The sequence below is a fragment of the Sarcophilus harrisii genome, chromosome 4, assembly GCF_902635505.1.
Source record: "Sarcophilus harrisii chromosome 4, mSarHar1.11, whole genome shotgun sequence".
NCBI classification, from domain to species: Eukaryota; Metazoa; Chordata; class Mammalia; order Dasyuromorphia; family Dasyuridae; genus Sarcophilus; species Sarcophilus harrisii.
In genome coordinates this window covers 71218320-71362498 of record NC_045429.1, presented here as the reverse complement: position 1 = coordinate 71362498, position 144179 = coordinate 71218320, and the positions used below count along the sequence as shown (strand labels likewise).

General features: G+C 36.2%; 2 protein-coding genes across 6 annotated transcripts in view; one reads left to right on the top strand and one right to left on the bottom strand.

Annotated features, from left to right (window-relative positions):
- RNASEL (ribonuclease L) overlaps window positions 1-16612 on the top strand; it is a 17383-nt gene extending 771 nt beyond the window's left edge. Inside the window, exons 2-7 of the mRNA XM_031937001.1 lie at window positions 3247-4842; window positions 7070-7155; window positions 10962-11167; window positions 11292-11409; window positions 13771-13907; window positions 16224-16612. Coding sequence (XP_031792861.1) covers window positions 3411-4842; window positions 7070-7155; window positions 10962-11167; window positions 11292-11409; window positions 13771-13907; window positions 16224-16353 — 2109 coding nt within the window. The 5' untranslated portion in view covers window positions 3247-3410 and the 3' untranslated portion in view covers window positions 16354-16612. The remainder of the gene's footprint in view (window positions 1-3246; window positions 4843-7069; window positions 7156-10961; window positions 11168-11291; window positions 11410-13770; window positions 13908-16223) is intronic.
- A 20594-nt stretch (window positions 16613-37206) lies between these two features.
- Window positions 37207-141135, bottom strand: RGSL1 (regulator of G protein signaling like 1). 5 transcript variants are annotated; one of them, XM_031936996.1, is made up of 26 exons: window positions 139281-141135; window positions 130038-130155; window positions 129556-129739; window positions 127738-127907; window positions 114609-114691; window positions 95920-95994; window positions 94923-95052; window positions 93588-93692; window positions 92255-92416; window positions 90153-91267; window positions 88625-88687; window positions 87946-88180; window positions 87436-87546; window positions 86732-86840; window positions 75549-75745; window positions 67228-67345; window positions 64171-64288; window positions 63193-63322; window positions 59883-60063; window positions 58048-58186; window positions 57579-57703; window positions 53193-53302; window positions 51985-52077; window positions 48133-48190; window positions 47585-47669; window positions 37207-37405 (listed from the first exon to the last, which is right to left on the bottom strand). In XM_031936996.1, the coding sequence occupies exons 4-26, from the start codon at window positions 127772-127774 to the stop codon at window positions 37403-37405; spliced, it is 3582 nt and encodes a 1193-aa protein (XP_031792856.1). In that variant the 5' UTR covers window positions 127775-127907; window positions 129556-129739; window positions 130038-130155; window positions 139281-141135; the 3' UTR covers window positions 37207-37402. The 5 variants fall into 5 exon arrangements, with proteins under 5 accessions (XP_031792856.1, XP_031792855.1, XP_031792857.1 ...); XM_031936995.1 differs by having other exon boundaries at window positions 130052-130155; XM_031936997.1 differs by lacking the exon at window positions 129556-129739.
- Window positions 141136-144179: the final 3044 nt, after the last annotated feature.

Here is a 144179-nt window from a genome sequence, read left to right as displayed (position 1 = left end):
CCCTCAATCCTCTTTTCTTCCCTCTTGCTTCATTCAGTTTAGAGCCCTTTCCACTCCCAGCTCTAGAATGAGGAGTCTAGAAGCAGTTAGTTCAGTGAGTTGAATTATGAAAGAGAGCCAGGGCAAGATTGAGGATGTGTTTATGTGACACAGGTTCTCACAGCAAGCAATTGTAAATCACTTGTTATATGGGCCAGGTAGTACTATACTAGGTTCCGGGGGTGCAAACATAATATGGAACTATCTCTACTTCCAAGGAGTTTATTCCAATGGGGAGACAATCAAAACATAGAGGCTCATGTCTATAGACAGAATAAATATAAAGAGAATCAATACAAATAAATACAGAATAGTTAAATTCAAGGTAGTGGCAGTTGAAGGGATTAACAAAGCTTTTTGATAAGGTTTTATGAGAAGCTTTTTCTTAAAGGAATTGAAGGAGTCTGCGAAGTGAAATTAAGGAGAGATACCATTCTAGAAATGGCATCCATTGCAAAGACACAGTGATGGGAGATGGGGGTCTTGTGTGAGGAACAGAGAGAGAGGGCCTGTTTGGTTAGATTGCAGAATGTGGGAAGGATTGGAATGGGTTTGGAAAGATAAATTGGAGCAATGTTGTGAATGGTTTTAAAAAGATAAACTTAATTTATTTTTGATTCTAGAGGTAAGAGAAAGACATTGGAGGTGAGTGAGTATGAGGGAATCAGGGAATAAGCATTTATATAGTACCCACTATATTCCAGGCACTGTGATAAATACTTCACAAATACTGTCTCATCTGAATGTGGATTGCAACATAGTATTTTTAGCTTTGTTGTTGTTTGTTTGCTTTTTTTTCTTTCTCTTTCCTCCCTTTTGATTTGATTTTTCTTGAACAGCTTGATATATGTGGAAATATGTTTAGAAGAATTGAACATATGTAAATTATATTGGATTACTTACTGTCTAGGGGAGGGGGAGGGAAGGGAGAGAGGAGAAAATTTTAAAACAAGTTTTGCTTTTGCATGTATTTTAGAAAAATAAAAAGCTATTATTATTTAAAAAAAAACCCAATACTGTCATTTGATCCTCACAACAATGCTGGGAGGCAGGTGCTATTATAATTCCTAGTTTGCAGTTGAAGTAATTATAAAATGTTATCCACTTTCAACTGGCTTCTTACTGTAGCAACAAATAATACTTGTATTCTCCCCCAACTGATTCTCTCTTTCTTCTCAGATGCTTTTCCAAACCATTTTTTCCTTTTCTCCTATAGCTCCCCCCATTTTCACCTGAGGATCCCACCTCCTACTTTACTGAGAAAATTGAGGCATGAAGTCTTTTTTATCTAAAACCCTTTGATATCATTTCTTCTTTCCTCCTTTACCCCAGTCTTTGACAATGAGATGCCCATACTTAGTAAGACTTAACTTACTTTATTAGATCCCTCAAATTATCACTTTATGTCAGTTTTTTTTCCTCATCTAAACTTCTGGCCTATTTTACTGCCTCTACTTCCACTTCTTTCACTCACTACTATTACTCATTTGAAACTGCTCTCTCCAGAGTTATGTGATAATTATCTTTGACATTTATAATTATAACTAGCATTTATACTATGCTTTAGGTTTTTAAACTTAATTTTTATCTAGTCTTAAACCTAATTTAAACCTGAAAAATTTAAAACCTTAAAAAATCTGTAAACTATTCTGTGCTTTCCTTATTTTTTTATGGTATCATCCTTTATGTTTAAACCATGTATCTATTTTGACTTTATCTTGGCATATGGTATAAAATATTGGTTCTTACCTAATTTTTACCATATTGTTTTCCTGGTTGGTTTTTTAATAGACAGGAAGTTTGGCTGAGAAAAAGAGTACTGATAAAGGTTTATATGGTAGAATCTTGTGAAGTTAGTTAAGTCTAATTAAGTACAGTCACCTCTTCCTCATAGTCTGGGAGAAATGAGGAAAGAAGAGATGATGTGAAAAGATTTAAACATGAAGAGAAGAGGAGAAGAAGGAATTAATGCTAAATGGCTTCAATTTTTGTAGTAAAGTAGGAAGTGGGATCCTCAGTTGTAAAAGGAGGTGAGTGTAGGAAGAGAGAAGACAAATTTTGAAAGAAAAGTTAAGGAAAGACACAAGTATTATGTTGCTGTACTAAGAACCCAGTTGAAAATGGATAACACTTTACAGTTTCTTCGACTATAAATGGGAATAATAATAGCACCAACTATTGTTGTTTTAAACAGGGTTGTTTTAAAGATCAGATGAGAAAATTGCATAGGGTCTGGCACATAGTAGCTGTTACATAAATGTCATGATTATTAACTTATAATGTACAGTTGTTTGATTTTTCTCTACCTCTGATTAGTAGCACTTGAGTAGGAGCAGAAAAGTAGGATGATGGTTATAATCCTGGGCTGTGGTCTGGCAAGGGATGAACCACAGCAGAATGGATGTGGGAGGATGGTAAGCAGAAGACAGTGTACAGTGGAACTGATTAAGTCCAGGGTAAAGATTAGAGTAGGAAGAAAGTGAAATTGGATCAGGAGCAATAACTTGACAAAGTCCTGGGTGGTAGAGGTATTAGAGACCTTAACAAGATGAAAGATAAGTTTGGAGGTGAGATGTAAAGATAAGACATTGAGGTAAACTAGAAGAATATCAGAGTTTTAAAATAGGAAAGCGGGACATTTCTTATTAATGGTAAGATTCAGTGTATCACCATCTTTAGGTGTGTTGGAAGTATCAGGAAGGAGTAGGTCATGACATTTAAGGACATAGAGGAATTGCTAGGTTATCAATAATTGACTATGGATCCTTTGTATATGTGAAGGTATTCTATAAATAAAGCTAAGCATCTCACTTTAAAAAATCCTCTAAACCTCATTGGCAGGAGTGGGGACTTGCCTATCAAAACATTTCCTAGGTGAAAATTAGGGAGTCCAAGATAATCCCAACAGAGTGGCTTGAGTCCTCTAGTATAAAGGCAGCTAAGTGCAGGACTTCTTGAGGAAGATTGGGGAAATGGGGGATGCTTATGTAGACTGGGCAGAAACATTTTTTTTTTTATTATAGCTTTTTATTTACAAGATATATGCATGGGTAATTTTTCAGCATTGACAATTGCAAAACCTTTTGTTCCAATTTTTCTCCTCCTTCTCCCCCACCCTCTCCCCCAGATGACAGGTAGACCAATACATGGAAACATTTGTTTTTAATGTAGCTTTTCAGGTTAACTAACAAAATTATTCTTTATTAGGTGGAGAAATAAAAGACCCAGAGAACATTGTTCATTGGCAAGACAATCCTCACCTTCTCTGACTGAAGACTGAAACTTTCACCTCCCAATCTGGTCCAAAGGAGATTTTTCTCTAAGGCCAAGAGCATCACATAACATAGCATTATCATATAACACTGACATTCATGGAAGCCAATAACAGTAACTCCCAGCAGAGCTCCACATTTTCCTCTTCTCCCGAGATATGTCCTCCTTTGATTCAAGCTGTTAAGGAAAATGACTTTGAGTTGGTCAAACAACTGCTGGAAGAAGGAGCTGATGTCAGCATCAAGACGGAAGGTGGCTGGACTCCACTGCATAATGCTGTGAAAGAAAGTAACAAGGACATTGTCGAGCTTTTACTAGAAAAAGGTGCTGATCCTCATATCAGGAAGGAGAATGGCGCCACTCCCTTCATTGTAGCTGCCATTGTGGGAAATGTGGAGCTCCTGGAACTTTTTCTTTCTAAGGGAGCAAACATCAATGAATATGATAACCATGGCTTCACAGCATTCATGGAAGCTGCCTGTTATGGTCAGCAGAGTGCTTTAGAATTTCTTTATGAAAAGGGAGCAGAAGTGAATTTGGGAAGACAAACTAGTGAGGAACAAAAGAAACTGCGCAAAGGGGGGTGCACAGCCCTCATGGATGCAGCCAGGAAAGGCCATATCGATGTAGTGAAAATCCTTCTTGAAAAGATGGGGGCAGATGTGAATGCCCGTGACAATATGGGCAGAAATGCTTTAATTCATACTTTTCGGGACCCTAAGAACAAGAATGTGAGGGAGATCGTGCGCTTTCTGCTAAAATCTGGAATTGATGTCAATGTGAAGGGAGAAAAGGGGAAAACACCTTTAATTTTGGCAGTAGAGAAGGAGGATGTTGAATTGGTACAGATGATACTGGAAAAGTCTGGAACAAATATTAATGATATGGACAGTGATGAAAACACAGCTCTTCTGATTGCTGTCAAGAATGATCAATTTGACATTGTCCAATTGCTGTGTCAAAAAGGAGCAGACCTAAATTGTGGAGAGCTCATTATGGCAGCTCAGAGGAACCACAACCAGAAAATGGTCAAGTTTCTTCGAGAAAAGGGGGCCAGTGAGAATGTCTGTCCCTCTCTTAAGTCCTATGAGCCAAACAGTCAACGATGGCGGGAATCCCTGATGCTCCTCCATAGGAGAAACCGTCCCATGATTGGTAAACTCAAGATTTTAGTTCAAGAAGAGTTCAAGATTGCAGAAACTTCTGAAGGTGGTGTATACTTGGGGTTCTATGATGGGAAAGAGGTAGCCGTGAAGAGATTCCAAGAAGGCAGTAGACAAGCTCAGCAAGAACTTAACTGCATCCAACATTGCAAGAATAGCAACTTGGTGTCCTTGTATGGGAGAGAAAATCAAAACAATTGTATGTATTTGTGTTTTGCTCTTTGTGAGAGGACTCTGGAGGAACATCTGACTGTTCAAAGAGAAATGGACTTCCAGACCATTCTCAAATCCTTATTTAAGGCAGTTCAAGAACTTCACAGAAACAACTATGCCCACCAGGACCTGCACCCAAGAAATATCTTGATAGGTGAGTCCCCAACCTGCCATTTTTTATACTGTCTCTATTTCTAGGCATGGGAATCTCTCGCTCTCTCTTTTTTTTAATGGCATAGACTCCTTTGGTAGTCTGATGAAGACAATGAGCTCCATCTCAGAATCATAGTTTTTGTTTGTTTTTTTAACTGAAGAAAATGGTAAATTTTATTTAGTTACGCTTCCCCCTGCATGCACCCTGTTCTAGTACCTAGCACAATGTTTTGCATTAATAAATGACTTTTGGATTGGATTGGTTATATACCCATGGACAGGTCACATACTATTTCTTAGTCTTACTTTACAAAATGGAGAAAATGTCCACACTCACCAACTTACTCTAGAAACCTTAAAGTCCTAGATATATAATATGAATAATGATGCTGTTTTTGCTGATATCTCTACAGGAAGAGCACAAGATGGGAAAAGGATCTCATCACAGAGAGGACATCTTAGCATACCCTACAAATACTATATGTCCAGCCATTCCCCATTTTGGTCGACATCCCTCCTCTCTTCAATTTCCAAAGCATGAACTTTAGTCCCATGCACTTGGGAGATCATTCCTAAGTAAATGAATATTGGACTAGGTTGAATTTACCCAAATTCTAAAGTACCTGTTTTAGTTTAATATTTTTTGGCATTTTAAAAACTTTTTCAAAGTCTTAAAATATATTCTCTAACATAATGTTTTCACATAATTATGTTGCCTCTTACTGATCACTGCTTCCTCTTCTAAGAAATGCTTGCAAAGTTTCCTAGACATTTTACAGGAATAGAAAGTAAGCTCCCCAGCCTATATTTTGCATTAGTTTTGTTTGTGCAAAAACTTTTCAGTTTGGTATAATCGAAATTTTCTATTTTGTGATCAGTAATGATCTCTAGTTCTGCTTTGGTCATAAAGACCTTCCCCTTCCACAGGTCTGAGAGGTAAACTATCCTATGTTCCTCTAATTTATTAATAATTTCATTCTTTATGCCTAGGTCATGAATCCATTTTGACCTTATCTTGGTGTACTGCGTTAAGTATGGATCAATGCCTAGTTTCTGCCATATTAGTTTCCAATTTTCCAGCAATTTTATCAAACAGTAAGTTCTTATCCCAAAAGCTGGATCTTTGGGTTTGTCAAAGACTAGGTTGCTATATTTGTTGACTGTTTTATCCCTTGAACCTAATCTATTCCACTGATCAACTAATCTATTCCTTAGCCAATACCAAATAGTTTTGGTAACTGCTCTATAATATAATTTTAGATCTGGTACAGCTAAGCCACCATCATTTGATTTTTTTTTTCATTAATTCCCTTGAAATTCTTGACCTTTGTTTTTCCATATGAACTTTGTTGTTATTTTTCTAGGTCATTAAAATAGTTTTTGGGAGTCTGATTGGTATAGCGTTAAATAAATAGATTAGTTTAGGTAATATTGTCATCTTTATTATATTTGCTCTGCCCTATCCAAGAGCATTTAATATTTTCCAATTGGTTAGATCAGACTTAATTTGTGTGAAAAGTGGTCTGTAATTTTGCTCATAAAGTTTCTGATTTTCCCTTGGCAGATAGATTCCTAAATATTTTATATTATCAGTAGTTACTTTAAATGGAATTTCTCTTTGTAACTCTGACTGTTGGATTTTGTTAGTGATATATAAGAATGCTGATGACTTGTGTGGGTTTATTTTATAACCAGCAACTTTGCTAAAGTTGTGGATTATTTCTAATAACTTTTTAGCAGAATCTCTGGGGTCCCAGCCTATATTTTGAAGACTCTTTATTCTTTCTTGCTTTGAAACTAGGGACATGATTTGCCCTTTTCCTGTCTTGCAGAACTTCTCCCTTTCTATGAGATATTTCAATGATCATTGACAGTGGACTCAGCAATTTTGTTTGCTATTTCTTTCTAAATCCTGTAATGTGATTGATTTGAGCCAAATGAATTTAGCTTTTCAGGGGCACCTGCTATTTTTCAATGTGTGTTACTGTCATATAGGGAAGTGTGTGGGACGCCTTACTGCAAATCCCTGAGCCCTACTAGAAGATAAGTACTTGTCCTATTATATTTGGGCTAGATAGTTATATATGTGAAGGCACTTTGAAAAGGATGAAACAGTGTCTTCTTCAGAAAAGAAAGAAAGATGGAATTTTAGGATGCATACTCACCTGAGTTTAAGTTAAACCACGGGAGATGAGAAGTTAATAATTTCTTTCCGCTTTCTTTGCCAGATTATAAAGGTGAAGTTTATTTGGCAGATTTTGATAAGAGTGAAAAGGTGGATGAAGATCAGCAAAAAATTAAGGATGATATGAAGGTATATTCTCTTTATGCTGAATCAAATTTGCTTTTCTTCTGTAATCTAAATTCTTTCCCTCTCTCCACTTCTGCCCCAACTCCACCTTGGCCCTCACACTAGCTCCTGTCTCATAGTTTCCTATCAAGTGATAGAGAATTGTCTCATTTAAATAATGTTAGAAAGGATATTGATAAACTGGAAAACATATAGAACAGGGCAACCGCAATGGTAAAAAACCTTAAAGTCACTCCAGCTTATGTGTTTGGCACTGTGCTAAATGCTGGAATATAAAAAAGGCAAAAAAAAAATCACTATGCTTAAGAAATTTATATTTTATTAGAGGAGACAGCATGCAAACAAATATATACAAAGCAAGATATATACAGATTAAACAGGAAATAATTAACGGAAGGAAGGCACTAGAATTAAGAGGGGTTGAGGTAGAAAGGAGATTTTAGTTGGGACTTAAAGGAAGTCATAATATATTGATTGAAGTTCCTAAATACCTACAAAAGAAGGTTTTGATATTATGATCCTTGGTATTTTCAAAAGGTTCTACTTTTGAAAATGGTAATTTATTAATGGAAATTATATTAAATGAAATAATATTAAAGAAAAAGGTATAATTACCTATTTTTTCTGCCCTGCCCTAAGAAAGTGCTTAATATGCTTTTTTATTAATCCCTTTGTCCATCTATCCATCTCTCCACCTAGTCATTCACTCATTCATTCAGTTGTAGTTTCTATGAATTCAGTTTTGATCAGATAACAACCCTAGCATATCTCATTTCAATTTTAGGTGCCATGGACCACTTCTCTGATATATTGCAATAGAAATTCCTTTCATGGATGGGTTGGATCAGAAGGCCACTGATTCTTTTCTAATTCTAAAATTCTATGATTCTGATTTTATATTTCTCTCTCCTTTGCCCCCATCTAAATACATAGAAGGGAATATAAATGAGGCTACATTCTTTTACATTAATTGTTGTTGAGTCATTTTAGTCATTTCTACTCTTCATGACCCAATTTGAGATTTTCTTGGCAAAGATACTGGAGTGGTCCACCATTTTCTTCTTCAGCTTAATTTACAGATGAGTAAACTGAGGCAAACAGGTTATGTGGCTTGTCCAGGGTTACATATCTAATTAAGTATCTGAAGGAAGATTTGAACTCATGAAGATGAACCTTCCTGACTTCAGACCAGTGGTAACCACTGTGACACTAACTGCCCCATATTTACTAAAATGAAAAAAAAAATTGTAAAGAAGCAGGCAATTTGATGGTGTTTTTGTATTTGTTTGTTGTGAATTAAGAAAATGAGTTTTGTCTTCAATACTGTTGACTTGAACTTCAGTTGATGTTTCTTGGGAGCATCTGTTGCCTATGATTATCAATACAGTGAAAACTAATGTATTGTGAAACAGTCTGTTGATTTGATGTGATTCACATTAGTATTTTTCTTCATAAAAGGACCACTTTAAGGGCAACTAGGTGGTGCAGTGGGTAGTGCATTAGCCCTGAAATCAGGAGGACCTGAGTTCAAATGTGACCTCAGACATTTAACACTTCCTAACTGTGTGACCTTGGGCAAGTCATTTAACCTTAATTGCTTCAGTCAAAAAAAAAGGGACCACTTTAAATAGTGGAGCAGTTTTCCTGATTTTCATGTTGTTATTTGTCCTTTTTTTCAAGGAAGACCATTGTGTGGTGATATCTTCATTCATTCATGAATTGGATTTAAGTGAGGGAGAGTTGCAATCCAAAAAAGCTGTAAAGAAAAGAAAAAGTGTAAAGAACAAAAATAACTAGGCTTTTTTTTTCCACGGGGGCAAAAAGCTAATTATACAGTTGTGTCCCTGATAGCATAGAATTTGGAATTATAAGACCTTCCTTCCTCTGATATTTAATACTTATATGACTTTGGTGAAAATCAAATATTTGCAAAGTGCTTAGCATAGTACCTGTGCTACATGTTTAATAAATGCATATTCCTTTCCCTCTTCCTTCTCCTCTAGAGAAGTCACTATCATACCTGGGTCTCAGGTTCCTCATCTGTAAGAAGATGAGATTGAACTGATCACAGTTAACACTAAAACTGAGGTTATCTTATCCAATCTCTTAGTGTAGGAAGCTGTAGCTATTAGGAAGTATGACACAGACATGGCTAGAAAGACTTCCAATGAAAGGAAATAGAGTTCCAAGACAGTCTATTCTATTTGTTTTTTTTTTTTTTTTTTTTTTTTCTGAGGCAATTGGGATTAAGTGACTTGCCCAGGGTCACACAGCTAGGAAGTATTAAGTGTCTGAAGCTTGATTTGAACTTAGGTTCTCCTTGACTTTAGGGCTGGTGCACTATCTACTATACCACCTAGCTGCTCCTCTATTCTACTTTTGTTTAGCTCTAAGTGTTATAGAATTTTTCCTTCTATCAATCAATCAATCAACAAGCATTTATTAAAGTGTTCCTTATGTACAAGATATAGTACTAGGTGTTGCAGATAAAAAGACAAAATTAAATGGTCCCTGCCCTCAAAGAGTTTATATAATATAGGGAGAGACATGTACAAATACAAATATATGATATATAAATATAGCAAATATATGGTGATTTTGATAATCTATGGAAGATGAAGTGCAAAGGGGAGAGACAAATGGCAGGTAGACCAATCATGAGTCTATTGTAACAATCCAGGCAAAAAGTCTCAATGGCCTGAATATCAAACCAACAATCTGCCCTTCTCCCTTCCTGGGCCAGATAGAGCCATTCCAGTCCCTCCTCCAGCCTCTCAGTATTTGAAGACAGCTCCTTTGACTCTGATAGTCCGTCTATCTGTGAAGCTCAAAATTCTTTCAGTGCAGTTCCCATCACACTGGGACAGTTCTGATAAAGTTAAAGTTCTCTCTCATCCACTAGGACAATACCCTTTTATTTCTTCCTCTGATATACTGTACTTCTCTAGGACTAGGATTAGGATCCTAAAATGTGCCTCAGGTCTAGATCTTGACAGAACCTTGCTCTCAGATATTTGATTCCACTTGAAATCAGCTACCTCCCCTAATCCATGGCTAACCAGACTTTGATTAATTTAGTTATAAGCCTTCATTAGTACCCAAATTTCTTTTGGCAAAGCCTGTTCAATGCCAACTGCCTATATTCCAATAACCATCTTCAAGTCAAGAAGCATTTATTAAGTATTAATGATGTCAATCAGTGTAATGAATGATGGGAATACAAATATAAGCATCCCTGCCTTCAAGGAGTTTACTTCTAATGTGGAAGAGAACATAGTGAATTTTTTTCTTTTTCTTTTGCAATCCCTTATTGTGAAATTTGGGTTAAGTCTTAACCCAAATATGAAATATTAACCCAAGTATTATTAAGTATATTGTCATCTGCTGGCCATTGAGTATCATCTGTGGCTTCCACAAAAATACCCCAAATTCCCATTTTGTTTTTTATGCCAATCTGCAATATGTCAAAGCTGCAATGGGGAAAGTTATGATGTGGAAGAGGGATAGCTATAATTCCTTCTCATCCTTCAAGACCCAACTTAAGTTCCATCCTATCCAATAAGCCTTTTCTAGTCACCCTGGCCCATGATGATCTATTTTTGAACCCCTACACTACTTATTTGTCTAAGTGGTCAGTTCATTGCCTTTTCTTGTATAAATCCCTGCTTTATTTCTCCAACTAAATTATGTATACCAGGAAGGCAGGCGCTTTAAAGGTCTTACTCATCTTTGCATTTCTTATGTTTATTAGAGTATCTTGCAGAGAGTAGGTCTAGCTCAATAAATATAAATTTATTGATTCTTTCAAGGCTCTCGGAAGGCTGGTTCTGTATATGGAACATAGGGGGGAAAAACCCTTTTCAGAAATTCAAACCCAAAATGACACCGAGGTCATAGAGGCTTGTATAAATGAGGAAATTAAAGATATTGTGCAAAACCTGCTTAACCCTGGAGAAGAATTTCAAAACCAGCTAAGTGAGATGCTCCATCATCCTTTCTTCTGGAACAGCAAAACGTAAGTGAAAGCCCAGATCACAAATGAATGAATGAACTGAACTGAATGAATGAATTACTAACATTATACCTTGATGAGAAAGAATGAAGGGACGGGGAACTATTGTAATTCTGTCATCTTTCAGTCGTTACAAGTTCCTTCAAGATGTGGGGAATGAATCTGACATTAAAATAAGAGACAAAAACAGTGACATGCTCAAGAAACTCAACCAAACCAAGATTTCTGAAGATTGGAGAGAAAAGGTAAGATCAGTGTGGTTCAATAGACTTTATTGGTAATGAGATTCTGCCAAAGAGAGTTGTTACTTGCTCTTGACAAGAAGCTACTAAGTTTTTACATGCTTGTTTTATATATCAGTTTCTGCAATAAGTAATCCAACCGATCTGCCAAGATTTGAAGGACTAGAATGTAGAAGGATGAGACTGTAGAGAAAATTGGGAAGTGAGCCATCAATCAATTGATCAGCAAACATTTATGTGACAGGCATTGTGCTAGGTTCTGGGATCATAAGGACTAAAGTTAAAACAGTCTTTTCCCTCAATTAATTTACATTCTGCTAGGGTAGACCTATGGAGAACAAATATACGCATAAGTAAAAATGAAACACAAAGTAGATACAATTTGTAAAGTAGATACACAAAGGCAGTTTGGGTGGGAGAGATACTTGGAATTGGGAGGGACCCGGAAAGGTCCTGGCCTTGAAGAGAGCTAGAGGCAATTGGAAGCCACTGAGTATTTTTTTTTTTTTTTGTTGTTGTTTTGCTTTTGAGTAAGGAAATAAAGTGTTTAGATCTGAGTTTGAGTATTTATAAATGTTGAATTTATGGAAAGGATGAATTGGAAAAGGTAGAGCTCTGAGGATAGGAAACCAATTAGAAGGCTATGGAATGGTTCAGATGAGAGCTGATGAGAAATTAAACTAGAGTGGTGAATACAGAGAATGGGGCAACATAAGAAATACCATGAAGACAGGATTCTGAAGAAGAGAGAAGGGTCCAGGAGGACCCTCAGATCGTGAAGCTGGGTGAGTAGAAAGATTGTGAGAGCCATTAAAGGAATAGGAAAGCTAGGCAGGAGTTTGGGAAGGACAACTAGTTGTAAATATCTACTGGGCAGTTAGTGATGTGGTACTGGAATATAGGAGAGGAACAAGGGTTGTCTACATAGCTTTAGGAATTATCTGAATAATTGAACAAATGGGAGGCGATAAGAAAATCTATAGAGAGGAGTCCCAGAACAGAGCTTTGGGGAACAACCACAGTTAGGGATGCGACCTGCACAATGATTAAGTAGAGGAGATTCAGAAGGAATAGTCAAATAGGAAGGAGAACCTAGAGAAAAGTGTCAAAAAAAAAAGGGAGAGAGTATCCAAAAGGAGAGAATGTTTAATACAGAGATGTCAAGAAGAATGAGAATTGAGAAAAGGTCATTAAATTTAAAGATTAAGGATCATTGGTAACTTTGTAAAAAACAGTTTCAGTTAAGTGATGAAGTTAAAAGTCAGTTTGCAAGTGAGGAAAAGTAGAGATGAATACAATAGTTTAATTGAAAGGGAATTAACAAATAGAAAGTTAAGCTTGAGGAATGATAGGCTTAGCTCAGAGTTAGGAAAGAATGGAGAACATTTAGCATGCTTTTAAACCCATAGGGAAGAAGATAGGAAAAGAATGAATATGAGAAAGGAAGAGAGACAGAGACACTGAGAGACAGAGAGATGGATGGTCTTGAGGACAGTTTATGGGAGAAGGGCATTCTTTTCTACCAAATTTGGAGGAATAAAGGTGACCTCAGCAAGTCAGTCAGCCAGTAAACATTTATTAAGCACTTATTTTACTATGATTGATGAGAGCTCACTTCATCTAGCTGACTTTGTTTACTTGTTCATGCCTTGGGTTAGAGTTGGAAGAAATCATCTAGTCCAATTGTATTGGTTAAGAAAATGAGAACTCAGAAAGGAGTTTGTTGACTCCACAAATTTGGAAATACATATATAATATAATCAAATATATATTGAAAGGCTCAGTTTGCCTTACTACTTTTCTTTTGGGATATAGTTTTTGTAAGAATCATTGTTTCTAGTACCAAGAGATTAGGGGAGTATGGGAGAGGGTGAAAATTAAAATAATAATAATTGTAATAACTAACTTTTCTAGTGTCTTTATTTGTTGTTTTTAGTTAGTTTCCAAAGCACTTTTACTATATGTAGAAAATTTCTTTCATCTATACAAGAATCTAGTATCTCGGGGAGTATAAGCATTACTTACTGTCCTAATTTTTACAGATGAGGGATCCACATATCATAAAGTTTAAGTGACTCTTTTTTATTTTGCCTAAGCAACTGGGGTTAAATGACTTGTCCAGTCACATAGCTTGGAAGTATTAAGTACTTGAGGCTAGGCTTGAATTCAGGTCCCCCTGACTCCAGAGCTGGTGCTCTATTCCTGCGCCATCTAGCTGGCCCCTTAAGTGACTTTCTGAAGGAGAACTGGTTTAGAATTTGAATCCAGGTGTTCTCACCCAAAATCCAGGGTACTGTCCATGGCTGCTTGTGTTGAAGATGAGTAGATTTCACTTCACAATGATTTGTGGTGTTTTTTTTCCAGATCGATGAGGATGTCTTCCGCAAAATGAATGAATTTTATAAAAAAAAACCTCGCTTACGCTATAGAAACACTGTTGGAGACTTGCTGAAATTCATCCGGAATCTAGGTGCACATTTTGAAGAGGAAACAAATGCAGAGTGAGTGTTCTTTTAAAAAACTGAATCCTTTGGTGAAACAAAATGTTTCATCAAATTATACATTAATTTCCAGTCCACTGACTGAAGTGGTGGTTGAGAAACAGATGGTAAGGAAAGCTCTTTCAGAGAAGAGATTATTCTTTTCTGATCATCCTGAACGACTTTTTAATGTACACTTGGCAGGTTGCAATATCTTTTCTAGTTTTTGCTAATATTAGTGTGGCAGTAGTCTTTAAAATAATATATGTAGAGAAAAAAACAGTTTAATGAGTCTCTTTACATTAAAAAAATTCTCAGCTTTTTATGTTGTTGGGGCAGCTCTGTAAAGCTAGGGTGGTCTTTTGTATGTTCTTTGCTTTGGGTAGAACATTGTGACATCTAGTTAAAATTTGAGATGGTTTTAGATGAGTCTATCCTGCTTCCTATAGTGATGGAATAAATGCAGAATAATAGTTTGATCATTGGAAGCATGGCTTAGTGGAAAGAGTCCAAATTGTGAGATGGAAGACTTGAGTTCTATTTTCTCAACTATTACTATTTCAAATCCACAAAACTAGTATTGAAGAATTAGATTCTCAGAAGTCATCTTGCCCAATCTATGTCTCTATAAGAATCTTACCTGCATCATCTCTGTCAAATCTCTGTCATGCAGCTGCTACTTAAAGAATGAAGGAGATCCATTTCCATGTAGGCCAGTCTATTTTCCTTTTGAATAGCTTTTGTTATTAAGAAGACTTTTTTTACACACTGAGTCAATTGTGCCTCTTTATAGTCTTCATCCTTTGCCTCTAGCTCTACTTTCTGGGATCAGGAACAATTTGTCTAATCTCACAATTCTCCAAAGAGCTATCATATCTCTACTCAGACTTCTCATTCCTACTTCCTTTAATGAATCCTCTTGTAGCATGATCTCAAGACCTTTCTCTAGCCTTGTTGCCCTACTCTAGACACAGTCCAATTTATCAGTGTCCTTCCTAAAATATAGTGCCCAGAACTGAACGTGATATGGTCTGGACTGGGCAGAATAAAATGACTTATCACATCCTTAATCATGGTATATATGAAGGACTGGAGAATAGAAAATCTGGAGTCAAGGAAGCTTTTATAATACTCCAGGCAAGAGTTGGTGAGGTTCTGAATTATGTAGATGATCATATGAGTAGAGAAAGGAGAGAAAGGGGTGGATATGAGAGATGATGTGGTGGCAATACTGACAAAATATGGGAAAATAGAATATGAAGGAAAAGTGAAAATGAAGAGTTGGGAATCATTCCAAGGTGGTGATTGTATTGTCAGGAGGACAGTGGTATTCTTGCCAGAACAGAAAAATTGGGAAGAGGAGTGGGTTTGTGGGTAGGGGGAAATGATGACTTAGATTTTAGATATACTGGATTTGGGGCTAGAGGAAAATGATGAGTTCCTACTGTATTTGAATGATCATAGACATTCATTTGGAAAGGTCTAATGGGCAGTTGGTAATGTGGAGCTGGGTTTTGAGAGAGAGAGAGAGACTTATGCATATTTGTGTGTATGAGTATGTAGGTATGCCTCCAAAGTCTTACTGTAGTTTTAAGCATTAAGACATTCATATGTTTATTTATTACATATACATCTGTATGTGTATGTGTATATATGTGTATATAATTATACATATTATATATATGAATATATACACAAACACATATTTGTATGTATATGTATTAAAGTTTAAAACTACACTAAGTCTTTGAGGTTGAGAGGTTAAGTGACTTGTGTGGGGTCATGAAGCTAAGATTTGAACTCAAGAACACTATAGTCCCATTTAGTTGTCTTAAAGAGGGCTTAGAAAAGTCTCTTTATCTTGCTAGAACTCAGTTTCTTCCTTCATAAAATCAGATGGTGGGTTGATTTAATCTCAGAATTCCTTCTAGCTCTAAATTTGTTATCCTCTAAGTCTGATCCTCACTTCTGGCTGTCTGAATAAGAAAGCCTGAATGAGTGTCCCTCCAAAGAGGTGAACATGGTGCAGTGGAATTAGGCCTTGCAATTAGGAGAGATCTGAATTTGAATCCCACCTCCAATACTTGCTAAGTATATGACCTTCTGCAGGTTACTTTAACTTGTCTGAAAAACTACTTTCCTACCTATAAAGTAAGGGAAGTCCTAACTGAAGTCCTGCTTTTCTGAGAGGATCAGAGAGGTGAGAGACAACCTAGAAAGTTTCAATGTCATACAAGTTAAAGGAGATTTTATTTCTAAAGAATGAGTGAGTTTTCAGATTTATAAATGTCAAAATAGAGGAATAAATTCCCTAAAACATATTATTTTTCATTTCAGTATAAAGATAAAAGTTGGGGAACCTTCTGAGTATTTTAAGGAGAGGTTTCCTGATCTGGTGATTTATGTTTACAAGATACTAAGGAACATGAACCACAGGAAGCATTTCCCCAGTGCTGACAGTCTTTAACCTGGTTTGCTGACATCATACCAACATGATTCAAGGCTTGAGATTGTTTTAAGTCATTTCATTCAATTCATTGGATAAATCCCACTCAATTCAACAAATGATTATTGAAGATCTACTATTTATGAAGAATTCTGTTAGGTACTTTGAAGACTATAAAAAAGCAGAAGACTGGATCCCTGCTGTTAAGGAGTTGATATTTTAGGACGGAGGATAAAGCATGTAGATACATGAACATTGAATAAAATCACATGTGAAAATATTTGTTGTTGTTGTTGTCGTCCTTCACTTTCAAAGGGGACCAAAATGACATTACTATATTACAGTCGAGTTATAGTGTGTCCAACTGTGGCTGATCAGATCAGTAAGAGCTTGGAATGTTCTGCCACAAGTCAGACACAAAGAGTCTATGTGAATATTTGAGGTAGCTTCTCTAATTTTGCATATTTCACATTTCTTTTGGGCTAATTCAATTCTGCTTTGCTCATAGAATACAGCATCTTCTCTGATGAGGGCACACCATGATGGATGGTCCTGTGCCAGTGTCTCCTATGTCACACAATTGATTCTAAAGTTCTTGAGAGACCTTGACATTGTTCTTGTATCACTCTTTCTGACCACCTTGTGAGAGCTTATCTGTTTGAGTTCTCCATATATAGTTCAAGTCCATAGTATAGTTCAAGAAAGGATCTCAGTGTCTGATATCTTATTCTGTCAGGTGATCTTCAGACTCTTCCTAAGACAATTCAAATGGAAGCGATTCATATTTTAGTATGGTGTTGATATACTGTTCAGGTATCACAGGCACACAACAATGAGGTCAGCCCAACAGACCTTTAGTTTCGTAGTCGGTCTAATACCTTTCCTCTCCCACATTTTCCTTTGGAGCCTCCCAAACATTGAATTAGCTTTGATAATGTGTGTGTCAATCTCATTATCCATGTGGACATCCCTGGAAAGTATACTGCCAACATAAACGAACTTATCTACATATTCAAAACTTCACCATTCACTATTAATATATAAAAGTGATGAATCACTAAGATAAAGAAAATTTTGATATGAAATAGAATTATGAGAAGGAGATAGAACTATGTTCCCCATTTTACAAATAACGAAATAGGTTTAAAAATTTTAAATTACTTAACCAGGGTTATATAACTATCAAATGTGAGAGCTATGAATTGAAAGAATCCAGGTCTTATCTAATTTCAAATCCTTTGGATTTGGAGACTTCAAGTCCTTTCTTTTGTACCATATTTGTCAAAAGTTGGAAAGAGTATTCTGGCCCAGCAAGGCCCAAATTCATATCTCTGGGTAGTCATGGAGACATTTAGAATAGCCTTAGGGTTTCAGAAAGCAGACTGTTTATAGTTACTGAGAGGGGGTTTTTCCAACTGAATGTTGCCTCTTAAACAGGCTTACTTTATTCAGTTTCTGGTGAAAGCTTACATCTCTGGGGAAAAGGAGTGATAGAAAGGGAGGTCAGAGAATCCAGCTCTTATGACCCCTTCCTCACCCTCTGGGTTATTTCCCCAAGTTGTACTTATGCTCCTAGCCTAGATACCCCAAAAGGCAACTATTATTTCAGGTTCTAGGGTGCTTAGTGATTGGTGACCCCTAGTACTGTAGATCAGGAATTCCCTGGACCCCCATCAATGTTTTTCCTTTAGCCATCATCAGTAGACATAAGTAACTTTTAGCAAAGGCGATTATTAATATGGAAAAGTAAAAACACTAGCTATGAAACATTTTCTTCATAAACCTGGGGCATATTCTTGCACAAATGAACAAAATATTTGTAACATGAATGAGCTCAAACTGTGGCATGTGTGTTGGCTAAATATATGGCAAATGCAATTCACAACTCCTGGACAGGCCTGGAAGTCTGTCCTTTCTCTTTTTGTGAAAATCTCTTACTTGTCTCTGGGTGCATCATTTCTCAGGGTCTGCTCTTCTTCACAGTCTAGCTCTCTTCTCTGCTGCCAGGGGTTACAGTCCTTAAAGCTGTTGTCTCCCTTGGGCATCTGTCTAGAATACAGGTCTTTTCTCTCTTCATTATGGCTTGAATTTTATAGAATTACTGAATTCTGCATGGGAGTGTCTCCTTTTGAGCAAGTACTGCTAAGATGCCATAACTGATGGGGAGATGAGAGAGAAATGCATTGTCCCTATTCCTTGCAGTGTTTTCCTGTACAATCAGATAATGGATTATAATTACTTTCCCCTCACCAGGGATGCTTTAGTATTTGAAGTCCCCCTACTTCCTACCAGGGTTATGAGTAATGAACTTACTCTCTTAAATTCCATCAGAGAAAGGTGTTTATACCCTATCCTAGACCAGTTGATCTCAGATGATCTGAAATCACACATACTTTGATCTTCAAGGGATCAGGGATCAAAGTATCTTTATATTTAGCTTAACAGCTAATTAACACTTTATGATTAATCCCTTGCCCGTATCAGCTGAGTGGGGAGAGAGGCAAGGAGCATAACAAATAATCCTGTGGTCAAAAAGGATGCACCAAATTAATAGAAATCACATTTGAAATTGATACTGAGGTTGCCCAAACCTGTGGACCTAAAATGCCAGATTATTATGAGATTCTGGACCTCATCACAAATATTTCTCAGGGAAGATCAGAACTCCAGAGCTGGCTAAGTGACCTGCTCTATCTCCTCTTCTGAAATGATAAAATGTAAGTTGATTAACAACAGTAATTATTTCCATGCCTCTAAGGATGCACGAAGTAAGTACTATTATAAATACTTATTACTTTCCCTTTCCCCTCTTTTTGCTAGGTTTGAAGGATTTTAATTCAGGTCTTCCTTGAATTCAAGGTCAGAGCTAATCTTGCATTAGGAAGCATGTCATGTAATAGAAAGTCCATCAGACAACCAACACGATGACCTGGATTTACTACTCTGTGACTTTGGCTAGCTGAAACCTTTCATTTTCGTTTTTTCATCTGCATATGGGGGATAATGAATGGTTCCCCTACCCCCATCCTACAACAGATGAGTAATGTCAATGCTGCTTTGATAAATGTCATAGACAAGTTGGAGCTGAGCCTGGAACTGCTGCTCTATCTATCCCTTCTGTTTATCTTCTCCTTACTGGACTAGCCAGTTGCTGTTGTATCACCTGAATAAATTGACCATCAAACTGCAGTCCTCTGTGAGGAAGACAAAGCAAAAAATTTGGCTTTTATGAGAAATAGAGAAAACAGTGAAGAGCCAAAGTTGGAAGTCTTTATAGAAAATTATTCTGACCTAAGAGAATCTATTTGAGATTTATGAGTATCCAGACCAGATGGATTGGAATCCATCTACAATTAAGATGTTTATTACAGGTGAATTTTACTTAGCAAGCCTTACCTCATATATACAATGCTATAATGAGTAAGAACTACTCTATCATCAAAGACCAAAATTTCAAATAAATTTATAGTAAGGAGATGGATAACAACAACTGGAGATATTGTAGTGTCAGCAGCTATATCATTTATACTAGAGTTTAATTCTAGGTAAGCTGCCTCACTATTTCACTTATTAAATGAGAACTGAAATGTTGAATGTTGTATTTCCTGAAATGACTTGTCATTTAGAAAACAGATTTTGGACAATATCTAATAGTAAAGACAAAATTAAAGACCTTCCTAGATTTACTCTGGTTGAAGAATTTCCAATCCTCAGACTTTGTTGGGCGCGTGAATATACTAGGTATATCACTGTCTCTGTCTTTAGCTTTTGGTGTGCCCCACCTTCAACCTGAATGGAAACCAATCGCATTGAATGCACAGCGAGGGAGAATGATGAATATTTAATAGATACCAATGAATATGAAGACAGAGAATATTAGACATCTCTATACCCACTGGTCATTTTCCATTTTGTACCCACTCTTAAAGGATTGGAGAAAAGCCAGTGCAGTCAATAACTTTCTGAATAATGGAAATCTGAATTATCCTAGTTACATCACTGGATAACAAGCAGGAAGCCTTGCACCAAGCTTGTTTCTATTAGACATTTATCTTAAGGTTAGTTTTGGGTGGGAGGAAAAAAGTTGGCTTCCTTTCTACTTTTTATCTTTTCTCTGAGCCAAATGGGATATTGTTCTTAAATTATGAGAAGCTGATATTACTTTTGTTTTAAGTATAATATTTCATGTTTGTAATATTATAGAAATGTTATAGGCATTAACAATGCAGCAGCAAGCAATTGTTAGTAAAGAGTAGAAATGTAGGTCTTTAAATAGGTTCTTCAGTACTTGAAGAGTTATTTCTTGGCATTATAAGCTGTTTAGAATAAAGAAGTGAGGTTGCCATTGAACCATACTAATCAGGGGATGAAATAATCTATCCATTTTATACTGACAAGAACAATCAGGGACCTCTATTGGTTAACTTGAAGTACTGGAGACTAAAAATGGTGTGTCTTTAAAGACAATCTATCCTTGAATTTAATTTAATTTTAAAATTTTAACATTGATCTATTTGCAGATGCAAATAAGATGCACTATTTTGTGATATAGTACATTAAAGCAGATGTTATATTGTTAATTAACAGAAGCAATCTTTGCAGTGATTCATATGGTATGTATATTTGTAAATATGATTTCTGATTTTTTTTCTGCTTCATAAACTTTGTCTTACTCCACACAGATAACCTATATCAAATGATTTGCCTTCTCATTGAGGGGGAAGAGGAGATAGGGAAGGAGAGAATTTGAAACTCAAAATTTAAAAAAAAGTTCAAAATTGTTTTTACATGTAATTGAGAAAAAATTTGGAAAAAATAAACTTTGTCTTAGTTGGATAAATGAAATGAATTTTATAGTAAAAGTATGGTTTCCTTAAACATACATGAGTTTTTGTAATGATATTGGAACTTGAAATTGTTTAAAATTATTTAAAATATGTCCCTCTTCTCATATTTCTAAAAATGGCAGATATCATGTAGATGATTATCTTATAAAAGACATTTGCTTTTTTTGAGTTTTCAATTCAATAGGATTGAGTTTGAGTTTATACTCTCTTGTCTAAAGACTTGCAGGGCAGAGAAAGAGTATGGAGCCTTAATTCTCCATTATATTCCCGGGATAGAGAGGAGTTCTAGTGCTTGCAGTTATAAGGGAGTAGGAACCCTTTCTGATTAAGGAATAGAACCTAAAAAACAGACTTAGCCTGCAGTTTGGGCAGCTACCACTAGACTGATGGGGTGCCTGATAAAGGTAGCATTACAGCACAGCTGGACTTATTCTAGTTATGAATAACTGATAGGCAGTGAGATGATTTGCAATAATCTAGTCTAATTATTGATTTTTCCCTTATAGAAATAAATATTAGATAAATACTTAATATTCTCTGAATAACAAATTCGAGTCCAACTACAATATGGTGTAAGTTTTAAAAAATAATAATAATTTAGGTTTTAGAGGGGTGGAGCCAAGATGGCAGAGAAGGCACACGTGACTTTCTAAGCTCTTCTCATGCCCTCACAACCAACATTAAATTCAGCCTCAAAAATAGTGCTTGACTGCTAAAACCCATGAAGATTAGAAGCACAACAATTTACTAGCCGAAGATAATCTGGAAGATCGCCAGGAAAGGTTTGTCCTGAGGGGCCAGGAACAGACCAGCACAGGCAGGGAGAGACTAGTGTCCTGAACAGACCAGGGGCGGGGGTGACCTCTGAGGTTAGAGATGACTCTCCCATAGACGAACTGCTCTGCCTTAATTATAAAGCAGTAAACCGGCAGAGAAATTAAAGCCAAAGACAGAGGGTACTCTCTAAAAAACGCCAGAACCTAACAAGATCTGGCTATAACCAACCAAAACCAGAAGTGACTCAGGCAGACCCGTAACACAGCCCTGCAGCCACATCCTGCAGTAAGGGGCTTTTGCAGGGGGTGGGGGGGAACAGTTACAAATCTGCATGGCAGGGGGGCACAGACTGGGGCAGCCTCTAATCTGCACAATAGGGGGCTCGGCCTGGGGCAATAAAACTTTTGACTGTGCTTCCTTGAGCAGGGACACTTCTGGTCCCTTTGGGACTATTAACTGGTCAGCAGCTAATACCCACATCCCCACAGTGGGCCTTGGGTAGTGTCACTTTCACTGCCCATCTTCTAGCCCCAGGGCAGTCATTAACCTGCACAGCAGAGTTCTTTGCAGGGCACTTTCTCAACTGGGCCCTGCAGGCCTGAGTTACCTCCCGTGGGGACTCTTTCCCAGAGCACTCCCATACATCGCTCTTCTTTGTAGCCTGTTGGGAGGACAGCTACCTGTCCATACACCTATTACTGCTCTGCAGAGGAAGCTGGTAACCTCCTTGCCCTGAAAGCAGACCCTACAGGCTTTAACAAAATGAGTTAAAAAATCAAAAGGACAATCGATAGCTTCTATACAGAAAGAGAGCAGCTTTTCAACCCCAAGGAGACTAATAGCAGACAGTCTCCAGAAAATTGTTGGTTCCCAACACAAAAGGCGCTCCTACAAGAGATTATTAAAAACCTTAAAAGAGAACTAGAAGAAAAACGGGGAAAGGAAAGAGAAGCTATGCAAGAGAGCAACAACTTCCTGAAATGTGAATTGGAAAAGGTAAAAAACTCCCAAGAAGTGCAGGGAAACAGAATTTATGAATTGGAAAAGGTTAAGAATTCCCAAGAAAGTAGGATTTGTGAATTGGAAAAAGAAAATAACTCACTAAAAAAAATTAGTGAAATGGAAAAAAAATTCCACAGAGCAAAACAACTCATTTAAAAACTCAATTGGACATATAGAAAAAGAAGTAAAAAAAGCTAATGAAGAAAATAACTCACTAAAAATCAGAACTGAACAAATAGAAATGACTGATTCATTGAAACATCAAGGATCAGTCAAGCAAAACCAAAAAAATGAGAGATTAGAAAAAAATGTCAAATATTTACTTGGAAAAACAACAGATCTGGAAAATAGATCTAGGAGAGATAACCTGAGGATCATTGGACTACCCAAAAATTATGATGAAAAAAAGAGCCTAGATACTATTTTACAGGAAATCATCAAAAAGAACGTCCCAGAAGTAATAGAACCAGAAGGTAAAATAGTCGTGAAAGAATTCATCAAACACCTTCTGAAAAAGACCCTAAAATAAAAACTCCAAGGAATATTGTGGCCAAATTTCAGAACTATCAGACTAAAGAAAAAATATTACATGCAGCCAGGAAAAAACAATTCAAATATTGAGGTGCCACAATAAGGGTCACTCAAGATCTGGGCTGCCTCAACATTAAAGGATCGAAGGGCCTGGAATCTGATATTCTGAAAGGTAAAAGAACTTGGAATGCAACCAAGAATAAACTACCCAGCTAAACTGAGCAATTTTTTCCATGGAAGAAGATGGACATTTAATGAAACAGAGGAATTCCATTTGTTTCTAAGGAAAAAGCCAGAGTTAAACAAAAAATTTGATCTCCAACCATAGGACTCAAGATGTTGGAATCCTTACAAAGTGTTAACTCATTAGAGTTGATAGAGACAATAATTATCTAATTTAGCATGGTTCAGTATGATTGATCTGATCTTACGAGGAGATGTTATGGACTAGAACTTGAAACAAGGTACTAAGTGGAACTGATAGAAACAATGCTTGTATTCACACCTTTAGAGAGCTCATATAAGCAAGAAGCTCTTAGGGCCAGAGAGCACTCTGGGACAGACACAGAGGCATTCTAGGACAAATGCAGAGCACTCTGGGAGGAAGCCCACAAGCCTACTCTCGGAGATGGAGTCAGATTCATTCCAACTTTCACCTTGGTCCTGGCTGGAGATATTTGGAAGAAGAGAAGCCTAATCTGACAGAGGCAAAAGATTAGTGGCAAGAGCTCTTGGAACCAAAGAGGGAGAGAGGCCTCTAAGGAAACTAACCAGACTATATTGAAGGACACAATAAAAGATTTGAACTTTTAGCACCTGGCTGCATTTGAGGTGATTATTGTTAAGGCTGCCTCCAGAAAACCTCCCCGAGAAACCTGCTCCCGAAGGAACCATTATATAGACAAAGAAGAAGAACACCACATCAAGAGAAGCAAAAAAAGGTAAAAGGAACTCTTGAAAACTGTATTTCTGTTGTGGATATACATAAAAACCACATGTATAATTTGATTTTACTGATATAAAATAAAAAAAAGGGAAGTAGAAATGGAAATGGGATAGTGTCAGAAAAAGGGAAAAGGGGAGATAAAAAGAGGGAAACTACATCCCACAATGAGGCAAAGGAAACCTATCATATCTGAGGGAACTTAGAGAGGGGGAGGAACATTGTGTGACTCTTACTCTCATCAGAGTTGGCTCAAAGAGAATATAATTAACATATTTATTTTACAGAGAATCTTCCCTCACCTCATTAAAAAGTGGGAGAGGAAAAGGGAAAAGGAAAAAGAGTAATAAGGGAAGGATACAAGAAAGGGCAAGGGATTCAAAGGGAGGAGGGAGGGATCCTAAAGAGGGAGAGCTGTGTGACATAAGTGGGGCCCATAAGTTTAATACTAGGGAAGGGGGAAAAAGGGGGACAGGAAAAGAAAAGCACAATCTGGGGATATTATGATGGCAGGGAATACAGAATTAGTAATTTTAACTGTAAAAGTGAATGGGATGAACTCTCCCATAAAGTGGAGGTGGATAGCAGACTGATCAAAAGTCAGAACCCTACAATATGTTGTTTACAGGAAATACATTTAAAACAGGGAGATACATACAGAGTAAAGGTAAAAGGCTGGAGCAGAATCTATTATGCTTCAGGCGAAGTCAAAAAAGCAGGGGTAGCCATCCTTATCTCAGATCAAGCAAAAGCAAAAATTGATCTAATTAAAAGAGATAAGGAAGGAAACTATATCTTGCTAAAGGGTACTATAGACAATGAAGCGATATCAATATTAAACATATATGCACCAAGCGGTATAGCATCTAACTTCCTAAAGGAGTAGTTAAGAGAGTTGCAAGAAGAAATAGACAGCAAAACTATAATAGTGGGAGATCTCAATCTTGCACTCTCAGAATTAGACAAATCAAACCACAAAACAAATAAGAAAGAAATTAAAGAAGTAAATAGAATATTAGAAAAATTAGGTATGTTAGATCTTTGGAGAAAATTGAATGGAGATAGAAAGGAATATACTTTCTTCTCAGCAGTTCATGGAACCTATTTAAAAATTGACCATATATTAGGACACAAAGACCTCAAAATTAAATGCAGGAAGGCAGAAATAGTAAATGCTTTCTTTTCAGATCATGATGCAATAAAAACTACATTCAACAAAAAATTAGGGGTAAATAGACCAAAAAGTAACTGGAAACTAAATAATCTCATCTTAAAGAATGATTGAGTGAAACATCAAATTATAGACACAATTAATAATTTCACTCAAGATAATGACAACAATGAGACATCATACCAAAATTTGTGGGATGCAGCCAACGTGGTAATAAGGGGAAATTTTATATTCTTACAGGCTTACTTGAGTAAAATAGAGAAAGAGAAGATCAACGAATTGGGCTTGCAACTTTTAAAAAATAATATTTAATATTAATAATATTAATTAATTAATTAATATCATTAATATTTAATAATATTTTAATAATATTGAAAGTAAAAAAACCTTTTGAACTAATAAATAAAACCAAAAGCTGGTTTTATGAAAAAAAAACCCAATAAAATTGATAAACCTTTGGCAAATATGATTAGCAAAAGGAGAGAGGAAAATCAAATTAGTAGTCTTAAAAATGAAAAGGGAGAATTTTCTGCCAATGAAGAGGAAATTAGAGCAATAATGGGTAACTTTGCCCAACTTTATGCCAATAAATTTGATAACCTAAGTGAAATGGATGACTACTTCAAAAAATATAGGCTTCCCAGGTTAACAGAGGAGGAAGTAAATTGCTTAAATAGACCCAAAGGAAAATCAGGAATTATATGAGCAAAATTACAAAAAACTTTCCACACAAATAAAGTCAGATATAAATAATTGGAAAAATATTAAGTGCTCTTGGATAGGCCGAGCAAATATAATAAAGATGACAATACTCCCTAAACTAATCTATTTATTTAGTGCTATACCAATCAGATTCCCAAGAAAATATTTTAATGATTTGGAAAAAATAACAACAAAATTTATATGGAAAAACACAAAGTCGAGAATCTCAAGGGAATTAATGGAAAAAAAAAAATCAAATGAAGGTGGCCTAGCTGTCCCTGATCTAAAACTATATTATAAGGCAACAGTCACCAAAACCATTAGGTATTGGCTAAGGAATAGAATAGTTGATCAGTGGAATAGGTTAGGTTCACAAGACAAAATGGTCAACTATAGCAATCTACTGTTTGACAAACCCAAAGCTCATAACTTTGGGGATAAGAATTCATTATTTGACAAAAACTGCTGGGAAAACGGGAATTTTTAGGCATGGACCCATACTTAACAACATATACCAAGATAAGATCAAAATGGGTCCATGATTTAGGCATAAAGAATGAGATTATAAATAAATTAGAGGAATATAGGATAGTTTACCTCTCAGACTTGTGGAGGAGGAAGAAATTTATGACCAAAGATGAACTAGAGATCATTATTGATCACAAAATAGAAAATTTTGATTATATCAAATTAAATAGCTTTTGTACAAACAAAACTAATGCAAACAAGATTAGAAGGGAAGCAACAAACTGGGAAATCATTTTCACAGTTAAAGGTTCTGATAAAGGCCTCATTTCCAAAATATATAGAGAATTGACTCTAATTTATAAGAAATCAAGCCATTCTCCAATTGATAAATGATCAAAAGATATGAACAGACAATTTTCAGATGATGAAATTGCTTAAATAGTCCCATTTCAGAAAAACAAATAAAACAAGCTATTAATCAACTCCCTAAAAAAAAATCCACTAATATGAAAGAGTATTCCAAATCACTATTGATCAGAGAAATGCAAATTAAGACAACTCTGAGATACCACTACACACCTATTAGACTGGCTAAGATGACAGGAAAAAATAATTATGAATGTTAGAGGGGATGCGGGAAAACTGGGACACTGATGCATTGTTGGTGGAGTTGTGAATGAATCCAACCATTCTGGAGAGCAATCTGAAATTATGCCCAAAAAGTTACTAAACTGTGCATACCCTTTGACCCAGCAGTGCTACTACTTATACCCCAAAGAGATACTAAAGAAGGGAAAGGGACCTGTATGTGCCAAAATATTTGTGGCAGCCCTGTTTGTAGTGGCTAGAAACTGGACAATGAATGGATGCCTATCAATTGGAGAGTGGTTGGGTAAATTGTGGTATATGGACGTTATGAAATATTATTGTTCTGTAAGAAATGACCAGCAGGATGAATACAGAGAGGCTTGGAGAGACTTACGTGAACTGATGGTAAGTGAAATGAGCAGAACCAGGAGATCGTTATATACTTCAACAACAATACTGTATGAGGATGTATTCTGATGGAAGTGGATATTTTCGACAAAGAGAAGATCCAATTCAGTTCCAATTGATCAATGATGGACAGAGTCAGCTACACCCAGAGAAGGAACACTGAGAAATGAATGTGGACTACTGGCGTTTTTGTTTTTCTTCCCAGGTTATTTTTACCTTCTGAATCCAATTCTTCCTATGCAATAAGAGAACTGTTCGTTTTGCCCATATATATTGTATCTAGGATATACTGTGACATATTTAACATGTATAGGACTGCTTGCCATCTGGGGGAGGGGGTGGAGGGAGGGAGGGGAAAAGTCGGAACAGAAGTGAGTGCAAGGTATAATGTTGTAAAAAATTACCCAGGCATGGGTTCTATCAATAAAAAGTTATAATTATTTAAAAAAAAGAAAAACATAATAAATAGGTACCAATTTAAGTACCTTTCTGATTACAAGTAGTTTCATTCATTTATTAGCTTATTATGGTTTTCTCTGCCAATCTGATTATAGGAAGTAAGATTATTGGCTTTATCCTAAATCTTCCAGGTCGAAACCTTCTAGGGAGATTACATTGCTCACAGTGGCATCTTGGGCACTTCCTCAAGCTGGAAGGACCATTCAACGTGGCTGTCATTGTTACACAATTTTACCTTCCCTTATGCAGCAGGTACACTCTTAGAATGCATAAATAAATTCTAAGTACACTACATCATATTTTCCCTTTCACTGATTTACATTATAATTTCTGAGGTTCCACCTGTTTCTTATACACTTCATCAATCTGAGGAGAGAGGAGGGAAAGGTATCCCTTATATCCCCAGTTCAAAAAGACCCATGACCACTTCAGAATCTGAGAGTTGAGTCATCTAATTAACCCATTCACAAAGGAAGTCCCAATTATAAGACCCAATAAGTGGACTTCTATCCATTGTTTGAAGATGAAAAACTTTCTAAAGAAAAGGAATTTGCCACCTTGTATAGTGGTTCATTCCATTTTGGGGCAGCTCCAATTATTAGAAGTTTTTCCTGACCTCAAGCCTAAAGTGACCTGTTTACAATGTCCATTTATTGCTCCTAGTTCTGTCTCGTGGCATCAAACAGAACAAGACTAATCCTTCCTTCAAATGACAGTCATTCAAGTCATGATTCCATTCTTCTCCAAGTCAAGTTATCTCCAGTTCTATCAACTGATCTTTTTATTTCATAGATTCAAAGCCCATGTCAACATGGTTACCATCATCTGATCACTCTCTTACAAATCAATAAACTTCTTAATCCATGGTACCAGAATTGAGCACAGTTTTCTAGATGAGGTGTGATGATCGCAGAAAACCTGGGACTTTCCTTTCCCTATTTCTAGAAGCTATGCCTTTCATAATGCAACCTGAGCTTAGATCAGTTTTTACTTTGTCATTAACTGATTTATTTGGCTACAGCATCACACTACTTGATTTGATATATTTTAAAGTTATTTGGGGAGGAATGTTGGGAGAATTGGGCTTGAATGTTTCCTCTCCTCCGTGATCTTACTTTACTCTCTTATTTTACAAGTGAGAAAACTAAAGTCCAGGAATATCCAATGACTTGACCAAAGTCATACATATACTTTATATGTATGTAGCAAAGCTAAAGTTCAAACTCACATTGTCCTGGAGCACACTGCTTGTCACAAGGAGTTTTCTGCAATTCTAGCCGTTGATAATTAAGAATAAAATGGAAATTTAATAGAAACAGAGTAAAGTAGAAAAATAATATTTTTGGAAAAAATCTGTACTGAATGTTAACACTTGGCTTTTTAGTTCTCTAAGGGTTGGTACCAGGACAGTGCTGATGTTAAAGCTCTGGCATTGCTGGTATTAAACAAAAATTTCTTTCTGTCCTTTACCACTTTGTATTCACCATGATTTAATAGCCCCTCTTCTACTTTTTGCTTTTCTAAGCCAAACTATAATAAAAATCTTTATTAAAATTGTATAAATGTATGTATATTTTGGATTTAACATATATTTCTACCATGTTTAACATATATTGGACTACTTGTCATCTAGAAGAGGGTGTAGGAGAAGGGGAGGGAATTGGAACACTAGGGTTTGCAAAGGCTAATGTTGAAGAATCGTCCATGCATATGTTCTGAAAAATAAAAAGCTTTAATTAAAAAAACTTTATTAATCAAATGCATTTATTAAGCATTTATATGCCCGACAATGCCTATCTTCAGAAGGCATTTTTAAAGTGCTTTCTATGTACTCTATGTTGTGCTAAGTTCTGGGGGGACAAAGACAAAGAAAAAGTAAGACAATCCCTTGTTCTGAAGTCCAGTGGGGAAAGCAGTTTCCATAAATGGGAGCTGAAAGTGATGGGTGAAGGAAGGAGAAGTCCATAGTAAGGCTGTAGGGAAAAGGAGGCAGCTGAGACATGTTGATATATTGCAGAGAATGAAGTATCAGTGGTCTGGGTCCTTCATCAAAATGAAGGTTCTAGGAAGAACTCTTCATGCCAGAATTGACTGAGAAAGTCTGTTTGTTAACTCAACACTCAGTGAAGGGGAAAGGGGTAGATAGCCCTCCAGCATGTATGTCAGAGGGTGGAGTATGCTAAGATGCTCAATCTGGTTAGCAGAATTTATTTGCTTTCTCTATCCCTTCTATTCCCTTTGCTCCATAATTGTGGGGTGGGATTTCTTCATTCACTCCACTCATTCAGGCAGGGAAAGAAGCTATACCAGGGTCTACTCATTGGCCAAGGAATGGTGAAGATATCTGCCTGAGACTGTACTTTGTATGAGCTTGCTCATTATGGTTTTATGAGTTATGCTCCTTTGCTTGTTCTTCAGGTTGCTAGCCTAAGTCCAAAAATAAACTGGTTTAGAAAGTTAGTGACTTCTTTCATCCTTTTCCTCTCCCCTCAATTTATTTTGTAATCCTCTGTGTTTTTTTCACAGTTATGTGAAAAAAGGCAGTGGGTCTAAAGTGGGTGATTGTAATTTCCATTAAAAGTTCCTCTAAATTTTGATTCATGATAAAGATAACAGGACAATGTAAATAATAATATTTAAATATAATAGGCAATGGTGTCAGGCCCTAGTAATTGCATTAGGTTTATATTGCTAGCTGAGTCACACTTTTTACTGATAGATATACAGATCTTGAAATGTTAGTGAGTGGTATATTCATTTAATTAAATTCAACTAGCACTGACTAAACCCCTGCCAAGGCCTTATGGACACAAGACAATAATAAATGAACAAACTAGAATGAAAAACAGGTAGTGATGTTAGGAGGCTGAAATGCTCCCAGAAATATTCCCTTTCAGACATTTCTTAAATGCCAGTTTTTCATTTGCAAAACAAATAAATTGGTCAACTCAAGAGTTCTTAAATGAGTTTGTAAACTTAAAAAAGTTAATTATTTCAATATGATTGGTTTTCATTATAATCTTTGGTATAGTTGACATTTAGAAACATTATTCAGAGGAGTCCAGTAGGTTTCACCAGGCGACCAAAAGGGTTCATAGCATAAACAAGGTTAAGAATCCCTGGACTAAATGGTTTCTAAGGTTATTTATAACTCTAACTTTCTGGGATTTTATGAAGCTATCTGTAAGGGAGCTAGATGAAGAAGCTGTTTGTGGGACTAAAATTCCGTTTCTCCCTCAAAGTGAATTCTGAAATAATTGCCAAAAGATATTTTTCCTCCTGGAGGGGAAGTTGAATATCTACTATCTATACTCCAGCTCTTTTCCCCTCACACTTCCCTGCAATGAATCAGCACTAATTTTCAGCTCTGAACTTTCCTCCTGCCCTTCCCAATACCCCGGTCATGCTCTACTGATTAAAAAGACAAACAAACAAACAAAAAACAAAAAACAAAAACAAAAGCAACTCTATGAAAACTCACCAGATTGGACCTTTGCCAGTTTTAATACCTAATTCTACCAGAAATCATAGCAGACTAAGTTTGTATATATCCTCCCTAACCATCTGGTCACATATTTTCTCTCAATAAATCTCATATTAAGTACCTGTCTTTCTGTTGCTCCTTTCTTGTGCTTTCTTATGTAACTGGTGGCGACCACCTTCTGGCCACATTAATTTTCTTCTTAGTATTATCAGTCTAGTATTGGGACTAATGGTCTTGGTAAGTACCCCCTACCTCCTAAGCACATGCTTAGGAAATATAGGAAGCAAGGGCTGGACAAGAACCTTCTTCCTCAGTAAGAAATTTCTCCCTGATACGAGAGCTGTGACTGGTTATCTCCCCATTATCATGTGATGCTTGGATTTTCTCCTGAGCAAAACAGTGTGAATAAAGGAGATTTTTGCCTTTCCTAATATTATATCTTGGAATTCTAGTATTTACTTAACCCACATTAAAATACCACTTTGATCACCAGGTAAAACTTCTTAGCTTGGCATTCAAAATTCTCCATAGTCTCACTAATTTACTTAAAAAAAATGTATTTAGGGGCAGCTAGGTGGTGCAGTGGATAGAGCACCAGCCCTGAAGTCAGGAGGATCTGAGTTCAGATCTGACCTCAAACACTAAATACTTCCCAGCTGTGTGACCCTGGGGAAGTCACTTAACCCCAATTGCCTCAGCAAAAAAAAAAAAAAAAAAAAAAAAAAAAAAAAAAAAAAAAAAATTACTATTTATTTATTTACAATTTATTTCACATTATTCCATATTTATATCCAACATTCTAGATAAATTAGACTCCTTGATATTCCTCAAATATATCTTATGCTTTCCTGGTAGAAGCCAGCCAGTGAAGCCAGATTACTTGTCAATATTTTAATCTTCACCACACTATGGGGATTGGGAGAATAAATAATACTATACTCTATCATCATATGGCCCCAATAGAATTTATAGAGTAGTTTATAGAGCTTTATGACTATCACTTTGATAACAAGTAGAAGGGAGAGATGGATCAAGATGATCCATTTGGAACTTGTTGCAACAATGAGAGATGATTAGGGTTTAAGCCAAGATTGTGGCCAAGAGAGCAGAGACGAGACAACTATAAGTACTGTAATAGATGTCCTGTTTTCTGGGGCCAAACAGAGGAAGTCTAATTTTTCTTTCAAATAAAAAGAAGTACTTGAAAATAGCTATCAAATCTTCAATAGTTTTTCCCCCCTTTAGCTAAAGTCCCACTTCATTTTCTCTTTTTATAATTGGCATGAACTCAGAGCCCTTCACTATCCTGTTTATGCCCCAATTTATCCAGACCCTTCCAAGATAGTGGGACCCAGAACTGACCACAAAATTCTAGATGTTGTCTCATGAGAAAGTTAAGCTTCTCTTTTGTATAGCTTATGGAGGTATATTGACTTTGTTGGCTGTCATATCACATTATTATTAATTTATTATTATTATTTTTCTGAACAATTGTGATTAAGTGACTTGCCTAAGGTCACACAGCTAGGAAGTGTTAAGTGCCTGAGACCCAGATTTGAATTTAGGAACTGCTGACTTCAGGGCTGGTGCTCTAACCAATGCGCCACCTAGCTGCCCCCCACACCATATTATTAAATCCTTAAAGTTCACTAATTTCATAAATAATGGGATATTAACTGACATCTAGCCATGTTTCCCAATCCTATATTTTTGAAGTTGAATTTTTATTCCTAGTATATGTAAATTTATCCCAATTAAATTTCATCCTGTCACCTTTTGCCTACTGTTTTAGCCTGCCAAAATCTTTTTGAATCCTGACTCCTGAGAGTCAGACTTTATCCTGAATTAGAATCCTGACTCTATCATCTAGTATCAAATTCTGTGTTTCTCTGCTTCTTTGAGTTTCTTTTTTTTCTCTTATTAAGATTTGTATCATCTGCAGGTGGAATGAACACAGTATCTAATCTTTTTTCAATTCATTATTATATATACCTTTATCCAAGTGATTACCTATTGAAATTGCAGTGATTTAGAATGTTCAGATCTTTTTTACTTAAAGTGTTGCTTAACTATGTGATATTATACTTTTAGAGTTGATTTTTGGAACCTGAATGAAGGAGTTGATTAGTTCTCCTTTACCTTCAAGCAGAAACTAGATGAATAATAATTTTTGGCTGTCTTAGAGAGAATTACTGTACAAACAGAGTCTGGATTAGATTATTATATGTGGAGGTTTTTTTTTATTCTGAGGACTTAAATTATTCATCTTAAAAATTTTTTATTATTAAATTGACTCATTTCTCCCTGATCTATTAAATGGTTTTGAATCTTAATTTTGCTATTCCTTGGGTTGCCATTCCCAGCTTTAGGTCATGGAAAAATTTGAGAAACATGCCAACTTCATCTTCATCCAAATCTTTTATCAAAATGTTGAACAGAACAAGTTCAGGAATAAATTTCTCGAATTGTCCATGAGGACATTTTTTCATTTATATTCCCCAATCATGTGTATTACCAACATAAAAGCTGTGAAAGGTATAGTATTGAGTAATTTATGAAATCCTAAAACAATTGAACCAGAAAAAATGCCTCTGGGACACAGGACAACAAAAGGGAATATTATTTCACATAGTGAAGAAAAGCCTATGGAGCTTATTGCCTCTAAGAAATGGTATATACTGAAAATACCAATAGGTTCAAGAAGAGTTTACATAAATTAATGAATTATACAATAGGTTATTGGGGGAATCTAGAGATACCGGTAAAGAGGTGCTATTTTTTTCACCTTACTTCCCAAGATAGAATTTTCCCATCAAAGCATAAAGGAGTTCTTAACTTTTTTATGTCATGGATTCATTTGGTAATCTGATAAAAGATATGGACCCTTTTCAGAATAATATTTCTTAAAATTCATAATTGAAGAAAAGATAGTAAATTTCATTTAAACATGAGTTTAAATAAAGATGTAAACAGAAAAAAATATTACATTTTCCCTACCTGAATTTATAGACTCTTACCTCTCCATGGATTTCTAAGAGCACCTATTGTACCAAAGTACCTTTCTGAAATACAGACTTCATCTTAGGCAGGACTGATTACTGTCAGAGATTCTTTTTGTTTTTGAGATAAAGATAATTTTAATTTTTCTCATCTAGGGTCACAGTTTACTTGAAATTTGTCAAAGAGCCCATGGAAATCAGCATAAGAATCACTCACACTCACACACACACACACACACACACACACACACACACACACATATATAATGAAAATAACAATCATCTTAATAAACATTTATATATTATTTTGATGCTTGGAAAGTATACTCTCTTTCTTACTTTATGCCCATTTTATAGATGAGGCAACAAATGCAGACGGAATTAAGTGAATTGCCTAATGTTATATATCTAATAAGCGTTTAAAACTGGATTTAAATTCAGGTGTTTCTGATTTCAGGTCCAACCTCTCCACTGAACTGGCTACCTGCCAATTACATCCAGAAGTTATAGCTAACTTCTGAAATTGGGGTACTTTGTCAACTTCTGAATTAAGTGGGGGAACATTTCCCTTTATGGAAGATAAAGCATCTCAATCTGTTGGGTTCATTTTCAAACCTGTAATTGATGACAGGAAAGAGAATTGAGAGGGGCCCTATTTCTCTGAGTAGGTAAGTTTTTGTTTGTTCCAAGATTGACAGAAATATAGTTGGCCTTTGTTTCTTTTTGTATTTCCAGGGCTTTGTGTAGTGCCCTCCACCTAGCAGGTGCTTAATATTTATTTAATTTAACATTTCCTTAATTATGAATTTTTAAGGCAGATGACCAAAGTGAGAGGAAATTGCTAGTTGGGTATAACATCCCACGTGTTGTCATTTTGCATTGTCTTTTACCAGTCAAGAAAAAAATTTCATGTTTTGATTTTTTTCTATTCCTCCCCTCTTCCCTCACCACCCCACCCTATTACAAGTATAATTTTCAACATTAGTTTTTGTAAGATTTTGAATTCCAAATTTTTCTCTTTCTTCCCTGAGATGTCTATATCTAAACAAGGGGAAGATTTGCTTCTCATTTTGGTCCAGAGTTATTCAAAGTTCAGGCATTTCTGTGGAAGAAGCTGCCATAGACAGCAATATCTAGTGACATCTGCTGGGAACAATATAAAATGCGACAGAAAGAGGAAGCCTATATATCTAGTAGGAGTTTGTGTAGATTTGTAAGATGATAATTCACTAGAGAACATCTATTAAATTTCCAAGAGTTTTTTGGGCAACATTGTTTCATTTTTGTCTTTCAATAAAAATGCTTTCATATGTATGTATCTTATTTGTATACAGTTGTTTTCATGTTATCTTCCATTAAAAAGTGAGTTCCTCTAAGGCAGGTCTTTCTTTGTATCCTCAGTACTTGGCATTGTGTCGGCACATGATACATCACCTAAAAATACTTACTGATTTCATGCTAGTAAGTTGGAAATCCACTTCAATATCATGGCTATGTCTTCCCCAGTTTCTGGGTAGGGGCAAAGAGACAAATGGGAGAAAATTCTTTGGGCTGTCTTGCACGAGTGTCCCACACAAGGGTTATATTGACAGACATTCTTAGCCTTTAGAGTTTGTTCTCAGGAAGGATAAACAAGTTGCCTTTCAAACAAATCCCTTCGTGCATGAAGTAGAATTTAACCAGTTCCAAGAGGATGGCCTGAACTTTGGTAGATTATTTGTCTAGAAGAGGGGATGGACATTTTCTCTGATACAATATTTCAATAAGGGAGAGAACTTCCTCCCTGTGACACACTCCTCCAGCCATTCACACTGATAGCCATCTCTCTGGCTGATGAACAACTTTTCTGCAACGTCGAATCTTAGTTTCTTGGGGACCCTGAGTTTAAATGATTTGCCCATGATGATACAGGTAGTAAATGATAAGAGATAGGACTTGAATTCAGGGAGTCCTGACACTGTCAGTCCACTATTATGCCCTAAACCTAAAAGTACTTCAACTTTGATGTCATTTCTTACATGGTTTCTGTTGGGGGGTTTCAAGTTTTATTTTTATTTCAAGTTTTATTGATTTATTTCAAGTTTTAACTTGGTATTCCAAGAAAACACCCCAAGTCTTCCGTATATCCCCATTGTTTGGTGGCAGCAATTTTCCTGATAGTGGGTGTGAAAAGAGATTGCTCTGAGTACCATGAATTTAAACATAGCTTCATAAAAAGGCACTTTTTAAAATTCTTTGGAAATGGACAGTTGCTATCATCGGCATATGCCCTAGTTTGAGACATCTCTTGGGTGTTTATAAATTCAGAGTTTACACAATGGGAACTATGTAGTATTTTACTTTGTAGTTCATGAATCTGACCCTGTGTTGTATTTCTGTTTTGTTTTTAAAACCTCTTTCTATTGGAAGAGAAAGGCTATAAGGGAACACCCCAAGTGAGCACTGACAATGTTTTTTTCCTTCATTTTAAAGACAAGACATAGTAACTTTTCATATAAAACTCTTTATTTTTTATCTTTCCCAATATTCATACAAATTTTCTCAGTGGTATGATACTGCAGGGAAGGGGCACAAGGAAATTGGGGATCCTGGGTGTTAGTTCAGTCCTCTTCCTCCTCTGTCTCCAGAAAGGGATGGCTTATATTAAGAATCATCATCATCATTGAAATTTGTATAGAGATGATTTGGATGTTACTATAAGACATTATAGGGAATAAAATTCTATTATTCTCACTTCTTTGATTCTTTTTCTTTAACCTTAAGATTTAAAACCTCATCCCTATGATGAGACCCTTTCTAATTCAGAAACCTATTATAACATCTTTTGCAATCTGGTGTCTCTTTCCCTTTCCAAAATTTAGCCCAAATTTTTAACCACCCATGCTGCCTTAAACAGCCCCTAAACAGGCCCCCTAACTTTTCCATTTCTGTGATCTAGCTCATATCACATTGTGTTTGGAATTCTTTTCTCCCTTCTCCCATTTCTAGTTATTAATATTCTACTTATCCTTCAAGATCTTTCAAGTCCCAAATGCTACATCAACCCTAAAAGCTTCCATGACTCCTCTAATCAGACTCTTCATTTTCATTTGGCATTTTGTATTTCTCTACTATACTTATGTTCTACTATGTGTATGTGCTATATTCCACATTTAAAGTCTTTTAAGGTAGAGTTAGTATTTTTTATTTACCTTTAGTGCCTAACAATAAGTCTTGCTCATAGTTGAATGCTTAATGTTTATAGAGTTGAATAATCTCAGGGCTCTTAACTAAAGATGTAGATCGCAAAGTTATTCATTTCATGAAAATGGTCCTGGGGAAGACACTAGAGTGAAATTGCACTTTCAGGGATCGAGGACCAAATCAGAAACCAAAATAGTAGAGCATATAAATCTTGATTTTGGGACTACAAAGGGAAAATAGGGTGGTATAAAGAAGGCAGGAATATGAATTACAAGAGGTCCCCTGACTTCATTTTTGTTCAGATTTTTTTTTAATACTTTGATGGATTCAGGATTTTGACATTTTCCAATTGAAGGAAACTTAGGACAGCAGAAAAGGTCTGTGACATGAGTGTGAGAGTCCAGAGTACATACAGTCTGGTGCAGGAAGTATATCCTCTATCCCAGCCCCAATCTTGGCCCCAACCTCAGACCCAACCCCAATCTGGTCCATGCCCCTGCATCAGTAAAGCAGGCCCTCTTAATCAGTGGAGGTCTCTGGACCTCTCGGTTGGGGAGACCAGGGAATACCTGGAAGGTCAGTGGAGAGGGTCTGTGACACCAGGGTAGGAGTCTGGCATGTAATCCCAATGCAGTCCCAGCCCCAGTCCTGGACCTGGCATCAGCAAAGCAGGACTGTTGATTCGGCATATTAGATCTTACAGCTACAGTGGGTAGGGACACTCTTAACAGCTCCAGTACAGAAAAGAATGCTTGTGGTCAGGGTCCCTAGAAATTTTTCTGAAAATAGCTGCCCAAAAATGCCTGAAGCTTGGGACAATGCACACTTCACACTGAAAACAGAGTCCTACTTTAACACAGAGTTAAAAGCCTAGTAATAGGCTAAGAAAATGAGCAGACAACAGAAAAAGTTTCTGACAATTGAAAAGTTATTGTGGTGACAAGGGAGATCAAAACACTTTCAGAAGATGATAAAATCAAAGCTCTAAGAAAAGTAATAATTGGATTCAGGTCATGGAAGAACGCAAAACGGATTTTAAAAATCAAGTAAAACATTTAAAAGGAAAAAATTAGGAAAACAACTGAGGTGGTGCAAAAGGAAATACAAAAAAGCTAATAGAGAAGAATGTCTCAAAAAGCAAAATTGGGAAAGGAGATAACAAAAGTTCACTGAAGAAAATAATTCCTTAAAAATTAGAATTGAGTGAATGGAAGCTAATGACTTTATGAGGCATCAAAATACAATAAAGCAAAACCAAAAAAGTGAAAAAAAAAGTGAAATATTATTGGAAAAACAACTAACCTGGAAAATCGGTCCAGGAAAAACAATTTTAAAATTGTTGGTCTACCTTAAAGTCATGATCACAATAAAAAAAGTCTGGATATTATCTTTCAAGAAATTATCAAGGAAAACTGTCCTGATTTTCTAAAACCAGAGTATATTTTTAAAAAATCCAGCAATTACCTGCTGAAAGAGATCCTAAAATGAAAACTCCCTGGAATATTATAACCAAATTCTAGAACTCCCAGGACAAGGAGAAAATATTACAAGCATACAGAAAGAACTAATTCAAGTAGAGTGGAGCCACAGTCAGGATAAAACAAAATTTAGCAGCTTCTACATTAAAAATATCAGAGGGCTTGAAATAAGATATTCTGGAGAACAATGGAGCTGGAATTACAACCAAGAATCACCTACCTAGCAAAACTGAGTATAATATTTCAGAGGAAAAAGTGGCCATTCAGTGAAATAGAGAATTTCAAGCATTCACGATGAAAACACCAAAACTGAATAAAAAAATTGATTTTCAAGTATAGGACTCTGAACAAACATAAAGAGGTAATCAGGAAACTGATATTCCAAGGGATATAATAAGGTTTATCTGTCTATATTTCTACACAGGGGGATGATAAAGTAATTTATTAGAACTTTCTCATTATGGCAGTATATATATTGACATATTCTGTGGAAATGAGCAGGATGTTCTCAAAAATAAAGCAAAACAAAAAGTCCTCCATAAATCCAAAGAAAGTGAAATACACTGTATACAAATAGCAATTTTTGGGATAACTAGCTGTAAATGACTTTGCTCTTTTCAGCAGTACAAATATCCACAACTACTCTGAAGGCCTTATGATGAAAAATTCTATCCATACCCAGAGAAAGAACTAACCATATTTGAATACAGATTGAAGCATTCTCTCTTTTTTAAACTTAATTTTTCATGAGGGTTTTTATTTTCATTAGGATAAGAGATCTATGTTTTCTTCTGTCACTTGACTTTCATGGAAATGTTTTGCATAACTTCACATGTGGTTTCTTAATTGTGGGTAGGAATAAGGGAGAGAACCTAGAACTCAAAAATTAAAAAAAGGCAAATGTAAAAAATTGTTTTGAATGTAACTGGGGAAATTAGGTTAAAAAATTTGTATAAAAAAGATGTCGATGCATATATATAATATATATAGAGAGATGTATAGAAGATGGAAATAAGGACAGGTAATAGAGCATGAATATGAAAGAATGACATGATCCTCTAAAATAGTTTCAGTAGCATCAAAACCTAGAATAAACTGAAATGGTCAGGGAAAGCTAAGAATAAAAAGAATTATTTTTTCTATGTATTTGATTCCCCTCCCCCTAGTTATATGTAAAATGATTTCTAATGTTTTTAAAACTTTAGAGCTCCAGATTCTCTCCCTTTATTCGCCCCTCATTCTTCAATGATATGGGAAGTTATGCAAAGCATTTCCATAAAAATTATGTTGCAAAAGAAAATATATATCTTTCCCTACTCCCCATCCCTCCCAAACCCTCAAGAATAATAAAGTTTTTAAAGTATGTTTCAATTTATATTCAGAAACAACCTGTTCTTTCTTTGGGTATGGATAGCATTTTTCATCAAGTCCTTCAGAGCAGTCTTAGGAATTATTACTGGGAAGAGCAAAGGCTCTCATAGTTGATCATCTCATAACATTGCTATTAACTTTGTACATAGTGTGTTTCACATTGTGTGAGCTCATGGAGGATATTTTCCAAATTTTTAAAATAAAAAATTAGTTTCAGGAAACAGGAGACTGGAAGAAGAGATAGGATGGCATTTCAACATGGATGAGATAATAGCTAATAACACATTAGGCAGAGATGCTCAATTCCATTTTGCTTCTGTTTTCTATTTTAAGGAGTTCTGTACTTGGACCAGAAAGGACAAAATAAATGGATGGGTGTTGATGCCCAAGAAAAGTGAGGAGAGCATGAAGCTGCCTTTGATGGATGAAAATGATCTGCGACAAGTAAATAACACCTTAAATACTGCAAAAGCTTCCAAACAGGATGGCTAAGCCATTTGCATCCATCTTACCCAAGATCTCAGAGAAGCAAGGAGGTTGTTTATTATATTTATGTTATGTTAAAGAAGTATTGATGTACCAGTTTTCAAAAAAAGGGAAGAGAATAAAATCTATAAAGTACATTCCAGTTGAGTTTAAATTCAAATCCACAGAAAAAATTTAGAGCATATCATTCATGGAATAATAATATCTACAAAAGGAAGCAGTGCTCAAAAGAGCAAGCACATCTTTATTAAGATAAGTCACATTAAAATAAAGTTCAGTGTTTTGGGGTTTTTTGTTACTGTTACTTGTAGGACATAGCAAGAGAATGCTATGGATATATGTAGATTTTAGTCACGAATGTGCTAAAGCTTCTCATGCAATTTTTTTTTTGTAGGAAAAATGGAGAGATATTTAATCAAGCAGATTGGGAAATGTTTGGTCTAACATGACAGTAATTTATGGTTTGATGTCACTTTGAGAGGAAGTCTTTAGTAGCATTTCTATAGAATTTGTTCTTAGTTTATGCTATTTAATAATTATATCGCTGATTTTTTCTAGATAACAGAATTGGGAGGGAGAATAGGCATCAAGAGTCAGGATTCAAAAAAGATTCTGACAGGTTAGAATCTTCAGCCAAATTGAACAAAGTTAACTTCAGAGTTTAATGGTGACATTTGTAAAGCTTTATATTGGCTTCAAAAAATCAATTCTGAAAGTATAAGATAGGAGGAAGATTTTAGTGGATTTTGAACCTAATATGTATAAATAGTATATTACGGCAGCCAAAAAAAGGTAACTCAATATTAGGCTGCCTTGAGAAGCATAGTATCAGGACTAGGAGATACACCATTGTACCATGACTTGTCAGAGACATTTACAAAATGCCATGTAAAATATTGGGAATTATCTTTTGAGGAAGATAAGGATAAAATTGTCCAAAAAAGGACAACTAGAATGATAGACTTTGAGTTTATGTAATAAAGACATGGGAATATTTAGTTTAGAAAAGATGCGATAGAAACATGAAAGGGTCTTCAAGTATGATCAAATAGAAGGTTTAGTTTTTTTCTGAAAGGCCTCAGTGAACAGAAATAAGAGCATTAAGAGCATTAAATGTAAGTGAAAAAAGGCAAATTTAAGCTTGAGTTATCTCAGCAGATAGATTCTCCCTTCTTCAGTTAAGATTTGCTGGATGACCATTTGTTGAACATGTGGTAAGAGAGAGCTCTGGTTCAAATATGAGGTGGGAGTGTAGCTGCCTTTTGAGGTTCCTTCTACCTCACAATTTTGTGACAGTCTTTGTCTTGCCTCTCAAGCTAAGGCACTAAAGAGACCTTGCAGAACTTTCAAGATAGGAAAAATAATCTGGAATCACTGAAAGGATCACAGAGTTTCACAAGTGTGGTGGAGTCTGATTTCCTCCTTCACAATTCTGGAATCAGTTTATTGTCTACTAGCAGTGCTAAGATACATACATACCTATGTATAGACACATAGACACATTTGTAAACTTTTTATTAATGGACCAACTAGATGGACTTTTGGTGTGTCATAACCTGAACCTGAATTTGAGTTTTTCACTTTTTTCCAGTGCAAATAGGTCAATGCATTTCACATTTCTGGGCATTTTATAAAGAGCTTGATAAAATAGCAACATTTGTTGATATCCACTGTTAATAAGAAATCATACTTTGTTCATATTTTGCATAGAACAATTTTCATGAAACTGGAAAATATCTCGTGTGCACATGCTTTCCAGTTTAGTATTTCATTGTCATCAGTGAACAAAGTTATGTTCATTCACCGTAATATATAATTTTCTTGTATTCATAGAAGATATTTTGATTGAACTGAGGCTTCCTAACTTATGTTTTACAATTAAATAATTTTTAGACAAAGAGGGATTATATACTTTTTAATCTTTTCAGTCAGATGTTTGACTGTCATCTTCAAGCATCTTCCTTGCTTGGATTAAAAAATTGAAGGATACATTTGATGAATATTATATATCCTTCTCATAAAGATTGAATAGAATTATACAACTTAATTCCATAAATTATGTAGAATTTTATAGAAGTAGAGGTTTATAATTTGATTGTTTTCTTTTGTTATTTTGGAATCTTAATACCTTCAGTGACTGGAATCTTGCCATCTTTATAGCTGACACAATTGATTTAAAACCATTATTTGTCTATCTGTTGAGATGTAGTTAAGAGGCAGCAGAGGAATAAGGGGGAATCAATCTTGAAGCTATAGAATTATAAAATCACGGATATAGAAGCATAAATGATCTCAGAGGTTGATTAGTGACTTATGATCCAATCCCATCATCTTATAGATGAGAAAACTGAGTCAAGGAAGAATTTGCCCAGGGTCACATAAATAGGAAGCATTGGAGTTGGGATTTGAATCCATCATTAAGATCATCTAACTTTAGAGGTGCCTTTTCCACTAAGTTCAAGATCTCTGATATAAAATAGATATGGAATTTTAGCTAAGCCACTCAACCTCTCAGGGCTTCAAGGCAACTGTCTAACATTTTAATGACATTATATTGGCAGATGAGTTGCCAATCTTTCAATGGAAGGAATTTCTGAAATGGAAGTAAGTATTTATTGTATACCAAACATTATACTAACAGCTGGGAATACATAGTTCCTGCCCTTAAGGAGCATATATTTTAAGACATGCCCAAAAGGGAGCTGGGAGAAAATGCAGGGGACATAGATTTAAAATCCCAAAGCCAGGAAGAATGAAAGCTGATCTGGACACATCTATAAAATGGACACTCTGGGAAGAACCCATCAATGAATTTACTTCTTGCTTTACAAGGGGACCATTTCATTAAAAAGATTTTGTTTTGCTCAATTCTTTAGGTGACTTCCAATTCTTTTACTAATGTTCAAGTATCATTCCAGAGTAAGCTATAATTGTACACGTGGCTTCTTTTACTTCTTAATCAAAAAATGTATTTTCTTAGGCTCACATTCTCATTGAAATTAATGAGTGTATCAAAGCACATTGTTGATTTAAGAGTATCTTATCAAGTCTTCATAGACTTTTCCACATCATCTTTTACAATGAATGTTGGCACATAAATTGTAATTGTTTTTTAATAAAACAGATTCTTTGTTCATGCTCATCATAAGCAATGCCAGACAAGACAATCAAATGTCTCTGATAATGATGCTTCACATCTTTTAGCATAAGACAAAAACCATTTTCATCAACTTCAAGGAAAAACTGTGGTCTGGTTATCCTTACATTTAAGTTTATAAGGTTCATTTATAGTAAAAATACAAATATGTGTGGAATGTAATTTCTTCAGGAGGAAGAACAAAAGAAGCTACATAGAACTGAAATGATTGTGAATTTCTGTTTGTTTCATAAATTATCTTGAACAAAAAAAAATCATCTAGAAGCCAGCCTTTTGTTGGCAAGATCATCTGTTTTTAATGGGGTTGGTCCTTGGGCAACAAAATATATGATTTGTATTTGGGCCCAAGCTGAATAGATCTTGCTTTTCACTGATATACTCTTTGAAAACCCAGGGTTCACTTCTCTGTCATGATCCAGCATTGGAACTGGCTTCTTGAGGAAGTTCATTTTTCTTACTCATATCAAATGTCTCAGAACCTTGGGGTTAACTTTATAAAGAAAAAAATTCTTTAAAAGATAAAATTAATGGTATAAGCTATTTTCCCCCGATAGCTAGGATGAGACCTTTCTAAGTCTCCTGCACTGGGCAGAGGCTGGAGGGTGGATGAAATGAGAAACCTGTAGCTTTAGCCTTAACTCTGGACTTACGCAAGAAGAATGTGATGATTCTAAATGCAACCTCAATCAGCCTTGCTGATGGCCCTTCTCTGACCTGTTCTTTTTTGTTTATTTCTAATCTAAACCCTTTTAATGATTCAATCCCAGACCCTTGTTTTATACACTCTCTGTTTGGACTATGATGTATGTATCAAAGTTCCTTTAAGGTTGGTCCTGTCTTCTACTACTCTAGGAAAGAAAAAAAGAAGTTCTTAACTTTTTTTTTTTAATATCAAGGTCCCCTTTGGCAGTCTGGTAAGCTTAAAACACTTTTCAGAATATTTTTAAGTACATGAAATGCAATATAGAGAATTACAAAGGAAATAAAATATATTGAAATGTAATGATGTATATCTATCTATTTATGTATATGTATATATCTATTTATCATCTCTCTATGAAAATACAAGTTCATATATCTTAGATGAAGAACCCCTGAACTAGAGAGCTATTATCTGAAGCCAGTCTCTGTGGCTGGGTCTCTACTATCTGCTGCCTATTCGTTCCTGTGCTCTCCCATACAGATTTCCTCCTTTACCCACTGTATAGCCTTCTCTTACGCACCTATCTCTATACCTGCAGAGTTATCTACAGATTCTGGCATCTCATCCATAAAACAGCTTTTTTTTTATTGTGTCCTCCATTCTTATGTAAATGCATAGAAAAATAACTATGGGATACATTGGGTAGAAAGCAAAACACTCACAAAAAACAAAAAGATTCATCAACTTAGCACTGAAATCTATTTTAGAGATCTTCTAGTCCAACCTCCTTTCTTTACCGAGAAGAAAACTTACACCTGAAGTCACACAGGTAGAAATTGTCAGAGGCCGGATTTATACCTAGATTGTACTTGTATTTAGATTCTAGTCTAAACCCAGTGATTTTTTTTTTTTTTTTTTTTTTTACTGTAACACAGAGTTAATGGCTGCCATCAATGGAACCCCCTAACTTGCTTTTCCATGCTTTCTTTTTTCCTCTTATTTTACATCCCAAGAAATTCTGCTCATTTTGGTTATTTTTCTTAATAGCTGTATTTATGCCTTTTTAAACATCAGAGTAATTTTTTCTAGTATGACACTTTCCCGTCCCTACATTTACCCAGTGATTTATTTCTTGAAACAAAGCAAAATTTTAACTAAATTGAATATAAGCAACATTGAGTTCTTCACAAATCTACTTAAAGGAGAGAGGGAAATTTTCTTTTTGTTTCTCTGGGGTCAAGAATAAAATTAAGCTGAGCTCATCTGACTTGACTTTACTGAAAAATTATGGGGCAGAAGGCTGGAACTCTCTGCTTTGAGGGCATACCTGTTAGCTAATAGTAATGACTTGGGTTTAAAATCTAGTGCTTGAGGTTAAAACTTCATATGGTCCCTTTTATTCTTTCTTAACTAAAACAAATATACAAACAAAAAAAATAGATCTCCAAAGAAGAAGGGATTCTTTTTTGGGGGGGCAGGGAGGTAGGATTAACTTGCCTAGATAGAATTAACATTTATGAATGATAGCTCAACAGCATTCATAATAGTAATGACTTTATATTTGAATCAACTGTGAAGAGGAAACACTTTGTTTTTCAAAATACTTTTCCAGATATTATCTCATCCAGCTATTTCCATTTCACAGATGCAGAAATAGGCTTAGAAAGAGTAAATGGCTTTGACCCAAATCATATAGTCATATAGTAGTTGAGCCAAAATTAGGACCCATGTTTCCCAATTCAAACAGAATACTCTTTTAGAAACAATTACTGAGTGTGTAAATAGTCCACTCAGGTAGTGGGCTTAGGCTCAAACACAACAGTAGATCAGAATACTCTTTTAGAAACAATTACTGAGTGTGTAAATAGTCCACTCAGGTAGTGGGCTTAGGCTCAAACACAACAGTAGATCTGCTGCCCAGGAATGTCTCTCCTTTTGTACTTAAAGCAGCCTGTCCCTGCCATTCCTAGGCTGATGCCCCTTCTTGCTGGTGTCAGGGTTAACTGCCAAAGCACCCTAGCTCTGACCTGTAAAAATTCCCTCAGAGTTAGGTGCCTCCTTAGTGCTGGTCTGATCTGTCCGATGTTTGATATTACTAGTAAACTGACTTTTTAAGAGATGTCAGAAACTTTTTGTCTGAAGGGAAACAGAGGAATAGTCAGTTAATAGCAGCCATGAGGCATCTAACCTGGAAGTGTTTTAGGCTTGGTGATTGTGTTATCAGTGCCAGACAACACAATGTAGAACTAACTCTCTAGACCAATGGGCCTCAAACTTTTATATTCCATTCCCTTCTAAGAGGGTTGAGCCCTGTCTTGCTCCTTCAGGGTAAGGTGTTAGTCTCTTTCCCAGGTGCAAGTATAGCCAATATATGCAAGGAGCTAATAACTCCTGAGAGTTCAGTAGCTCCAAGCCTCCTTAGCACTTGACAAAACTTTAAGGATTTCTTAAAAGGAGAGAGAAGGCTGGAAGGTTAGACTTCTCCCCAATGTCTCAGGCTTGAGACTGACAAGTCTTGCACTGGGTCATTGGCTTCTGGGTCAGTGGAGACTGACCTGAATTTCCAAAGGCGTCAAACCCGCTTCTTGAATTCTTTTTTCATTCTTTATGCTTATGTTATCATCCTCCTTTTCCATATCTCTGAGCCATGTGTAGAAAGAGAGGGTGAGGAATATTAGGATCACATATAGATTGACGACATTTGAGGTTCTCTTCCCCATTCCAAGAAGGGATCTGGCTACTGACCTGGTTTTTCAAAACCTGGTTGGAGTAGTCCTAATGGGAGCTACTCAATGTGGGTAATCTGGCCAAGAACTGCCCTAGAGGGGTCCCTTTTCCTTCTCTAATCAACCTGTCTCTGGAGGTGGCTCTTGGCTCCCTGGGAATCCCATCTCATTCAAAAGGCAGAGTGGGGTGGTGGTGGTATGGTGGATGGGGAATAGACTTTATCTTCTATGCTCCACATGAAGAATTGGATTTCATCTGTGAAAACTAAGGCCTCTTCTTGGACCCCGTTCCTGGGATAAGAGGCGGCTTACCCATTCCCAATCATGAACAGAGACAAGGTAACTCACAACCAAAGGGGTCCCCGAGTTTTGCCTACCCTACTGGTGGGAAGGGGTTTGACAGTTTTTTCTTCTGGTTCACACTGCCAGTTGAAGCTAAAGATAAATATAAAGAGAAATTCCCATCAGAGCACATGGAGAAGAGGTGGTGATTGCTGAGTGTATCAGGTTTGGAAAGGTCCTTTTGGTCAACACAATCAGTCTGGAGAAGTGGTTGTCACAGTCAGACCCTTTCTATGAGTTGCAAGGGGAAGCTTGGCTGTGTATATGGTGACCAGTAGTGACCAGGCTCTGGGACCATGAGGTAGAGCAAGGCAGTTGGAAACTGGTGCTGGAGGATGCAGTTCACCTCATGGGTTATTTTCAGTCCAAGTGAATCTTTCTCAGTACCCATATGTCATATCATCAAACCAGAACAAATCTAAGAAAACTGGACTAGGTTTCTCTCCTCCAGGGGTGGCAACATCTCTTTCCACTGATAATGGTTTGCTAACAAAGTGTGAGATTACTGAGAACTTGACTTTTCTTGCAAAAATACAACATCATACAAAGAGTATTGAAATTGGAGATAGGAACCTTGGGCTAAGTGATTGTGTGACCCTGGAAAAATCATTTAATCTGTCTAATTCTCCCTCAGTGTATAAAGAGAGAATTGATTAATTGATCTCTAAAAACCCTTCTGCTCTCAAATCCAAACTTTATTGTAAAGTATGAATTGTGCCTATATCTTCCTCCCTAAAGTCAAAATCTTCCACTGGAACCCCAAAGAATTAAAATCTTTTTCAGAAAGTACTTTTAACTGGGAGAGAGAAAACTTGAGTAGAGGCATCTTGTTGACCTAAGAGAGCAATGGGAATAAGATAGCTTGGAACCTTTCAGGATTCTTCCTTCCCATCAAGGTATTGCTTCCTTAGATTAGTCTTGATGAATTTACCTTAGTTCATTTTTTCTTCTTTCCCCATCCAATGTCAGATTTATTAAATGAATACTACCAATAATAACTCACTTTGAGATTTGTAAAGTGCCTTTTTCATAGCAGTCTTGTATATTAGGTAGTACAAATACTGTAGCATCACCCTAATTTTACAGATTTTTTTTGTCGCCATTTTCCAGGCATGTCCAACTCTCCATGACCCCATTTGGAGTTTTCTTGACAAAAATACTGGAGCCACTGTCCATTTATCTCTCCAGCTAATTTTATAGATGAAGAAACTGAGTTCAACAGGGTTAAATGACTTGCCCAGAATCACACAATTGGTCTAGACAGAGGCCTGGAACTCAGGAGATTAATTTTCCTGACTTCAGACCTCTCCTATATATACAAGATGTAGCATTATATTCAAATACAGATAAGGACCAGCCCATTTGGGTCCAACCCATCCTGCCATGGAAATGCTTATCACCAACAAGCTAGCCACTAGGTGATGAGTCCTTTGGACATTACAATCAGATGGCAGTGTGGACCTAGAGGCAGGGAAACAAGGCTTCTAATCTTGTCTTAACTAGGTCCTAGCTTTGCAAGTTACTTTGCCTTATTCAGCTCGAGCCTAATTTAACGAGAATACTAGCACCTACATCTCATAAACTTTTTTGAGAGAATCAAAATAAGTTAATATACATGAAGTATATTTTCAAACCTTAAACATCAATTAAAACTGCGAAATAAATACTCACAAAATAATAAGAAGAAGGAAGGGAAAATTGAGAATGTAGAAAGGTTGGCACAATAGAAAATTAGATCAGATTATTCCAAGAATAGGTGGCAACAAGAGAGCTAATAAGGAATTTCAGAAGAAAACACAAATAAAAGGGGGGCATCAAAGGTTAAACAACCAGTCCCATATCAGGATTTCAAATGGAGAACCAGCATGCTCCATTGGTACCTTGCAGGAGAAAACAGCAAGGCCTCCAGTATGCTGGGAGAAGGAATACTATCTGGGAAATGAGAGGATATGAACAAGAATCACAATAAATGGCAGGCAGGGATGGATGGGTTGCGCTCCTTGCTTGTGGAGAGAGTTCCCAAACTGATGAAATAAATTAATTTACCTATTTGAGAATCCTAAAGGTATTTAAGGATAAAACTGGAAGGAAGATAAAATGAATGAAAATGGAACTAAAACTTCTCAATCTTTCTATGACCATTTCCTCCATCAATGGCAATATATCTTGAGATCTCTGAAAGACAAGATAATAATTGGAAAGGGGAAATTTCGATTATTATTCCCAATGAAAAACAGTGATTAAAATATCTATCACCCACAAAACCTATGCCTACTTTCTCATCTCTACAAAATCTTTGAGAATGATTTATACATATTTCAAGGGTCTTCTTGATAAAGATGACATGAGAAGAGGCATATTTTTATAAGTAGATCATGATTAAGTCAAGACATCACTCATGATGCAGTTGATCCTCTTCAAAAACAAAGAATGAACAATAATAATAGACTAATTTTAATCACTCGATTGATAGATGTAGAGAATTTAAGATCCTACTAGACTTATAATCAAATGATTTTTTAAAAAACCATTTGATCAGTAGTAAAGCAAATAAAGCTCTTCCTGTAGCTCTCCAAAGTCACCTTTATATTACAGGGAATGTAAAATGGAGTATAAATGTGGGGGAAATCCAAGGGTGAAAAAAAATTATTTTTATAGAAGAAATAATATATAATTCTAAGTGTGCAAGTGGTTTTTATAACTTGATAAATGTGGTTGTTTCATGAGTAAATGGAGATTGTAGATTCAGGAGACTCCTTGAAAAATTGGGTAGACTTGAATGGGTAGAATGTTCAGAGCAGAAGACGGGACATTTTTAAGGAGCTTATTTACTAGATTTTGTCCCAGGCCTGGGACATGGACAGGCAGAAGTACCACTTTCTGTATGTCACAGTTAATGTCATTCTGGACACACACTGCCATTAGTCACAGGACATTGTACACAGCTGGTCCATCATGACTTAGGTGTAGCACTTCTGCCCGTGCCAACTTAGAGAGTATGGATAAGTAGAAATATAGACACAAGAATATTTCTAAAGCCAAGGGAAAGACTTATTTCAGTGTTCTTGGTTATGCTTGAACATAAAAATCTCAGTATTGATGGAGGCCATATCTTGAAAAGTTCTTAGTTCTGCTACCCTGTACTAAAGTTTCTTGGACAAAGCATCAATTCACTGGCTTTCACACCTAGGGAGATGTGACATCTTAAAATTGAACCAACTAAAATGTCATCCACTGGATCTAATCTTGTGAGGGGTATTTAAGGTACCCCTCAATGAGACTTGTTGGCTCAATGACTGACTGAGTACTGGCTCTCAACTGATATTAGGCCTTGAAGATTGACTTAAAAATCAGAAAGTTTATATAAGTTATATAAACAGTTGTGAACTATGGCTCTTTCTGCTCTTTAAAGAGACAAAGCTGTCACATAGCAAAAGCCTTGAGAAAAGAATTGGCAGTGGAGAGAAAAAAAGAAAGGAACTGATGCTAGAAACCTCATGGAAAGGGAGCCTGCATTTAAAAAATAACTGAATGCACAAAGTTCTGAATAGGGGCAATCCTAAGACAAGATGATGAGGAGAAGGGGGAAGGGTAGCTGGAGGCACAGGGCTTTGAAGGCAAGAGGGAAAGGTTAGATGTTGAGAGTGCATGAACACAAGTGAGGGTAGAAAGGAGGGAGTAGGATACAGAGAAAGGGGACTGTAACCAGAATCAAGTATAAGGAGGAAGCCCCAGAATTTGCCTCTGCACAGCTTCTCTCTCCATTTCTTCTAGTTTTCTGGAACCAGGTAGAACAATTCTGATTCCTCCAAAGGTTTGAAGTCAGCTCTCATGTCAAGGCTATAGTAGCTCAGCTGGTTCCATCAACTTGACATCAACAGACTTACATATTGCACCTGGACTCTCCACTTCTTCCCGAGGCTGAGGAAGCAGCCACTCAATGCCCTTGACCAGGGAAAATCTCATGACGACATGGTCCCCTACAAATAGAGAAATGAAGGAGGAAAACAAAAGCAAAACAAAACAAAAAATTAAGTGTTAATCTCATTTCATTCAAATTTCTTTTTTCTTCCTTCCTTCCTTTTTTTTTTTTTTTTTTTTTTTTTTTGCTGAGGCAATTGGGATTAAGTGACTTGCCCAGGGTCACACAGCTGGAAAGGATTAAGGGTCTGAGGTCACATTTGAAGTCAGGTCCTCCTGACTTCAGGGCTGGTGCTCTATCCACTGCACTAATCAGCTGCCTTCAAATTTCTTTCTTTAAAAAAAAAAAAAAAAAAAAGATTTAGACCTGTGATTTCCCTGAAGTAGGGAAACTTGCTTTTTTAGGAAACGCCTTTTATCAATGTTATCGAGCAATCATTCTGTATCCAAGGTGCCTGGGGACATGAAGAGGTTAAAAAAAAAAAAAAAGAGGTTTCCTGTCACAGACCTATTATGTTAGAACTGGATTTGAACGCAGGTTTTTCTCCTCTCAAAAAACCAAAACCCAAAAGCAAACATTTCCCATTTCCTAATTGATTGGATTTAAGCGAATTTTTAAGAGGAAAGTATCTGATTAAATTAGTTTACTTCAAAATAAGAATGATGTTTAGCCAAGTGAATGTTAACTTTTGTAGGCATATCTGTAGTTTTTTTTTAAAATGCCATAAGCTTTTAAATTGAATATTTAAATGGCAGAATTGAAATTTTAGCTAAATTATTAGTAATATATACTGCTATAAATTTTCTAAACAGAAAAAAAGATTCATTAGCTCAAATGATCAAATCTCTAATATAAGAACTTTATTTGAGGGTTGGACAAAGCTCTTTTGAACCTCAGAAGGTACCTCAGCTACTTGCATCTTATAAGACGGAGATCTTATAAGACTGAAGTCTGATACCTTGCCATTAAGGGCTATATGAAGAAAAAAAAAAGTCAAATATCTCCCGGAACTTCTTGAATCCCCAAATGTATTATATCTAGATCATTTAGATATAGAAATCCAAAACTTAGTGATTTTCTTTCTGCCAAATCATCTCAAAGGGTTACAGGTTCTTCTCCTGTGTCGAGTGGGACTGAAGGATCAGGAACAGGAAATCATGGCCCAAAGCTTACCCCCACTCCACTGATTCTGTTTAGGAGATACCGAACGAGCAGGGGAGTGTTCCTTGCTTTTCTTTCCCCAACTCCTTAAGTAGTCACGTTTTGCTTTCCAATTACAATACCTGTGTGTACAATACAAAATTGCTCTTGGTTACAGAATAGAAATAGCTAGGTAGGAGGGCTCACAGAGAAAGAGGGTGGATGGTGTTAACAGGACAGGAAATTTCTTTCTAATAGTAAGCAACTAAGTAAAAGTTGTGGGTTCACTGGAAGGGAATTCTTGATTTAGGAAGCTCTCTACAACCCAAGGACCACCAAAGCACTTGTATAAAAGCAAATCGAGAGCTTCAATGAACCAGCATGTGTCTGATTGTATGTTTGAGTAAAGTATATTCCTCAGAAGGTTTATTAAGAAAAAGTTTCAGTTTTGTCTGTTTTGCTCTGATCAATTGAGTCAGGATTAAACAATAGACAGATAAAGGCTGAACTTTAGTGGGGGAATGTATGAAGTTTCTTTTTATCTTCAAATTATGTAACTTCTGAAAATTCATCAAGGCTTAACAATATTTTTGTTAGTCACTTTGATAGTCCCTAATTAGTGACCATCAAAAATTTTTTAACTGACTCATGATTATATAGAGGGATCATAGATATAATCACACAATAATAGTAGAAAACCAATGTTTTTCTATCAAAGTCAGAGAAATCTAAGCCTAAGAAAAAAGGGATAATATAGAATTTAACAAAATGTTGAAGAAATTTAGAGCTAAAAGACCTTCTGATAACAAAAAAAAAAAAGATACCTTCTGAATGGAATCAATAGAGAATATACATGTTGTTTGTCACTACATGTTATGCATGGCTTATCACCACAATTAAAGATTAACCGTGTATGGGGAGTAGAGAAATTAGAAATAAACATAAAAAAACAATTTTTTAAAGCTTATCTTTTATAGACTATACTCAATAAAGATAGAAACCAATTCAGGGAGCACAAACAAAAGACAGACTTAAAAGGAAACTTAATAATTAAATCCTAATTAATGTATGTGTCAAAAAATCTTAAGAAAAAAAAGAATAGAATCCAAGTATAAATAACAAGTCTCCATGGGGTTAGTCTTATAATCTCTAACCAAGCATTTCCCAAACTAATTTCCCACTTAAATGTTTTGGGGATTAATACAAATTGCTGGAATCTAAAAGTTTGGATCAGAACATATGAAATACTTCTGGGATTAAAAAAGGTCTATACTCAAAAGTCATGTTTTTGATACAGCTGTGAGATAATAAGTCATTGAACCTTAAATTGTCCCAGTTAATTCTATTCAACTAAAGTATAGAGGAGTTCTTAGGGAAGAGCTGCTAACTTATAGTCACTATTCCTACACTGATGAAACCACAGATCTAAAACTGATCTCTATCCCCAAATTTGTCTCTTATGCTTCAGACTAGATTAAGTCTTCTCTATATCTTTAAATCTCCCAAGTTTCTTCTTTTTCTCCCTTCTTACCTGTCTTCCATTTATTTTGAATTTCCAATATGTCTATTATACCATTGCTCTGTTTCTCCTTCTTTAATAGTGAATTAATTTTCAAGTAAGCATTCATAGACAAAAGAAATTTCTTTGATTTCTCTTTTTTTTTCTTGTCAAAAAAAGCTAAAAGGAATTAGATTTAGTATCTGCAAAATACACTATTTGAAATTTGCAAAGAGGCAAATGTAGGCTTGATGTTAGCAGAAATTAAACAAAACCCTTCTTAAAAACCAGAGCTGTCTCAAAGTAGAATGAGCTTCCTGAAGAGCTAATGGTTCTCTCCTCATTGGAGAACTTCAAATAGAGGCTCCATGACTGCATGTCTGGAGTGTTAGATTGAGAATTTCTTCATGCACCTGAGGTCTCTTCCCACTTGGGAAATTCTGTGTTTCCGTGATTTTTGAGTTTAGTCTTAAACTGAGGACATCAAGAGTTTAAATGCTAGGTCTTTCTCTTACAAGCTGTGTGAACACAGGTCAGTTTCCTCACCTATACAATTGGTGTCAGTACTTGGGCCCTAATTGCACAACAAGATAGCAAGACACTATAGGAAGCCAGTGATAGTGGCCAGAGAGGTTGTACTGCAAAGTCAAATGCAAGTCCTAGTCAGAAATTGGCCAAACTGGGAAAAGGAGGGGTACCAAGTCTCAACTCTGATCTGTCAGAACAGAATCAGAGATAGAAGAAGGCGCCATAGATCACTGTGCAGAAAGATTTTGTAATTCTAGAAACACAGGAAGCAAGTGTTGAAGAACGAGCCAATCCAGCATCTGGTCACTATCTCCTGGGAGCCTGTGTAAGAGACCTGATGCCATAATTGTCTCTAGAATCCAAATGGGACCTGGCAAGACCACACAGCAAATGGTGGAAACAATTGCCAACTAAAAATTGGGAAGAAGAAGAACACAACTGAGGCATGTCTCAATAGGATTTAATAAAGGTGAATTGAAGCACAGAGTTCTGAGTTTTATCAGTTTATCAGCAGAGCATGAACCTTGAACAAAATGGATCAAGTGGCTACTTCTGTTAGACCGATGACCCAGAGGACAAAGCCCAGCTTCTTTTTATAAACATAAAACAAAGAACAGAACTGTGTAAGGGGGGGAAACTGTGATTGGTTATAGGGCTGACAACATCATGGGGGTGAGGGCAACATAATTGGTTACATCAAAGAAAGTGGGCTTGCACCCACATGGTATTAAGCAGCCACCCCTCTCTATCATAAAAGAATGCTTAATTGATTTATGAGACCTATCAGCATCCTGAGGACATTTTTAGTGGACCAGGGACAGCAGCCAGAATGCCTGGATCCTAAGAGAGAGGTAAGACTCTCTTTAATTAATTGTACATGGAAGGATGGACAAGAAACTTTAAAAAAATATTTTAATTGATAAACCTTGCCACCAAGTACTAACCTTAGTGGCAAAAGGAGTAATCAGTTAAAGGCTAAGTAAAGGCTGATTGGTGCTTTTGTTACACTATATCCCTTCTAGGAGGACTCAGTTTTGCTCTTTAACTGGTCATATGTGTCCTAAGGTCCTTTACCTAGAGATGGTGTAGTAGACACAGAACTGGGCATGGAAGTGGCCTGTTGAAACTTGGCCTGATGCTAGCTGTGTGACTTTGGGTACATCATTTAACTTCTGTCTCATTTTCTTCAACTGAAAAGTGGACATGATGACAATAGCACTTTTCCTCCTCCTCTTCCTTTTTTTCTTTTCTTCTTTCTTCTTCTTCCTCATCCTTTTCTTCCTCTTTCTCTTCCTTTTCTTTTGTTCTTCCTCTTCTTTTTTCTTCTTCTTCCTCTTCTTCTTCTTCATCATCATCATGCAGGAAAGATTTATTTTATCTTTTTGCAAGAATGGATGCCTAGGTTGTAGAGCACCTACTTTCCATGCTTATTTTGAGGATCAAGTGAGATGATAATTGTAAAAATGCTTAGTGCAGTGTGTGACATGCAATAGTAGCTTAATGTTTGTTTTCTTCTTTTCTTTGGATCTTATTATCTGACCTGCTTCCATCTCATTTGTCATTGAATCTACTATTGGAATTTAAGGATGGCTGGGCCTTGCCATCTGCTCTGTAGTTGAACTTTCTTTTTATGTGTTGTCTTCCCCAAGGAGAATATGAATTCCTTGAAAGAATAGAGCAGACATCTTTGTGTGCTGTTATGTATCCTCAGCACTTAGCATAATACTGGATACATCATAATAAAGGCTTAATGAATACTTTTTCATTTATTCAAACTGAAGCAAAAAAAATCCTATCTCCTCACAGAGCGATCACTAGTCTATGCTCATAATTACTTATTTGTCAGTGTTTTGAATAGGGCAGTGACAGGCATAAAAAAATAGGATGAAAAGTATTTGTGTCATATTTTTTGCAGCTTTTTTAGTCATGTCTGGTTCTTCACGACCCATTTGGGCTTCTTGGCAAAGATACTGTAGCAGTTTACCATTTCTTTTGTCAGCTTATTTTACAGATGGAGAAACTGAGGCAATCAGGGTGAAGTGTCTTGAAACCAGATTTGACTTCAGAAAGATGAGTCTTCCTTATTCCAGACCTAGACACTCTGGGCACTATGGCTCTACTTGGTTGTCCTAGGTGTAAGACAGGCACATCTGAAAAGGATGTCTAAAAAATTATCCAAAAAAGACATAATTTTATAACCATCCTAAGAGACAGAAAAAGAAAAAAAAAACAATCAAACACTGAATTAAACATTAGATTGACTGTCTCTGACTTGCCTTGGAGCCTTTAGACAAATCACCTTTCCTCTCTGATTCTCAATTTTCCCATCTCTAAAACAAGGGAACTGAATTTGGTTCCATTCTAAGCTTTATGATATTAAAGGAGATACTTACTTTTTCCAGAAGTACATAATAATAGGGAAAATTGTCATGACAGAATTGTGGAAGACAGCGCGATCCAGGTGCCCATCTGTAATTGCACTGTAGATGCTGTCCTTGGTGATTTCAGAAATATTCACCTGCCCAAAGCAAAGGAAGTCGATGTCACTGCTGGGTGAGCCATAATCTGATGCCTACCCCTAAAGAACAAAGTACTATTCTGCTTTCTCTAGAGCCTAGCTTCTTAAACTGTGGTGTGTGACCCCTTATGGGGTCTCATAATTGAATATGGGGGTCTTGAAATTATGATTTATTGTCAGCAAATGTTTGATTTCTATACTTATTTTATATATCTATACACCTACAGGGTCTTGTAAAAATTTCTTGGGAGAAAAAGGATCACTCTTTTTTGCTATCAGAAATTCTGAGACTAGAAGCCAATCTGGTATAATAAAACAAGGGTCGAACATAAGTCTGCTCTTACCCGTAATCTGGGAGGAATATCAGATGAGAGGAAGAGCTTATAAATAATATGTCCTTTGGCTTTCATCAGTGCAACATCATTTTCATTAAAGACCTTGTTAACTTGCAGTACTAAGGCTGAAGAGACCAGGTCATTGAATCTGAAATAAGAGTGTTGAGTGGGATACCAAAAAATGATAAAATTGGGGCATTGGAAACAGAAGATACCAGGTCCAAGCATTCTTTTGACCTAATGATGAACTCTCACCTTTGGGTTAACTGTCAGCAAAATTGGGAAGTCAGTATGGTTCACTGTCAGGAGTCCAAGTCTCCTTTTTTTCTGTTTCTTTATGTCCACCCTCCTAGTAACTCCACATATTTTTGTTTTCTTCTTCTCTATACCAAAATCTTCCCTTGAAGGGATCTGCCATTCATTAGAGATCGTTTCTAACATGCTGTGGATTAGTTTTAAGTCAAAACATCTCTCCTGGAGGTTTTTGCATTGTATACTTTATAATAGTAGATAGAGTGGGAGGTGAAGTAACATGTTCAGTGAATTTTTTTGCCACAATAAACAGGTTGAAATAGTGCTTTTTGAATTTAGAAGGCGTTTCCTTTCACTCTTCTTGAATAAAAAGTTTGGATCAGAAGATCAATTATAGCTATTATGTTCTATGATATCAAAATAGTGGTGGCTCGAAGTATATATTGAGTTTTTCAAAGTTTGCAAGGTGGTTTTTTGCATTAAAAAAAAAAAAAAAAAACTGAACCTGGCATTAGAATATCTTTGCTTAATTTCAAGCTTTTCCACTTATCAGCTATGTGACCTTGACCAAGAAATTTATCCTTCTGGACTTCAGTCTCCTCTAACAATAAAAGACTGAACTTTTAGTTTAGCTGTTTTCAGTTATGTCTGACTCTTCATGATTCCATTTGGGGTTTTCCTGGCAAAGATCCTGGAATGGTTTGCCATTTCCTTCTCCATCTCATTTTACAGTTGAGGAAACTGAGGCAAACAGAGTGAAGTGAATTTGTCCACGGTCACACAGCTAGTAAGTACCTGTGACAGATTTGAACTCAGATCTCCTTGACCCAGGCTCAGTGCCTTATTTTCATTTTTCTAGCTGCCCTAAAAGATAGGAATATATGCTCTCTAATTTCTGCTGTAATCATCCATGGTTCACAGCAGAATGATAATGATGATAAATATTTCACTTTAAGTTTTACAATGTGCTTTATCATTTGATCTTTACAATAGCCCTGGGAGATAAGTGTGGAAATTGAGGCTGAGATAACCTCAAAAAGTAACACAACCTTTACATGCCTTAAGCAGAATACAAACTCAACACTTCCTAACTCCAAGTTCAATTTATGCACTATGCCCTCTGGCTAATAATCATCTTGAATTATCACATTTGACAAGAATGTCTCTAAACATTCTTCCTTAATACATTGTATCCCTAAAGAATTTGTCAATAGTTTCTCTTTCTGTAAAATGAGCTGGATTTTGAAGGAAATCACAAATCACTCCGGTATCTCTGCCAAGAAAACCACAGATGAGGGTCATAGAACCTTAGACATAAGAGAGAGAAATCATCAACAACAACAACAACAAAAATACTCATGAAAGTTGAAAAGCCTCCAAGTCCCAAAGAATGAATGTCTAATAGTGAAAATGTCAGGAGTTATGATGGGTTTTGAGCAGGGACCAATCTAGCATCTATCTCCCTCCTCCCTTCTCCCCTTCCCCCTTCCCCCCTCCGACCCAATTCTACCTATAAAAAGCCTTGGCCAAGAGGAAAGATAAACAGGAAGAAGAGAGGACAAGAAGAAAGAGGGGAGGGGTTGTTAACTTACTTCTCTATTTCGATAAAGAAATTTAAGTCATTGACCAGAAAGTTGATGATGACCGTTTTATGGCCAAGAATACGGCGCTTTACAAATACTATATCTTCCATGTCGACATCTAAAGCAGTCTTTTGGAGGGGAGGAGTGCTTATTGTGGTCACAGTTTTGGGTGGTCCTGATATAACCATATCTGAAAGACAGAGAGAGAGAGAGAGAAAGAGAGAGAGAGAGAGAGAGAGAGAGAGAGAGAGAGAGAGAGAGAGAGTTAGAGAGTTAACACTTTTTTTGCCTAAGATTTTCATGGTCCTGGGGACCATAGTGAACATCAAAAGTCAAGGAAAAAACTCCGGAGCAAAGATGCCAAACATTATTTGACTCATAACACTCTTGAATCAGGACTGAACCAGTTAAAATGTAATTGGGAAATATTTAATAAAATACTACAAAATCTGGTTAGTTAATTGGCGATTTTCTCAGTCAATTTGTGGTCCATAGGGATCCTTAAGAAAAGTTTGGAGGTCTCCATTTCCACTTGAGTGTGCACCACTGATGTAGAGGACCCAGACTTTGGGTCTATTCAGCAACCAAGCTCTTAGGGTGGGGATTTAACACTTTGGACACAGAGAGCTCACAAGTTAGTCATCTCAGGGTAGAGCTTTAGATTAATAGCACAAATACTCTGTATCCCACAGCTTCTTTCTCCTCAGACTGAATATGAATCTTGAGTATTGTAGCTGAACCCTCTTTGTAGTGGCTAGAAACTGGAAAATGAGTGGATGCCCATCAGTTGGAGAATGGCTGAATAAATTGTGGTATATGAATATTATGGAATATTATTGTTCTGTAAGAAATGACCAACAGGAAGATTTCAGAAAGGCCTGGAGAGACTTACACGAACTGATGCTGAGTGAAACAAGCATGGCCAAGAGATCATTATATACTTCAACAACAATACTATATGATGACCAATTCTGATGAACTTAGCCATCCTCAGCAATGAGATCAACCAAATCATTTCCAATGGAGCAGTAATGAACTCAACCAGCTATGCCCAGAGAAAGAACTCTGGGAGATGACTAAGAACCATTACATTGAATTCCCAATCCCTATATTTATGCACACCTGCATTTTTGATTTCCTTCACAGGCTAATTGTACAATATTTCAGAGTCTGATTCTTTTTGAACAGCAAAATAACGGTTTGGTCATGTATACTTATTGTGTATCTAATTTATATTTTAATATATTTAACATCTACTGGTCATCCTGCCATCTGGGGAGAGGGTGGGGGAAAGGGGAAAAATTGGAACAAGAGATTTGGCAATTGTCAATGCTGTAAAGTTACCTCTACATATAACCTGTAAATAAAAGGCTAGTAAATAAAAAAAAAGAAAGAAAAAAAAAAGTATTGTAGCTGAAGCTGGAGCCATCTGCATGTAATTGAGAAGAATAATAACTGACATTGATTTAAAGTTTACAAAGTATTTTACATACATTGTCTCACTGGATCCTCACTTAATAACCTCATGAAGTATTATCTCCATTCTATAGATGAGGAAACCAAGGCTTAGAATGGTTACATGACTTACCTATGATCACATAGCCAATAAATTGATAGGATTTGAACCCAGATGTTCCTAGTTTGAAGTTCAATCTTCTTGCTTACTACTGCCTCTGATGCAATGACTATAATAATATATACCTATAATTATATCTACAGCTATATCCATCTCTGTCTCTGTTTCTGTCTCTGTCTATCTCTATTGCTGTTATTCTCTAACTGTCTTTCTCTTGCTCTCAAAGGTAGCTAAACTTAGATTAAAGACAATGATTATGATAAGGTTCTGGAGGACAGATGAGGAAAACACATCCCCCTCCGGCTTAGAGACTAAGACAGGGCATGATAAGAGTGATATATGTTGTCACATAAAGTGTATCGATTGTATCGATTTTGTTTTACTATTCTCTTCTAGTGAAACACTTAGAAAATATCTAATTTAAATACACACAAACATACATACACACATAAAGCATGAATAAAACTTTAAAAAATGTAATTAGTTTGCAAATGTTATATTAAAGTTATGAGGAGACAATCCATCTCCTGTTGTTATTTTATTGAATAAAGCAGGAACACAAGTAGGAAATTAGATAATAAAGGAAAAAATTCGATTGAGGACAGAGATGTTTGTTTTAGACATTTATTACTCCAAAAAATTGTTCCAAGTCTCATCTTCTCTTCAACAAGAGCTGATATTTTCAAAGTACTAAAAAGTTTACAAAGTACTTTCCACACTTCATTGTCCCCATAATGAATTTGTGGAATAGGTGCTAGAGGAGTTATGAGGTTCAGGGACTTTAATGTGACTTTTCTTATTGTAATAAGAAGGCAGTATTTGAATTTGTGAGTTAATGTATTCCAGTCCAGAACCCTTTCTGATTCACAGTAACATGTATTTACTTCTCTATGTACATTGTGCTTGCTCCCAGTAGAGTATAAGTTCCCTGAGGGCAGGGATTGTTTAATTTTATCTAGAATTTTTGTCATTTGTGAATTACACATAAATATTGGATGTGCTTGATGGATGAATGAATAAAAAGAATATAATCTGGAAGAAATTAGTAAAGATTAAGGAGGAGGAAGTATATGGTAGGCTATAGGCATCTGAAGAGATGTTTGTGGCTCTGGAGGTTTATGATTCTGCTTCTGGAAGAAGCCATGGGGGAAGGCTTTGAGAGTGTCTTTTGAAGCTCAGAGAAGCTGAGCCTTGCTTCCAAATTCTGATAATGCAATTGGCTCCTAGAGGATACTGGAAAAGAAAAAGAATTCTGCTCTTTGGGGGATTGGAAAAGAAACTCTCCTAGACCTTCCTAATTTGTACCTTCTCCTAGGGCTTTATAATTAGGAGAATTCTGGGAACTTTTTTGCCCCATAACCTAAACTGTATCTACAGAGTGACACAGGTGAAAACTGAAGCAGACCTAACCCTAACCCTACAGCTTTCTCCTCTAGAAGAACTCTGGACACCTCTTGTTTCCTAAAACCACAAGTGAGGGGTACTATGATGGCAAGAGCACTTAATGACTCTAGAGACTGAAGTTTGAATCCAAACTCTTGCTAGTCACTTGATTTCCTCGCGTATAAAGTGAAGGATTGGACTAGATGATGTCTGAAATCCCTTCCACCTTCAAATTCTGTGATACTTAAAAGAAGACTGTTGCTACACCTTGTGGACACCTAACTGGGGTCCTCTCAAGCAGAGTGTGCTGGTTACCACATGGCAACAAGAGGAGAATTTCTGAAGGGCAGTGATACTTACTTTCCTTATGATTAGTCATTTCCTTACGTAGAAAGTCCTCAAACAGGCGACGGCTTTCTGGTTTCTTCATTTCCCTTCGAAATTTGCAGATACTCCTAATAATGGCACTAAGGTAGATCCATACCCTTTTCTGTGGAGAGATACAGTAGTGTTGTGAGCAAAAGTGACCTTACACAGAACCTACCAGCCTGGGAGAGTGGGAAGGAAATGAAGATGGGAGATCAGTGAACAAGGCAACAGAGAAAGTCATTTGAATCACAGAACATCTGAGCTGGACAGTGGTGGCCATTTCTTTTCTTGACTGTCCCACCTTTCATCCCCATTTTATGGGTGATCTCTGGATTCTGTATAGATAAATTGACTTGTCCAAGACTGCACTGCCAAGCAAGGGGAAAAGGTGGAAAGAAACAGGCTTTCTTTGGACTCATTGACTTCTTCAGGGCTTGGGATTCATGGGTTCATGTGTGATGGGAGCCAGAACCTGAAAATGTGACCTCAAGTCTTATAGTTAATGCAAACTACCTTGGATAAATGTAAACAGCAAAGGAAACTCTATCTCATGGGAACACTTGCATGGGATCCTGGGCCATTCCTGGCTCTATGCCTTCTTTGTTCTGTTTCTATATAACACTTGACTTGGCCTAAGGGTGGTCTGTGTCTGATCCATACTTTGTGCTCTCCCCATCCAGGATGACTGACCTCTTGTGAGTCAATCCCTTTAAACAATCCAATTAGCCAACCAAAGCCTAGTAAATCATGCGGTGTGGACCACCCTTCTTTCTTTGCTATCTTGCTATTTTCTCAGAGGGTCTACCACTCTCCATTTGACATAATCAGGGCAGACATTTCCTTTGAATAGATCTCATGTCTTTACACGCCAATCCTTATATTCAGAAAGGCCTTCACTCATGGAATTTTACACACCAGCTGGACACATCAAGGTTGAAACATGGCCTAGTTTTGTATCTGCTCACTGACCTTCCTGAGCTCTAAGTTAATGGTCTTTGTTTCCTTTTTCGGGACTTTCTGTGGTATTTCAACGTCTGGAATTTGAATGTGAAGGCGATGTGGGAACATGTCTTGGTAAGTTTTGAACCTGCCAGCAAGAGACAGAGGGTATTAAACATATTTGAAAAAACAGACTTCTCAGACACAAAGGTTCCAGATAAGCTGTTAGAGTAACTCTTGAATCCTGAGGCAGCCATGGCCTTACATATATTTACTAAGTATCTTGCCCTTTAAGCTTTGCTTTTCTCTATTTCTGCTTTCTTTTTTCCCTCTTAAATTGAAATGTATCTGGGAGGATGGCACAGTTTTCATGAGCTGATGGGATGGACCTGAAGTCGTGCTAACTATTATTCTTGGATAGCTGATACAGATTCAAGAGAAACTAAACAGGAGACCTTGCTTATTTGTTACAGAGAATCCTTTTTTTTGGCATTTAAAGCCTTTTACCACTTGGTCCTAGCCCACATTCCAAACTTATAACATGCTATTTATTCATTCCCCTGCATGCACACTACAATGCATCCAGGCTAACTGGTTTCCTTATTGTTATTTATGCCTAACATGGCACTTTGCACTTCAATGCCTTTTCATGGGCTTTCCCCCAAGCCTGGACCCTTTGCCTCTTATCACTTCTAGCTTCCTTCAAGACTCAGCTCAAGGACCATGTTGTAAAGGTCTGAAACTCTTGAGTTAATGCACTGAGAGGTTGGACAACTGAGCACTTAAGGCTAATTAGCAATTGGACAATATGAGCATAGGCTTGGAAAATGGCCCTTCCCACTATCCTGTGCTGACTCGAAAATTAGTGTATACAGAGGATCGTAGGAGGGACGAGGGGGTGTAGTAAGACTAGTCAGGGTCACTTCTGGGTGGGAGACGAAGAAGGAAGGTCGTGGAGATTCTGCTTCCATCCAATTCACTCCTACCTCTAAAGACCAAGAATAAAGACCAAGGACTTTTGCTTATCCTGACTCTGGCTGATTCTAAGGTATCCAGGGGGCTAACTCAGTCTTCACACCATGTTCCACATGAAATCTTTCTTGATCCCTACTCCCCCTCTATAGTTTCCTTTCCACACTCTTTTATTCCACACATTTTATCTTTTCACATCTCCATAGTCTCCCCCAGTTCATCTGTAGGTTTGAGGGTAGGGGACAGTTTCATTCTTGTCTCTGTATCCCCAGAATATGGCATTATATCACATCTGGGATATAGTAAGAATGAAATAAAAGATTGTTGATTAGTTGATGGAACTAAAACTACAATCATATAATACTAAGCCATTCATGATTATTTTCTTTTAAAAAAATTATCAAAATTATCAAAATCCAAAATTATCAAATCCAAATGTATTCAATTTCAATTTTATCAGTTTCATTAAAATGAATATGTTTTCATGATGAGTCAGGTGGAGTTGGGGAGCATCTAAAGTTCAGCCACATCATCAGAAATGTCATGGAATAGATTCCACTACATATATATATATATTTATATGTCTATAGATATATATAGATAGATAGATATGTGATAGTAATTAAGATTTTTTTAAGCCAAGAGAACCAAAAATTGAGGTTGGCAACTCTCTGGGATCAAGGGAGCTATGTTTGAGACAAAAAATACTAAGTATATAGGTATGTATTATAGGATGTATATAAAGATATATAGGATGTAATGTTAATATACACATAATTCTGGGATGGATGTCACTTCCTTACATGAGGTAGTGCTATACTGAGAGATATTCCATGTGGTCTGATGCCTCAGAATGAGATAATTCTGAGCAACAAACCTTTGTTGTTATATTCCCTTAGTTATGAGACTTTCTAGCTTGGCTATAAATTATACATGGACTGGGTCTTTGAGATGAGGAAAGTGAACAGCATTGAGGGAAAAAAATCCTATATCTATGCTAGCAATGCTGCAGTCTCTGAAGACAACATTCTGGCCCTGGAAGACTATAATGGTACCTGGGATTCATTTGGGCTGTGTATGTATTTAAGTGGGAGAGATGCTGAAATCATTTCTGGTTTGTCAAAAAGTTCCCTTTACAATATCATTAATGTGGAGCAACACAGGCCAAGAGGAGGATAAGAATCACAAGAGAAATGATGTGGCAGGACAGCACATATGTGGTGGCTTGAGTTCTTGATCACTTTTCCTCTATGTTTCTATTTGGTGTTCTGTTTAGGATCTATTCCTCAGCACTAATAAAAAGGCATATCAATCAACTCCCTATCTCCTATTCTTTTATTTCCCTGACTAAAATACTCTTCCCTGATCACCATTCTCATATATATATATATATATATATATATATATATATATATATGTAGAGAGAGAGAAAGAGAAAGACATACATGTATATGTAAATAGATGTGATATATATATTATAAATAAACATATATTCTATATATGTACATATACATTTCTTTTTTAGAATTTAAGTTTCTCGAGGGCAGGGATGATCTTACTTTTGTATTTGTATCCCTAGATTACATTGCTTGGCAAAAATTAAGTGATTAATAAATGTTTATTAATTCATACATGTCTTATCTGTCTGCATCCTTTCTTTTCAGGTCTTTGTTTTGAAACAGCTTTACTCAGTGTGTGAGCATATTCTAAGGGTATAAAATCTATACACATATATCCATATGTATGTGTGTGTGTATGCGTCCATATTAATATAATCATTAATTGATCAGGAACATGCCCTCTTTCTTTTCCCTGTATTGTTCTATTCTTTGCTTAACTATCTCAAAGTCTGAAAAAAGTGACCTGTGATAAGTGTGTAGAAATCTGATATCTGGTCTGCACATTCTGTGGCTATTTTAATTCTCTGAGAAATGGCTGTAGAAACTGGCATTGAGACAAATAGGCAAGGAAGGAGCTGAAATAATTTTTTCACATCCTCATGGAAGAGTCAAAGACAATAAGTTATAACTCAGAAATGGGAATAGGTTCTACGACTTTGTGACTTAATGAAGTCAACAAATATATGAATGTATTCCTTTAGTCTATGTTACTTACCATTTGTCATCTAGATATTTCAGGACTTGGTTCTGAGCCTGATGCAAGACTACTAAAGGAACTCGATTCATGTAAGAGATTTCTTTGAGGATAGGAATAGTACATTGTAGTATATCCTCTGTAAAGAATAAAGGAAGAGAGGGAGGAAATCAGGAAACACCATATTCTTCTCACCAGTAAATACATGATTTGCTTTCTCATATGAAGCATCTTGCCTTGATATTTGACTTTCCTAACTTTTGCTTCCATCCAAGTCTAAATATTCCTTTTCTCTGAATCCCTTCAGCATTCACTTTGAGGTTTCTTACTTTTTTTCTTTTAAGGTAGGGAGAAATAATGGCAAGGTTGGGGTCTTTGATTTCATCAATGTAAGGAAATACCAATCTGGAAATCCCTCCACTGATAAGAGATCAGAAACTCATCTGTGACTTGTAGGATCTTACATGCTCAGGCCACTGAAGGGTAAGCAAATTGTCTAATGTCAAATACTATGTGTACAAGATGGGACTTGACTCTAGGTCTTTGAAAGAAATGACTAGTAATAACCAATGATTTGGGGGTCTTCCCAACATGATTCTCCCCCTAAAGTCCTCATTTCAGATTTCAGTCTCTGAAGGATGTTACTGATATACTTAATTAATTCTCTCCTCAATCTCTACTCAATATTACAAAGAACTTGATCTTACGGGATACTCTTCCTCCAGTTGTATTCTGCTCAGGCTTGGGGAGGGGCGATATAAATTCTTGAAATAGATTGTCCAAGGATGGGTGAACTAGAAGTAAAATGTCACAAAATTGAATCCCCCTGGCTTCTTCTTGAAATGGGTCCACTTCTCAAAGGTAATTCTCTCTTCTCTCCTCTCTCTCTCTCTCTCTGTCTCTTCTCTCTCTCTCTCTCTCTCTCTTCTCTCTCTGTCAATCGCCATCCTCAAGTACACCTGATTAGTTGTTGTCCTTCTTTCTCAATGAAGACCAAAATGACATCACTGCGTTAGCCTCAAGTCAGAGTGTATCCAATTGTGGCTGATTAGAAAGAGCTTGGAATGCTCTACCACTGGTCTAGCACAAAGAGCCCATGTGAACATTTGGGGTGGATTCTTCAACTTTGTACACTTTGTGTTTCTTTTGAGCTACTGCTTTGCTCATAAAGCTCAGGCCCTTCTTTGATGATCCATGCCATGTAGGGTAGTCCTATGCCAGTGTTACCCATATTGTGCAACCAATTCCAAAGTTCTTAGGAAAGACCTTGAGAGTCTCCTTGTATCACTTTTTCTGACTACCTTGTGAGGATTTGCTCTGTGTGAGCTCTTCATAAAAATGGTCTTTTAGGCAAGCGTATGTTTGGCATTTGAACAATATGACCAGCCCATTACAGGAGAGCTGGAAGAAAGGACCTTAATGTCTGGTATCTTATCCTGCCAGGTGATCTTCAGAATCTTCCTGAGAAAATTCAGATAGAAATGATTCAGCATCCTGACATGGTGCTGGTATACTGTCCACTTTTTATAGGCAAACAATAAGGCTCCATAGACCTTCAGTTTGGTAATCAGCCTACAACTTCTCTTTTCCCATACTTTCCTTGAAAGTCTCTCAAACACGAGCTAGCTTTGGCAATCTGTGCCTCAAACTCATTATTAATGTGGACATCCTGAAAGTATACTGTTTACCTCAGGTTTTGAATGCCATTAGGCTCTTCTCTGTGGCAAAGCATACTGGTACTGATTCTATTCCAGATGAGATTTTCAAAGTGGGGGATCCATCACTCATACAAAATTTGACATTTTTCATGTACAAGAGTTGGTTACTCCCCGGGAGTTTAAGAATGCAGCCCATTGGTCTCTTTCTCTTAAGGCAGTGTTAGCAAGATTCTTGCCAGAGTCCTTCTTGATGGACTGGTCCTTCATTAGGAAAATGGTCATCTACCTGAGAGTTAGAGTGACTTCAGAAAGGGCAGAGAAAGGGTCAATATAGTGTTTGCTGCCTGACAGCTCCAGGAGAAATGCTAAGAGCAAAACAGAGGTCCAACCATGATACTTGCAGATCTGACCAAGGTGTCAGAAACATCTCCTCCTCCTCCAAGGGCATATAAACTGTGAGCTCATCCTTGAGTCATCTTTGATCTAAGAGAGATGACCAAATAACCATTCCTTTTATTAATAAAATGCAAACAGTATTAATACAATGATTAATTACACAGAAATCATGTCCTCAAATCTTTTAAATGTCACACTTCCTTGACACTTGGATTCTTCTACTAGTCCACATTTCTCTCTTCAAGTCTTCTTAACTTGAAATGACATTACCAAGGGTGTGAGAGTATTCTAAAGTTGAAAATTCTTCTAAAGTTGGAAATTCTACTCAAGTAGCTAACTACAAGGATATAGTTTTCATCAGCCTGGCTGATAAGTCTGACTGAGATCTCTCACTAATATTTTGTTATTTAGTCAAAGAAGACAAGCCAGTTCATCAACAAATGTCACTTTTATGACTTCCTGACATATCTGTGTTCACCCAATATGGACTAAATTTCCCCTCTCTTGCTTACTCAGTAAGCCTATGCTTTTGGATCTATTTGCCTTTTTTATTTTTCTGCCTTCTTCCTATCAGCCTGACTAGATAAATAAACATCCTTTCTGTTTCTATCATTTCTTCAATTCAGAAGCATATGTTTTCTCCTAATGAATACATCAAACTACCTCTTTATTGCAAATAAACAACTAACTTCTTAATATCTGTTGTCCTTCATTCTCAAAAAGGACCAATGACATCAAGAAGGTGATGTTTTCACTTGCATGTGAATTGGATTTAAGTGACGCAGAACTGTGTGAAGTTATCAGCCTGACTTTCTCTTCCAGAGTAATCAAACTCCAGTGGCCAGACAAAAGTCAAAACAACTGACAAGGGTCGGTTGACCTTTCTGATTTAAAAGTCTTTTTCAAAGTCTCAATTCATCTGAGGTAATGCCATTTAATGACTAAGGACTAGGAAAGAAATGAGAATAAAAAATGGCCTTATTTATAATTTCAAAAATATCAATCTGGGAGAGAAGACCCTCAGAGTTTTTGTCTAGAACTGAAAATAATGGCTACTTAGGCTTATTTTAAGACATCAAAACTTAAACAATGAGCCACAAAGGCTTGGGCTGGGAGCTATTACTGACCTTTCAATGAAAGTCATAGTAATTTGGATTTAAAGACATAGTCAAATAGCTCCACTTGAAACAAACAGTGGTTTTTTAAAGCCTGTTTTTCTAAGCTATAATTCAAGAAATCATAAGTGAAAATCACTTAAGACAAAAAGTAAATAGTCCTAGCTTTTGGGAAAAATAATAAATTAATTAAAATGTGAAAAATCTAGCCCCTAGATCTCAAATACCTTACAAAATGACGAAAAATTATATTCTTATGAACATGTAAGGGTATGGTGTCCCAAGTGGAGAGAGCTACCACATGTGCAAGGGAAGAGGAGGAGGAGGAGAAGGAGGAAAAAGGGAAAAAAAGGAGAATGAAGAAAAGGGAAAGGAAGAAGAGGAGGAGGAGCAGCAGCAGGAGGAGGAGAAGGAGCAGGAGGAGGAGGAGGAGCAGGAGCAGGAGAAGAAGAAGAAGAAATAGCCATTTCCCAACTTTTGTTCAAATTGGCAGGTGTATCCCCTTTCAGATAACATGGTAAAGATGGTAAAACAAAACATTCTCCTAAAAACTTGGTTCATTCCTTCCCACAAATATACATGCATCCATGAGAGGAGTAAACTTTAAATTTAGACCATTATAGTAATGAGGCACATATGTAAAATATATGTGTGACAAAGGTTTAACTTATATAACCTGCTCTCAAAGTCCTTTTCTCTGTGTGAAACTTCATGAAGAACTCTTTGTTATTGTTCACTACATTCTTGAAAAGGACCAGTTACATCTAAGGGTAATCTCTTGACTTGTCCATGTATGAATTTAAATGAGGCAGAGCTTTGCAAAGTCATCAGACTCATTTCTCTCCTAACAACACAGTCATACAAGTCCAGTGGCAAAATGATAGTCAAGATGACTAATAATGGCCCAGTCTGCAGCAGGTGGCCAGTTAGCATTTATATATAGAATATAATCTGAACTAGTTAGAATGCATTTTTCTAGATAGCCACATTTTCCAGATGGTTTGCTGCTCTGAGCATTATATGTTTGCATAATTTTAAATTTTTTAATAGATACTTATTAAGTACTTATTTTGTATAAGATACTATGCCACACATTGAAAATACAAAGATAAAAATTAAAAACTTCCTCAATGAGCTTTCTAGATGGAAATCTTTCTAGAAATACATTACAAGCTTCTCCAATTATTTAAACAGAATATGCTGAACAGAATTAGACTTCAGCGTACTAAGGTGTGTAATTATTATATTAGTTATTTTTGTTATTAGTTATTATATTTTTCTATAATCTAATAATGTTCTCAGAATCAATTGACTGTTTCCTCTAAAGCAAGTGACCATACCCATCAGATTGGCAAAATTGACCAAAAAAGGAAAATAACAAATGCTGGAGGGGTTGTGAAAAACAGGTACATTAATATATTCTTTGTGGAGCTATGAATTGTTCCAGCCATTCTCTGGAAGCAATTCAGAACTATTACCCCAAAGCTGTTGAACTCTTCATATCCTTTGACCCAGCAATATTACAAAAAGATAAAAGAAAGAAAAAGAATCATATATAAAAAATATTTATGGTGGTTCTTTTTATGGTAGCAAAGAATTGGAATTTGAGGGCAGTGCTCATCAATTGGGAAATGATTAAACAATGATTAAACACATATATATGTGGGACAGCAACTCTTACTCAAATTAAAATCAGAGACTCTCAGGGTAAAAAGAAGCAAAAAGAGATTTATTAGGATTTCACCAAGAAAGGACAACTCCCAACAGGCAAGGTGTCAGTAGAGTTGTGCAAAGTACAAACTGCAAAACATAAGATTAAATAGACCCAAACCCCTCCCCCATCTTGCAATCTTTTCTTCCATTCTCTGGGGAAGTCCAGGCTTACACTCTAAACATGAAAGCCTACCCTAGAAATAAATAATAAAGCAAATTTAAATTAAATTAAATTTATTTAAATTCAAATTTCTCTAGAGAACTGCTATATAAGCAGATATTTTTGGATTAGAGAATTCTGTTATCTGAATTCCCAAAGTCATCATCACCTTTATTTTTTTTAAATTATAGCTTTTTATTTACAAGATATATGCATGGGTAATTTTTCAGCATTGACCCTTGCAAAACCCTCTTTTTCAACTTTTCCCCTCCTTCCCTCCACCCCCTCCCCAAGAAGGCAGGCAATCCCATACATATCATCACCTTTAAAAGAAGTACTTAAATGCTAATTAAGAGGTATGTGTATGGGGGAACAGGAAGGGAAATATTCATCCAAGACAATGGAACTCCTGCAGCTTTTTAGCTATAGCTCATAATCCCATGAAAAGTCTTCACTCCATTTATCCCATTCAATATACAAATACTATTTTGCTCTAAGAAATGATGGAGAGGATTTCTGAGAAACTTGGGAAGACTCACATGAACTTACTATTTCAGAGGAGCCTGAGAAGATTTGTATGAACTTAAGCAGAATTAAATGAGTTGAACTAGGAGAACAGTTTATAGAATAATAATAATATAAAAGAAACAATTCAAAAGATTCAGAAACTCTGGTCAATGCAATTACTAACCATAATTCCAAAAGACTTGTAATGAAGCATGTGACAGACCTCCAAATAAAGAGAAAATGGACTTAGAATGCAGTTTGAGGACAAGGCTTTTTGGATATGGCTAATTCAGACATTTGTTTTGCTTGAAGGGGAGCTTGCATTCCTAACACAAGAGGTGGAAGTTGTGATTATGTAATGGAATCTCAGACTTTATGACAAACTGATGGAGGATATTTTAAAACTGCAAGATCTATCAGACTTTACAACACAAAATTTCTACCTTCTCTTGCTTCAGAAGGTTATCCCTAACAAGGAATAATCTTTTTTCTTTCCTTTAAATAATGTTTTCCCCAATTACATGTAAAAACAAATTTCAATATTTTAAAAGTTAAGTGGTCTCATTCAATTGGAGATCTTGCCCAGGGGCATAATCACCATCCTCTGTTGAATTTGAGATTAGTTCTTTGAATTGCTCCCAGCACAGGGGCCTGGGAAAACCCTGAAAAAGCCTCAGAAGGTTATATAAAAGTTGACTCTGAACCTCTAATCTTTGCAGAAGTCCTAATGGAATTTTGCCCACTGCTGAAGATATTTTCTTCTCAGTGTTAACCCACTTTTGCTATATTCCTAACAGGACCTTGCCCACTAAGAAGCCTGTCTTCCTAAAAAACTGTCTTCTTAGTGTAAATAAATCCCATTCTTTGCCACAAACCTTGGGCCTGTATTTATTGGGGCTTGCAAATTCTTTTGCAAAGCCTCTCACTGGCCAAGGGGATCCTCATTGCTATTAGGGGATCTCTTACCCTCAATGCTCACACCTCATCACAATTATGTAAAAGATTTCCATATTAATAATTTTGTGGAAGAATGCATAATAAAGAAAGAAAGCAAGAGAGAGAGGCAGAGAGAGAGGGCGGAGGGAGAGAGAAAGAGAGAGAGAAAGGAAGGAAGAAAAGAAAAAAAGAAAAACAAAAAAAAAGGAAGGAAGAAAAAAAGGAAGAAAAAATAGTGTACTTCAGTCTGTAGTCAGACATCATCAGTTATTTTTCTGGTGGTGGATAGCATCATTTCTCATGATTGCTTGAATCACTGAATTGCTGAGAATAATATTGCTCTTACCACTATGTGCAATGTTTTCCTGGTTCTGCTCACTTCACTTAAGTTCATTTAAGTCTTTCCAGGCTTTTCTAAAATTATTCTTGTCATTCTCATAGTATAATAATATTCCATCAAAATGATATACTACAATTTGTTCAGCTATTCCTTAATCGATGGGTATCCCTTCTATACTTGGCCACTACAAAAAGAGATACTACACTTATTTTTGTACAAATAGATTCTCTCCCCCTCTTTTCTTGATCTCTTTGCAATACAAACCTATTAGTGGTTTTGTTAGATCAAAAGGATGTGCAGAGTTTTATAGCCCTTTTTTCATAGTTCCAAATTGCTCTCCAGAATGGCTGAATCAGTTTATAACTCTATCAAAGTGTATTGTCCTAGTTTTCCCACATTCTCTCCAACTTTGATCACTTTCCTTTTTGTCATCTTAGCCAATCTGATAGGTGTGAAGTAGTACCTCAGAGTTGTTTTAATTGCATTTTCTAGTCAATAATGATTTAGAACATTTTATGTATGTATGTAGAACAATGTATGTATGTATATTGTATATTGTAAATATACATTTACTATAATTACATATTTGTCAGAAAACTGCCAATTCATATCTTTTGACCATTTATCAATTGAAGAATGACTTACATTCTTATAAATTTGACAGGTAAATTATTTCATGCTTTCCTAATTTGCTTATAGTATCATCTTTTATGTCTAAATCATATACCCATTTTGATCTTATCTTAATGTAGGGTATGAGATGTTGGTCTATACCTACTTTTGTTAAATGTGAGAGGAGACCATAAGGAAGAACACTGGAGGACCACAACTAGGAAGAGCAGCTGCACTCTCTCAATACCATAACTAAGAAAGACAGGACCTAGTATATAGCTGATCTATATTTTGTAATCATTTTGCAAATCATATTTTTGGAGTGAAATTAGAATCAGGTTAGACTCTAGGATTCAGGAATGTTAGATATCTGGACTATCCAAGAAATTTCCCTAATGTCAGCATGTCTCTGAGTGCTTTACTATGTTAACCAATGGCAAGGTTGCTAGAATAGAATAGAATGACAGAAAAATCTTTTATGATAAAAAAAATTACAGAGATAGTTCAAGTTGCAACTGATGGGGAAATTCTCTGAAACTGTCCCTATTATCCTTGGATCATGTCTAAGGGAACCAGACATGGTACTTACTTAAACTAAACTTTCTTTGCTTGACATTCATTGATTTTCAAAACATCTCTTTTTTTCTCTCCTCTCCTTTCAAATTCAATCTCTCAATGCCCAATCCCTACACATAACCCTATGTTCCAGTGATACATGGTGATAAGACTATCTCTGTGATCAATGGGCATTTTTTTTCCCTGGACTTTCTTATAGACAGTAAGATATATATGACTTGGATTGTAACCCTGTCTTGCAGAATTTCATATTTAGAAAGCATTGGTAAAACCTATACCCACTCTTGGAATGAAATTTATGAGGTAGGGGTTGGGTTGCAGTTTCATACCAACATCAGAATCTTTGTTATGGAAGAAAGTGTTGAGGATGGCATCAACGAGAGCTTTTTGTGCTTTTTCATTGGGTTCACTAGAGGCCTTCTGCATAGCAAGGATGAAAGACAGCAGATTCTCAGCCTTGTTTGCTCTAAGGAATTCCTTGAAGTATTCTAAATGGACAGGGTGATGGAGGACATCCATGAGATTCCTGGAAGACAAGAAGACAAACTAAATCATTTTTTCAATGGGGGTATAGGTTTTCATGTTATGATTTGTAGAATACTGCATTTGGATTCCAAGGCCTGAGGTTTCTATCCTGGCTTAGTCATTTTACTAACAGTGTAACTTTTGGCAAATCACATCAATTTCTCTGGGACTCTTTTTCTTTATCTGTAAAGATAGAAAGTTAATGCCTAAGGTTTCTTAATTCTAAATGATATTATCCTTTTATTAGTGGGGCAGTGGAGTAGGGACAGGAACAGAAGGCTTTAGGAAATGGATTTAGGTTTTGATGCAAGAGTCAACAAAATCATGAGTTTTAAAGGCCCTTAAAGACAGAGATGGAGACAGAGACACAGACACACATAGAGACAGAGAGTGACAGAGAAGGAGAGAGAGAAGAGAAGGAGGTGGAAGAGAGGGGGAGAGAGAGAGAGAGAAAGAGAGAGAGATAAAAGCGAGGGAAGAAGAGGGAGAAAGAGGGAGCAAAGGGAGGAAGATATTAGAGAAGCATCAATGAGACTAGAGGTATACTAGTTTGAGTTGGAGATACATAAATGAATCCAAGTATCGAGGGCTGTGTGCAAGGCTGAGAAGTTTAAACTTTATCTAAACAAACAGGAAGCCATTGAAGGTCTCTGAGTAGGAAAGTGTCTTGTATAATAACAATGTTTGGAGAGATTATCTGGCAGAATTGAAGGTGAGCGCTTCAGAGAGAGGGAGATCCCTTGAGTGAAGTAAGATAATGCCAGTGAATGGGATTTGGCTTTCTGGTCTGGACCATGACAAAGCATTAGAAGGAGGAACATTTGGCTATGACAGCCTAGAGTAGTGGAAAGAGCACAGGGTTGGGAGTAAGAAGACCTGTATTTGAATTCTAACTCTTCTATTCTTTCATCTAAGAAAGTCTTTTATCCTCTCTGGCCTTCAACTTCCTCATCCAAAAAACAATCAAGTTGGCCTAGATAACCTCTGAAGCTCTCCAAATATAGATGCATGATTTTCATCTGTAATAATATGGCTAAATCTAAGGAAACCCAGAGAAATGAAAGCATTTCCTTACAGAACTGATTAGATCAACATATATTTTAAGCTGAAAATGATATAAAAAGAAAACTTCTCAGAAACAGCTTCTAAACCTGATTAGGTGCAAGAAAAAGGACAAATCTCTCTTCTCTTTCTCTTCCCCCTATTATCTCTCTCCCTAGTTCTTTGTCTCTGTCTCCCTATTTTCTTTTTCTCTCTCTCTGCCTCTGTTTTTGTCTCTGTCTCTGTCCCTCCCTTCCTCTCTTTGTCTCTGTTTCTCTCTCTGTCTCTGCCTCTGTCTCTCTCTCTCTCTGTCTGTGTCTCTCTGTCTCCGTCTCTCTTCTCTCCTCCCTCCTCATTTCTTTCTCTTTCTCTCACTCTGTTTCTCTATCTTTTCTTTTTCAACCTTTATCTTTTTCTGTCTTTTACCATGTTTTTTCTCTGTCTCTCCTATCAGTAAGAGAAATATAAATTATACCCTTTGCTTTAAACATATATACAAAAATGAACAGAGTGTGACCTGTGAACTTGTTATTTTCATGCTCATATTTTCATGCATAAATGAAACTTCATAGGTATCACTAGAACTTAGTGGAATGGTCTTTATGATTGTTTGCTGGAAGGGGTAAAGATTTTAAAATGCACACAAATGAAATGCAGAAGTAAGGATACACACACACACACACACACACAAACACACACACACACACACAAAGAATAGTGTAGGAAGATTAAAAGCTCTGAATAGGCTCAAGCTTTTGAAAAATTCTAAGGGAAACACAAAGGACTTACAGAGAGAGGGGAAAAAAAAAGTTATATTAGGTTACAGGAAAGAAAGAAGAACAGCCCCAGTGTTAGGGCCTGTGAAGGACTAAGGAGAAGTATATGTTCCTATGGCATCAGTGTGGCAAAATGGAGATTGAGTTTTGGGCTTGAAGTTAAGGACGTCTAAGGTCACTAGTTGTGAGGTTGCATTTAGCCTCTGGCTGCTTTATTTTTCTCAATTGTAAAATGGGGATAATAGTTGCATCTACCTTTCAAGGTTGTTGTGAAATCAAATTCATTTATATTTATAAAGCACTTATCCCAGTGCCTGGCACATGATAGGTAATAAGTGCTCATCCCTTCCTCCTTCCCATGAACAGAGACAGACACAACAGAGTCTAGGACTTTATGGACTAGACCACGCCTCTGGCTTACACCTACTCCCTCCCCCAAAACAAAGAAGGCTCTTACCAGCAACTCCCATTTTTTAAGTCCACATGCAGATAGCACCAATTTACTGAGCTTTAAAATTCTCAGGAAGAAACACTAGGGAGCTCCACAAATTCACAAATGGAGATGTAGACGACAAGGATCCTAAGACCACAGGGACCAAATTGTCCCAATGTGCTATATCCCTTGACCATTGCTTCTGGAATGGATTCCTTATGTTCACTGAGATGAGCTTTCCCTGCTTTCTGCTACCACTACCACCATGAAATGACTAGTAACAGCAGGTTACTATTCATATGACCATTCTAGGGTTCCTATAGTGGCAGGTCTTAGATTGTTGGATCACCAGTGGGGTGAGGCTTGGCTGCCTCCACATGTAGACACTCCTCCCTCCAGTGATGAGTCAATGTAGGAGTACAGTTGCCCTTGTCTGTTAGGGTTGAACAGACAGAAGTCTGTTAGGCTTGCTCACGCCACAGACATAGCAAAATGACACAATGACTGATGATGGATCAGTCTGAAAAAGCAATGCTCACATTCTTGTTTTAGTTAGACCTCTGAACTCCTTGAAAGAGAACTGGACCTGGTTTTATGAGACCTATATTTTATTCTCAGGTGTGATATGTCTTCCTTCTAAGATAACCTACCATTTACCCTGTATCTACTATGCACCTAGTTATTTATGTTTCCTTTTAAAATATGAGTTTCTTGAGGGCAGGGACTATATTTTTGCTTTCATTCGTATTTTTAGAGCTTATCACAGTGCCTGGCATATAGTAAGAGTTTAATAAATGCTTGCTGACTTTGTGACATCAGAAAAAGTCATTCAACTTTGCTGAAGACCAGTATCCTTCCCTGTTTAGTGGGGATAAGAATGTGAGTGCTTATTCCACAGGCTTGCTATGAGGGAAGTGGTTGGTAAATCTTCAGGTGTTACCCAAAGCAAATTCTTGTTATTTTCTAAAAAGGAGAAGGAGCTTTAGATTGGAAAGAATGAGACAAAAATGAAGGAGAAAATTGAAATCCAAGATAAGAGACAATACAAGAACACTTAACTGTTCTTAAGCTGGTTCTTGTGAATCACATGAATTCAATCCTAGGGTACCTAAACAATAGGTGGCATTTAAATAGTGCTTAAGTTTTGCAAAATGCTTTCCCTACATCATCTCATTTGATTTTCACATGAGGAAAAGTATTAAGTAATTTCAGTGGTTGGCACAGTACCTGGCACTACTAGGTGCTTAAAATATTGGATAGAATTAAATCTAAGTACTATAGGTATTATCACCCTTTCTTTTACAGAGAGACAAAATTATTCTCAGAAAAGTTAAGCAACTTGTTACATGGTTGATAAAGCTAGGAAATTGAAACGCAGGATATACAGGATTCAAAACCTAGTTCCTGAGCTTGAACACCAAATCCAAGATTCTTCCCATTCTACCACCAACTTGTACATTTTAATGCTATCTATGAAGTTTGACGAAACATGGATGAAAAGAGAGGTCCCATGGGACAACAGGTGAGAAATGTTTTCAATTTCTGACAAGGAAAAGAAAAAGATTCTGAAAATTATGGACTTCATATTAATCCCTCACAACAACAACAAAAAACACAAATGCACTAGTAAAGAAACAACTATGAGCAGAATACATTTGTCAAGAAGACATGACAGATTTTTAAAATTTAATATTTTTTCCAATTACATATAAAATGATTTTTAACATTTTTCTTCAAATCTTGAATTACAGATTCTTTCTCTCTTCTCTCCCCTGCATTGAGAAGGTAAGCAATTTGATATAGGTTTTACATATGTTGTAATGCAAAACACATTTCCATGATACTTATGCTGTAAAAAAAAAACACAGACAAAAATAAACCCAAGAAAAATAAAGGATGTTAAGAAAAAATGTCTTTTTTTCTGGCTCCAGAACTTCTTTCTCCAGAGATAGACAGACGTTCAGAATTTTCTCGAATCATCATATTATTGAGAAGAGCTATATTATTCATAATAGATCTTCATACAATATTGCCTTTACTGTGTACAATGTTCTCCTAGTTCTGCTCACTTTATTCAGCATTAGTTCATGTAAGTCTTTCCAGGCTCTTCTGAAATAAGGCTGCTCATCATTTCTTGTAAAACAATAGCATTCTGTAATATTCTCTCTAAAATGTAATGTTCTCTGTTGAGGTTCTCTTGGGGTCTCTATGAGCAGCCTTCGTTTCAGTTCAGTAATCACCACACGAGTAGCTAAGGGTTAAAGTCCAAATCCTTTATTGTCTCCTTCAAAGTCTTGTCTCCTTCACTTGGGGCTCAGCTAGTTTTTCTAGATGCCTTCCAGATCTTGGTTTCAGTGGAGAAGCAAAGGAGGACAGTTCTCATTCTGGATGAGTTTATCCAAGTTTATATGCTCTCTTATCAAAGATGTGAATCTTATAGAACTATATTAAGTACTAAGTACATGTACTGAACTAGAGAACTGTTAAGCACCATGCTAAATAACTACAGACTTGGCACCTTGTTTCAAGTTCTGGCCCATAACAGCATTCCATTCCATTAATATTCCAGAATTTATTTAGCCATTCCCCAACAGATGGGTAGCCACTCAATTTTCAATTCCTTGCCTCCACAAAAAGAAGTGCTACAGTTTTGCACATGTGAATTCTTTCCCCTCGTGCTCATCATTTCTTATAGCACAATAATATTCATCATAATCATATATACAATAATTTGTGCAGGCATTGTCTAGTTGATAGACATTCCCTAAATTTCCAATTCTTTCCCACTGCAAAAAAGAGATTCTATAAATATTTTTGTACATGTAGATCCTTTTCCTTTTTAAAATAAAAAATCCCTTTAGAGAGTGGTACTACTTGGTAAAAGGGAATACATGGTTTTATAGCCCTTTAGGCATAGTTCTAAATTGTTCTCCAGAACAGCTGAATAATAGTGCATCAGTGTTTTAATTTTCCCAAACATTTGTCACTTTCTTTTTCTGTCATATCAACCAATCTTACAGGTATGTAGTGGTAGCTCAGAGTTTGGATTTCTCTAATCAATAGTGATTTAGAGCATTATTTTAGATGAATTTAATTGCTTTGAAAACTGCTTGTTCATATTCTTTGTCCATTTACCAATTGAGGAATGACTCATTTCTATACACTTGACTCAGTTCTTTATATATCTGAGAAATGAGGTCTTTATTAGACAAACTCAATGTAAATTTTTTTCTCAGTTTATGATTGCCAACTATGTATTCCCCTCCATATTATTTTCCCCATCTATCCCACTTTCTTATCTTTAACCCTATCCCTTCTCAAAAGTGTTTTGCATCTGAATTTTATCTCCCCCAATCTTCCCTCCTTTCTACCAGTTTTGTCCCCCACCTTAACTCCTTTCCTTCCTACTTTCCTGTATGCTAAGATAGATTTCTACAATAAGATAGATTTCTGTGATAAGATATACCCAACTGAGTGTGCTTATTATTCCCTCTTTGAGCCAATTCTGATGATAAAAATTTATTTTATCTATCTGGAAGTATGAACAATTTAACCTCATCAAATACTTTATGGTTTCTCTTTTTTTATGCTTTTCTTGAGTCTTGTGTTTGAAAATTAAAATTTATATTAAACTCTGGCCTTTTATCAGGAATACTTAAAAGTCCTCTATTTCACTGAAAATCCATTTTTCCCTTGGAGGATTATTGCTGAGTGATTCTTGGTTGTAATCCTAGCTTTTTTTTGACTCAAGAATGTTATATTTCATTCCCTCTGCTCCTTTAATATGGAAGCTGCTAAATTTTGTGGCTCCTTGATATTGAAATTGGTTTTTTTTGTGTGTTTTTTAGCTACTTGCAATATTTTCTCCTTGACCTGGGAGATCTGGAATTTGGCTATTATATTCCTAAAAGGTTTCATTTTGGGATCTCTTTCAGGATGTGATTAATGGATTGTTTTTATTTTACCCTCTGTATCAGGACAGTTTTTCTTGTTAATTTTTTCAAGATGATGTTTAGGCTATTTTTATTTATTTATTTTTTAAATCATGGCTTTCAGGCAGTCCAATAATTCTTAAATTATCACTCACAGATCTGTTTTCCAGGCCAGCATTTCCAATGAGATATCTCATATTTTCTTTTATTTTTAAATTATTTTGATTGTATTATTTCTTGATATCTCATTAATGTCCATTTGCCCAATTCTACTTTTTTCCCCCTGAGGCAACTGGGGTTAAGTGACTTACTCAGGGTCACACAGCTAGGAAGTATTAAGTGTCTAAGGCTGAATTTGAACTCAAGTCATCCTGACTTCAGGGCCAGTGCTCTATCCACTGTACCAACTAGCTACTCCCCAATTCTACTTTTTAAGGAATTCTTTCTTCAGTGGATTTTTGTATCCCTTTTTCCATTTGGACAATTCTGTTTTTGAAATAATTCTTATGTTCCTTGGATTTTTTTGTGCCTCTTTTTAACATTTGGCCTGTTCTGGTTTTGAGGCTGTGTGTCTCTATGTGTGTGTGTGTGTGTGTGTGTGTGTGTGTGTGTGTTTGTATGTCTCTTTAATGAAGCTCTTGCTTTTTTTTTCATGATTTTCTTGTATCACTCTCATTTCTCTTTCCATTTTCCCCACCTCTCTTACTTGATTTTAAAAAATCCTTTTTGAGTTCTTCCATGGGCTGGAGTTAATTCATATTTTAATTTGAGGTTTTGGATATAGAGGTTTTGATTTTGTTTTCTTGTTCTGAGTTTGCATTTTGATTTTCCTTGTCACTATAATAACTTTCTATTGTTTTTTCCTGCTGCTTTTCTGCTGTCTGCTCATTTTCTAGCCAATTTCTTAACTTTAACTTTTTGTTAAAGTGAGTCAATGTTTCCAAGAATGAAAGGGGCAGTGTCCTAAGCTTCAGGATTCTTGTGCAGCTTTTATCAGAGGCAATTCTAGAGACTTGTAAGTTTTTGGTTTTTTCAAGATGATATGATTTAGAGGTATATTTCCTACTCTCCTGTAATGTTCACTGGTCCATAAGCTCTCTTTTCCATGCTGGAATTGTAAATAGGGGCTCTGCTCCACTGCAGTCACAAGGTCTGGTATGCTAGAACTCCTCCTTGCCCTGGAACTGGTATCCAGGTCTGCCAACAAAGGGACCCTTAGTTGTCTGATGTCCTTACTATTTGTGGATGAGAACTCCTGAAGGCACAGCTGTTCTGCTGATTTGGTCTCCTCCAATAACTGCTCCTGGTTGGCTGGGGCTTGGTTTATACTGGCAGAATCTGCACCAAACTGTGATTCACTTTTATCCTGGCATGACAGACCTTTTCTTTGCCTTTTAAATTTTCTTGGGATAAAAAATTGTTTCACTCCATCTTTTTTTGGGTTTTGTGACTCTAGGATTTGCTTTGAGCATTATTTAAAAGTGTTTGGAGGAGTTTAGAGGAGAAGGGAAGTTTTTGCCTTTTCTCTATCATCTTGGCTCCACCTCTGAAGTCATGACAGATTAACTTAATTTCAAGGATGTATTTAAGTCTGCTTGTACAATCTATTATGATCCAGTTGTGAAATTTTCATTGTTAGCATTTACATTTCAGAAATCAGCAAATATTAATAATCAGAGCTTAGATTTATTGTCTTGTTGATAGTTTAGACTTAAGTGATGGAGAAAATGTAAATGAATCATATTAAACTTTAACATATATTAGAGAGCTAGTTGTTAAATATTCCTAGATCAGCAAAGTGCTATCATCATATATAGTCTGCTAGACTTTAAGCATGACATTTGACAGTTCCTCAATGTATCTTCATGGAATAAGAGGGAGAGAGATTTGTGGGCTGGTTGGTAGTGCATTGAAAAAGAGTTCTTACTGGTGGAATGGTATGCTTAGTGTTTGATTAATGAATAAGTGTTAAATAAAGGAGATGTCTAACAGTGTTTGTTTTTTCCCCAAGAGATTTATCTTTTAAATATCACTGTTACTTTCAAAAAAGATTTCTCGACACCTCTTGTAACAAAGAATTATTGTAAAGAAGAACAAATAAGCATGCCTGATAATGTATGAATCATAATATACTTAGTGAGAGATAGAAATCATGCTTCACTATTACTTCATTGAAGTTATGATCAATCATTTCATTAATCAGAGTTTTTGGAGTCCTTCATTATATTTTTCTTTTACATCATTGTGGTCACTATCTAATTTTTTATTTACTAATTTTGTTTACTTTATTCTGCATCAATTCAAATAAGTCTTCTTAAGTTTCTCTGAATTCTTTTTATCATTTCACTTTATGAAAGAGATAAAGATATAAGCATTTAGATAAATATAAGATGACTTTGTTAGCTGTGAGTGATTGTTTAGAGAGAAGAAACTCTGAGTAGAAGATTATTGCAATAGTACAGATAATTCATGATGAGTATGTGAATTAGGGTGTGGTCATAAGGTGCGAGGGAAAAGTTATAAATAAAAAAGATTTAGAACGTGAAAATAATTAGAGGGAATAAATGAGAAGGAAGAGTCAAGAATTACTCTGAAAATTCAAACTTAGATAACTGCAAAAATGATGGCGCCTTCAAAAATCAGGAAGTTGATAGAATAGGAAATAGAGCAAGAAATGGCTTGGAGAATCCAGTAGGTAGTTTATATGAAACTGGAATTTAAGAAAAAGATTGGCTAAAATGTAGATTTGGAAATCATTTGTGTAACTAATATAATTGAATCCATATGGAGGATATCACTTAAGAGAGAGGGCATAGAGAAAGAAGAGGGTTCAAGACAGAGCCATGAGAAATTAGGGGGTAGGAAATAAGAAGGCAATCTAGGAAAAGAGACAAAGAAAGAGTGATCAGACAGGCAAGAGGAAACCTGCAGTTTGTTACTGGATCCATACTAAACGTCTTTCCAACTTATAACCTTATGAAATGTATTTTCTGTGGATACCTTGTATCATAAACACAATAATGTGGTAGAGTAAGACTTACATAGAAAATGGAATGAAACAAGTTTGCGTGTGTGTGTGTGTGTGTGTGTGTGTGGAGAGAGAGACAGCGTGATGTAGGAGAAGGGGCATTACAGAGACATAGATAAATGAAAAGAGCTGCACTTGAGTTAAAAAGTCAATTGTAAAAACCCCCAACCAAAAAGCCCCCTCCCCAATAATAAAAAAAAAAATTAAAAAATCAGTTGCACAGGAGAAAAGCATTTAGATCGCAGTTTATCTGAAAAAGACATGGAATTTTTTATGTATTGCAAATAATGTGAAATGGCAGACCAAAAAAGTTCACGTGATCATAAAGGTGGAAAGAGCTAAAACGTAGCTTTGGGAGCCAGGATATTGGTGAAGCTAAGGAGGCTTGAATTAATCCACCAAGATCCTATAAAACCAACTGAAACTGTTGTGAGCAAAGATGTTACAGAGTGGATGTGGGATCTGGATGGGGGACATTTGGGCAAGGAGGATGTAAAATGAACTTTAGGACTGTAATAGGGAATTCTTGGGATCTTTTCTTGCTTGCTTATTTCTTTAAAACTTTTTGCCCGGGACTTTTCATCTGCTTTTATGTTACTCTGAACTGCTTTTTAACTGTCTTTTTTATTGTTATTTAATTATTTCAGTAATATCTTCATATTTTTATGACTCCATTTGGGGTTTTCTTGGCAAAAGTAGGAGTGTAGTTGGCCATTCCATTCCCCCCCCCCCCACTCATTTTACTGAAGATGAAAAAAAACCCCTGAATAAACAGGGCTAAGTGACTTACCCAGGGTCATACTGTAATGACAGAGAAACTGAGGCAAGAAGAGATTAAAAAAATTTTTTTAATGTGGAGAGTTTAAACTAGCTGACCAGAATGGGAATATACTTCCAAAGCCTTCAAGCAACTGAGGCACACTGTTTATATAAGTGTTTTTTGGTGTTTGTTTGTTTTTTTTTTTTAGCAAGCAAAATACACAAGCAAAACTGCCATTAGTCTTGCAGCTATTGTTATTTTTACTTCAAAGAAAGGTCAGGGAGAGAGGAATTAAGTTGGTATGTACAGCTTGGAAATTATAGCTCAGGCCCCATCAGACAGGGGACTAGGAACATTCTTGGATAGATAGGGACTATAATGAGGGCATAATTGCAGGACACGACAATAATTCTATTCCCAGGGTAGTTTTAGACAGGGATGAAGTCAGAGGGGTAAGCACCTAGAGAGTGTTTTTTCCCTAATCATCTTTAAAATTCAAATACTTCAAATATAGAATGGATTGTCACAAAAAGTGATCAATTCCCCATTACTAGATAAGGTGATCTAAATCTATGAAGATCTATGGTGATCTTCTAAATCATATTGCTTCTTTCTTCCCTTCTACAACTAGCTTTCATAATTCTATGATCCTTTAATGGATTCAAGGGAAGAGTGACTTCAGTCAAGAATTGTAGTTCTTTAGATGAGGAGTAGCAAGGGTCTGGATTAGTGTGGAAATACCGGGAAGGGATATAATTAATAGACCCTGGCAAAGCAAGAATTTAGGTCGCTTATGGGATGTGAGGAGCAGGGGTAAGGAATGGTGACACCATCCATCCATATAGAGTTAACTAGATTAGAAAAATAAATGGAAGCATCAGACCTATCAGTGGAAATACTGGTATCAGATACATTGAGTTTGTTAGCATCGGATCGGAGAAGGTTCATACAGAAGTGGAATTCAGGAGAGAGATCAGACCTGCAAAGATGGAGTAGATGCAGAAAACTATTTCTTACCTGGGTCTCAGTGAGGGTTTCCTCACAATACCGCTTCCCTTCTTGAGGAAGGATAAGGTACTCGGATATTGCAAATGAGGATACAACTTCTTGGTTGCCTGCATCTTTCCTATTGGGAAATTTCAAGTGTTATAAGATTTTAAAGTTTGAGATTTCCTATATTTATACAAGAATGATTGACTAAATTAGGGTTTGCCAAAAGGAGAATGAGAAAGACTAAAAAGGAGAGGGGTAAGTGATTAGGAGAGAGCCATGGCACTATGCACTATCACGAAAGAACAAGAAATTTCCAATGCAAAAGATTATGGAGAAATATGAAAACAATCAGTACAGGAAGCTATTTTGACTTGGATCACTTCTATCAATCTTTTTCTTTACCTCAGTTTGCATAGGAAAGAGGAAGACAGATATACCTAGCTTCTAGATCAAGATAGTTAAAGAGTCTTTATTTTTGGTGGCCAAAGTATTATAATCACAACTCTTCATTAATTAAGTATATTTGAATGCATAGAGGACCCCATGTCCATATTAAAGTTAGGGTACAAAGTAGAATAAACAGGCTATCTTCCCCTAAAAGCACTGCTTCCAATCAACATCCCACTAGAACAAAACAGAGTTCCACCATAAGCTGGTATCTTTTGAAAGTGAAACTCCCTTTCTCCTCCCTCAGGATTTATTTTTTTTTCTAATGTTTAAGCACTTACCAGCATTTAGAGATATCTTTTCATAATACTTCTTAAAGTCTTGACTCATCTTCTCTATAGCCACTTTTGGGTTCTTCTTGCACAGCTCTTCAAAGCTCATTTGCCTTATATCTGTCAAAGGAGAAGAAGATACAGGAACAGATTGCTTACCAATAATGAGCTCCACGTTGAGTTGATTAATGTTGACCTGGTGAAAAAAATTCCATTAAATGCATTACATATATATGTATATATTTATATACATATGTCTTATTTCAATGGGATATCATGGTGGAATGGGATGTCTGCGTCTCCCACAGGAACCCCACATCCAAGTTAGAATTAAGGGATAGAATACAGAGACTAACTGAAAATTGAGGCTCTGCTTTTTAGGAACCTACAGAACTAATGATAAATACAAGGCAAAGGGTTACAAAAAAGAGAATTATAAGAATTTTTAGCTGATTCAACAAGCATATTAAGGGCTTCAGATAATTTTTGTCATTTGACCACAGAAATCATGAATTTTACCTTCCCTGTACACTGTAGGCTGTAGTTCCAAATGGAGAGCTCCTCCTTTTTTCAGGTCCTGCAGAGCTATCATTTGCCAGTGTGTGTCCGTGAGTGCTTCCATGTCTTCCAGGGTGGACAAATCATGACTCAGCATCAGGGATTCCTGTATCCTCTTACACAATAGAATATATTCCATGTTGTCCAAGGGCTCCTTTGCTTTCTGCCTCTTGATTTCACTGCTATTCTTTTGAGACTAATAGAAAGAGGTTTTGAGTTTGCCATAAGAACAGGAGACCACACCAGAAGTAGTTTTCTTCTGGTTCATCCATGAGATGAGAAGAATAATCCCCCTTTGTATAAGTTCCCTCTACCTCCACCTCCCCATTGGACCCAGTTTCTATTAGAAGTGAAATCTTCCTGGTCTGAAAGTCTGTGGAGGAAAAAAGTTGGGGTTAGATGTGTGTGGATTGGACTTATTTTAAAGAAAGTGAGAGCACTCAATTCCTTTTATGCCGGACACAATGATCTGTTATTCATCCCTGAAGCATAAATGGGTGTCACAATTCCTCAAGAACTACAAACATATAAAATTCTATATTGTTAACCTCTGGCAGAACAGCCATCTCTTTTGCCCAAACACTCACGTGAATCCCCCAGTACCTCCTCCACCCAATACCAATTCCTCAGCCTCTCCTACCACAAAGATGAGAAACCAGTAGTCATCCAGATCAAGGAAGTCATCAAAGAAGGAAGCAAGAATCTAAAATCCAAACACAAAATATGAGTTATTGAAACAAATGTACTTTTTGGCTCACCAGGACTTCTGTTCCATCCAGGCTAATAATAACAAACAACAACAACAGTAACTACTAAGATTTATGTGGAGTTTGACAATTTACAAAGCACATTACATAAATCTTTTTGGAATAGGCAATTTTATCAGGAAACTCTAATATAGAAGAAAAGTTCAACTGTAATGAAGAATACTAACTACTCCCATTCCTTTGCCTAAGGATGACACTTCATTTGGGAACTCTTTGGAGCTCAGCTAATTACTATTTACATAAAGGGCGGCATTTTGCATAATTTGCTCTGGTTATTGAAATCCTACCTACATTTCATAGATGCACTTAAATTTCCCTTCTTTCACCCATTGGAAGTAATATCTCCTTACTCTGGATGCTCATAGCCTTTCCCTTTATTTTTGTATTTTTCTTTTCATCTTCTATACCATATTGTAGATATTTATGTACATCTTATCTTTTATATTAGATGTTCTCTTGGCTTACTTTTTGATGGCAGGGACCACACCATTCATGATATGTCTCACAGAGCACCTGGCACAGTGCCTTGTAATAATTATTTGCTGAATTCAATTGAACTGGGAGCTGGAAATAGTAACCTAAACCATTACTTTTAGCCCTAGGCTTCTTCAAAATTAGCCTGAGACTACTAGCTCAGATCTAATAAAGTCTCAAACTGTGGACTTCATTGCACTACAGCTTACCTAGTTAGTATGGAGCGCTGATATCAGGTTTTACCTTCTTCCTTTGTCTTCCCATTTGCTATCTGATCCTATGAGGCCTGCTAGAAGATTGTAGGATCATAGTTGTTTAGACCAGGGTAGTAAAGCCCTTATTCAAATTCCTACAGTTCTTTTAGGAGAAGGAATGGCTTCCTTTTTTATAATAATAGTTTTTTTTTTCTTTTCCAAAATATATACAAAGATAGTTTTCAACATTCATTTTTGGAAAACCTTGTCTTCCAAATTTTTTCTCCCTCCCTCTCCATCTGTCCTCTCTCCTAGACAGCAACTAATCCGATTTAGGTTAAACATATGCAATTCTTCTAAACATGAGGAATGGTTTTCTTAAGCTTTCCTAGATTAGAGGGATAGATAGTGAAGACCCTATAACAAACCCAGTATATAGGAATGTGACTATACTAGGTGTAGACAGCAGCAACTAAAGACAAAGACCAGGTGGATTTTAGATTAATTTTTCTTTGGTTACTTTCAAAAGGAAGTAGACAAAAGTAGCCTGCTGTTCAGTGACCTGGAAGATTCAATAGACCTGTTGTTTTAGGAAGCTCATTCAAGCTTGTACCACTCTCCTCCATAGTTATAAGGAATTCATAATAGGACTACTAGGAATAATATTGCTAGAATCCACCCAGTGATAGAGACATCTGTTCTCTCAATGCTAGCTCTGGGCCTCCTAGTCTACCTTGCATATCTCTTTCTGTGCTGTGGGGATCCAGGGAATCGCATTCCCAGAAGGCAGCAGCTGTTTCAGGTGCTGGATAGTTTGAGGTTTGAGTGGCAGGGTGGAGCCATTGTCCTCACTGAGGTAGAGCTCACAGATGCGATTTCCAAGAGTGTGCCGAAATAGCAGATTGCCACCTTTCTTTGCACTGATGCAAATGGTCAGGAAATTGTCCAGGTCCTTCCAGAAACGCAGGAGGCGGTTTTCCATCTTGTAGTGCTTACTCTTAAGATAGTCTCCAAAAGGGTTCCCCGCATAGGAATCAGCAGTCAAAGCCCAGTGCAGGTATTCAAAGGAACAACTTTTCTTAATCACTTTCTTTAGGGATAACCGGGAGGGGTAGTTGATAACAGGGGTGGAGTTTCGCAATTTGGCTGTGAATTTCTTCTCACAGACTCCTTCTAGAGAAAAGGGCCGAAAGGTTTTAGTATCCACCTTGGAGCTGAAGATTGTGGAAGTGATGCTCTCCTTTACCTTTAAATTATCTAGACTGTCTTTAAAACGTAATGGTCGTAATGGTCGCAGGGCACCCACGTGTACAACGAGTTTTGGTGGAGGACTGAAGACATCAGGGAGACCTTGAAACTCTTTGTCATGCAACTTGCTCTTTGGAGGATGCAAAGTGTGAATAAGAGGCAGTTCCGACTCAACAGTCCATGTGCCCTGTTCAATAAATCGCCACATCTTCTTCTTTATCTTTTTGCTACAGTAAGGTTTCCGGGTCACATAAAGTCTCCTAATGCTCATCTTCAGGGGGAGGTCACTTGATATGGAGGCTCTATATTCTCCTTCTTCTTCTTCTTCTTCTTCTTCTTCTTCTTCTTCTTCTTCATCTTCATCTTCATCTTCATCATCATCTTCTTCTTCTTCATCATCCTGACCAAGGCGTTCTTCATACTCCTGCAACAGAGCCTGGCACTCCTCCTCCTTGGCCATATTGATCTTACAATGAATGTAAAAGTTTGGAAGCCAATAGCTCTGGATTTTGAATAGGGCCACTTTCTGCATACGGCTCAAGATCTCCCTCCTGGTAGTGGATTGTTTGGGATGCCACACAGAGAGGTTCATCAGTGACTCTGGAAAGGACACAGAAATCAAGGGTGAAGGTAGAATGATGATTTTTTTTTTTTCAGTGAAGGGGGCAGGGAAGGAATAGGCAAGAGACAAAATAAATGATTATTAGAATTTAAAAAAAGAAAAGATGATCATTTTGCTACTCCAAGTGCTATTCAATGTATTATCTTGCTTGTTCCTTATGGACATCCTGAGAGGGAAGGGAAATCCAGACTTTAACCCCATTATGCTCATTTAACTGATGGGGAAACTGAACTAGTAAATCAGTTGTAGACACAGTAGCCAGAGCTCAAATCTGCTGAAGAAAATGGTGTAATTAATTGAACTGTGCCCGGTATTTTGACTCCGAGATGGAGTGGGGAGAAGAATACACGTAAATCTTGCTTGGTATAATACAATCTAACACAGACTACTGAATAGATAAATAAAAGAAAAAAAAAAATCCAAGGAAATATTGAAGATTATGTAGAGTCTTGAAATCTCTTTTATTTAGAAATTAGAGGTATATTTAGTTATCAGCACTAGATGACCATAGATAAAACTTTCTAGCCCTGTGTTTCTTAATCAACTCTCATGCATCCATATAAATGGGAATGATCAGAGGATTAACTAGTCTAAAATTGGAGGCATAGCTAAAAGGATTTCGAATAAACCTTTAATGCATTTGCAATTGAATATGGGTATGTCTGGGACTTTCAGACAAAATGATGAAGCCACTCTGGTTAGGAGAAAGTGGCCAACTGCTCATTTGTCCCAACCTAGTATTGGACAGCTTATTTTTCAGGCTAATGCAAAGTGCCAACTTAACTGGCAGTGTCTTTTTTCCAGACTCTTCCTCTTTGGGCTCCACAGGCACAGTGATTATCAATAATAAGGAGAATGAGTTTTGAGGTGGACAATTGAAAAATGATTTGAGTCTATTGATTCCTCCTCCCCTTCCCCCCCCCCCCAACCCCGTTTCCTCCTTATGATGCCTTTGAGATTCTTACTGATGTTCATATTGCAAAGAATCAGGACAGAAGACCCTTCCTGCAAGTGAGTGGCCTTCAGCACAAGGAGGAGGGACAGATAAGTGTCCTTCTGTTTATCATTCGTCTCATCTATCTCGAGGATTCTTTCAGCAATTATCCAGAACTCCACCAGTTCCTCCCCTGCAGAGTAGACAGCAAAGTAAGAGGAGATTAAATTGCATGCAGAGGAAGGGTTGGGCAGTCCCCATCCTGGTTTCTTTGAAGGATTGATACATCTGAACTCCCTGCCACACAACCTAGATTTACCAGGAAAAGCTTCTTGGAGTAAAATTGCTCTCTTTTCAAAAGCCCCATTACCTGGAAGGAAAGATAGGGTATGGAGATACAAATAGGAATTCTGGTGCCTGAAGCAAATTTAGTTGGTGACAGGAGCAGCTCTCTTGGGGTTCGGGATTCCACATCCTTGTTGACCTTGGGCATCCTTTGAAAAAGGTGTAATGTGGATCTGCAATCATACAGTGAGTTGCCACCCGCCCTGGGTACAGCCCCACTAGGACAAGGGAGACAGGAGGAAAAATAGGTTCAAAGATATTCGGTTACTTGCCTAAGATCACAGGTAAGAGTAAGAGATTGGACTTGAAGCCAGACCTTTTTGATTCTGAGTTCATACTTTTCTCCACTATTTTTCTTGCTGCTTCTCCTCAGGACACTGAGGACCATGCATGAGAGCTCCAGAAAAGCAGCTAGTGGAATTGCTCCATATTTCCAAGAAGGACAAGTTAAGTACAGGGATCATTCTAGGAAGGATATTCAGAACATTGTCTGTCCACTTTTTTCTTTCTTATTCCTCAGAACACATCAACTTATGCTGAAGAGGTAGAGGAGGTAGGAAAGAAAAAAAAAAGGCTCTCTTCCCCGACTCTTTATTTAACGCGGGTCCCAAACACAAACCAGCAGTCAGGGATGCAAAATTCTAATTGTGTCACCAACAGCCAAGTGAGGAAGTGGAGACTGAGGTCTTAAGCACTACTATCCTATTCCTGCAAAGTGCTCACTTTGTGTGTGGTTAGTAATCACACCATGATGTTTTCAGCATAGAGTAGATAAAGACCCATTTTTGTCCTCTTCCTATATGGAGTCAATTTCCAGGGAGTTTTCCTCTACAGGCTGCCTTAAATGGATTGGCAAAGTGGACTCACTGGATCTTCATTTTCTTAAATCTTAATTTGAAAAGGAATCAACACTCATATTTTGTATCCTAGAACCCCCCCCCCCCCGATTTAATAGAAGAGAGAAGATGGAGAAAAGGAGGATGGAAGGAAGCAGATTACAGGAATAGCTGCAGACCCACCTGCTGTGCCACTGAGGTAGGCACAGAAACGCCACATCCCTCGGACACCACCAACACATTTGTAGAGCAACCACTGGTCTGCTGTCTTCCATCTCATCATCTTGGCTGCCAGAAAAATCTGACAGTGAGAGAGTGGTCCCCAATCCCCCTGGCAACTTTTCAAATAGCCAATCTCCTCCTAGCTGAGGCTAGTAATCCCATTAGACCATCATGCTCAGGAAACCAAGGCTGTAGGTTCAAATACTAGAAAGTCATTTCTGGAATACTCAGGTATGGGGGACAACTATGATGGCAGAGGCTCATCTATCTAAATATAATAATGTGGTTTTGCATGCCCTAGGTTGGCCCTGAATCCTCTTAATTGTGGTCAGTTAGTTCTTTGGGTTATAGCTTGAATAGACAATGGGGGAGACAATGTGAAAATAAAATTGAATGTTTGCCCCCTATCTCTGGAACAATTTCTCTAAATATGTTGGGTTGATTCAAGAAGACAGGTCTCCTGCCTTGTAAGCCCATTACTGAAAGCAGCAATTTCTAAAGAAAATCTTAATTCTATTCTCTGTGCCAACTTCTCCAAAGACACCCAAAGCAATATGAACATGTGGACCCTTAATGAAGTCTATTGGGCATGGAATTCTTGTTTGGAAGCCTTGTGGCTTTCCATTGTATTCTCATTGTTATTATTTCCTTTAATGTCTGTCACAAAACAATATCATACTCTTTCTCCCTTAGATAGCTCACTGCTGCTCCTTCTACTCATTTTCTTGGAGCCTCAAGATATTGTTCAACCTTCACTTTCTTGAAGCTTACTAATTAAAGTTCAATTTTCTTTTCCTGGTATTCAGTGCCCTCCATAAATAGGCAACTCTCCACCTAGTCTTCTATCATTTCATATTTCTCATTTCCACACACTCTATGATCTAGTCAAACTAAAATATACTTCCTAAACATGCCCTTTGCTTTTCCACCTTTGTTCATGCTATTGTCTAGGACTAGAATATCTTCCCTACAACAATTTACCTCTTATATTCCTACCCATCTCGAACAGTCCTATTACACATTCCCTACAAAGACTTCTTTGATCTTTCCTGTCTATAATTATCTGAACCCTTTCCCCTCCCTTTTTTGCATTTTTCTAATGGACAAAACCATAAATTATTGTTTATCAAATTACTTGTGTTTTATAACTTACACTCCTACATGACTATAAGTTCCTTACGGGAAGGAACCTTGTATCTGCTAGCCTTTGTATCTCTCTTAGCACACTGCATGGTGCTCTGAATAGAATAATTGTTTAAAAGTTGTACAGCTGAATTGAAAGTGAACTATGCTCACCACCCTCTGAAGATCTGATGAAATTGATGAGTTCCTTACAGAGCATATAATGGTGACATAAGTTGGTCTTGCAGAAATAAGGTAATCTGTATTTTTCCAACCACGTCAGTAAACCTTTGTACTTGGCAACCTAGAATTCAAGAAGGACAGGAATAGAGGAGAAAATAATGGTTACTGGGAATCTCAAAATTGGGGAAAGTGACAATCCCTTCTCTCTCTTCCTGACAAAGTTGGATCCAACCAACTTCTGAGAATGAAGTCAGAGAGTACTAAAAACAGGGTCCAAAGAAAGGAAACTCTAGTCTGGAGTTGAGATTGGTAGAGAAAGTTGTATTAGGAAGGAAGACAAATAATGGTTTGAATTCCTATGGTAGTCTTTCATTTTTTAATTTACTTTTCTGAATGTGGTGAAGTTGTTAAAATAATATCTATCTATGGTCTATGTGAAGAATGAACCTTTCTTCCCAAAACAGTCCTCCACAGACACCCCTCCACATTCTCACTTCCAAAAAAAAGGATTGGTTTTTCCTATTAAGCTCCTTCTGAGCAGGCAGGGTCTTGATTTTTTATATTTATATGCATAAATCTTATTCTGTCAAGTAGTAAGTAAACATTTAACAAGGGTGCTGCCAATTTACTGATAAGGAACTTCTCCTTCTTTCCCTATCTCCCTTTCTCTCTTCCTCTCTCAATCTCTTTTCCCCTTTCCCATTCCCCCTCTCTCTTTCCTTATCTCCTTTTTTATTTCTCTGTTTTTCTCTCTGTCCCTGTCTCTACACACACACACACTCACACACACACACACACACACACACACACACACACACACACAAATTATTTACCTGGTTCAATATTGGGTTTCCTGTTCCTCGTGTGCCTTCAACTTGCCTCAGGTTTTGTGTTCTCTCCCTTTCTCCAACCACCCTTCAACTTACTCCTACATCCTCCCCATATGTATTTTCCACATAATGGAAAATTTTGTTTGAGTTTGACTTACCAAACTTTGGGGTAACTCTGGCCATAAGGTCCACTGTAAATCATGAACTATATAAATTGGCATTTGGCCAAAGACCTACAAAAGAAAGAGAATAATCCAGCCAGCAGATCTAGTCATAAAATGCACAGTTAATTATATAAAGTTCAGAGCAAAGTCCCTTGAGGCCATGCTCAACTGTTTCAGAAGATATCATTCTTAAAACATTCCTAACTTAATAATACTGAGCAATAGAGCAGAATAAACTTGCAAATACATACCCAAAATTGACCAGCCAATTGTGTGTGTATGCCTTCTTGTGTATGTTTTAAACTAATTCTTCTCCTTAGCCAATCTATATAAATAAGTCAGTTAACCAATCAGTCACTCAACAAGCTTTTACTACACATTTACTATTTGCTAAGCACCACTATATAAAGCACTGGAAATATAAAGAGAAGCAAGTTTAATGGGGGAGACAATGTACAAATACCTAGGTATATATAAAATATAGACATAAGTAAATGGAAAATAATTTGTGAAGGGAACCCATAATATGGGTGGGCATAAGGTGGAAGCAAGGAAGGACAACTGAAGGCTCTAGTATTTGATCTGATTCTTAGTGGAAGAAAGAGCACTTAAGACAAAGAGGTAAGGAGGTGGATCATTGTAAATAGGGGAGACACCTACTAGAAAGGCATTGAGACAGTCTCAGTCAGTAGATTACCAAGTCTGAATTGTATAATGCACTAAAGGGAATAAAGTGTAAACTGGAAAGCATGGGGTGAAATAATTTTCTAGTCTAAGATAACTTAAAAAGCTAGCAAAAAACTTCTGTCTCACTCAGATAAAAGAGGAACACAGTCCAACAAAGGTGGCATCTAGGCAATCCAGTAGTAGGTCACAACCCAAGCAGCTATCAATGAGGTCTTCAGGACAGGCCAGCAGTGAGGCCCCATACCCCTGGTGAAGGTCAGCAAAAGGTTCACCAGCATAAGAAGTTTGAAACAGTGCTCTTTCCACCCCAAGAGCATAGCCCAACTTTAACATAAAATTAAGAGTCATGAATTAAGTTGGAAGAATGAGCAAAACCAATAACAAAAATACTGTCATAGAAAGTTACTATGGGATCTCCTCTCATCCTAGGATGCTTAGTACTAGTAACTAGCCTTTGTTCATTCTGCAGTCTAGTACTTAGTACTTTTGATAACTATTCTTACAGACCCATGCCAAACTAATTTTTTTTAACTCTCTTTGAGGGAGAATTCTGGGAAGATGGTAGAATAGACTGGTATATTTTAAGCTCTCTAGATTTCTCCCACAAATAGAACAAATTTGTGCCTCAGGGCAAACATAAGACTGGTGAAAAATTAAGAAGCCTTGGGGCTGAACAGGTAAGGGTCATCCAAATACAACTCAAGAAAATCTGAAGAAGGACCTTGGGCTGGGGATTAACCTATGTGAAGTGCATACACTTTCCAAACAGCTCTGCAGAAACTCCAAGTGGGGATCTCTTGGGTTAATTAGGTATGGCTGGAGTCTCAATAGAAACCAAAGACAATTTCACCTCCTGAATTGTTTGTGGAGTCAGGGTCTGAGTCTAGGAAGACTGCGTGAACCTTGTGCTGCAGAGACAGGGCCCTAAATGAGAAGTGAGTGTAGAGGCAGAGAGACAGGGATGCTGTTGGCTGTAAGCACTTGCTGGAGGGTGAAACTCTTAGTTTGTAGTTCCATATCAGAGGGGACAGCTGAAGTGAAGCTTGAGGTATCACCCCTCCACCTTATGATTAGAGATGTTTACACTAATACCTCTTATTTTAAAAAATGGACAGGCAAGGAAGAAAGAACCCATCTTACCATAGAAATTTACTATGGGAACAGAGAACACCAGGGTTCACCTTCAGAGGAGGACACTGAAGTTAAAAAAAAAACAAAAAACTTCTACTCCAAAGAGTAATGTGAAATGACTCCCTGCCAAGTGAGAATTTATAGAAGAATTCAAAAAATCAAATGAGAGACATGGAGGAAAAACAAAAAATAAAATAAAAACCAAGAAAAACAAGAAGATTATGAAAAACAAGTTAACAAACTGGAAAAAGAGAAGCAGTATCTCAGAAATGAAAACAACATTTTGAAATTTAGAATTGGACAAAGGGAAATCAATAAAGCTATGACAGATCAAGCAATAACAAAACAGACTATAAAGAAATGAACAGAATGTGAAGCATTTTATAAGAAAAATAACAGATCTGAAGAACAGATCAAGAAGAAAAAAACATAAGAATAATTGGACTGTCTGAAAGTTGTGACCCCCCAAAACAAGCTTAACACAATAATACAAGAAATAATCCAAGAAAATTGTCCAATTCTAAAATTGGTATTTGTTGTTATATATTTTGAATTCTTCCCGATGTTTCATTGGGCATATGGCAATGAGGTCTTTTGTTTTGTATTGTTTTTCTGTTCTTTTTCTGTTTCTTCAAATAAAATAAATTTAATTTTTAAAAAGTTTAAAAAAATATTGAGCTAATAAATAAATCTAGCAACCGGTTTGATGGTGGCAGGGAAGAGGGAGAAGGAACAGTGATAGATTGGTTAATTTTAAGAAAGGAAGAAAAAAACACATTTTCTAGCATCAAAAGTGAAAAGAGTGAAATTACTCTTACATTACAATAAAGAAGAAATTAAAGTAATCATTATGAAATATTTTGTCTAATTATATGCCAGCAAATCCAACAATCTGAACAATCAATGAGTATTTACAAAAATATAAATATTATTCATAAAGATCGAGAAATAGAATGCCAAAATAACTCCATCTTAGAAAAAAGAAATGGAACAAGCCATTAATGAACTCCATAAGAAAAAACCCAAGGGCCAGATGGGTTCACAAAGGAATTCTACCAAGCATTTAAAGGACAATGAATTCCAATACTATATAAAGTAACTGGGAAAATTGGGAAATAAATTGAAAAAAATAATTGGGAAAGAATCCCACCAAATTCCTTTTAGGACATAAATATGATACAGAAGCCTAAATTAGGAAGAGCTGAAACAGAGAAAGAATTATAAACTAATTTATTTAATGAATATTAATGCAAAAATTTTGAACAAAATACTAACCAGGTGATTACAGCAATATATCACAAAGATTATACACTATGACGAGGTAGGATTTATATACCAGAAATGAAGGATTGGTTCAATATTAGAACTATCAACATAATTAATCATATCAATAATAAAACAAACAGAAACCATATAGTTTTCTCAATAGTTGCTGAAAAGGTTTTAGACAAATAGCACTCATTCCTCTTAAAAACACTGAGTGGGGGCAGCTAAGTGATGCAGTGGATAGAGAACCAGCCCTAAAGTCAGAAGGACCCGAGTTCAAATCTGACATCAGACATTTAAAACTTCCTAGCTGTGTGACCCTGGGCATGTCCCTTAATCCCAAATACTGCAGGGGGGTGGGAAACATTATAGAGCATAGGAATAATGGGAATAAACCTTAGAATGCCTAGCAGTATTTATCTAAAACCATTAGTAAACACTGTACTGGGGATAAGGTATAAGCCTTCCCAATAACATCGGGGTGAAGTAAGGATGTTCATTAATACCACTGTTATTCAATAGAATAGCATTAGAAATGTTGTCTATAGCAATAAGAGAAGAAAAATAAATCAAAGAAACTAGAATAGGCAATGAAGAAACAAAAAATATTGCTCTTTGCAGATATGATGGTATACTTAAAGAACCCTGGAAAATAAAACTAAAAGCTACTTGAAATAATTAACAGCTTTAGCAAAGTTGCAGGATAAAAGATAAATTCACATAAATCACCAGCATTTCTTTATGTGACCAACAAAATCAAGCAGCAAGAGACAGAAAGAGAAATTCCATTTAAAATAACTGTAAACAACATAAAGTACTTAGGAATCTACCTGCCAAGACAAATCCAGGAGCTGTATTAACACAATTTCTCATAAATGAAATTAGAACTTATATCAGTTGCTTATAAGTAGGCCAAACCAATATAATAAAAACAACAATCTGGCTTAAACCAATTTACTCATTTAGTACCATACCATACTACCCAAAAATAATTTTATTGAATTAGAATAAAAACAAAATTCATCTAGAAGAATAAAAAGTGAAGAATATAAAAAGAATTAATAAAAAAGATTAAAAGAAAGATGGCCTAGTCAAATCTGATCTTAAATTATATTATAAAGTAGTTATCATTAAAAGTATCTGGTACTGGCTAAAAAATAGAGTGGTAATTAGTAGAACAGATTATATATACAAGATACAATAATCAATGACCAAAATAACCTAGTTTTTGATAAACTCAAAGACTTCTTTGGGGCAAGCCTTTGGGACAAGAACACAGGAACTCACTACTTTACAAAAACTCTTGGGAAACTGGAAAACAATAGAACACAAACTAGATATAGATCAACATCTCACACTATAAGCCAAGGTAAGTTCAAAATGGGTGCATGATTTAGAAATAAAGGTGATGACACAAGCAAATTAAAAGAGCAGGGAATAGTTTATTTGTCAGACTTATGAGGAAGGGAAGAATTCATCACAAAAGATATAGAAAACATAAGAAATGTAAAATGGATCATTTTGATTATATTAAATTAAATAGGCTTTACTCAAAACAAAATAATACAACCAAGATTAGAAAGAAAGCAGAAAGCTGGGAAACAATTTTTATAGCAAGTATCTCTGATAAAAAAAAAGTCTCATTTCTTTGATATATAGAGAACTGAATCAAATTTATAAATATACAAGCCATTCCACAATTGATAAATGGTCAAAGGACACAATCAGGCAGTTTTCAGATGAAGAAATCAAAGCTACCTATAGGCATATGAAGAAATGCTCTAGATCACTTTTGATTAGAGAAATGCAAATTAAAACAACTCTGTGGTATCTCTTCACACATCAAATTGGTTAATATAACCTCAAAATGATAAAACTGTTGAAGAGGATGTAGGAAAATTGACATACTAATGTACTGTTGATGAAATTGCGAACTTTTCTGGAGAATAATTTGGAACTATATCCAAAAGGTAGCCAAACAGCGGATATCTTTTGATTTAGCAATGCCACTAAGTAGGTCTATATCTGAAAAACATCATAAAAATGGGGAAAAGATGTAGATATGCAAAAATATTTGTTTTGCTCTTTTTATGGTGGCAAAATATTGAAAATTTAATTGTAGTGTATAAATGTAATGTAATTTGCAATGAGAAATGATAAATAGATCCAAAACAATTCCAATAGCCTTTGAATAGAAAATACCATCTTCATCCAGAAAAAGAATTAAGGAGACTGAATATAAATCAACATATTCTATGTTCACTTCTTTTTTCTGTTTTTTTTAATCTCTCCTATGATTTTTCCCTTTTTGCTCTGATTTTTCTCTCTCAACATGATTCATAAAGCAATGTGTATTAAAATTAATAAATTTACTAGAAAAAAAATAATGAACAGATAGATTTCAAAAAAAGCTTGGAAAGACTTGTATGAAATTATGTAAAGTGAAACGAGAAGAAGCAGTTAAATACTGTACACAGTATCAACAACATTGTGTGAGAATTGAGTATTAATACTCAGCTCTTTTCAGCAACACAGTGATACAAGACAAGCACAAAGGACCATGAAGGAAAATGCTATCCACATCTAGATAAAGAAATGAAAGATTCTGTATGCAGATCAAAGCATATTTTAAATTACTTTTTTTGGGTGTTTTTCCTGTTTCTTATTTCCTAATGATGATTAACACAGAAATGTTTTATATAATAGCACATATATAAGCTACATCAATTAGCCTACCATTTTCAGAAGAGGGAGGGAACTGAGAGAGGGAGAAAAATTTAGAGTTCAAAATGTTGTAAAAATGAATGTTAAAAATTTTCCTGACATGTAATTGGGAAAAAATAAAATATTAAAAAAAGAAAAATGTGAATTGGTCTCAGGCAAAAAGTCTCTATTTCTGTCTGTCTCTCTGCATCTGTAAATTTAATGTTTCTCTCTGCCTCTCTGTCTCTAGAAGAGTTAAAAAAAAGATTTTAAAAATAAAATAAGAGGTAGAGGAAAAATTGAGAAATGAAGTGAGAATAATATAAAACAACCATTAAAAAGGATCCATAGTTTGGTAAAGAAAGCTAGAAAAAGCAGTTCAAAAATCCACTGAAAAAATAATTCTTTAAAAATTAAAATTAGGCAAGTGAAAGCTAAGGACTCTGTGAGACATCAAGAAACAGTTAAACAAAATTAAAAAAATGAAAAATTAGAAGAAAATGTGATATATTTCATTTAAAAAATTAACCTGGAAAATAGATAAAGGAAAGATAATTTAAGAATTATTGGACTACTTGAAAGTCATACTCAAAAGAGAAAGAAAGAAAAAAAGAAGTTGTACATCATACTTCAAGAAATTATCAAGGAAAATTACCCTGATATCTAGAACCAGAGAACAATATAGAAATTTAAAGAATCCAATCCTCACCTTCTGAAAGAGATCTTAAAATGAAAACCCCTAACAATATTACAGTTAAATTCCCATTACTCCTAAATCAAGGAGAAAATATTTCAAGCATCTAGAAAGAAATAATTTAAACATCATGGAGACACACTCAGGATAACACGAGATTTAGAAGCTTCCACATCGGAGGAGTGTAGGACTTGGAATATGATATTTAAGAAAGCAAAGGAGCTAAGATTACAACCAAGAATCATCTATCCAGGAAAACTGTGTTTTCCGGAGAAAAAATTGATAGAAGACTATTCAATGAAATAGAAGACTTCCGAGCATTCCTAATGAAAAGATCAAAGTTGAACAGAGAATTTGTTCTTCAAATAGGAGATTCAAGTGAAACATAAAACATTAAGGATTCAATAAGGTTAAGCTGTTTACATTTCTACAGGGGAATATGATACTTGTAACTCTTAAAAAATTTATCATTATTAAGGTAGTTAGAAGGAGTATAGATAGACTGAGGGCACAAGTATAAGTTGATTATAATAGGATGACCTAAAAAAGCAAACCAAAATTGAAGCATGATAAAGATGATTGTATTGTCAGAAGAGGAAACGATGAGATAGAATAAGATATATTATCTCACAGGAAGAAGCACAACAGACCTATTACAGTGAGGGGAAAGATGGGATGGTGGCAATATTTGAACCTCACTCGCTTAAGAGAATAATATAGTCAGTTGGATATAGAAATCTATCCTTACTACTTAAGGAAGTAGGAGGGGATAGGAATGAGAGAATGGGATGCTGATAGATAGGAGGACAAATTGGGGGAGGTGGAAGTCAGAAGCAAAATACTTGTAAGGAAGGACAAGATAAAAGGGTGAGGGAGGAAAGCATGGAAGGGAAGAAAGAGAGAGAGAGAAAGAGAGAAAGAGAGAGAGAGAGAGAGAGAGAGAGAGAGAGAACAGATACAGAGAAAAAGAAAAAAAGAATAAATGGAAGGGAGGAAAGTTGGATGGAAATACATAGTAATCATAACAGTGAATGTGAATGGAATGAACTCACCCACAAAATGGAAGCCGGTAGCAGAGTGGATTAAAACTGGAATCTTATAATACGTTGTTTAAAAGAAACACATTTGAAGTAGAGAGGTACACATAGAGTAAAGGTAAGGAGCTGGAGAGGAATCTATAATGTTTCAGTTGAGTTGTTAAAAACAAACAAACAAACAAAACCCAGGGATAATAATCATGATCTTGGGCAATTCAAAAGTAAAAATAGATCTAGTTGAAAAAGATAAGAAAAGAACCTATATCTTGCTAAAAGGTACCATAGAGAGTGAAATAATATAAATTCTAAATATATATGTATCAAATTGGGGAGAATACAAATTTTTAAAGGAGAAGTTAAATGAACTGCAAAAGAAATAGTAAGATTATATTAGTTGTTCAGTCATTTCAGTCATGATGGACTCTTCAGGATCTCATTTGGGTTGTTTTTTCTTTGCAAAATTGCTAGAGTAGCTCCCCTTTCAAATCATAATGCAATAAACATTACATTCAAAAACAGACCCTGGAAAGACACATTAAAATTAATTGGAAGCTAAATAATCTAATTATAAAGCATGAGTCAAAGAACAAATCATAGAAACAATCATAAATATATTAAAGAAAATAACACCATATCAACAATACTTAGGGGAAAATTTATATCTCTAAATGCTACATCAACAAAATAGAGAAAGAGAATATCAATGAATTGTACATGTAATTAAAAAAAACTAGACAAAGGAAAAATTTTAAATCCCAATTAAACACCATATAGAAAATCCTGACAATCAAAGGAGAGATTAATAAAATTAAAATGAACAATAACATTGAATCAATAAATTTAATAAATATTTTTATAAAAAAATAAACTAGATGAACCATTGGTTAAATTGATTTTTTTAAAAAGAAGAAAACCAAATTGACAATATTAAAAACTGAAAAGGGTGAATTAACTACCAATGAAGAGGAAATTAAAGAATTATTAGGAAATACATGCCAATTATATGTCAATAAATCTGATTAAGTGAAATATATACATATCTATAAAAATACAAATCACCCTAAGATTAACAGAAGAGGAAAAAAAAAAAACAAACAAGACATCAATGAACTTCCTAAGAAAAAAAATCCCTAGGGTCAGTTGGATTTAAAAGTGAATTCTTCCAGACATTTAAAAAACAATTAATTACAGTATTATCTAAACTATTTGGGGAAAAATAGGCAAAGAAGTAGTCTTTTTATGACAAATACAACAAATATGCTGATAGCTAAAATGGAAAGAATTAAAACAGAAAGAAAATTATAGATCCTTAACTCCAACTATAGACAATTTCCCTAATATATATTGTGCAAAAATTTCACACAAAATGCTAGCGAGGAGATTACAACAATATATCACAAAGATCATACTCTATGTCCAGCTGATATTTATACCAGAAATGCATAGCTGGTTCAATATTAGGGAAACTATCAGCATAATTAAGTATATCAATAACAAAACCAATAAAAATTATATCTCAATAGATGCAGAAAAAGCCTTTGACAAAATACAATGTCAATTACTACTAAAAATATTAAAGAATAGGAACAAATTGAGTTTTCCTTAAAATGTTAAGTAGTATCTAAGACCATCCACAAAATTATCTGTAATAGAAATAAGCTGAAAGCATTCCTGATAAGATCAAAGGAGAAGCAAGGATGTCCATTATTACCACGATTGCTCAATATTGTACTAGTTATATATTAGCTATAGAAATAAAATTAGAAAAATATTAAAGAAATTAGAATAGGTAATAAGAAAACAAAACTATCACTCTTCACAGGTGATATGATGGTATTCTAGAGCACCAACTAAAAAACTAGTCAAAAAAATGAACACTTTTAGTAAAATTATAAGATATAAAGTATACTCATATAAATCATTATTTCTACATATTACAACAACAAGAAATAGAAATAGAAATTCCATTTAAAATAACTAGGTTTTGTCTGGGAGCAGAGCCAAGATGGCAGAGAGGATACATATTTCTTTCTGTCCTTCTCCTACAACCCTCAGATTTATTAGCAAATCCAGCCTCTGAATTAGTCTGGATCAGCAGAATCTGCAAATATTAGGAGTGCAACAAATTACCAGCAGAAGATGATTTTGTAGATAGACAGAAAGGGTCTGTTTCAATTGGAAACAGGAGGGAGGCAGCCAAGCACAAACAGGCTGAACACAAACACCAGCACAGAAAGCACAGAGTTTGGGGCTGTGCAGACTCAGAGGGGCAGTGCAGATTCCATGTGGCAGAGAATCTACTGGGAGGAAACAGACCAGAAAAAGTCTGTTTCAATCAGAAATGGGAGGGAAGCAGCCAAGTACAAGCAGGCTGAACACAAACACCAGCAGAGAATTCCACCAGCACAGAATTCCAGGGTGGTGCAGACTCCATGGGATGGTTGGACTCTGGGAAGGAATCTACAATAATCTATAGCAGTGTTGGACACTCTGCCCTGTTTTCAAGCTAGTAGATCAGCAAAGAAGTTAGAAAACATCCAACACAAACACAAAAGGTAAATAGTGAACCTTGAAATGGGGGAGTCTCACAGGACCTGGACACTCCCACCCAGCACTGGGAGTGAATCACCACTGACCCAGTGCACCCATGGCCATTTATAGAGGAAGCCACTGTGTGTAGAGGAAGCTTGGAAGTACTCCCCCACCCCCACCCCATTCCCTAAAAGCAGACCTTAACTTAAAAAAAAAAAGAGTAAAAAAGTAAAAAGAATTCTGACCATAAACAGCTTTTATGGTGAAAGAGAAAAACAGACTCCAACCCTGAGGAGACTAAAGACAGACCATTTCCAGATGAAGCCCCAAAAGGTGATAAAACCTGGTCCCCATCACGCAAGATTCTTCTAGAAGAAATTAAAAAGGATCTTAAAAGAGAGCTAGAAGAAAAATGGGGAAAGAAAATGAAAACTTTGGAAGAAGGTTTGGAAAAGGCATATAACTCATTAAAAGATAGATATGATAAAAAAGGAAAAAGAAAACAATTCCCAGAAAAACAGAATTTGTGAAATGGAAGAAGAAAATAACTCCTTAAAAAACAAAATTTGTGAAATGGAAAAAAAAATTCCATAGAACAAAACAACTCATTTAAAAATTAAATTGAACAAATACAAAAAGAAGTTAAAAAGTAAATGAAGAAAATAATTCATTAAAATTCAGAACTGAACAAATGGAAATGAATGACTCAATGAGACAACAAGAATCAGTCAAGCAAAACCAAAAAAAGAAAAAAAAAAGAAAAAAGTAAAATACCTAATTGGGAAAACAATTGACCTGGAAGATAGATCTAGGAGAAACAATCTAAGGAGTATTGGACTCCCTGAAATTCATGATGAAAAAAAAAAAAAAGCCTAGACACTAATTTTTAGGAAATCATCAAAGAGAACTTCCCAGATGTCATAGAATCAGGAGGTAAAATGACCACTGAAAGAATTCACTGAACACTTCCTGAAAAAGATCCCAAAATTAAAACTCCAACGAATATTGTGGCTAAATTTGAGAACTATCAGACCAAGGAAAAATATTACAAGTAGCCAGAAAGAAACAATTCAAATACTTAGGAGCCACAATAAAAATTACTCTGGACCTAGCAACTTCCATTTTAAAGGATCAAAGGGCCTGTAATCTAATATTCTGAAAGGTGAAGGAACTTGGAATGCACCCAAGAATAAATTACCCTGTTAAACTGAGCATTTTCTTTCAGGGAAGAAGATGGACAGTCAGTGAAACTGGTGAATTCCACTTATTTTTGATGAAAAGATAAGAGCTAAACAAAAAATTTGACCTCCAAATATAGAACTCAAGAGAAGCATAAAAAGGTAAAAAGAAAACAAAAACTCTTGAGATCTATATTTCTGTTATGGGTATACATAGAGAGTACATGTATAATCTAATTTTACTGTTATAATATAACAAAAGAAACAAGAAGTGGAAAGAGGATTGTAACAGGAAAAAAAAAGGGGGGAAAGTGGAGATAAAATGAGGAAATTACATTTCAGAAAGAGGCAAAGAAAACCTATTATAATTGAGGAAAAAAGGGAGGGTGATGAATATTGAGTGAATCTTACTCTCATCAGATTTGGCTCAAAGTAAGAATATTAGATATATTTGGTTTCACCAAGAAACTTCTCTCACCTTAAAGAAAAATGGTAGGAGAAAGAGGAAAAGGGAAGGGTAGGCTAAATAAAAGGGAAAACAAAAATAGTAGGGGAAAGGTATAAGAAGGGGGAAGGGTCTCTAAAGGGGGAGAACTGCTTGAGGCAAATAGTGCTCATAAGTAAAATACTGGGGAGGCAGGAAAGGGGAAAAGAAAAGAGAAAATTATAATTTGGGGTTAATAAGATGGCAGGAAATAGAGAATTAATAGTTTTAACTGTAAATATGAAAGGGATGAACTATCTCAAAAAGTCTAAATGGATAGCAGACTGGATTAAAAGTCGGAATCCTTCAATATGTTGTTTACAAGAAACACATTTAAAGCAGAGCGATATATACAGAGTAAAGGTAAAAGACTGGAGCAGAATCTATTATGCTTCAGATAAAGTTAAAAAAGCAGGGGTAGCCATCCTGATCTTAGATCAAGCAAAAGCAAAAATTGATCTAATTAAAATAGATAAGGAAGGAAACTATATCTTGCTAAAAGGTACCATAAATAATGAAGCAATATCAATATTAAACATATATGCACCAAGTGGTATAGCATCTAAATTCCTAAAGGAGAAGTTAAGAGAGTTGCAAAAAGAAATAGACAGCAAAACTATAATAATGGGAGACCTCAACCTTGCACTCTCAGAACTAGATAAATCAAATGAGAAAATAAATAAGAAAGAAGTTAAAGAGGTAAACAGAATACTAGAAAAGCTAGATATGATGGATTTTTGGAGAAAATTGAATGGAGACAGAAAGGAGTATACTTTCTTCTCACCAATTCAGGGAATCTATACAAAAATTGACCATATATTAGGACATAAAGGCCTAAAAATCAAATGCAGAAAGGCAGAAATAGTAAATGTACTTTTTTCAGATCATGATGCAATAAAAATTACATTCAATAAAAGGCCAGGGAAAAATAGACCAAAAAGTAATTGGAAATTAAATAATCTCATCCTAAAGGATGAATGGCTAAAACAGCAAATCATAGACTCAATAATTTCATCCAAGAGAATGACAATAATGAGACAACATACCAAAATTTGTGGGATGCAGCCAAAGAAGTAATAAGAGGAAATTTTACATCTTTAGAGGCTTATTTGCATAAAATAGAGAAAGAGAAGACCAATGAATGACTTGGGCTTGCAATTTAAAAAGCTAGAAAAAGAGCAAATTAAAAACTCCCAATCAAAAACTAAATTTGAAATTCTAAAAATAAAAGGAGAGATTAATGAAATTGAAAGTAAAAAAAAAAACCTATTGAATTAATAAATAAAACTACAAGTTGGTTTTATGAAAAAACCAACAAAAGAGATAAATCTTTAGTTAATTTGATTAGAAAAAGGGAAGAGGAAAATCAAATTGTTAGTCTCAAAAATGAAAAGGGAGAACTATCCACCAATGAAGAGGAAATTAGAGCAATAATTAGGAGTTACTTTGCCCAACTTTATGACAATAAATTTGACAACCTAAGTGAAAGGGATGAATACCTACAAAAATATAGATTGTCCAGATTAACAGAGGAGGAAATAAATTATTTAAATAGTCCCATTTTAGAAAAAAAAATAAAACAAGCTATGAATCAGCTCCCTAAGAAAAAAATCCCCAGGACCAGATGGATTTACATGTGAATTCTGCCAAACATTTAAAGAATGATTAACTCCAATATTATATAAACTATTTGAAAAATAGGGAATGAAGGCCTCCTATCAAATTCCTTTAATGACACAGACATGGTACTGGTACTTAAACCAGATAGGATGAAAACAGAGAAAAAAAAATTATAGACCAATCTCCCTATGAATGTTAATGTAAAAAATTTGAATAAAATATTAGCAAAGATATTACAGAAAATCATCCCCTAGATAATATACCACAACCAACTAGGATTTATGCCAGGAATGCAGGGCTGGTTCAATATTAGGAAAATTATTAGCATAATTGACTATATCAGTTAACCAAATTAACAAAAACCATATGATTATCTCAATAGATGTAGAAAAAGCATTTGATAAAATTTAACACCCATTCCTATTAAAAATACTTGCAAGTATAGGAATAAATGGACTTTTCTTTAAAACAGCCAGTAGCATCTATATAAAACTATCAGCAAGCATTATATGTAATGGGAATAAACTGGAACCATTCACAGTAAAATCAGTGGTGAACAAGGTTGCCCACTATCACCATTACTATTCAATATTCAAAAACAAAACTATTCAATTTTGTATTAGAAATGCTATCTTTGACATAAGAGAAGAAAAAGACATTAAAGGAATTAGAGTAAGTAATGAGGAAACAGAATTATCACTCTTTGGAGATGATATGATGGTATACTTGGAGAACCCTAGAGAATCAACTAAAAATCTATTAGAAGTAATCCATAACTTTAGCAAAGTTGCAGGATACAAAATAAATCCACATATATCATCAGCATTCTTATACATCACTAATAAAATCCAGCAGCAAGAGATACAAAAAGAAATTCCATTTAAAATAATTATTGAAAGGATAAAACATTTGGGAGAGTCATACTAAGGGAGGGTCAGGAACTATATGAGCAAAACTACAAAACACTTTCCACACAAATAAAGTCAGATCTAAGCAACTGGAAAAATATCAACTGCTCTTGGATAGGTCAAGCAAATATAATAAAGATGAAAATAATCTATAAATTAATCTATTTATTTAATGCAATACCAGTCAAACTCCCAAGAAACTATCTTACTAATGTAGAAAAAAATAACAAAATTCATCTGGAAGAACAAAAGGTCAAGAATTTTAAAGGAATTAATGAAGAGAAAAGCAAATGAAGGTGGCCTAGCTGTATCAGATTTAAAACTATATTTATAAAGCAGCAGTCATCAAAACCATTTGGTACTGGCTAAGAAACAGAAAAGTTGATCAGTGGAATAGGTTAGGTTCACAGAACAAAATAGTCATTGACTATAATAATCTAGTATTTGGCAAACCCAAAGACCTCAGCTTTGCAGATAAGATTTGACAAAAACTTCTGGGAAAATTGGAAACTAGTATTGCAGAAAGTAGGCATAGAGCCACACCTAACATTGTATTCCAAGATAAAGTCAAAATGGGCTCATGATGTAGACATAAAGAATGATATTATAAACAAATTAGAAGAACATAGGACAGTTTACCTTTCAGATTTGTGGAGAAGGAGGGGATTTGTGACTAAAAAAGAACTAGAGATCATTAAAAATAGTTAATTTTGATTATATTGTTTTTAAAAATTTTTAGTTAAAATTAAAAAGTTTTAGTACAAACAAAACTAATGCAGACAAGATTAGAAGGGAAACAATAAAGTGGGAAAACATTTTTACATCCAAAGGTTCTGATAAAGACCTCATTTCTAAAATATATAGAGAATTGACTCAAATTTATAATAGTTCAAGTCATTCTCCAGTAGATAAATGCTGAAAGGATATGAACAGACAATTTTCAGATGAAGAAATTGAAACTATTTGTAGTTACATGAAAATGTCCTTCAAATCACTATTGACCAGAGATATAAAAATTAAGACAACTCTGAGATACCACTACATACCTCTGAGATTGGCCAAGATGACAGGAAAAGATAATGATGAATGTTGGAGGGGATGTGGGAGAATTAGGACAGTGATACATTGTTGGTGGAACTGTGAACAGATCCAACCATTCTGGAGAGCAATTTGTAACTGGGCTCAAAAAGTTATCAAACTGTGCAAATCCTTTGATCCAGCAGTGTTTCTATTGGGATTATATCCCAAGGAGATCTTAAAGGAGGGAAAGGGACCCATATGTGCAAAAATATTTGTGGCAGTCCTCTTTATAATGGCAAGAAACTGGAAACTGAGTAAATGCCCATCAATTGGAGAATGGCTGAATAAATTATGATACATGAATGCTATGGAATATTATTGTTCTGTAAGAAATGACCAGCAGGATGGTTCCAGAAAGGCTTGGAAAGACCTACGTGAACTAACTCTAAGTGAAATGAGCAGAACCAGGAGATCACTATACATAGCAACAACAAGACTATATGACGATCAATTGTGATGGACATGGCTCTCTTCAACAATGAGACAATTCAAACCAGTTCCACTTGTTCAGTGATAAAGATGACAATTTGCCTATATTGATTTATTTATTAAGTATCAAACAACTCAAACTACTGACAAATTATTTGATTGATTTAGAAAAAATAACAACAAAATTCATTTGGAAGAACAAAAAGTCAAGAAAATCAGTGCTAGATATGAAGGTGGCCTATTTATAAAGTAATTGTAAAAGTGTTGTAAAGTATTGTAAAGTGTCAGTCATCAAAACAACCTAGTACAGACTAAGAAACAGAGTGATATATTAGTGGAATAGATTAGGTACATATTACACAGTAATAAATGACCATGATAATCTACTATTTGATATGTACAAAGACCCAAGCTTTTGGATCAGGAAGTCACTATTTAACAAAAACTGCAAACTAAAATGGCAGAAACTAGGTGTAGACCAACATTTCACACCATATACCAAGATAAGATCAAAATTAGTACATTACTTAAACATAAAGGTGATACCATAAACAAATTAAGTTTGCATGGAATAGTTTATCTGTCAGATCTATGGATAAGGGAAGAATTCACAATCAAACAAGAAATAGAGAGCATTATGATATGTAAAATGAATAATTTTGATTATATTAAATGAAAAAGGCTTTGCACAAACAAAACCAATACCATCAAGATTAGAAAAAAAATGCAGAAAGATGGGAAACAAATTTTACATCAAGTTTCTCTGATAAAAGCCTCATTTCTGAAATACATAGGAAATTGAGTCAAATTTATTTTTAAAAATGTCATTCCCCAGTTGATAAATGATCAAAGGATATGAACAAGTAATTTTCAGATAAAGAAATAAAAAGCTATTAATAATCATATAAAAATGCTCTAAATCCCACTACTGATTAGAGAACTACAAATTAAAACAATTCTAATATATTATCTCATACCTATCAGACTGGCTAAAATGACAGAAAAAGAAATTGAGTAATGATGGAGGGGATATATAGGAAAACTAAAACACTAATGCATTGTTGATGGAATTTTGAACTATCCCAACCAATCTGTAGGACAATTTGGAGCGATGCACAAAGAAATATAAAGTATACATGCTCTCTCTCTGACCCAGCAATACTACCACTAGATCTGTATTCCAAAGAGATTAAAAAAGGGAGGGGCAGTGAGAATGGGACTTATTTGTAAATAAATAAGTTATAGTAGCTCTTCTTGTGGTGGCTAAGAAGTGGAAATTGAGACAATGTCTATCAAATGGGGAATGGCTGAATAAGTTGTCGTATATGATTTTAACAGAATGTTATACTATAAAATTTAGTAGGATATCAGAAAAACCTTCAAAGACTTACATGAATTGATAGAAAGTAAAGTGAGCAGAACCAAGAGAACAACATACAAAGCAACAGCAACATGATATAATGATCGATTGTGAAAGATTTAGGCATTATCACTGTATTCAATGATTCAAAATAATTCCAAAGTATTCATGATGAAAAATGCTACCCATCTTCAGAGAAAAATTGATGGTAACTTCAGAGAAAAATTGCAGATTGAAGCATGCTATTTTTTTAAACTTTCTTTAAGCTATTGCTGTTGTTATTTTGGTCTGTGTTTTCTTTATTATTCTGATACAGAAATATATTTGCATGATTGCACATGTATAATCTATTTCAAATTGCTTTTCATCTCAGAGAAGGGAGAAGGGAGAGAAAATGAAAAGGGAGAGAATTTAGAATGCAAATTTTTTTTTTTTAATTTAATAGCCTTTTATTTACAGGATATATACATGGGTAACTTTACAGCATTAACAATTGCCAAACCTCTTGTTCCAATTTTTCACCTCTTACCCTCCCCCACCCCCTCCCCTAGATGGCAGGATGACCAGTAGATGTTAAATATATTAAAATAGAACTTAGATACACAATAAGTATACATGACCAAAACATTATTTTTAGAATGCAAATTTTTAAAAGAATTTTAAAATTTCTTTTTTCATGCAATTTGGGAGAAAATAAAATATTACTTTAAAAATGAAAATGACTGAATGATGAATAAAGAGAGAAGATTCTAAGAGCAAAGTCTAATGGAATCATTTTTATACCAATTGGGAATTTCAAACCGACTGTAAAGTGGACTAGTGCTATTTCTGCAATTCAAACAGAATCAGTTAATATATGACTAGAGACTTTATGTTTTGATGTTGAAACTTAGTAATTTTTCTTAATAGCTGTTTATACATAGTTTTTAAGGTTTGCAGAGGTGCTTTTTACATATCATTATATTTGAGTCCCACAACAACCCTGAGATACTGTTGCCATTTTAAGAATGAGGGAATTGAGTTCAATAGAGGTTAAATAATTTCCCCACGTTCTGAGACTGCATTGGAACTGAGGTTTTTCTGCATCCAGTTTTAACATTTTTTCTATTATCTATCTATCTGGATCACTGAATCCCCTAACTTCCTAAAATATTTATGTTCACTTTTGTCTTGAATTGTTAATCAAATTAGATGAAAATACTTTGGTTTGTTTTTACCAAATACATGATATAATATAATACAATATGACACAACATAATGATGATAATAAAAGATAACATTTATATAGTACTTATTATGTTCCAGGCATTTCCCCAAGCCTTCTTTTTTCTAATTTTTATCTTAACTGATCCTCCCAACAATCCTTCAAGGAAGTTATACTATTATCCTCCATTTTACAGATGAGGAAACTGAGGCAGATAGAAATTAAGTTTCTTGCCCAAGGACAAATGGCTAGTAAATGACTTCTGACCCAGAGCTGTATCCTCTACATCACCTTCACAATACAATACAATTTCATATATAATATATGTTAAGTCTTCAGGGGCTTAAGTTAATATGCAACAGATACTTACTGGGAGAGACAGAAATGTGTTGAAAAAATCAGCAAAGATTTCATCTTCTAGCAGTACTATAAGGTTTGTTGAAGCAATGGCATCTATATGGGAAATAAGAAATCAAATCAATAAACTAGGCTTACAGTCAACACCCAGAAATAAGATGACTAAAAAGGTTATCTTTGGAAGGGACCTTAAGGTTATCTAGTCTTATCCCCAATGCAAGAGTGATCTCTAGGTTATCATGATGCATGACCATTTAGCCTTTGCTCAGAAACTTCTAGGGATAATCATCTTAATAGTTCATGAAGCAATTCTCACCAATTTCAAATAGTTTTAATTGTTAGCAAGTTCTTATACTGAACCATTCAGGGGTCCAAATTTTGCTTTTGGAGTTACATAAAATAGGTCAAATCCCATTTCTCCTTGATCATCTTTTAAATATTTAAGCATTGTATTCACATGCCACCTAGCTGACTGTGTTGGTTAACTATTGTCTCTAAGAATAAAATAGAATAGTCTTGGACTGATATTTAAAACCCTCTGTATTTGGTTCTTGCCTATCCTTTCCAGACTTAATATTAGCTCCTTTCACGCATTCTTTGGTCTAGCCAAAATGGTCTACTTACATTTCCTGGAATATTCCAGCTTTTACCTTCAAAAAGGCTGTTCCCAATGCTTAAAATATATTCTTTCTTTCTTTCTTAGCCTTCCCACATCCCCCTATTTCTCTTATATTTTCTTGTGTTTATCTGCATACCTATTGTAAACATTGTATATATTGTCTTCGGAAAATGTAATTTCACTGAGGGCAGGGAATGCTTTTAGTTTCAATCTTTGCTAACTTAGCCCCTGGCTCAGTGTCTTGTACAAAGTAGCTATGTAGATGTTTGTTCCAAAATAATTGAATCACCCATTTTACAGATGAAAAAATCGAGGCTCAAATGTAAAGTGATTGGCTCAAGGCTACACAACTGGTAAATAACAGAATTTGAACACAGACTCCTTCCTGATACCAAGTTTAGCATTCTTCCCAATTCCCCATACTGCTTTGTTGTTCTTAAAGTGATTACTGCCTTGTTGTTCTTAAAGTGACACTGAGCCACAGAGAGCAAAGCTATAGGTTGCAAGGATTATATATGTGCATGTGGAAAGTGTGAGAAATGATTCTAAACTTTTTGCTTGATATGAGGCATTTCTATCATTCCCACAGGAATTGGGAGAATTTTCTTGAATCTGTATGAGTTTGGCTAAAAGTAATTTCTCTTTTTGTTCTGTAAGTAAAAGAATTCCTAGGTTTAAATATCATTTTAACCTTAGTAATTGCAGAGTTGCTGAGAATCCTTTCTAGGAAATTAAACAAATCAGTTTTTGAAGTTCCCATGGATTCTTTGTGTTAGGGAAAATCTCTCTTAGACACAGCGACAGTAAGATTATGTAATGATCGACTATGATAGACTTAGATCTTCTCAGCCATGCAGTGATTCATGATAATTCTGATTGATAGACATGGGATGGAAAATGCCATCCACATCCAGAGAGAAAACAATGGAGACTGAATATGGATTGAAGCAGAGTATTTTCACCTTTTTTTGTTTGCTTTTTCTTTCTTGTGGCTCCCCTCCCCCCTTTTTGTCTGATTTTTCTTGCACAACATGACATTAATTTTTTTTGTTGTTGTTGGGGAGGAGCAGAGCCAAGATGAAAGAGAGTACTTAGGACATTATCTGGGCTCAACCCAGCTTCCCTCAGAATCAATACTAAATCAAGCTTCTTAGTGGATATTAGAGTGACAGAATCCACAAATATTTGGAGTGTAATTATTTTCCAGCCTAAGACATCTTGGAAAGACTTCAGGAAAAGACTATTTCAACTGGGCAGTGGGGAATTTGTCTCACAATATGAGGAAGCTGGGATTAAAAGGTCCAGCATAGGGAATTTAGGAGGAGGCTCTTAGCCAAAATACAGACGTGTTGGCTACTCTGTCATGGTTCTGAAGACCAGTAAGATCAGCAGATTAGCTGTGAGATTACCAGCTTAACTACAGAAAGCAAATTGTGCACCCCAAATGCCAGCATAACAAATGGGACTTGGCCAGGCTCATCTAGTGCAGTAGGGGAAGCCTACAGCACCACTGGCTGCAACACAGTCAGTGAGAAGCCCCATTGCCCTGCAGAGAAAGCTTAGAACAATCTTCCTTGTGCCCTAAGAGCAGACTTCAACCTTTAAAAATGAGCAGAAAAGCATAAAGTTCATTAATCATAGAGAGCTACTATGGAGAGAGATAAGATCAAAACACAAATCCAGAAAAGGACAGCAAAGGCAAAATACCTCCAGGTGAAGCCTCAAAGTGGATATGAATTGGTCTTCAATTCAAAAAGCTCTCTTGGAAGAGTTTAAAAAGGATCTTAAAAGAGAGACAGAAGAAAAATGGGAAAAGAAATGAGAGCTATGCAGGAAAGTTATGATAGTTTGGAGAAAAAAAAAAAACAACTTGATTGAAGAAAATGACTCCTTAAAAATTAAATTTGGTGAAATGGAAAATAATATGCTAAAAAAACAACTTCTTAAAAATAAATTTGATGAAATAGAAAAAGAAAACAACTCTTTAAAAATAGAATTGGTGAAATGGAAAAAAATTCACTAAACAAAACATTTTAAAAAGTACAATTGGCCAAATACAAAAGAAGATAGAAAAGCTAACTGAAGAAAATAATTCACTAAAAGTTAGCATTGGATAAATAGAAATGAATGACTCAATAAAACATCAAGAAGCAGTCAAAAAAAATAATAAAAAAAAAGAACAAAACATAAAATACCTCATTGGAAAAACAACTAACCTGGAAAATAGATCCAGGAGAGACAATCTAAGAATTATTAAGCTATCTGAGAGCCATGGTAAAAAAAAAAAAAAAAAGATCCTGGACAACATCTTTCAAGAAATAATCAAGGAAAACTGCTCTGATTTTCTAGAAATAGAAGGTAAATAGTCATTGAAAGAAATCACCAGTCACTTCCTGATAGAGACCCTGAAATGAAAACTCCAAAGAATGTAGTAGCTAAATTCCTGAATTATCAGATCAAACAGCCAGAAGGAAACAATTCAAATCTTGAGGAGCCACAATCAGGATTACCCAAGACCTAGCAGCTTCCACATCAGAGGGCTAGGAGATGATATTTCAGAAAGCAAAGGAAATTGGACTACAATCAAGAATCAACTACCAAGCAAAATTAAGCATTATGTTTCAAGGGAAAAGATGGAAGTTCAATGAAATCAGGAATTTTTAATCATTTCTGATAAAAAAGGCAATCAAGTTACAAAAGAATCTCAAAAAAAAAAAAGGTCTATTACATATCTATCATAGTAATGAATTTATAAAAACCCATTAAAGGCAATTTCTCCCTTATGGGTGTTTCTGTTGCATCTTGTTTACATAAAATGGTACATTTAACCCATTTGTATAACATATGAGTACAAACATTACAGATTTATTAACCCAAGTAACTGCTGTATATCAGACAGTAAAATCAGTAGATAATGAAGTTGACAAAGCTGTAAGGCTATAACTGAGAACAATACAGGGTTGTATGAAGTTACTTTAAAATATTATTGTGTTCCAGCAATATCTTTCTAAAGGGTTCATTTCTAAAATATATAGAGAACTGACTCAAATTTATAAGAATACAAGCCATTTCCCAATTGATAAATGGTCAAAGGATATGAACAATTTTCAGAAGAGGAAATTAAAGCTATTTGTAGTCATATGGAAAAATGCTCTAAATCACCATTGATTAGAGAAATGCAAATTAAGACAATTCTGAGGTATCACTTTACACCTCTCAAATTGGCTAAGATGACAGGAAAAGATGATGAATGTTGGAGGAGATGTGGGAAAACTGCGATACTAATGAATTGTTGGTGAAATTGTGAAACAATCCAACCCTTCTGGAGAGCCATTTGGAACTATGCCCAAAGGATTATAAACTCTGTATATCCTTTGATCCAGCAGTGTCTCTACTGAATTTGTATACCAAGGAGATCATAAAAAGAGAGAAAAGGAATCATGTGTACAAAAATGTTTTAAGCAGCCCTTTTTGTAGTTGTAAGGAATTGGAAATGCCTGGATGCTTTACAGCTGGGGAATTATTGATTAAATCATGGTATTTGAATGTAATGGAATATTATTGTTTTATAAGAAATGATGAGCAAGCTGATTTCAAATAGGCCTGGAAAGACTTATATGAACTGATGCTGAGTGAAGTGAACAGAATCAAGAGAACATTGTATACAGCCTCAACACAATTATGTGATGACCATCTGTGATGAGCTTGGCTCTTTTTAATAATGAGGTGATTGAAGGTAATTCCAATAGACTTGGCTAGAAAGAGGCATCCATATCCACAGAGAAAACTATGAAGACTGGATGTGGATCATAGTATTTTCACATTTGTTGTTTCTTTTTTCCTTGTTTTTTCCCCTTTTGATCTGATTATTTTTTGCACATCATGATGAGTATGGAAATATTTTTAGAAGATTGCACATATTTAACCTATATTGGATTGCTTACTGTCTTGGGGAGAGGGAAAGGGGGAGAAGAGGGAAAAAAATTTGGAGCATAAGATTTTGCATAGATGAATGTTGAAAACTATCTTTGCATTGAATTTGAATTTGAAAATTTGAATTTGAAAAATGAAATGCTCATAAAAAGAAATATGATTAAAATATTGTATATGTATAATCTCTATCAAATTGCTTATTGTCTCATGGAGGAATGTGGTAGAGGAGGGAGGAAGAAAAAATTTGGAACACAAAATCTTACAAAAATATTGAAAATTATCTTTACATGTATTTAGAAAAATAAAATGTTATTGAGAAAAATTATAAGCAGAAAACAAAAATAAATAAAAATGTACAATTATTTTTTTTAAATGTCTTTTGGAGAGATTTTGAAAGAGATATCCCTCAAATATGTAGCTAGATTTTGTTGTCAGTAGAAATACTCCAGTTTAAGGATTCCATGAATAAATGTTTGCCAAGTGAATAAACGGATTAATGATTTATGTTTCCTGTAGGTCTTCATGAACAGAATCAGATTGACCACCTTTTAAAATTTGCCTCTGCTCCTTGGCTCTAGAAGTGACAAGATTTTTGTGATTTCTCTGTTGTTGTTATTGTTTATCCTTCATTCTCCAGGAAGACCATACTATCAGGGAGGTGATACCATAATATGCAAGTAAATTGAATTTAATTAAGAGAGAGCTGTGCAAAGTCACTTGCCTAAACTTTTCCCTCAAGAACCATCTGGTTCAATGACAAAATATAAGTCAAGACTTCTGGAGATTGCCCTTTGATGAAATGGGAGAGCCTGGCCTTTTTAAGCTAAGGTCTTCAATAGGTCTCAGTTTGACTGAATCTCTACCCATTCAGTAATTAAAGCTACATGGCAATTGAGGCAAAGTTACTTTTTCATCTAGTACCAAAAAAATCTAAACAAATAAATCTAGGAAAGGAAGACTCTCAGGATCCCTCCTTCCCTTTCTTCCTCCCTCTTTCCCTCTTTTCCTCCCTCTGTCCACATAGGGTATGACACATTTACCTACAGATTCTCATAAAAGCATTTTCCCCCTCTTTTGTACCTCTGAACCCTCCCAAGATATCTTGGGGTCTATTGGCTATATTTCTTTCTTAAGGATCGTGCCTCAAACCAAAACCAATCAGATTCTCATTGGCCACCAATAGGTCCTAGGTCCTTTTGCTCATTGTTTGGGTCCTGAATAACTCAGATTGCATAAAAATAGCAGTCACTATTTATGTGGCACTATTAACAAACCCTAGAAAATTAGATCTATTAAAGATTTTAGTGACATCCAGTTTTGTCATGGTCCTAGCCCCTATGTGGTTGTGATTTTCCTTTTTATCCTGAATCTCCCATTTCCTTTATCTTCTACTTCTTTTTTGTTTTTTACCATTTAAACATTTATCTAACATTTAATGCCATGTGTAAGGCATTAAAACTTAAATATTAGTAATGCACAGATTAAAAAAAAAAAAGGCCCTGCTCTCAAGTAGCTTTATTTTTTACTTATTTCCTCATTTCCTTCTGATTCTTAAATACTCCTATTGCCAAGCTTCCTATAGATCCTTGAAAACATGTAGTCATCCAGTCTCCCAACAATCATCAATTAAGCTCTTACTGTTTGCTGGGCACTGTGCCAAGTGAGGGGGATATATAAAGAAAGATAAAAATATAGTCCCTGCCCCCAGGAAGCTCACCTTCTGAAGGAGGAGCTCACTTAATCGGCAGGAATCATTTCCAACTCTCCATAATAATCAAAAGTTCTAAAATTAACTGCATTTTGCCTCCCTTCACTTCCATTTCCCTTCCATAAAATGGAGTATCTCCAAAAGGCTGGCAACAGAATGGCAGGGGTAAACAAAGAGCTTGGACACTGGAAAAGCTAAAAGCTTTGCTTTCCAGCCCTGAAAAGCTGGATGGATTCTACTAAATACTAGGGTGAGGGGAATCTGAGGGTACTTCACCTCAAACCGTGGAGTTACCTACCCACATTTCTCATGTTGGCTCTCTCAGCAGCCACCAGAACAGAACCTTTGTGAAACAACAGTGGCAACTGTTTGAAAAAGAGTTCCAGATTCCAGCCAGGTGGGTGTTTTACCTGATCTCTCAGGACCTCTAGGAGCAGTTGGCTTGGCTCCAATTAGCCAGGTTCTTCCATTTTGTCTCCTTCTAGCCAGTCTTTAATCAGCACTGGCTTTCATTGGCTAGTGATTGTTTTCTGACTAGTATCAGCTTTCCCATAATTTCTCTTTTTTTTTTTTTTTTTTTTTTTTTGTCTCTTCAGTCATAGTTCTTAGAGAGATAAGGACTTGAAATTGTGTTCTCCCACTGCAGGCTCCTACAAGTGAGGGCTCCAAAGTAGTAAGTGATCAGTGAGCATTTATGAGGCCGATTTTTTAGACAAGCCAGAGGCATCTTTATCTCTCCTTCTGTTCCCAAATCCATCTTTATGGACCTTAGAATTACAGGTTAATAACTGAAAAAAGCCTTGCAGATTATTAACTTACTGTAAATCCCTGATTTTACACTATTGTGTAGACAATTGAAGCTCAGAGAAGATTAATTTGACCAAGGTCACAGAGGAAGAAGTAAGGCAATGATATGAACAAAGACCAGTAGTTCAATCAAGGTCATAAATCCTATGTCCTTTCTCCTTTAACACAATACTTGGATTTGTACTCTTACCAAATATATGAAATGTTCCTTTCACCCAGGATGTACATTCCCCACCCAAAACAACTCATTGTTAGATATTACTTTACTATTTGAAAGAAAGTGAGTTTATATCCATTATCTCATCAGAAGCTCACTTCCCCTGTGAGTTAGACAATGAAAGTGTGATTAGCATCTCTTGATAAATGTGGAAACTGAGACTCAGAAAAGTGAGTGACCCAAGATCAAATAGGTAGAATCTGTCTTCATGGGACTCCCAAGTAATTATGATAGCATTATTTTAGAGTGCTTTGGGGGATTCCTTGACTGCTGTCAAAATAAAAGGTAACATTTACTACTTTGAACTACAGAAAGCATCTTTTCCTCACAATTGCCATCATGTAGGTGATGAAAGAAAATGAAGAATTTTGCCAAGCAGGAAACAAGTTCAGAAAGATGGTGATTTTTCTGCAACTACCAAGCCATCAACTACCAGAATTGGGGTCTGAATCCAGATTTCAATCACTAATGAGCAATCCTTCTAATACATATACATATATATGTATATATATATATATGTTTTATGTATATTTAAATATTTGCTATGTGTCAGGTTCTATGCTAGACTCTGGTGAAAGAAACACAGAAGTTAAATGGTTAACATCCAGTATTCTTCTAACTATGCAAAACTCTCTCTTGGAGGTACTCAATACAAAGGAGCTATGTCAATCTAAGGTTATGAGATCATAGCTTTTGAGGTGACAGGGACTCCTAGGTGATTGAATCTAACTTAATTTAGAGATGAAGAAACTGAAGCCAGAAAAATTAAATGATTTACTCAGGGTCACCCAGCTACTTGTGTCAAAAGAAAGATCCATTTGCAAGACTTCCTTACTCCAACCAAATACTCTCTCCACTACCCTACACTGTCCATGTTGATGTTGGCATTTATATTGCATTTTTCTCCAAAGATGACATTGTCAGATCAAAACAAATGGTGAAATGAACAATTTGGACTAATTCTTTACCATGAACCCTTCACATGTTCCCCCATCTCTAATTCCCTTTCTCCCCATCTCCCCAAATACTGTGAGTTTTTAGAGATAATAGAAATAGGAAATAAAATGAGAAGGGTAGCAAGAGCAATAAAATAGGTTACACTGGTTCAAAATGGAAGTATAATGAAAGCTACCAAGGAATCTGGCCTTCACTCCTTTTGTCATTTAATACATTGGAGGTCCCATACTGTTTTCTATTTCACTGAAAAAGAAAAAAAAATCCAATCAGTGCAGTGTCTCCAAAGGGAGGAGAAAAGAATTGGTTTCAATTTAGTTTGAAATTACCATTACTCATCACCATTGTGCCAAGGAGGAAAATCCTTGTTACAAAGGTAGTTTGACTTAATGAGACATGAAGTTTGGCATAATTGGAACTCTGTTTGAATCTTTTAATTACTGTTGTTCAGTTATTTTTGCAGTTGAGTCTGACCCTTCATGACACCTTGGGGGTTTTCTTGGCAGATATTGAAGTTGTTTGCCATTTCCTTCAACTCTTTTTATAGATGAAGAAACTGAGTCAAACAGAGTTAAGTGACTTGTTCAAGGTCGTGCAGCTAGTGTGTGAAGCTAGATTTGAATTCAAGAAGATGAACTTAGGAAATCTTCTTGGTTCTCAGTCCAGCAATCTATCTACTGTGCTACAAGTTGGCAGTGTGATTTGGAAAAATCATTTAACTTCTGTGAGCCTACTTTCCTTATCCACAAATAAAAAAAACTGCAAAAAAAAATCTTTAAATTGGTATTATTTTATATAGTGATCCCCACTACTAGGTATGTAACATTAATAACTGTAGCTAAGTAGAACAGTGGATAGAGCACTAGGCAGGGAATCAGGAAGAACTGAGTTCAAATATTGTCTCAGGCATTTACTGGCTGAGTGACCCTAGGTAAGTGACTTAAGTTTGTTTCCTCATCTGTAAAATGAGCTAGAGAAGGAAATGGCAAAGCACTCGCAATAGCTTTGCCAAGAAACTCCCAAAAGATTGAAAAATTGGATAAGAGTGAGCAAGAACACTAATAGAGAACATTTATTTTCAGAACAGCCCTGTGAGATAAGGGCTATTATTATTATTCTCACTTTATAGATAAGGGAACTATGGCAGACACAAGTTGAATGATTTGTTCAGGGTCTTATAGTTAATAAATTTATAAGGCAAGATTTGAATGCAGGTTGTCCTGACACGAAGTGCATTCTTCTATCTACTGTACCACCTAGCTGTCTATACCAAAGAGTTCAAAAATAGAGGGAAAGAATCCATATTGACAAAAATATTTATAAGCAGTATTTTTATTATATCAACTAGAAGCAATGTGGGTGCCTATTAATCAATAATTGAATAATTATTCAACATAATAGCATATATGATAATGGGAGAAACCTGAGACTTGACGAACTGGTACAGAATAAAATGAGTTTTGTTACAAATTAACTTTGATAATAAAGGGTGTGATGACCGCATATTTTAAAATCAGCTGGAGTCAGGAATTCAGGTTAAGGGAAAATCTTCAATCTTTATTCTCAGTAGAGGTGAAGAAGGATCGGAGGTGAAGGGGGATGGGAGGTAAAGGGGGGTTCACGATCACAATGTGTGCAGCTGAGTCAAGAAACCAGCCAGACCAGAACCCAGCCAGTAGTCTCTCTCCGCTTCTCTCCGCCCCTCTGCCTCCACCCACCAAAATCATCATTTCCTATACAACACATCAGGACAAAGAGTGGGCGGGGCCATTCTTTCTCCAAGCATATATATTAATAGAGTATGGTCTAATTACTATTTAGCCTCACATGCTTTGGACCTCAGTGCATCAACTCAAGCTTCAGCCCATTACAAAAGGGGAACAAGGGGAAAAACTTGAGAACTCACTTTTAAAAAGGCAATGACCAGCTATGGCTTCAGGAGGCTGATTGATAATAAAGCATGAATGTCAATGCACTTCAGACACTGGCCATGGGAATGTGTTGTGCACAACTCTGGTCATAAGGGAAGGCTTCTGTCTAACAGATTAGAGTCAAAGAGGAGGGGAATAACCAGATGATTTTCCCAAGCCCTTATTTCTAGTGCCTTTCCTCTATCAATGATTTCCTATTTGTCCCACATAGAACTCTATATTTTTTGCTTGTTTTCTCTATTAGATTGTGAGATCCTCGAGGAAAAGAACTTTTTTGTGTGTCTAGTACTTTGTATAGAGCCTAGCATGTAGCAGATGCTTAATGTTTGTTCATTGCTTGCTAATAATTATTATAAAATACCATTAGATTCAGAACTGATTGGATGGTTGAACTCAAAAACTATGTTAATGATTGTTCGATGTTCTTTGGCAAGAGGTATCCAGAGAAGTACACCAGAGATCTGTGTGTGGCCCTGTGCTCTCTAAAGTTTTTTAAATTACTTGAATAACATTATATGGAACATATACTCACTGAATCTGCAGATGACACAAAGCTGGGAGGGATCCCTAACACATTGATAAACTGAATCATGAATTAAAAAAGAGGTCGATGAGTTGTATAAGATTGGGCTATACCTTTTAAGATGACAATCAATAAGAGATAAACATAGTATCTTGCACTTGGGTATAAACAATTGCTTTCACAAGTATGATATGTGGAAGACATAGATAGAAAACAGTTCTGAAAAAGATTTGAGGTTTTAGTAGATGGTCAGTGCATTTTTGAGCCAGCATTGTAATGTGGCAGCTAAAAACCAAATGAAATCTTGGGCAGATTAAAAAGGAATTTGGCTTCCAGAAATAGAAATTGTACTGCATTCTGCACCCATCACCTTCATCTTGATCACTGCTGATTTAGCTCTAGATGAAGGGCCTTGAGTTCATGTCATATAATTATTGGTTGAAGGAATGGAGCTGCTTTCAAGCAATTAAATAATTATCTTGTTTAACGGAGGGTTTGGACTTGTTCCATTTAGCCCCAGAGGACAGAATCTGGAGCAAAGGATAGAAGTGACAAAGAGGACAATTTTGACTTCAGGTTGGGAAAATCTTAAGAGCTGTACAAAAGTGAAAAAAGGCCACTGCAGAAGTAGTAGACTCTTTCCCTTTGGATATCTTCAAGTAAAAGTTGGACAACCACTTGACAGGTATGTGAGAGTGATTTCTTTTGCTCAAGAGTTGATCTAAATGACCTTAGAATGCTCAAATTCTGTAATTTGTTGATTCCAAGAGAGAATAAAAGAAAACACGAGTCAAATGAAACATTTAATAAGACAGGAGAGAGCAGAAGGAAATTCAGAAGGGGGCCAAAACAGGGAAATTTGTTACTTTATTAAATTTAATATACTCCTTAACAATATTGTGAATAAGCAATGAGATATATGAACAAAAATAGGGCAAATATACTTTAAAAATACAAAGTGTTAGAATGATCCAAAGAAAAAGAGAGGTCGCTTCTGACTGAGGGATGTCAAAGAGGATTGTACAAAAGATGGTATTTGAACTGGGCAATATGTTTTCTTGGTTTCACAAAAATTAATCTAAAAATTGACAGCTGGAGGAACTGGTTTTCTCTTCTCTCTTTTCCTACTTCTTCCTTTCTCTCTCTCTCTCTCTCTCTCTCTCTCTCTCTCTCTCTCTCTCTCTCTCTCTCTTTCTCTCTCTCTTTCTCTCTCTCTCTATTGTTTTCCTCTCTGCCTGTCTTTCTCATGAAATGGACAGACATGAGATAGACAGTTCAGACCAGATTATTTAATTTAAAGCATCCTTTAATAGCTGGCCAGCCAGGACTGACCTCCACTAGACAGGCTAGAAGAGATCAGCACTGAATCTTTAGCGAGGTACACTTTTAAGTGCGTTTACCACATCCTGGTACAGCTTTGCAGTTAAGAGATTTCGAAAAGTACTGACACAGTTTCTCGTTTACAATGGGGATGTGTCTGGATGGGAGTGAGCACACAACAGAACCTGTCGACATGTTTTGCAATGTTGTCTAGGGTCTCATGAACCAGGGGATGGGGCCCAGTCTGAACATAACACTTCCCTTAATTTAGTTTGAGCAACATCTGCCTATAAGCCTGAGGCCCCTTGACCCAGGGATGAGGGGGCCAGTCTTTTTGTCCATTTCACTCTCTCTCCCTCTTTCCTTTTTTCTTTTTCTCCATTCCTCCTTCTCCTTCCTACTTTCCTTCCTTCCTTCCTTCCATCCTTCCTTCCTTCTTTTCTTCCTTCTTTCCTTCTTTCCTTCCTTCCTTCTGTCCTTCCCTCTCTCCCTCCTCCTTTCTTCCCTCCATCCTTCCCTTCCTTCCTTCCTTTCCTTCCTTCCTTCCTTCCCTCTTTCCCTCCTCCTTTTTTCCCTCCATCCTTCCCTTCCTTCCTTTCTTTCTTCCTTTCCCTTTTTTCTTCTATTTCCCTCTTCTTTCTCCTTTGTCTTGCCTCATCTTTCTCTTTTCCCTCTTCTTTCTCCCTCTTTTTTCTTTTTTTTCTGTTTTGTGCTTCTGTGTCTCTATCTTTCTGCATGTCTCTTTGTCTCTTTGTATTTGTCTATTTCTCTCCCTTTTCCTGATGATTGAATTGGACTAACTAAGCTCCTCATACCCTATTGATCAAATGTCTGTTTTACTGGAAAGAAACATAAGATGAAAGCAAGAGTGTAGAGATCATCTCATTGCAGAACAGCCAAACTTCAGAATTGGCAGAGAAGTGAAGGGAAAGGGTTCTCCTTCCTGGAACATCCCATTCCACTTTGGGATAGCTCTAAGTGTAAGCAAGTTGTTCCTGAAACTGTGGCAAAAATCTACCTTTGCAGCTTCCATGCACCATTCCCAAGTTTCCCCCTTCAGTCCCACCTCCACTCTAGCCATCATCTCTCCTGTCTTTAAAGATAATCCTTAATCAAGGATAATCAAGTACCTTGAGGTACTTGAAGATTGCTACCATATCCCTCCATTCCCAAGTCTTTTCTTTTCTAGAAAACCGTCGCTAGTTTTCCTAATAAACTTGTGATCTTTCATCATCTCAGGTACTCTCTTTAGGATGGTTCTAAGCTTCTCAATTTTCTTCATAAAAAGTGGTACCTGAAACTGAACAAAATATTCTAGTAAGAGTCTGACCAAGGCAGAATACAGTGACTATCATCTAATTCCTAAATATTATAGGAAAATAGGACCAAAACAAAATAAAATCGTAATATTAAGTAAAAATCATGAAAAAAAGGTATTAAGATGAAGGTGACAAAATAGGGGATATTTCAAATACACTTAACATATTATAATTATAGTCACAAATTATAATTAGTTGATTGTAAGTTCCTGGAGGTTTGGGGCTATTTCTGATTATTTCCTCCATACTATCTAGTACAATACTTGTTTAATAAATGTTCAATGATTTTTAATTGCTTAGAAAATATATCTATGTCACATATGTGCTAAATGAGGTTGAACAAATACTGCAGACCTTAGGTCCCTTCCATAAAAAGAATGATCTAATATTTTCAAATGCTACTTTGCTGAATTTGTGATTTCACTGATGTTAGTCAAGTCTTTTCATCTTGGATGTTTCTGGTCCATCTCTTTCCATCAATCCTCCATGACATGTCTTGGACTGTGTCCAAGACACAGATTGTCTTTCTTTGTTTCTTTTAATATTTCCTGGATTCCATCTTAGCTACTGACTCTGTAGCTTGGAGCTAGAACTTCTCTGGATTTCATTTACTTTCCTGTAAAACTAAGGTAGATCCTTTCCAAGGCCTTTTCCAATTCAATTGGACTGAGGTTTGAGAGAGCAGTTGGGGTAGGACTCTTACAGAAGCAACTCATGTGAGAGATAGATGAGAAAGGAGTGAATTGTGACGTGTGGCCAAGGGAGCTGACATAAGGGAATGAAAGTGTAAGAAAACGCAGAGATAGAGTCAGCTAGCTTTGTTAATTGATATAAGGAATTGTTGTTGTTTGTGCTTTATTCTCTAAAAGGACCATGACTTCAGGGAGGTGATACCATGACATGGAAGTCAAATGGATTTAAGTGAGGGAAGCCTGGGCAAAGTCATGAGCCTTATTTCCTCCTTGAGCCATCTGAGTCCAGTAGCAAGATACAGATAAAGACAAGTGGAGATGGCCCTCAGATATAACACAGGAAGTTAAGGTAAGATGAGATTAATAAGGATATAGCAAGAGAAAACAAAAGGGTCCAGGAAATGAGCCTGAGAGGCTCTCTTAGGATGGAAGACCCATTCTAAATTCTATGATTCAATGAGCATATTTATGCATCCAGACTGTTCATTGTTGACCCTCATCACCACAGTTGGTCATGACCAACTCTTTTTTTTTTTCAGTTATATATTCTTATGTTTCTTTATACTACTTTTTTTTCATATGCATATCATCATTTATATGATCAAAAGGTTTCTCCTGAAATGAAGGGTTGGTTACAGTTTAGGGGCTTCTCATTTTTCTGGTTCATTACCTCCACCCAAAGATGTGGAAACTTCAACATCTGACAATTCCATCAAAACATAGTCACCAACTCCCCTTATATACAGACAGCCTTATAAAGCTCAACGCACAAATAGTTTAACTTTGAAGTTAATGAATAATGAATAATTCACATCTGAATTCCAAAAAATACAAAATCCTACACCCAAGTGAACAACCTCCCACCAGAAAACTGTAGCCTCTATGATTTACAATTATTTACAATTATTCTCTAGGGAGAAGTCCAGACACTTCCTACCAGAGTTTGTCTCTCAGCCACAAGTCTTCTCCAAAGCTCCTTTGTGTTATGTGACATTATTATTCCTGTAGCTATTTCCCTTTCTTGTCCTCCATGGGCCAGTTTCCCAGTTATTGTCCTCCACTGCTCAGCTCCCCTCCAGAAGATGTTTCTCTACCTTTTCTTAGAGTGCCAGCTCTCTTAACTACAAACAAAGGAAAATCTTCCAGTATTCTTCAAAGCTCTTCAAGTCTGATTTTGCATTTTACAGTGACTACTCTTAAACAGTAAGCTTTGGTGGTAATTGTGTTAATCCATCTCTCTTGTACCCCACCAGCAACCTTTGTCTTTAATCTCATTCTCTGAATTCTTTTGGATTCATTGGAAATTCTTAATAATTAGGAATTAATAAAGATACTCTTCTTTGTCAATGCTGATAGGCATGGCAATTGAATACAAATCTTACAGAGTTGCCATAGACATCCAACAATTAAATGACTTACTTGGGATTACACACCTATTATTTGTCAGAAGTGGACTTTGAATCCAGGTCTTCCTGCCTCCACTATCCAGACCATAAAACAGTTTTACACTGATCTGCTAAGACCTGAGACCAAGCATCTGGAAGAAAAAATAGGAAATACTTTAAATCTGATTATAAACCAGGAACAACAAATGAAACAAAAATAATTTTCATTTTAGATGGATGTTTGGTAGTTCCAAGGACCAATTCTTCTGAGTTTAGAGGTCATTTTAGTGAACTATCCTATTATAGTAATGAACAAACTGAGACCCAGAAGGGTCAAATATCTCTTAGGTCATAGATTTAAGAATTTAGGGAACTGAGACTCCAAGCCAAATCTTTTGCAGCAATCTCATTGTTGGTTTCCCAATAGCAAAAGTCTATGATTAAAATTTTCATTCTTAGAAGATTACAGACACAACTCCAGGGATGTTATATTCTGATTAGACTTTTCCTTGATGTCCTTTAGTATAATTCCATCACATTTCAATGAGAAATATTTCTGGTTTTCTTGTCCCCTCTTCCCACTTTCTAGAGCCTTCTTTCTGAGATGATAATCCATCTACTGAGGAAATTGAGATCAAGACAGCAGATGGTTAATTGTAGGAATTGAGTGAACCATAATGACTCCATCTAAGAAGCTGACCTCACCTCTATCTGCTATTTAGATCCTTAACTGAGGTCTTGAGGAAGGGAGCCCCGAAACTCTAAAACTCTTTGAAGGAGAAATTCTCCTTGGACCCTGCATCTGTGGGACTCTGCCCAAAGGAAACAAGATAAACAGCTTCATTCTATTATCTAGGTGGGCCTTGTTGAATCAGGAGGTGGAAATTCCAGCACTATTCAATTGAAGATTTTCTATTCAATTCTGGCTCAAACTCCACTCACTAGCCTAATCGGGAGGGGGGAGCAGGCCTCAGCTTGTAGCCAAAGGCTTCTATTATAAAAACGGCAATTTTAAACCCAATATTTGCAGAGGAGCTAATATGCCATGCCAAGGAAACTCTCTCTCTTCCTGGCATATTAGAAAACTCTGCCTGCTGGGATGATATTCTCTTCCAGTGTTACCCTCTCTTTATCCTCACCTATTTCCCTAACGAGACTTTATATCTCTCTGTCAGGACCTTGCCACTAAGGAATTCAGCCTTTCTAGTCATGCATAACAAAGGCTGACTTCCCAATGCCAATAATAAATTTCTTTTTATCAGTCTAGCTTTTTGGGTTCGTAAATTCCTTTATGAAGCACCTCTTCACTGCCAGAAGGGGGTTCCCCAAACTCCCTATCCATGTGCCAAATCTGAAGGGGTTTAGGGGAGCCAAAACCTCTTCATTTGGTTACCTGAACCCTGAACCTGCCACTAACCTCATCATTTAACTCCCTGACCACCAGAAACCCTAATCTCATTTTGGTTCCCTGAATCTATGTCATTTGGTTCCCTGACTAAAGGGAACCCCAAAATCTAGATCTCATCACTGAGGCAACTAGGTGGTGCAGTAGATAAGGCACTGGCCTTGGAATCAGGAAAACTCATTTTCATGTATTCAAATTTGGCTGTTATTGTATTCAACATTCTGCTTTAGTCATTTTATTTTGCATCAATTCATATAATTCTTAACAGGTTTTTCTGAAAATATCTCGCTCATTTCTTATAGCACAATAATATTCTTCCCATCACATATCACAAATTGTTCAGCCACTTCCCAATTGATGAGTATCTCTTCAATTTCCAATTCTTTACCACCATAAAAAGAGTTACTATAAATATTTTTGTGTCAATAATTCCTCCCCACCCCAATCTCCACATCTCTCTTAATGTCTTTGGTGTACAGACTCAGCAGTTTAGGTATTGCTTGGTCAAAGTGATGTAAACCTCATGAGATGTTTTGGGGTTCAGGAAATTGGATCCTCTTGGGGAGTTCCCAAACCCTGGGAAAAGCCTGCAAACTCCCAGTTACTCACTTGGAGATCTTGGTCAATCACTCTCCATTGAATTGTCACAAACAACTCTCAACAGTTCAAACTTTCAGTTATTCAAGTGGAGATCTCTGTCGGATGGTCCTCTGTTGAGTAGCCCAGACATCTCCCAGCCCCAGGCCAAGATGTATCCCAGATAATCACGATTTGTCACTCTACCTTTGCCAAATTCCTAATCAGGAGTTCTGCCCATTAAGAAAGCTTCCTTCTTAGTGAACAATAAAATTCCCTTTTTTTGTCACACATTTCAGGTTTGCGAATTCTTTCACATTGGACCTGCCCACAGACTAGAGGGGATTCTTCACCCCAATTCTCACACCTCATAACAACTACTACTAACCTCATCATTTTGATTCCCTCACCGGGAATCCCAGGAAATCTGGAAGAGGTAAAGTCTTTTCTTGTTGTTTATTCTATAGCTAGGACACTCAAATACCAGGGAAGATTTGAGTCATTGGAGCTCAACTTGAGCAGAATTCTCTCAGGGACACTAGAATGGGAATTCCTATATTCTCTGATATAAGTTCCCCTAATCAGGGAGCATTTTATCATCTTTCCATCTCTAGAGAAGACTAGAGAAGGACGAGGTACCATAGAATCAGGGAAACGAGGCTTGTGGCAAAATGGGACAGAACATTTCTGTTTCTAAAGATCCTTCCTTAGGCAGAAACAAATTCGGCTTGAAAGATCTCAAAACTAAAAAGCTTAAATTAAAACAGCATTGCAGAATGCTGCTTAAACTTGACAGAAGAAAATGAAACTCCCTCCTTCCTGCTCCTCTAGGACCCCTATGCAGTCCTTATCAGGAGGCTTCTGAATCCCTTCTAGAACAGGACCTTATGTCCAGCAATATTTCTTTAACCCTATCTCCCCCTCACCTGAACTAGTTCCTGACACTCCCAGCTTTTTTTTCTCTTAACCTCTGTCCCCTGGGAGAAGCAGCAGACTCTCAGGGAGAGACACTCAGAGCAGAGGTACCTCTTTCAATGTCAAATCTCTCCCGGACTGAAGAAAAACCTGGCCATTGTTCTGGGGACCCCACCCAGTTTTTTGAGGGGTCCAAGGCCAATACCCTCCTTGATCTTTCCTGGGGAGATGTTAATGTTAAACAATCTGCCCCAGATACACGGAGAAAGCTGCAGAAGCAAATTCTGGACTCTCAAATTTCTCCCCCCTGCTGTTAGAAACAGCTGTTGGAGTCTTTAATGATAAGGATCAAATTGTAGCTGAGGAGAGAGGCCACAGAATTAAAGTGAGATTTGGAGAAAAGTCCCTACTCTTGGCTGCTGACATTGCCAGGAACCACAAAGGTCAGGGCTTTAGTTGTCATTGAATCTGTCCAAGGAGACTCCCCAGTCCTAGTCCTGAGTTTGAGCAGGAGGAACACTGGAGGAGGGACTGCCTACAGGGGATGAGCTGCCCCATCTCCCAATGCCCTGCCCTCTGGAGGAGTTTGGGGCTTGGTCAAGCTCCCCTTCCCTCCATCACAACATTGACATCAGAACCCTGACTATCCCTAGATGTAGCCGGTAGGACCATTGAATTTCTTTTTACTGTGCGCGGGACTTTTCCTTCATTCTCTGCTCTCACTTGCCTCTCCCCCCATAGAGTGGGGATTGCAGGGAAATTTAAGAGATACCTCGAGACCGCTCTTCTGAATGCTTGATTGTTATTATTCCCTCCTATCCTGCTCCCTTACTGGGATGTGATTTAATGGTGAAATTGGGGACCCAATTTTCTCTTCTCAGACCTCCAGATGGTCTTTTTGTGCTGCTCCCAAAGCTCTCCTATATTTCCTCTGAAATCTGGAAGAAAATAGATTTCTCTGTTCCAGCTTTAGCCAGGATTGAAAATTTTCTTAAGCACAAATTTTTAGTTAGAGAATTGAGAGATTTGGAGTTGCTTAACTGCAGTTTTATCTTTATCTGCAGTCTCGACAGGCAGGGCCATGCCCTGGGTGATTCCAGAGAGTTCTCAGAGAAACTGGATTCCTATATCCCTTCCTTTGGTTTACAGGAAAAAACCCTTGCAGAAGAAAGGGGGTACAACCTTTCTCCTTCTGGCTGGTTTCAAACACTCTCAAACTAACTCTTAATCCCACAGGCAAGTCAGTGAAAACTTATACACCTGGGAAGAAATGCTCTTTAGTCCCTGATGAAATGTATTTTCACTGGCCACAAGCTGGAAGAAACAATTAGGCCGGTCTGCCAGGCCTGCCCAGTTTGTGCTCAAGTAAATCCTGATGGAGCTGTTAAACCCCCTACTCTCCTGAAGCCTGTTCAGAGAAGGGGCAAATAGACTGTATGTAAATACCCCCTTGCAGGGGATTTCAGACTGCTTTCCATTTTGTTAACACCTTTACTAATTGGGTAGAAGTTTTTCCCTGCAGGACTGAGAAGGTTTTGAAGGTATCAAGGAGCTTGCTAAGCCTGCCTAGCTCCTTGCAAAGAGACAAATAGTCCAGCTTTTACTTCTCAGAATACAGTGGAGAAAGAAGGGTGAAATTGTCTGGGTCCTTCTTTGTCTCATTCTCACTCTTCTTTTTCTCGCTCCAAGGATAAGAAATTTGCCCCTAGCATTTCCTCTCTTACTTTTCTTGTTTGTCATTCTTTGGCCCCTGCTAGTAGTTAACTCCTTCTCAGCCTTTCAGCTAAGGAGCTCTGTGGGGACATTCAGCATTGTTGGGTGGACCATCAGCATCCTTAAGGCAGCCCACAGTCCACTGATGCATTATTTGCAAAGGCCCCACTCCCAAATGTCACCATCTCCACCCTGGATGACACCCCACTTTTAATCTGCTCCTGAGATTTGTTTCCTCTAGGCTTCACGCTGCAAATTTTCAGCTGCTACTTCATCCTGGAGATCATGGGATGCCTGACTGGGACCCACCTTTGCCAAAATTCCTAATCAAGAGTTTTGCCTGCTAAGAACCTCTACAACTAATTTGAAACCAAAGAAGCAAAACTTATTGTTCACCTTCCTGGTGAACAATAAAATTCCTGTTTTGTTTTTTTTTTTGTTTGTTTTGTTTTTTTTGTCACACAGATTTTGGGTTTGTGAATTTTTTTCATTCAGCCGGAGATCTGGCCAGAGATATGGTCACACCCCTTATTGAGTTGAAGATCAGTCTGTAACCACTCCCAGTAGCTCAAACTCCTAAGATAAGTGATCTCTTTTCTATTAGAGATCTAAGCCTGGACATTGACAACATTGAGAGATTCTCATTCAATTTTGAATGGTAGCCCGAGCCTCAGAAGGCTAATAAAAAACTCTGAATCCCAAATCTTTGCAGAAGTCTGAAATAGGATTATGCTTTGCTAAGGAAACTCTTTTTTTGTTTTTTTTGGTTTTTTTTTGGCAAAGCTGCCTGCCAGGACATTTGCCCACTGTGAAGATATTTTCTTCTGAGTGTTAACTTTTGCTGTCTCCCTGACAGGACCTTGCCACTAAGAAGTCTGTCTTCCCAGCAAAGCTGGTTTCTCACAGTGCCAATAAAAATCCCTTTTGCCATACAGATTCTGGGTTGGCAAATTCTTTCAAATTGGACTTGGGGTGGGGATTCCCCGATTCTCACACCTCTTCACTACCACTAACCTCATCATTTGCACCTCATCAAAAGGGTATGCACAAATTGATTAACATTTGGGCATAGTCCTTGAGAGATTTCTAAAGGAAAAATGCAGGATATACCCAAAGAGTGGAATACTGGGGAAGACTGATGAAGTTTTATATTTATATCAGTATTCTAGTAATCAGGACAAACTCCCATTTGAGGCTTTCAGTATGAGATTAGGTTATAAGAAAAAAACATTCAAAAGATAACCCCCCTGCCCCTGCATTTCAGCGTTCGTCATGCTGGAATACAGAAATAAAATCAGATACTCAAACTATTAAAAACATCTCAGATTTTGGAGGTTTAGAGATTAGAGATTGGAGAGTAATTATTAAAGATTTTGGAGACAAATCATTTAGCTAGATATCATGAAATATCATAGTGAGTTTTAGGGTACTACTCTATAGAATTTATTTTAAGGAAATATAAGAATTAGATTGATGAACATTTGCCCTCCTATTCCCTCCTCCACCTCTTAATTAGCATTTAGGTACATTTAAGCTAGATATGATGAAATATCATAGTGAGTTTTAGGGTTCTACTCTGTAGAATTTAGCTTAGCTAGATATGATGAAATATCATAGTCAGTTTTAGGGTACTACTCTGTAGAATTTATTTTAAGGAAATATAAGAATTAGATTGATGAACATTTGCCCTCCTATTCCCTCCTCGACCTCTTAATTAGCATTTAAGTACATTTAAGAGTTTTTTATTTACTCTTTTTTTTTTCCCTAGGATTTATTTCCCTAATTAGAGTATAAACTTGAACTCCCCCAGACAATGGAAGAAAAGGTCAGGTAGGGGTGGGGGCTTCTGCATTAGGGTTTATATAATCTTGTGTTTGTGCTTTGCATCCCTCTCCTGACATCTTGTCTGTTGGGAGCTGCCCTTTCCTGTGAGTTTGTAGTAAATTCTTTTTTGCCTTTTGCCTTGAGAGTCTCTGATTTTAATTTGGATAAGGTCACTGTCCCAAACAAGATTATAAATTGAAATTAAAAAAAAAAATTGATAAAATAGTTATTTTAAAATTCAAATTTGTAATGGGACATATTTTATCTCAAAACCTAATAAGTTTACTATAATAAAGTAAATTTTCATTTGAAACTTTTTGCTATTATGTATAGAAATTATGAAAATATATAGTAATATAGTATAATAGAAAATGAAATGTGTTGTAGTCTGAGAATTGTGACAGGTGAATGTCCCTGGGAAAAAAAATTCTGGGCATGACTTTGGCATCTTTACTCAGTTACCTCAATTTCCTTTCTGAACAGGAAATTTCCCCACGTGGTTAATCTTGAGCTTTGCTTTTGATACCCTGTGACGATGCTTGGCAGTCAGAATGATTTGTTCTTGGAATCAAACAGAGGAAAGGGATTTCCCCCCCCATTATGGTATATGTCAGGTCAGACTGTGTCCTTGAGGGGACAAGTCTTGACATTGTTGTAACTATATCCCTGCATTTCCTTGCACAGAAAATTTCTATAATCAGGGCAGATAAAGCAATAGAAATTTTGTAAGTACTATGCTAGATATATTAACGGATTGATACTGGAACATCTTGAGTTACTATTAACAGGATGCAAGTAAGAAAAATCTTACAATTTTAATCTATATTTTGGTCAAGTTATAACAAAAGTATGATATCCACTTAAAGGGGGAATTAGAAAAAGAAATAAGATAAAGTTGTTAAAGTTTTCTAATTAAGTAGAATAGTAAAATTTGAGAAAACAAAAGGATTAGACTTTTCTCTAAGAACTACACACACACACACACACACACACACACATACACACACACACATGATTGGCTTCCAAATGTATCTAGTATGGAAATTCAGTCTTTCAGTATGTTTTAATGAAAAATTCTCAAAATTAAAGGACAGATTATAGTGAAGAAAGTGAAATATTTTCCCATTTTTAAAATATCTGATCATTTTTAAAAAGAATAATTCATTTTACAAGTTAGATTTTTATGAATTTTTTAAAAGATTCTTAAATCAGGTACAGGTACAGCAAAAATAAAAACAAGTGGTATATAAAAAGCAAAATTCTCTGAAGTTTTAGGTTTGGATAACAATATTTAAGAGACTGTACTAAGTTGTATTAAGTCATTACTAGCAGAATTATCTAAGAACCTCTACAACTGATTTGAAACCAAAGAAGCAGAGCTACTTCGGAGCTGTCCTGAGAATGAAATCTATTCCGGAATGTACAAGAGAAGATATCCAGAGACCAGATGACTACATGAGACAAGTGAGATTCAAAATGTGCTGATGGGTACAAGGAGACTTGCTGTTAGCTAATACTGATGCTTTGGCCCTTTATTTCATAGTGTTTAAAAGTTTCTTGATTACTGTAGGGACATGTAAGTCTCCCTTTTCAGAATGATTTCATTATGAAGCTTCTTTAAGTAGTTTGATCTGTTACCTGTCTTACAAAATTCTGATTGTGAATATATGAAAAAACCTTTTAGATCTGGCTTGTAGATAAGTGATCACTGGGCTGCCTACTCTCCTATAAATCAAAAGGGAAAACAGAGGATATTGAGGGAATTATGAAGCAAGTGGTTAATTGTGGGAATTGAATGAATCACACAGATTCCAATTTCATTAAACTGTAACAATTGGGGGAAAACATCTCTACCTGTTATTTAGAGACCCTTAACTAATGACTTAAGTGATGCTGACCAGTCAGGCCTAAAGAGTTTTCCCATAATTCTCATAATACATTTCAAGCAACCCATACGGTTTATCTGAAAACTGGTCCCATACTGATTATTAAGTTGTTTCCATGTACCTTTGGTTGTTTACAGATACTTACTTGTTGAGTGGGACAGTCCTTTTCTGATTTCAAGGAATTGCACCTGTTTGCTCTCCCCTTTAAAGCTTGGAAAGCCCCTAATATTTCATCCAATTAGAAATCAATTAGATTACCTAATGCTGCATCATTTCCTTTTAATTAATTGGTCTTATTTGTTTTTAGTGTTTAAAAGGCTGTTTCATCCTGTATTCAGCATCCAGACCCAAGCTGAAGAGGTCTGATCCCGGTTTGTTGGACAGCTGGCATACATTGCTTAATAAATTGATAAAAGATTGAACCTTTGTCTATTCAATCATTTCATTTTTCACATGCCACACAACCCTCTATCTCATATGTACATTGATATTTCCATGTTGCTGCCTTAGACTTTAAGTCTCTGAGAGGGACCTAAAAAAACCTTTTTTTGTATCCCTGGTGCTTAGATTAATGCCTGACACATAATCCTTAATAAATGCATCTTCACTGATATTCTTTCTGTGGGGAATATTGCAGCTCAGGGTGCTATAGAAGAAATAAAGTTTCATGTAAGGAAAAGTTTTGTGAGTTGTATTTTCTTAAGGACTTATAATTTCAGAAGTATAGAATTGTGTTTGACGAACTTTATCAAAGGAAAGTGATGCTTTCTTTCCAATTTGTAATCTTGGGAAACTTGTTAAGAGTGCTGAGATTGTCTTCTTGTCCACAAGTAAAGTTCTGTACCCACACTGCCAAATTACTGTGTAAATAAATAGTTTAAAGAGCCCTGTCTAGTACTTGTTTTGTTTGTTTGTTTGTTTTTGTTTTTGTTTTGCTGGATCAGCATCCATATCTTACCCTGAAAACTCCACGATGCTCTCTTCTGAATTTGTCCCTTTCTCTTGATGATTTCATCTGTTCTGTTCAGTTTTTGTATTAATTGGAATGATTTCTCAGATCCCTACATCTGTTCCAACTTTCTCTTCTAAATACCAGTCACATATCATCAGTTGTTTGTTGGACATTCCCTCTCCATATCCTGTTATCTCAAGCCCATCATGGTCAAAATGGAAACAAGGCCTTCTCATTGAACCCATCCTCTCCTTCAAATTTTCCTAATTCTACTGAGATCACTACCATCATTTTAGTTACCTGTTTAGTTTATACATTTTATAACCTTGCTATCATTTTTTTATTTTATTTTTTCTCTCACCATCTATAAATTGCCAAGTATTGTTTCTTCTTTCTCCATTTCTCACGTGTGTTCCCTTTTCTCTATTCACACAACCACTTTTCAAAGTTCAGATCCTCATCATCCTTGACTATTTAATCTAATTCTCTTGCTTTTAATCTTTTCTCTAATTCATCCTCTAGAAATTTGCTGATAAAATTTCTGAAGACACTTTGAACATGTGTTTTCTTAGCAATTCACAGCTCAAACTTATATAATTGATCCTTAACACAGTTAGTTACTCTCTAAGTTAAACAAAACACCTCTCAATATGGTATTTGTCACTGAAAAATCTGTTTCCAACCTACCTTTTCATAATAATTTCATCTTACTTCCTTTTATATACTCTTCATTCCATCCCAACATCTCTTCCCTGAACTCAACATCTCTTCCCTGAACTCAACACTCCATCTCTCACCTCCATGCAATTGTAGGGCTATCTGCCATGCCTAGAATAGTCCCCTCATCTCCAACTCTCACCTATTTCTACAAGGTTTGGCTCAAAGGTAGCACTTTTTTTTCTGCACCCTTCCCTGATGCACCATTATTAGTACTCTTTCCATCTTTCATTTACCATGTACTATACCTATTTATAATATCTCAAATTTTAAAAGGGTTAAAAGATTTTATCTGAACGTCCATTTGATATTTATGTACATGTTGTATCCCCTAAAATGTAAGCTTTTATAGCAAAGATAGTTTTTTTTTGTTGTTTTTATATACTCAGCTCTGTACACATTGCTGTGCACATAGTAGGTACTTCATATTGTGTATTGATTAAATTGAATAGCCAAATTCTCTTAACTTCTTCAGGAAGCCTATGTTCTCTCATTTTCCCTCCTTATTATCTAAAAAAAAGTAGGTCTTTTTCTGTCATTTTCTCTTTTTTCTTCAAGCTTCTAAGTTGGAAATTACCTGATGACTCTACTCTTAAATAGACATTAAAGAAAAATACTTCCTTGTTCTCAGTTTGCATCAAGAGATCATGGTGACCTGACTTTTGAATCCCTAGACAGCCCAGATCACAAGGCTTTGGAATCTCCTTTAGAAATTGAATTCAGGCTCCAAAGTTCTCACACCCTCTCTGAGGGCAAAATTTCATTCTTAGAGATTTGATTTCTGGACAAAAGTTATTTGGAGCCAAGTCCAATGAAGGATGGGCCAAGGTGGGCAAGATAATAAGAGATGAAAATGAAATGAAAATGCATTTTCTTATATAACTCACAAAATATTTCTGAAGGCACTTTGGGGCATGTGTATTATTTAAAATCTGTGTTGTATTTAAAAATACAAAGTCACACTTCATGAAATATATAGGAGAACCCCAACACATAAAATGGTCTCATTCCAAAAGTAATTTTGTAATTTGGTTGTATAGAACTAGGAACACATTTCTTCCCTCCAAGAAACGATTTTCTAAAGCATAGTTGATTCAAACCACAAACAGTTCAGTTGAAGATATAGAGGGGGCTCTGGGTATGGAATGTTGGTTGTGCTCAATCGTCAGTTGGTCCTGCTTAACTGTCTTTCTTTGTTAGAAGCAAGGGTTCGGGAGAGGGAGTTAAACTGGGAATTGAGTGTAGTGGAAAAACAGAAATCAGAAATAGAGGTTGATTTGATCCATAATTTAGTTGACTCTCATGGATCCTGGGAATAGAAAGCTATGTGGTCATGCTGTTAGTAAGATAGTAGGAAAAAGGGAGAAAGGAAAGAGATGGAAAGAGGAAAAGGGGTTGTAAGAGTTAGTTATCTCCTGATTTCTTGGGTCCAGAGAATGTCTCAAGGCTCCTTTGTGAAACAGTTGATTATGATACTGTCACCTTCTTGTTCTCCTTTCACCTTATTCCTTTCCCACCTTCTATTACCTACTCAATGCCTTCCATTTTCTTAAGCTCTGTCCACCCCGCTACCCAATTTGTCAATTTTCAGAGATGGAACCTGACAAATAAGAAATCTGCTGTCCTTCAGTGAGGAAGGAGGTAGGGAAGAGGGAGGAATTGATCTCAAGAGTATGGGAATGGTCCAGCTGTCAAGGCTAGATGAACTGAAGCAGGGACTGGTGGTCTACAGGGTGCCAAGGGCTAAGCACTGCTGGGGAGACCAAATCTTCCCTTAGGAAGAGAGATAAGTTAAGCTAGAGCAGAAGTCACCAGAAATGAGTGAGAACAGCTTAATCTAAGAAATTAGAGGTCAAAATCAGGAGAGATAGTAAACTAGTATCAACAAACAAGGGTTGGTTACCAAGCACATTGTCCTTGAGCACCTCACTTAACTCAACTTTTTAATTGAAATAATGGTACTTCTGGCCTACTTCAATTGGTGCTCTTATCATTAACAGCACCCTTAATAAAGCCATTCCACCCAGGCTTTTTCTGCTCCTAAATAACCCAATTTTATGTACCGTGCTCCTTTTTACAATCAAAACTCCTGAATAAAGGTGACTTCAGCTAGAGTTGAAGATATGATTGGGTTGCTTTGTATTAAGATATATAAATGATTGTCCTATAAAACTCCCACTGTATCTTTATAAGAGGATGCTTTTTGACCTAGACAGGGAAACTTTGGGAAAATAGTATAATGGTTTATGAAAAGGGATGAGATGCTGATATTCAATCATCATTTCCTAAACCTCAGTTTCCTCATCTATAATATGAGCAAGGTGGGCTTGATGAATTCTGAGGTTCTTTCCCTCCCTGATCCTATAATAGAAACCCATAAAAGTCTAGTATATAAAAGTAAAATGATACTTTGAATACTCTTTAATAAAATGATAAAACGAATACTTTGGATTAAAATGGTACTTTCCTTCACGAACTCTGCACTCTTTTAGAGTGCTTTTGGGGTATTGTGTTCAGTTCTGGAAATCTCCTTTTTAAGAAGGAAAATAATCAGAGTGTCTAAATTTGAAGCCTGACCAAGGGGCTCAAGAAACTTCATTCAAAGACCTGCACAGTCTCTGTGACTTACAGTACTGCCCTGGGTAGGCTTCCAAGATGCGAGGCAGGGCTGCGTTCTCCATGGTTCCCCTGTCTGGACTATGTTGCTTTCCTCTGCAGCTCTTCTCCACACCCAGAAGTCACTGGTCGATACTCCCTCTCAATACCCTCCTCCAACTGCTCTTCTGCATCTTTTCACTGTTCCCAGTTGGTGGGGGAATCCCTTCTCTCAGGTTGATAGTCTCTTCTGTGACTGTTTCCTTCTTCCCTACTTGAACTATGTGTATTTGGATCTGAGGGGAGAGAGGAACCTCATGTTCAAATGGAAACTTACCTAGACAGGATTTACTCATGTTTAAAAAAATAATATGGGGACAGTGAGGGACGTATGGCAATTTATGCCATAGATATAAGACACCAGACATTGGTCCGGGAGCTTATTAGTTCTACCAGGACCGGGGTCTCACCAGCTAAATGAACCTGAATATTGGGGCTTGTTCCGCTCAAAAATGCAAATGGGGGCCTGGACCCCTTTACGAAGGGACCAATCTGGGTTGAGCTGAACCTTTGGCAGCATCAGCCATGATTTGCTAGAGATAGATCAGCCAAAAAATGATCCTAGAACCTGGAGACTTTGCATTGGGGAATGCACGCTTTTCTCTCCATTCCTCATCTTCCCTTGGGGCAGGGGTGCGATGGACAGGGGACCTCTGCTCTTCAGCTCTCCTCCAGCAGATGATGCCCATGACCCACCTACATTCTCTTCCCTTCACTTTGCAGTTCAGCTTTCCTCCAGTAGATGGCACTCATTCCCTTTCTTAGGTGACTCATTCTAAGATAATTGCTAATTAAGAGAAGATGATTTCCACCGAGATGGAACATCATCTCATCCAACGACCTCATTTTACAGATGAGGAAACTGAAGCCAAGGGAAATTGTCCAAAATTATCCAGTTGGGGTTTGAACCCAGGTCCTCCAACTCCAGAGCCAGTGCTCTTTCTGCTATACTCTTACAGATGGAATTGGGGTTAATCTGTTGGGATTTTTAAAAAGCCTAACTCTCTATTTCTGTTAATCTTAAGGCTTGTCTTGTACATGGTCCTAACATCCCCTTGTACATGTCCCTAGAGCCTCTTGTACATGGTCTCTACAGTCCCTTGGAGATGGTCCTAACATCCCCTTGTACATGTCCCTAGACCCTCTTGTACATGGTCTCTACAATCCCTTGGAGATGGTCCTTACATCCCCTTGTACATGTCCCTAGACCCTCTTGTACATGGTCTCTACAATCCCTTGGAGATGGTCCTTACATCCCCTTGTACATGTCCCTAGAGCCTCTTGTACAGGGTCTCTACAGCCCCTTGGAGATGGTCCTAACATCCCCTTGTACATGTCCCTAGAGCCTCTTGTACACGGTCTCTACAGTTCCTTGGAGATGGTCCTTACATCCCCTTGTACATGTCCCTAGAGCCTCTTGTACACGGTCCCTACAGCCCCAAGTCTCATTCAGCAGGATCATAGAAGGTAGAAGTGGGCAGAATGGGGCCACAAGCACCGCTCTCTCTTCTCAGACATGTCTTGGACTGACTC

Bases quoted from the DNA above. Each gene is read 5' to 3' on its own strand.
- RGSL1 (XM_031936996.1), bottom strand. From the start codon at position 127,774: ATGGAGGGATATGGTAGCAATCTTCAAGTACCTCAAG. The intron at 93,693-94,922 runs GTGAGCATAGTT...TTTTTCTGGCAG, and splicing joins CATCAGATCTTCAGAGGGTG to CCAAGATGATGAGATGGAAG. The intron at 48,191-51,984 runs GTAAGTCTGTTG...ATTTATCTTTAG, and splicing joins GGAGAGTCCAGGTGCAATAT to CTTCAACTGGCAGTGTGAAC.